Consider the following 141,712-nt stretch of genomic DNA (forward strand, 5'->3'; position numbering starts at 1 on the left):
TAGACAACAGCTTAGCACAGCAATTTTTCTGAAAGAGAAGGTGGAAGAAGGCTGTTTTTGTAATATAGGTCATATGTTTTTCAAAAGACAAGTTGCTGTCTAAAATAAGTCCCAGGTATTTTACTGTTGAACTAGTATTAGGACAAATACAGATGTGTATCAAAGTGTGTGTTTTTTTCATTTAATATTTAATTTTCTAAAGATACAATCTACTTAACTGTTCTACCTATTTCAGCATACTTTAACAAAATGTCCATTCCTTCCATCCTTCATTTACTAACTCTTTGAATGTGTAATTGTCAGAATCTTTTCCTTTTAAGAGAAACTCTTGAAGCCTTTACAGCCCTTGCTCAGGGGCCCAGCCTGGTATGGCCAGGACTCAAATCCACAACCACCAGATCCAAAGTCCAATGCCTTACCCACTAGCCTACCACCTCCCCTTGCTGTACAACTACGTTTCCATGTTGTTATTTTGGTTTATATTATTGGTTTTATATATATATTGGTTAGTTATTTGATATTGTGTCCATACTTGGTTTTGTTTTTGGATTTGTTAAGTGTTTTGCACTTGTTCACCATAATACTTTAGAACTGTCTTCATAAAAACTTAATTAAAAAGCATACCAAGTGTTCTGTGGGCATCTATGTTAACATATTACTGGAAGAAGAAGAAAAAGAAGAAGAAGAAGTTGAAGAAGAAGAAGAAGAAGAAGAAGAAAAAGAAAAACATACTATTCCATTCACATACCTATGTACTTATGGTGCTTGGCACGCTGTAAGACAGAATTACAATTCTGGATGCCTACACACCGTTGGTGTTTGGCCATTAACAATAATAATAATAAAAATCTGTAGACATGAAACAATCAGAGGTTGAACCATCAACCACAAACACTAAATGTTTTGGCATCTTTAAAACCCTGAACTCTGTTTAATGTTCATTATTCATGCTATCTTTCAGTCTTATCAAAGTTAATAAACATCATGCTTATAAAGGTAGGAATGTTTTATGAGCTGTTACAGAGGATGTTGTTGACTCTCTATGATGCCAGACAGAAAATGTGGGCTGCATAATATCATAACTATCAACTAATACAGTTTACTTTTGGGTAGAGGGGTAAGAACTGCTTTTATTTCAGATGAGTGGCTCATGCACCAGAGGGCCATCAACTACTTTTAAGAAGCACGTTGACCCTTTCATTTTAATCAGCATTTTTAAAATCAGTATGGAAACACTGTATTGTGATTGCCAATGTGTGACATGACTATCTGGTCTTGGTGTTGCAGAAAAAGGGGATTTTCTAAACCACTTGAATGGAAGAATGAATGGAACAGCATTCTCTGTATTTCCCCTAATGCTAATCCTATATTTAAACTTTCTAATGCTGCAGTATTTACAGTGCACACAAACATGCACACTCGGGAACCTCAGAGAAGTTAAAATGCTTCCTTCTAATTGTAATGCCAAAAGTCATGTCATGTCAGTCATTTTAGTTTAAGCATTTCATATTTTCTAGATAAGAAGAACCACATAAAACAGAATTTAATAAGTAAAATATGGGATATAAAATATACATTATTTTGTATTTGTGTTTGGTCTTTTGTGTATGGTCTAATTTAACTACCGTATACAGAAGTACACAAGCAGAAGCAGAAGAAGGAACTTCTTGAAAAACAGCATGCTTTTCTACAGTTGTGTCTCTTTAACCCATAATAAATAACACCCTTATTTGAGTGTTCTATACTGTACATTAACTGAATCTTGCAAAGATGTGGCTAAAGGACATGATGAAAGGTTTGTGAATAAATCAGACAGATTAAAAGAAGACACAAGTATAGAAAAGTACTGTAAAGTTTATTAGCACTACAGGCATATAAAAAATACACTTAACATTTCTGTTATATTTGTAACAAATACAATCAAGCAAAATATCCCATAGGGAGTTTTAAAATAAAAATCCACCAAAAGAAAGCACGCCCAGGCGTAGATTTAAGTGCTTTAAGTACTGCCATTAACTTAACACCAACTACATAGAAATAAAAGTTTCATAATAAAAAAGGGAGGCCATCTGTTTGTCTGCAAATATAATATGTCCTTTACAGTTTACATATGGGATATATTAAACACCAGAGACCTTTGACACAAAAAATAGTAAGTACATTTTGAACATACCAGCCGGTACAGTTTCCAAAGTTGATGCACATAGCCCTGGAGTTGCAATTGTTTACATGTTTTCACTGTTGTTTATATTAATCTATCATTTACCTAGCTGCATTTTTTGTGAATGGATGTTTGCTGGTTTAAAATAAAAGTAATAAAGTAATAAGTAATTAAAATGTGTAATAAAAACTGTTCTTGCCTTGTTAAACCATCTCAGTTCAGATTTCAACACTGATTCTTGTTTTTCCTGTTCTGGGCTTTCAGCTTAGGAAAGAGTCACGCTTACAAATATTGCAAGTTCATATATATAAGTTGATTACTTTGGTATATATACAAATTCTGTGAAGATTTTCACATGAAAGCACAAGTGTGAATCAGTGAAATCATTCAAGTTCAAATCAACACATTTGTAGTTAGTGCTTTATGTTAGGTTCTGTTTAGAGATGCACTGATCCTGCTTTTTAATAAAAGAAAACAATTTGTGTCCATTCAGTCATCATGTCCTCACACTGGTACCGTTCCAAAGATCACATGTACAGTGTTGATGCCCTTTAATATCATGTGGTTGTTTAGTATCTCCAAATATAATAGAACCTGGAAGCAGACAAAAAATATGCTAGACCCAATTGAATACTGATATTAATGCCAAAATTTGAAATACTATTGATGCATCTCTACATGTTTCTGGCTGATTATAAAACTCATTCTTGCTGCACTTTCATCTCCACTGACACGCAAAAAGCTTTTTGTGTTATTTTTTTTCTTTGGCCAATTCCCACCCATTAGTCAGCGTGTGTTTAAGACAGCTACGAACCAGTGAAGGTGAAAACTAGTATGTACAAAATGCATGTGTAGTGAGCTGTTTACCATAGATAAATGAACCACCGCCCTCTACCTCTGGATACGTGTACCTCTAAACTGCTCGTTAAATGAATTTAAATCTAAAAGCAAAATTGTTAAAGTATATGTACATTTATACACAAAAATAAAAGAAGGGTCACAAATTCCCAGAATTCGATTGTGGTGGGACAAAGATGATTTAGTTTTTCACATTAACGGACAAACACAGTAGTGGCTCTTTCACTAGGACAATGCACCTACAAACACTGCCTTGTCCATAAGCAATGTGGTTATCACTTCACATTCACCTCATTATTCAGATCTCCCTACATTTAAAAAAAACATTAAACAATGGAAAAAATCCAGGGGAATAAAGCACATGGGGCTCTAGACATAATTTCAAAAGCTGAAAACTAAAAAGTGTAAAGGAATGGAAGAAACACAAATTTATCACATTACAGAAAGAGTGCTTTGAAGGGGATTACAGAGGAAATGCTGTGTTTTGTTTTTTTTATACAATTCCAGGAATTTGTGGGTCCCCTTTGTATATTACAGTGTATATCCACAATGGAAAATATATATACTGTAGACATGTCTACAGATATTTAATGCCCATGTTGGTGATCGTATTAAGTTCCAAGTGGTCTTCACAGTAATTTGAGTCCATATTTATTGGCTCACCCATAATGATATATTGTTATTAGTCACACAGGAGTGTGGTCCACTATAGGCAGTCTTAAATGTGGTTTCTCGATCTCCATCTGTAACATTGAATAAAATAAAAATGAATCATTATTATAATGCTGTCTAAGGTAAGTGTGAAGTTAACATGTAGTTTACAGGTAATCAGTTATGAGAAGCTAGTAAAAGTAATGTCATTGATTAGTACATCAGTTTGATCAAATCATTGTTACTTAATAATAATTTAAGCTTCAAAATAAACTCAGAAGGTCAAAAATTATAAATACAAGGAAATTAATATTTTTTTACCATCCTTGGCTGCCTCTGCCGATGCTTTCTGATAAAAAGTGCCACAATCAGTCCAAACAGGATTACCAGTATCAATGTTATGGGAACTCCAACTGAAAATCCTGTATGAGGTTCATTTCTAGTTCCTGTGAAAGAAAAAACAACAAGCTGATCATTTTATTGAACCATTTTAGGCAAAATGAAAATCAAGGGCAGAAAAGACTGTACTGCTGATATTGTACTCACCTGGAGTAGGCAGAACAATATGAGAACTTGTATGACTCTGGCTATTTATATATGGCTCTGTAAAAAGAAAATCACTTCACAATCATTTACATTTTCTTAGCATTTCTCAGCATTTCTCATTTAAACTGGAATTCAAAAAAGCTCAACATATACTAGCTTACCTTCAACATTCAATGTAACTTTCTGCATGTCTTGGAAGCTTTCACTATCAAAAGTATAACATGTAAACTCAGTCGCATCTTTCAAGGCCACATTACGAAGAAGTAGTGAGCAGTTTCCTTTTGCAGACAATAGGAAGACTTGGGTTCTGTTTACATAGAATTGATCTTGTGGATGGTTCTCACAACACTGATTTACAACTATCTCCTCGCCAATCTGCCATACAACCCTTTCAGTATCTTCAGAGCAAGGGCATGGCAGCATCACATTCTGCCCAGCAATGACGTTTATACTCTCAGATGTCTTTGCTGCTTTGCTGTCTGTAACATAAACATATTAACAGAATCAGTACATATACTTCAGATGAAAAATATGATAATGCAAGAAAATAATAACTGTTCTGGACATTTAGTTTATTCTGCAGCATAAATAAAGAATACCTAATACATGCTGAGGTATTATGTAGTAATATCTCACATAGACCATTATGGTGTAACTTGTTTGGTCATATTGACTGTTTAATAATTTTTTGCAAAATATGGCTGATGTGGAAAATTGTGGCATGTGCAACTACTCCATAATAGCATGTATTTATTATTATTATTATTATTATTATTATTATTATTATTATTATTATTGTTGTTATTATTTTTAGTATTATTAATTTGGTTAACTTGATATTCCTTAATACAAGTCAAATGAAGACAACTTTAGAGCTTGTTTGAAACTTTAATCACTTCCTGCTCTAAATTTGAAACTTTATTTGGTAAATAATATTCTAGGAACAATCACGAAAGCCATACAAAAATCTATGCTTGTACCGCCCCTGGGGTGGTCCTGCATGTCACAAAACCTCCATGTCACTGAAAATGAATGCAGAATGGCTTAGGTAGAACAGTGTTGAGTTACTTTATACTAACATGACAAAAAAGGGGAAGAAACGTAACCTGCATGTATAAAGCATGCACTTACATAATCCAGGCATTTTATAACCAACAGTATTGTCTGGTGAAATAAAAAACCTGACCTCTTGAGCTCTAACCACAAATAATTATTAAACCACAAGAATGTGCAAGCATATTCAAGTCCATAAAAAGTGGATGGTAAGTGTAAATCTGAATATTAATTTAATGATGAGATGATGGAATTAAAATAAAAAGAACACTAAATGCTACTTCTAGGGAATAGCAACTACACACACACACACACACACACACACACACACACACACATTCAGTGTATATAAATTATATATTTATATAATATATATAGTTGCACTTCCCTTGAAGTATCATTCACATCACTTTGGATGTTTCTGGTTATCATGTAGTCTGCTATAAGCATGTATATATACATATAAATGTCCAGGCATATGTAAAAACGGGTCTCAGACATAATACTTATTAGTATTATTTTGTATCAAACTATTTCACTTACAAAATCTTGGTTTACAAAGACTACTTCCTTTGTTGCACTAACCACTTAGAACTTTGGCTAATACAAACACGCCCATGTTTATTCAAACTGAAATGTTGATTCACTAGATAACTATCGAAAAATCCTTTATTATTACTATAAAAAATACACAGCTTTGACTGTGCAACATTAAAAAGTTTTCAATCATTAGAATGTGAGATAGATTTAGTTTACACATACTAAAAAAAAAAAACTTCTGTCACTATATCTGGGAAGGACCAACAATGCTTGAATAATCAAATCATTATTTAAAATTGCATAAGCCACAGCTGTTTGGATTTTATTTCTTCAGGCAAATTATCCAATGTCTGAAACTCAAATGTTGGCTTACCAAAGCAGAACACAGCCAAGAGCCACATCACAACAGCTGACCTAAAACAGAAAAAAAAAGATTAGCTGTAACACACACACACACACACACACACACACACACACCCATCCAGCCTACTTTCAATGCAGTTTCTGGATTTTGTTCACTATCTAAGCACAACCACTGCAGATGTAGTCAAAGCCAATCTAAGCTCAAAGCTTGTATTTTCTAACCAATTTTTGCTAGCTTAACAAAAGGTTACTGCATGATGCACTAAAATTGGAAAAGACTAGAATCATTATGTGTAAAATCCTGAAGAACTGTAGAGTAAGATTAATTAAAAAAACAAAATGATCACACATCAGCCTGGGTGCATATTCATTTTAAATATGCTTATGCTCATTTATTCAATCATTCATCTTCAGTCACCACTTTACAATGATCAGTGTAGCAGGAGATCTGAAGCCCATCGAAAGCATTAGAATGTAACAAAACCTAACATGTCTTTAATCTTTCAATTATTAAAAAGAGCATGTCTGAACCATGGAACTTGTTCTTTCTACATTTTGAAGTTCTTATGTAGGGTTACCAAGGCCCCCTGTAGCCCAAGGTATTTATTTAATGCTACATTCACAATACTGAAAACGAACATCCCAATTGCACAATCTGGGTTTTCTCAAAGCCAAGATTTAATCAGCAAGGAAAAGCTGGTTAAATGCAACAGAGATAGCTGTGCCTGTGAATGTGTGCAGGTGTTGCTTCATGTTTTGTCTTGTTTTAAAGATTGACAACAAAATTGATGATTGTGCAAATGCATGGAAGTTTCTGTATTATTAGTGCCATTATGTACCCTAATCATATTTGACAGATTCGCCACACTTTAATTATTCTGCCCACAACTGGCCGACATGAAAATGTTTTTAGTGTGGGCCATAACTGCTGCTGTTTATTTTAAACATAATTTTAAAAATAATTGATTTAAATTTAAAAATAATCTAAATGTAAGTTATGTAAGCTATGTAATAGTTTTATGTAACAGTCCCTTATACTGTATCTATTGTACGATCTTCTATTTCTGCATCTTCTTATGAACAGAGTTAACAGAAATCTAAAACTCTAATCTAAGCTGTTAGAAAATCCCACGGTCAGAATATTTCCCTTACAAATCATTGCAATGTTTGTATAAGTTGAACCTGTAGTGATTAGGGAGAAGTGGCTTGTCACCAAAAAGCCATTGTGTGCTGCCTGCAGCCATACAAATTTTTTTACAAACTTCTACTCGGTGCCTAAGAATTCATATTGGAGTTTTAAATAAGAATATACCACATAAAGCTTATTAATCAGTTTGGGTTATCCCAAAAAAATCCCCAAGCTACAGTTGTTTGTGCGTCATTTGTACAGTACTGAGCTGCTTAGGGCATTGAGGTCTTTGTGTGGAAAACAGGAAATTATTTAAAAAATTAATTATTAATGCGCTTGTAGATAAGTTACAGTTTTAACACTTTTAATATAAAAACATATTCCTTTATTCACTCACTTTTCCTTCCCACTCTCTCTCTCTCTCACTCACACACACACACACACACACACACACACCGTAGCCACATTTAGTTGTGCAAGTCAAGTAATCAACCCAGCATAATGCTACATCGATGAATCACCATCAAATTATATTATTCTGGGTTAGGGTTAGTTAGGGCACTAACCCTGTACCCATTTTACTGTTCCGCATTTGTGTGAATTGCTCTAAATGTAAAAAACACAGATGAATGAAGAAGTGTGTTTTTTCTGTGACGTTGATCATAAATATTAGTACCAGATAGGCTGGTCTGAGGATTCTAGAATTTGCTGATATTTTGACATTTTCAACCACAACATTCTCTATAGTTTTTCACAGAATGGTGCAATAAGCAACGGATATTAAGTGAGTCACAGATCTGTGGGTGGAAATGCCTTGTTGAAAAGAGAGATCAAAATGGATAGTTTGTTTAAAGAAAATCAAGTAACTCAGTCACTATTAACAAAGCAGTAGACCACAACATGTAACATTCCTGTCAGCAAAGTACCTGAGGCTTACATGGGCACAGAGGCTCCCAAACTGGACAGTTAAAGGAAAGGTCTTTTTACAGTCTTCAATTGTCCAGTTTCTGGGAGTCGAGGCACATAATAGCTTCAGATTCTTGTTCTTGACTGACAAGAGTGAAACCTACGGCAGTCTATTGCTGTTGTAGCGCATCCATCTGAAGTCCAAATCAAACCAGTATTCGCCTGAGATCGTTTGCCAAGGTGTTTGACAATTGATTGACAAGGTGTTTTAGGCTGCAGATCTTCTGTACAGTGGATTTTTCTTAGCTAATTCTGACACCAAATTTGTGTGTTTAACAAAAAAAACAAGATACAGTTTCTGAAATATTCAAACCAGCTTGTCTGGCACCAACAACCATGCCACAGTTAAAGTCACAAAAACACGTTTTATGTAAGCCTAAATTTCTTAGTTGTATTTGCATGATTTATGCATAGTGCATAAATCATGTAAACAATTGTCATGACACATAATTGTCTGGTTAGATAACTGCATGAATGAGCAGTTGTGTAAGTGTTCTGAATAGAGTGACCCTGAGTATGTATAGGCAAACAGTGGGGTCCAAAATGAAAGTGTAAGTACTATCATTTCTACTGCGATTTATAGTACTGACAACAGTTTGAGTGAAAAGTGAAATCTTTTGTTCACATGACTCGTAATGAGAGTGTTTCAGTATTGCGCATATTCCCATTTTGCTTGATTTACAGTGTGAACAAGTTTGTGCAGCAACCTTGTGAAAATATTTCAGATTTTCAGTGTGTCTGAGACTTTTGGAGTCCACGTATATATACAGTATACACTTTATGACAGAGTAATAGAAAGAAAGAAAGAAAGAAAGAAAGAAAGAAAGAAAGAAAGAAAGAAAGAAAGAAAGAAAGAAAGAAAGAACGAACGAACGAACGAACGAACGAACGAACGAAAGAAAGAAAGAAAGAAAGAAAGAAAGAAAGAAAGAAAGAGTATTTAACGTTGCCTCTGCTGTATATGTACATTCTTTACAATATTAAAAACAGAAAATGGCAGGTTTTCTCTAGACAGTTTTCTGGATTTAACCGAATACATTGTTTCAGTTCCTTCTTCCTCATACTGGATTCATTACTTTGTACAGGCAACCCCCAAAATGTCTACTTTCTCGGTTTCTTTCTAGTCTATTTGTAAGTGCGGTTCACTTTCGATTACTGCACCGTTCAAGAATGCACAGTGTCACCTCTGTAAAAAGTCTGACATGTTTCACAACAATTGAATTTTATTCTTTAAAACCAAAACGTTTAGTATACGTAAATAACTCAACGGAAAGTACAAACGAGTTATCCAACAATCCCACATACACACATACTAGAAAATCAAGTCGAAAAAACGTGCAAGAGACAAACCTTGACATTGCCGTGTTTATGCAGTTTCAGCTCTATGATATACAGCCCTCTTGTCTGGACTCTTGAGCGCGCGCGTCTCTCCTCTACCTCTATCGCATGCGCGGTCTGTGTCTCTCGCGCTCTCCCTCTCGCCCACGCGTCCTTTCCTATTGGTTAATTATTAATGCTAATCTAAATGACCAGTCTACTTTGGTTTCTGATGATGACACACATTCACCTCAATAAAAACACCCGTGCACCTGCACTTTTATGCAAATATCCAACCAACTAATCCTGTGGTGGCAGTGCAATGCATGAAGTCATACAGATACAAGAGCTTCAGTTAATGACTGTAAGATGTCGAAGCAGAAGATTAGAAAATTATTAGCTGTGTCCAGTTTTGGTGAAACTGTTCCCAAAACCTGTATTATACTCTAATGCAGGGGTCACCAACCTTTTTGAAACTGAGAGCTACTTCTTGGGTACCGATTAATGTGAAGGGCTACCAGTTTGATACACACAGTTTTCAGTTTGATCTGAAATAACAAATTTGCTCAATTTACCTTTTATTATATGTTATTATTAATAATTAATGATATTCATCTATGTTAAGACACTGATCATGTTAATGATTTCTCATAATAATTATCAACAATGATTTAACAAAGTAGGAAACAGTTATTTTTAGAAAAGGCTCGCGGGCTACTCATGTGGTCCTTGCGGGCTACCTGGTGCCTACGGGCACCACGTTGGTGACCCCTGCTCTAATGTTTCTGTCTTACAGGTGTTGCACCCAGTGTGTGTTTTTTCGCTTTTCCATTTGTAGTGCATACACCTCAATGCTTAAATTGTTTCTTCTGAGATGCTCACCACAGTCGTAAAAAAGTGAGTTATTTTCCTCTTAGCATAAACCATTCTGACCTCTTATAGTCTGACCTGACCTGATCTTTCAGCAGCTTGGTTTTTGCACCATTCTGGATAAACTCAATGAAATGTTGTGCACTTTCCTAGAGAGATCATCCTCTTTAGAAAATATCAGACAGCCTATTTGGCAGCATAAACCTTTTAACTTGTATCTGCAGGACTTTATGAATTGCACTGCCAAAACATGACTTGGATAATTGCATGATTGAGTAGTTCAGATGTTAGTACTAAAGGGTGTTGATTAGTGTTTGATCAAATGTTTTAAACAGCAACACCAGTTTCACATCTAAATAGAAGACAGTTGTGTTGCAGTTGTGAGCCGTTTGTAATTACCTGTAATTATTTTCTGCATTAGTTATTCAGAAAAGGTGGACATAATATGTCAAACACACACGCGATCTGATTTATTATTAATAACTCTTTAAACCTTCTTAATAATCATCTACGCAATACTGTTTCAACATAGCAATAATTCTAGGACCTACTTACAATTTATAATATAATAAGTTATTAATTAGAATTTTTTTAATACATTTTTAAGTTATTAAGTTGTTATTCTTTCACTGATCACAAGCTCTTAAGGACCAATCAGCAACAAATCCTGATGCTTGTTCAAAACTGTGATGAGTTTTGATTTTAGAGTGCACTCTAAATGTTCTCCATTGTCACAAAGATAAGGGAAATTCTTCATAAATTCATCAGATTTACAAGAATTTTCTTGCAATTGTAATCTTGAAGAGAACTCTAGCATTGTTTCAAGATAACATCTAACCCTCATCTGTAAAATATGTGCAAAAAGCAACATAAAAATTATTTCTCTGGATTAGGGGCAGCTGTTCAACTGACAATAAATATTTAAGACACACGATTATAACATAGAAACAAAATTGTTACTCTGAATAAAGATTGTATGCTTGCATCCTTCTGTTTTTGTTTTCTATTTTTATATATTCTATATATTCTCTCTAAAAATGTTAAAAATAAAACTACAAAAACTGAAATTTACAAATTCTATATAATACTATAGAATCTATGAACTCTTTTTCCAAAAATGTCACAGAAATGTTTTTTGAATTCTGTAAAAAAAATCATAATAATAAAAAATGCTTTCTTTCTTGTTTTCCTATGTGCTGTAGTTATGTATTAGGGGTTTAGTACTTCTTAAAAGGTAGCATATTAATGCATAAACGTAATACTTTTCAGATATGCTGAATTTCCAGCACATGAAGCCTATAATATATGACCTCATTAAAGGATGGTAACATGATAACTGGAACATAATTTATTTGTTAAGATATTTAGATTGGAAGGGTTGCTGCTAAAACTGTTATGAATGGCCATTTAAAACCAAAACTGAGATTGTAAAATTTCTCTCTTGCTCATGTGATATGTCAGCAGTTCCTCAATTTCAGTTATTTCGACTTGACTGAATCAGTCTGAGGTTGTATTTCCCCAGGGTATGTAGTAGTGTAGTGGACTTCATAGAAACTCAGGACTTGGTTTGTGGGCAACATGTCTTTTCAAAGAACTTTCCTTCAATTAAAATGGAATTCAATGTGGTGTCATTTTAATACTGTTTGTTGTGCTTGTTTATTTTTTAGATCTCACTTGACTGTTCAGCACAATAACAGGATGTATGTAGGATATGGCTAACCAGACTAACCCCGATTCAGTTTCTTAACATAACTTCCTCAAAGGAAGTGGGAATGAATGAAGCAATTTGCTAAAAATTAAATTTTGTAGAACTTCACTCAGGATGCAACAGTGACATCTACAGGGCAAGTGCAGCAACAGTACTGAATAAATCCAGTACCGATCGAACAGATTCTTTCGAACTGTCTTTTGCAAATTATCAAAATATCCCATTCGATTGATTCAAGTTTGCATGTAGAATGTTGTTATATAAGTTAAAGCTTGTATCTAAATATGGCACATACAGGAATTTATAAACAGCTTACTGGAATGTATCATTTGTACTGATCAATTAAAGGGATTGGTTTTTTTTTGGTTTTTTTTTAAAGAAAGACCAAGATTACAGATTCCGTACTAAAAATAAGATAGATTCATGGTTATTGGGGTATTAAGACAACTGAGACATTTTAACAGAATTAATTGGAATTACTTTTTGTTTTTCCATGAATAGTTTTCTTTGGATCGTGATGTTTTTGGCTATGTTAGTGTTTTACAGTTTTTCTCTTATGCTAGCCTTGAGCATTATCTGTATAGTCTAGACTCTAGACTATACAGATAATGCTCAAGGCTAGCATAAGAAACTCTAGACTCTAGACACTAAAGTATCCTTTGCATATACAAATGAGTATAAACGCTGGCCTTATTAAATTTTGTTTAGACTATACCGGGTCCTACTTAGAACCCTGTGGTTCTGTACTTGGCAAATAGAAACTTTTACCAAAGAACTAGTTCTATGTAAAACCCTTGCAGAGCAAGGAACCTGAAGTGTAAACTAACAGTAGGCCTACACAACACATTCACTAAGCTTTTTGAGTCAAGAACCACGGAAATGACTGCTGTAGTCAAAAACAAATCACCAGTCAACAAAAATATATTTCCTAAAACATTATAGTTTGCCTTTTTAATGAATAATTTTGTGAAATAACTAAACTAAACAGGTGTTTTCTTTATTTGTACCATACCATATAGTGATGGTTTAATATATCACAAAGGCTGCATTAAAAACATATACTGTAATCGTAAAATTGCCTCTGGTGGTGTATATGTCTTGCATCATCCTTGGATTCCTATTGGTGGATTAGCGAAGAAATTTGAGACAGCAACCGTTAAACTTTCAACTTGAGGAGTCTGCCATTTCTGTCCGTTCATACCCTCAGGTAAGTTTGACATTTTTGAAGTCATATTACTGAAATATTTAGTGACATCAGTTAATACATATATTTGTTAGAGAAGCAATTGTGTTAAATGGTGATACTAGAAGCAAAATGGATAATATTTACCTAAATTAAAAATACTGTTGGGTAACGTTAGCACTGACAGGCGTCGTAGGTTCAAAAATCCCTGTTAAGTTGATTTTGCTCCTGTTTTTAAATAAATTAAGTTACAGTCTCCCTTTATTTTCTGTTCAGTGTTAATTATACTGTCGGTAACAGTAAGATATTTGTGTTATTAGGAGAGGAGCTTCGAATCAAAAGCGTGACTTTTTATTTCAATGAAGCTGATCGTTAACGGTAAGTGTACTATAGGCGCTGAATCAAATAAAAGCGAACCCGGGTGGAAGGCAGAGGCTTTTACACATATTCGGTTTGCGGTGAGTATTTTTTCCCAGACTTATGTTAACAGGTGTAAAAGTTCTTAATGTTGGCCCTTTTGGTAGCACTGTATTTTAACTGATGTTATATTAATGTAACGTAATATAGTCTTCATTTGGGTTTCCATTATTTGTGTTAATTATCATTTATTAATCCTAAATAATTACAAACTCACAGCAATCTTACATACTGTATTGTATGAGTTTTTATGTACTCTTATTTTTTATAGCTTTAAAGCTCCGGGTCAAGCAGTTTCTAAGACAAAATACACATCACATGCTTTTAGCGCCATCACCCGACCATTAAAATTAAATACATTTCAGTAAAGAATACTTTCTCGTTTCTTTAATTCTGCATGATAATTCGACCAGGGCTGATCCTCGAGTCAAGACTTTTCCCCGGTGTAAAATAATGACAGTAGCTATTTATCATTGCAAGTTATAGCTAAGTGGGCTACATGTATGCAAAAAGTGTGTTGTTTTAATAATGGGAACATAAGGCTTTATGTCGGAGGAAAAAATTATAATAAAATGTGCATAACAATGCAATCCAGAGCATTGATGTAAAGGAAATCGAGTCGAAAAGTCGATTCCATTGACTCCTATGGTGGAAGTCTGAGTCGACTCTGAAACACCTGGAATGGAACACCACTAGATGCACACGCTGAATCAAAGTGATGATAGAGCATGGTTATAATTTAGCATTTAAATGTTCTAAAGCCAAAAATATTTACTTGTGTTTAATGCATATTTGGTTTGTGAAGTGTTATTTATGCCCTGTTTTCTTTCCCCCCACTGGAATAATCACATAGGTTTTAACATCTGTGTTTTGTGTGTGTCATTTTGATTACTTTTTCATGTCTACAATTTTTCTTATTGAACATTCTGTCTCGGAAATACATCACTATATTTTAGTCAATTGCTAACTCCAGTTTCTGTACCTAATGTACAGCAATTTGTATCTGTTTTTGGGTCTTGTTAGGAATGCTGCACTCATTTTATTGCCAACACTACTTAAAGAAAATGCCAGCTTTCTCTACTGTGTAGATAGGGTCTTCGTTAGTTTTATTAACATTTGAGGCACTTGACTTGAATTAAAGGAACTGTTAATTATGAGGTGATTTTATTTTAAACAGGGCAGTGGTGGTCCAGTGGTTAAGGCTTTGGGTTACTGATCATAAGGTCAGGGGTTCAAGCCCCAGCACTGCCAAGCTGCCACTGTTGAGCCCTTGAGCAAGGCACTTAACCCTATCAGCTCCAGGGCCACCGTACCATGGCTGACCCTGCGCTCTGACCCCAGCTTTCAGATGAGTTGGGAAATGCGAAAACCTTTAAAGCATTTCACTGTGTGTATGTGACAAATTAGATTTTTTTTAAGTCTATTTGATGACTGCTAAATGGTGAAAATGACCTAAAAGATTAAATGTTTTACAGGAACCCAAAGGTCCTACACAAACCTTAGTGTTTAACAGCTCTTTTGATCTAATCAAGGCTGAAAGTTTCAACATTATAATCAACAACATGAACATTATAAAAGAGGCAGACATTGACATGACCCATGCCTGTTTGCAGTCTATTTTCTTTTTAATGTGCACGTTCTTCCACGTTTACCTTGATAAAACATACATTTTTGTGCTCATGTCCATAGTTACAGTGAAGGGAAATATAATTCTTCAATGTGCAGAAATAACCACATACATGCCCAATATAAACAAGAACAAGAACAAGAACCAGGAAGTCCTGGTTTGTTAATGTTTACTTTTGTATGGTTCAGAAAATATTCAGAACATTTCACATTTGCAACTTTTATTATATTATATAATATTGGACACAGAATTTAGCTATGGACTTGAACCAGTCTCTAAATGATTTTTTTTTAATCAATTTTCTCCTCTGTGATACAAGTCTTGCATGAGACAGCTTTAAAATAGCAGCACAACAGATAGGATATGTCTTGTCATCCTGAGGGGCACAGTACCCAAAAGAGCAAAAATTGACATTCCCTCTTGGCTAGAAGAATGGCATAGTTTCACTCCCTGCAGTAACATTAGCTAATTGTTGGCAGGTGTGAGCACATATGAATAGATGAAGGCTGATAGTGCTTTTCTTAGTGTGTAATGTGCTGTGACACTGCAAGATCAGGAGTTCAAAAGACTGGCTGGCTTCTCTGTCTCAGAGAAAGCACCTTAGCCTTTACCCTACACAGTCAGGAGTAGCTGTCATATGATAAGGGAGAGCGAGAAATTAAAAAAGAAAGAAAGAAAGAAAACAGTAAAACAGTCATGATATTGTGGCATGTGTGAATATAACATGCCACACTACTTACAGTAGCCTTATACTGTGCAAGATGTGCCTTTAGGTGATGTAAATCACAGAAAATCAATAAATATCTAAAACATCTGTCATTCTTTGATTTTGTGTGGCATTAAACAGTAGAAAAAAACTGTTTTGAAATGTGATACAAATCAATTATACCTGCTTTTATACATTTATACAAGATGGCTGACGCACATACCCTGCAGACATGTGGTGTGTCGCTTGTGCACATTTTGCTCAGCACTATTACATTTTTTTTACACAAGAAAACATAAGTAGGTTTATAATTGATCGCACAAGCATGGGGTTAGTCCTAAAATGGAAGACTTTCAAGCAAATAGGGTTGAAGGCCATGCTCAGGGACCCAACATTGACTTGGACCCACAATCTTCTAAGCAGTAACAAAGCCATAATTATGGAATGACTGTGCCTTGAACCATGGACCCACAGATTAAAATGCTGATACTCTTCCAAATGTGCCTTCTATACAACTGCACACTGAGGTTTAATCACCTAGTTTGAAGAATAAGGAATGCATAATTCATGACGTAAAATTTTATGTCTGGCTTGATTAAATGCAACACCAGGGATCGATTTTTTAGGAGCACAATACCTACAGACTAAGCAAAGCAAGTAGAAAAACTCCAGGACCAAAAACTCATTCTGTTGATGGGACGTTCTGGAGTAATTTCCATCTCATTTATACTTTAGAACAATCAGGCCTCTCTCGCTTTGTCTCCAAAACTCTTTCTCAACTCGTTTATAAAACCCTGTCCATCCTCGTCACTCTGAATAAACCTCTCAAAAGACTGAGTTGTTAGTGCACCTGCAGGCCTCTGATGGACATTTGGACGAGAGTTAAATACCTGAGCCTAGCTCCACCCACGCCGTTGAAACCACGCCTACTTTTCCCTATTCCAGCCGTTTCACGTTGTGTCACGTGACTTGGCGCCAGCGCATCTGCGCATCTCGCACTTTTACCCCATTAAACGCATCAGACAGCGGAGGATCGAAGAGAGGAGATTTATACCGATTAGTGGACGGCGTTGCAGCGCTGCAGCAGGGATTACAGCATGGGCAAAAGCACGGCCTTTGCGCTCCTGATAGCGGCGACTTTGTCGCTCGCTGTCGAGGTAAGAAAACATGGATATTGTGTAACGCGAGAGAGCCTTTCCTCCCTGCTCGCTTTTCCCCCTTTACGGCATGGGAAGCAAAAGCCGCTGTGGCGCGATAGGCCTGGAGGATGCAGACACAGCAAATACTGTCAACACCAGCATCCAAGCCTGGTGTATGTGTGTGATATCGGTGCTTCTAAATATCAGGGATTTACATTATCCGTTGGGCTGGATTCATAGATTCATGGCTTCTCTGATTTGTTGTATAATGCTGCTGTAGTGTGTGAAGGGTACTTGGATGACACTCACCGCAAGTGGCAGGTATTTCATATGAATAAGCCCATCATGTCACCCAAACCAGATGTGAATATTATGAATCCTATTATTCCATTGTGGATAACACTGGATCTGTATTTTCCCCATTTCTTTATATGGATGAGAGGAAGCATTGCAGTCTGTCGGGTTTTTTTAGACGCTGATCTGCAGGCTTGGGATGTTTACTGCAGGGATTTGGTTGATTATTTGCATGTTTTTAAAAACACGTAAACATAAACACCGAGTTAAAATCTGCCAGACGACTGGGGTCTGAAGTTGCGCCACTGAGACGTCACACTTTTTGGTGAATTAGAAATAAATAATTCGCTCCTATTCTTTTCCTCTTTAAACATTCACTTTGTTTGGGTCCGGATGAGTAATGTGTAATTGGTGTGTAAACGAGGTCGAGTAGAGGTGTTGGTAAGAACGTCGTCGAAATGATCGCAGTGTCCAGTCGGATTCTGGATTCGGATGGAAGGAGATGCTTTGCTTTGACAGAAGCAAGATGGCGGCGAAGAACTGCGGCGTTTTCTGTAGCCGACACGGCAGCATCGTTCAGGCCCTGAGCAGCCGGGCTGCAGTGATTACCTCACACACACACACACACACACACACACACACACACACCTACACCTTATGTCATTCAGCACAATGTTGGGAAAACGACACGCTTACACTTATTTACACTCGTGTAGTGACCCAGTGTTTGCTCTCAGTGTCTGCCAGTGATTCATCTCAAGTGTTGTGTTAGTGACAATGATGTGTGCTTGTTTGTGTTACTGCGACTTCAGTAACTGCAGAAATGCACTTCAAGCTGCAGTAGTTTTATATTAGGTGTAATAAACATCTCATTGTTTATTTATAAAACGGTAAAGCATTGTAATGTTTTTCTTTGATTGAAAACACCAGAGGATGTGTGCTGTGGAGCCCAGCCATCTTTGTCATCCAGATGTGCAAACTGCTTTAAACAAACTGATCAGTTTTGCCCCCTTTATATACACCTTGGAAAACATACCCTGGACATACTAATTGGGCAGTTTGTTATCACACAGTACAGCAAACCTATACAGTCATCAGTTTTCCATTGCCAAGTCTACTACCTGTACTATTTCTAGGTACCTGTATTGAATGTGGCCACCAGGGTACACAGTGTACTGAGGAAACGCTTAGGAGACCAGATAAGAACTGTGACTATGTGCACATGCGACGTAATAGTTCATTAGAAATTGGGTCGATAGCTGTAGAATTTGCCAAATGCTTGAGTCAGACTGTTTTCTCAATCAGATTCAGAAACGCCTTGTGCATATGTTCAGTGCAGTTGTGTACATGTTTATGTATATAATATTCTCTAGTATGGGATATTTGTCAACGGCTGGATACTATTATGGTCCTGGATCTGACATAATAACAGTTAATAACATCAGCCCTGTAACTGGGGATGGCTGTGGTTTGCCATGCACCGACAGTTTGTTTGTTTTTTTTACTCGGGACATGGGGAGGAGCTCATAATTCAGCCCAACTCTAGTGGATGCCTGGTAGTTATTTTCTTATTTGTGTCGACTTTTTGCTTGGCTTCATGGGCCAGAAGCAGATTACAGAATGGCAACAGTAACAGATTCTTTGTTACTCTGAGGAAATATATGGAGGACAAAAAACAACAGTTCTATAATCCTTGTGCTCAGTGGAGCTGTAAGTTTGTTAAGCGTTAGTCTCTGTCTTTTGCTGTTGGGATGTGTTTTCTGTTACATTCATGGGCAAAGCCAGGTCATAATCAACACATTAGAGCAGCCAGAATAAAGCTCGCGCTCTCTCTCTCTCTCTCTCTCTCTCTCTCTCTCTCTCTCTCTCTCTCTCTCTCTCTCTCTCTCTCCACATCATATATAAATTTTCACACTGTAATTAATGTTTATTTTGAATAAGAACAGAAATGTTTTGCATAACTGTCCTGCTAACCCTACAGTCTACATACACTTTGTGTGCAAAGCATCTTTCCGAGAATGAAAGAGTTGTACTGTTCATCGTTATTTTAAAAAGCTACGTCTGGCAAAATGTCTATAGAGAGCAGCACTGTGGTGGTGTGTACTGGGACTGAAAATAGCCTTGGGAGCATAATGGTTTTACTCCAGCAAGCATTAATCCAGTGAGATGTACAGGCCGATACTGTGGCAGTCAGAACTGGCATGAAGTTTACATTTTAATTGATGGCAGAGCATACAGCACTACAGCATGGCTACTGGTTAAATTGTTCAGTGATATTCAGAAAGCATTTTCTGTGTAAGTACAGCTTCAGGGAGAATATTGAATTTCTTGACTAAAAGCGAAGAGACTTGAAGGTGTTATCTTTCTGTAGGAGATTTTGCTGCAAAAAATACTTTAATATCGAAGAAATATAAAAAAAATTGAATGGATATCTTTTTTGTATGGTGAAATTACTTTAAATGGGAAATTATTTGTTGGGATATTTTTTAGAGGAAACAATCAGCTACATACTTGCTGCAAACATGCATCTTATGTGATATGATTTGTTGTTTTTATTTTTTGACTTGAATAGATCTATCCAAATTTATTACTGCCAATTCCCATACTTTGATTCTGCATTTTGAGGTAATCAGTGGTTGTGGCAGCAGGGGTTTGGCCGAGCGCCGGTTTTGTGAATGGAGGGCGAGGCCAGGAGCAGGGAAGTGTGGGAATGACACACCTGAGGGGAATTGTATGTTCATTCAGAACAGGTCCTGCCCTGAGTGGTTTTCCTGTCCCTGAACCGTCAGCCCTCCTACAGTGGTTATTTAACATTTTGCCTTGCGTTTATGACCTTTTTTTAATTTATTAATTTTAATAAAAATAAAAAAAACATTGGAAGTGGTAACGGTGTTATAAATCTGTTGAACTTCTGATCAGAAGGTCGTGAGTTCAAATCCCACTGCTGCAAAGCTGCCACTGCTGGGCCCTTGAGCAAGGCCCTTACTCTCAACTGCTGAGTTGTATGAATGAGAGAATTGTTTGTTGCTCTGGACAAGGACATCTGCCAAATGCTGTAAATGTAAACATCTTCAATGTAAAATATGTCGTTTGAGTTTTGCTTCTTGTACATATATTTTACTTCAATGTTTATTATTAAAAATGCTTTGTTTCTTTTACATCAAGGTTGAAAAATATTGTTCATAGAATAAGTCACTAACAGTCACTGCTATTCAGTAATTTGTGAAGCAATCTGTTTTGTGGGAGAGAGATGAAATTTGGCTCATGCAACGACGAAAAACATCCTGACACGATAGACCTCACATAATTATATAGTCCTCACATAAGTATATAAAATACTGGCAGCAGTTTACTGTTTAATGTCAATGTTGTCAATTGTCCTATAGCTTAATCAAGTGCAGAAGCTCACCCATGTCTCTGGGTCATGTCTCTTGGTGGTAGGTGCCATCAGACGACTCGGTGGGATTGCTTGCTGAGCCTCAGGTGGCCATGTTCTGTGGGAAACTCAACATGCATATCAACGTCCAGAGTGGCAAGTGGGAGTCTGATCCTTCTGGTACCAAGAGCTGTATCGGAACCAAGGAAGGAATTCTACAGTACTGCCAGGAGGTAAAGGGGGTGGGGTAGGGTGAGTTAAAGGGCAGTATAACCTGGGAGGTCAAATATTGTCTATAAATTGAGGTTAAACATTAATTTATATATACCGTATTTTCCGGACTATAAGCTGCTACTTTTTTCCCACGCTTTGAACCCCGCGGCTTAAGCAATGAAGCGGCTAATTTAAGGATTTTTCCTGGATTTTTTCCGCTTTCACAAGCTTCATGCGGCCAAAAAACGGAGCCCCGTAACATAAGACTAATGAAATTGCCGAACGGGTTTAAATTCTTTAAAAAACTCAGTGGGTGCGGCTTATTTTTGGGTGCGCTTAATAGTCTGTATATAGTATATATCTAATTGTGTGTGTGTGTGTGTGTGTGTGTGTGTGTGTGTGTGTGTGTGTGTGTGTGTGTGTGTGTGTGTGTGTGTGTGTGTGTGTGTGTGTGTGTATGTATGTATGTATGTATGTATATGTATGTATGTATGTATGTATGTATGTATGTATGTATGTATGTATGTATGTATATTACAACCAGGACCAAATAAAAAGATTTACTGAGTAGCTTGTTGTTTTCTTAGGTGTATCCTGAACTGCAGATCACTAATGTTGTGGAGGCCAACCAGCCAGTCAGCATCCAGAACTGGTGTAAGAAGGGCAAACGTCAGTGCCGCAGCAATGGACACATTGTAGTTCCCTACCGCTGCCTGGGTGAGTAAGTGTGTGTGCTTTTGTTGTGGATGTCTTTTATTACACATGCATCTATCTTGTGGCTGGGAATGTGACTTGTCCATCACAGGGTGTTTGGCTGTTGTCTCAGCTAAAGATAATACAGTGGAACCTCGGAGCTCGCGAGGGTTAGGGACCAAGACCGGTCACGAGTTCCGAATTTTCGCGACCTTTTGATACGCCCCTTCCAACCCAGTAAAAACCCAAAGAACACTATACGAAATCAATTTAAATTAGTAAATAACACTATTTCACTCCATAACACTATTAGACTATTTTAACAATACTTTATGTAAATTAACAGCAATTACAATGCTTAATTAAAAAAAATTAAGTACAGGTACAGTAAAGTATGCAGTAGAGAAGTACAGAAAATACAGTACAATACAGTACTGAAAATACAGTAATGGGTACTCACTTTATATAGTATGCTGAAGTGTGTTTTAATGAGATAAACCTTGATTAGAAATGTTAAAACTAGCGTTTTGAGCAGCTCGCGGTTGCTCACAAGCCGATCTGAATGAGAGTCGCCGGTCGGAATGAAAGTCGCGAGCATGCGAGGTCGCGAGCTCCGAGGTTCCACTGTACATGATTACTCAGCAAGCGATTTTCATGTTTGTGTTTGCCAGTGGGTGAGTTTGTGAGCGATGCCCTTCTGGTTCCTGATAAGTGCAAGTTCCTACACCAGGAGCGAATGGATATGTGTGAAAGCCACCTGCATTGGCACACTGTGGCCAAAGAGGTCAGGATCTACAGCACACACTGCACATGTTCCCTGTACATTTTCAGCACATTTCCTTGTAGAGAAACGGTAAAACATTTGCAGCAGGGTTACATTATTCGTAACCTAAATTTAAACGGTGACCTACTTCTAGTCTTAATGCTTACGCCGACACTTCTTTGTTGGACCTGGCTAAGCTAAATAAATTAGCATTAATTTACTGTTCAGACTAATTGTGGTTAAATTAATTTTCCAAAATTTCCTTACTGAACCTAAAACTAAAGCAGCCTCCATTCCATACCAAAATGAAACACAATATTAAAATCAATAAACGCCTAAGACTGTCATTTTTATAATCCTTTCCCTTCCTCTTTCTCATCCCTCCTTCCATGCCGGCAGTCATGCGGTGACCGATCAATGAATTTGCATGACTTTGGAATGCTGTTGCCATGCGGTATTGACCGTTTCCGTGGTGTGGAGTTTGTGTGCTGCCCAATGGAGGAGCAGAGAGACTCTGAGGCTGAAGAGCAGGAGGAAGCCAACTCAGACGTCTGGTGGGGAGCCGCTGAGAATGAATACACAGACAGGTACTTTCATACAGCAGGAAGAGTGGTACATAATATGATCATCCTAATAAAGTACACCCTGAAACATGACATGCAGTACATGATTCAAACATATGGATTTAGAATACTAACTGTCAGCGGGTGAACACGTGTTTTCCTTCTTTGATTTCAGCATGACCAAACAAGCTCCTACAGCAGAACAGCAGGAACTGGAGTCTGCTAATGTGGATGAAGAAGATGACATTGGAGACGATGTTGAAGAGGCCTGGGAGAATGATGAAGATGGTGATGGTGTGGAAGACGATGAGGAAGATGATGAGGATGAGGATTCTATGAATGACCATGACTCCACTGAGCAAGCTTCAAATGTTGCTATGACCACTACCACTACAACGACCACTGAGTCTATAGAAGAAGTTGTACGAGGTAAGACACATTTGCTTGCACGTTTTTGTGTCTTGGCAGATGAAGTGGTATTTATCATTATCCGACCTTTTTATTCCCCAGGGTTTGTCTAAATAAGCACTGTTGTGTTTGGAATTAGAGTCCTTGAGTGCATGTGAATCCACTGTGTGCAAGGCAAAATGAGTGTGTGTGTATATAAGTGTGTGCATAAAGGCCTTCTAGTGAAGCCTATTCATTTGGCTGATGTTTTGCCGCCAGTCTTGGGGAAGTTTAGTAATTTCTGCAAAAACAAGCTCCTGTGTACTTTAATAGTCATTGAGCAATATACCAGAAATAGATGGAGAAGAAAACACAACAAAATTAATGTGATCTTTGGCTACAATATCTACAAAATACAAACTGGCTCCTTTTTTTTACAGGAGGGGTAAAACAATACAGCAGTCATGTTTGTGCACTACAGCATTTTGTATTTCATGCAGTTGCCTGATTATTCTCCTGATTCTATCTCTGAAGTGTGTGTTTCTGTGCATGCCAGAGCTGGGGCTTTATCAGACCACCTAATCATGAACATGTCTCCTTATCAGTGTAATTGTAAAGATGGCCATTACACTTGTATTCTTCCTAAGTAGTTTTTAATTTGTAACTGGAAACTGTCTGCAAGCATTAGATGTTTTAGTGTTTTCTATTTATAAATCACTTGTAGGTCTGCAAAAATAGACTAAGTTTTAGCGGTAGCATAAGTTCATAAGTTCTGCTAGAGCCAAAAGTGTCAAATATGGACTCATCTTTTTTTTTTTTATAAAACTTTGTACCAGTAGTTCATTGGAAAAAAGACTAGTTGTTTCCAAACTTTTTACAGGCACTATATATATATATATATATATATATATATATATATATATATATATATATATATATATATATACATATACACACATACAAACATACATACATACAGACTCTGGAGCATATAATTATCTTCCATCTTATTTTTAGAAGTGGTCTTGCCTGCAGCTCTGGTGTGTACATGTGTATAACATGAAGCATCTCTCCTTTGTCAGCCGTGTGCTGGGCTCCAGCTCGAAAAGGCCCGTGTCGTGCCAAGTTGTCCCGTTGGTACTTTGTGGCCAAGACAGGACGCTGTGCTCCGTTCACCTTCGGGGGCTGCGGTGGCAACCGCAATAACTTTGAATCAGAGGAGTACTGCATGGCTGTGTGCAGCAGCAGCGTGTGTAAGCCTCCGAGACCACCTGTCCTGTCTAGAAAGGGAGAGTGACTCTCTCTGATAACTCGCACTGTGTCTCTGTGTTCTCTGTGCTGCACTGTGCCTGGTTGTGTAAATGTGCATGGGCCCTATGAAGGGCCTGTTTGGAGGCACTGACTAACTTAAAAGCATATGTAAATGCTGAAAGAAAGAACAGTATGAGCTATTTGTTTTTGTGTGTTTACTGTTTTATCACTCGTGTTGATATTTTCTTTAGCTAACACCCTGCATTTATCTCTGAAACTACTAAAATATGTTCTCTGTAGCACTACGTGTTTTTCTTGCACTGTTTGCCTCTGTAGTCCAAGTTTGGCTGGTCTGACCAGTCTCTGGCGATGACCCACATCTCTCTGGTTTCCACACAGTTCAGCACATTGTTTGGCGCTGTGAGAGACACTGTCTAATACTACCATTTTGATAGCACCTACACACACACACACACACACACACACACACACACACACACACACACAGGAGCTGACTCACCAAAATCTGGAGTCTAAGTTTCATACTCCCACACACTTGCACTCTGACACACTCGGACAAAAGCACACAGAGGTCAATGTTTGTGAACAGTTCACACAGACAACAGCACTTCCTCTACTGACACATTCTAGTATTTAACTTTAGACTTTGAGATTACAGCGGCTTCTTTCTCACTAACACTATCAATGTCTGCTGCATTATGCACCTGTCTTTTCATGAAGAGCAAGGTTTGAAGGAGGACTGCATCAGTTAAAAAAAATGACTAACCATTTCTGTTTTGCTTGTATTGAAAATGTTTGTTTGAATGATAAATTTGCTGAATTGCTTCACAACCAAGTATCTAGTATTGTTGCATCATGATTTTTTTTTTTATTTGCTCTGCTCCAATTTAACCCCCACCTTAGTACCCACTATGGCTCCAAGCCCCCCTGATGCTGTGGGCCGCTACCTAGAGGCTCCTGGAGATATTAACGAACATGCCCACTTCCAAAAGGCTAAAGAGCGTCTGGAGGCCAAACACCGTGAAAGGATGTCCCAGGTGGGGCCCACAGAAAATACCTTAGAGTATGTTTTGATCAGATATATTGTTTATAGTCTTGTAGTAGTGCAGCTTTTTTTGCTTTCAGGTAATGAGGGAGTGGGAGGAGGCAGAGAGGCAGGTTAAGAGCCTTCCCCGTGCTGATAAAAAGGCTGTCATTCAGGTAGTTAAAAAAAATAGATGTGATATTGGTGATCGAATTCATACAAACAATAGTACTGAGCTGAGTAACAGATTAAAATGGCAATTTAGTATTTAATGCTCAAAAAGGCCATCTAAACTGTTTACTTAGCAAATTCACTACTGTAACAGATTGTATTACTAATAGCAATACAAAGATGTTATTGTGAATGTGGTAGGCCTTATGTATGTGTATATGTGTGTTCTTGTGCACAGCATTTCCAGGAGAAGGTTGAAGCATTAGAGCAGGAGGCTGCCAATGAGAGGCAGCAACTGGTAGAAACTCACATTGCTCGAGTGGAGGCTCTGCTTAACGATCGGCGACGTATGGCACTAGACAGCTTCCTAACTGCACTACAGGCTGACGAGCCCCGGGTACGTGATCTTCAGTGTTGAACCTTCTATAAACTAGCTTCTTCACTCACTGAGTTAACTGTAGAACATCATGTTTCCATTTTGCAGCCTCGACAGGTGTTTAGCTTGTTTAAAAAGTATGTGCGTGCCGAGCAGAAGGACAGACAGCACACGCTTAAACATTTTGAGCATGTACGCATGGTGGACCCCAAGAAAGCAGCCCAGATCCGCCCTCAGGTATTCACATCACTGCCTGCACTTAAACAGTATTCAGCCAAATAGAACTGTATGAGAGTGTCACCTGTAAACCTGTTGCTTGTAGGTATTAGCTCACCTGCGTGTCATTGAGGAGCGCCTGAATGAAAGTGTGGCATACCTCTACAAGGTCCCGCAAGTGTCCAGTGAAATCCAGAGCCAAGTGGGTGAGTACTAAATGTTAATTGTTTACATTTTGTTCTGTTCTCCAATTATTATTTTTTTAAATATGTTTTTTCAATTACATTTTCATTAATAATCATCTAAAGTGATGGCAGAAAAACTCTCAAAAATCACAATATAAAACTTATATAAGTTTTAATATATACAGTGCCTTGCGAAAGTATTTGGCCCCTTTGAACTTTGCGACCTTTTGCCACATTTCAGGCTACAAACATAAAGATATGAAACTGTAATTTTTTGTGAAGAATCAACAACAAGTGGGACACAATCATGAAGTGGAACGAAATTTATTAACTTTTTTAACAAATAAAAAACTGAAAAATTGGGTGTGCAAAATTATTCAGCCCTCTTAAGTTAATACTTTGTAGCGCCACCTTTTGCTGCGATTACAGCTGTAAGTCTCTTGGGGTATGTCTCTATCAGTTTTGCACATCGAGAGACTGAAATTTTTGCCCATTCCTCCTTGCAAAACAGCTCGAGCTCAGTGAGGTTGGATGGAGAGCATTTGTGAACAGCAGTTTTAAGTTCTTTCCACAGATTCTTGATTGGATTCAGGTCTGGACTTTGACTTGGCCATTCTAACACCTGGATATGTTTATTTGTGAACCATTCCATTGTAGATTTTGCTTTATGTTTTGGATCATTGTCTTGTTGGAAGACAAATCTCTGTCCCATTCTCAGGTCTTTTGCAGACTTTATCAGGTCTTCTTCCAGAATGGTCCTGTATTTGGCTCCATCCATCTTCCCATCAATTTTAACCATCTTCCCTGTCCCTGCTGAAGAAAAGCAGGCCCAAACCATGATGCTGCCACCACCATGTTTGACAATGGGGATGGTGTGTTCAGGGTGATGAGCTGTGTTGCTTTTACGGCAAACATAACGTTTTGCATTGTTGCCAAAAAGTTCGATTTTGGTTTCATCTGACCAGAGCACCTTCTTCCACATGTTTGGTGTGTCTCCCAGGTGGCTTGTGGCAAACTTTAAACGACACTTTTTATGGATATCTTTGAGAAATGGCTTTCTTCTTGACACTCTTCCATAAAGGCCATATTTGTGCAGTATACGACTGATTGTTGTCCTATGGACAGAGTCTCCCACCTCAGCTGTAGATCTCTGCAGTTTATCCAGAGTGATCATGGGCCTCTTGGCTGCATCTCTCATCAGTTCATCTCCTTGTATGAGCTAAAAGTTTAGAGGGACGGCCAGGTCTTGGTAGATTTGCAGTGGTCTGATACTCCTTCCATTTCAATATTATCGCTTGCACAGTGCTCCTTGGGATGTTTAAAGCTTGGAAAATCTTTTTGTATCCAAATCCAGCTTTAAACTTCTCCACAACAGTATCTCAGACCTGCCTGGTGTGTTCCTTGTTCTTCATGATGCTCTCTGCGCTTTAAACGGACCTCTGAGACTATCACAGTGCAGGTGCATTTATACGGAGACTTGATTACACACAGGTGGATTCTATTTATCATCATTAGTCATTTAGGTCAACATTGGATCATTCAGAGATCCTCACTGAACTTCTGGAGATAGTTTGCTGCACTGAAAGTAAAGGGGCTGAATAATTTTGCACGCCCAATTTTTCAGTTTTTTATTTGTTAAAAAAGTTTGAAATATCCAATAAATTTTGTTCCACTTCATGATTGTGTCCCACTTGTTGTTGATTCTTCACAAAATATTACAGTTTCATATCTTTATGTTTGAAGCCTGAAATGTGGCAAAAGGTCGCAAAGTTCAAGGGGGCCGAATACTTTCGCAAGGCACTGGATGTATGCTTAATGCATTAAAAAGCATTGTTTTCCAGAGAGAGACTCATAAGCCTTAATTTGTGTCCGTTTCTGTATGTCTGTGCAGCATTGCTTCTGGTGCGTGTGCAGGCCGAGACCACTCAGCAGCTCTCCTCTCTTCAGTCTGATATGAGAGTCAGTTACGGCAATGACGCTTTGATGCCCCCTGACAGCACCCCATCTGTTGACTCCGTGGCCGTAGAACAGGACAACCTGGGCTTTATCCACCCCGAGAGCTTCAACCAAGCAAACACTGATAATCATGGTACACTTCACTCACACACATGGACATTATCGCAACCACAGTGAAGAGAACTCGCACACAGGGACAGCACAGCAGCTTACAAAAGCCCTTAGAAGCTGTTATTCCTGAAACTAGAACTTGCAAAAATCACTTTAATGCCTTTGTTTAATTGTTAATTCGTTTAATCGTTAATTAAGACTTTCATGTTATCCATGAAACATATTAAAGATAAGTTCAGTGGTGTGTCGTTGCAGAGGTACTAATATTTAGTGTTTCTGTACTGACTACACTTTTACACTCAAGTTAAAGCAAAAAATATGGGCTTTGCAATGTACATAAGTAAAAAGTAGCTATTACTACTACCTTTTTTAGTGTCATGGACCTCACATCATATTAATATAAAATAATTTCTAGATTTATTAAATGAATGCATCCAGGCTGAACAACATCCATATAGAACACAAGCAGAGATGATCATGTGATCGTGAATGTCTCTGTTCTCAACCAGGAAATGATATGCCATTGGTAAGTTGAATAAGCAGCGCAACGGCAAGAAATAGGTTGAAAGACTGAAAATGGAGCGCAATTAGTAAAACAAAATATTGATCATTTCACCAAATAGATTCAAACTAAAGTAGCGAGCCTGGTTTGAGAATGTAAGAAGTAGAAAGTGCAGATATTTGTGTAAAAATTAAATGAGTGAAAGGAAAAAGTTGTGCGAACAATAAATAGTGAAGTAAAGTACAGATACCAGAAAAATCGACTTAAGTACAGTAACAAATTATTTGTACTATTACTTCCCACCTCTGCTTATTAGCAATGCTGGAAGTTTTGTAGTATGTAATCACGTCATCTTTGTTGGTCTCAGTTGAACCTGTAGATGCCCGTCCAGCTCCTGATAGGGGACTTCCCACACGACCCGGTGAGTGCCTGTTGTGAAGCTTTTATAGTTACACATTAAAGTTTTAAAGCAGTATCTATCAACCTTATTTTCTATAGTGTGTTACTCATTGGCACAGTAAGAATTTCAGCATGTTATCCTGTACTAAAAAAAGGGAAACCCTTCTCAAAACATCAGATGCTGGACAGATAGGCAAGTTGACCATCTGTCATTAACTTTGTTTACCCGTAAGGAAATGGTGTGGCCTGCAATAATATAAACACAGACAGTATGTAAACCCAATTTAATCACATAATTACACATGCAATTTATACGATTCACAGTGCGGAGAGAACAGTACAAAAAAAGTACAAAACAGTAAATTTAAATAAACATCAGGTCCATAAATATTTAGTCATTAACAAAGATATTGTTATTTTAGCTTCATACCATTCTATATTGCAGCTGAAATTAATTACATGTATCTCCACAAGGAGATCATTTTGTATTTGAGGGTATCACAGACATGGTCTTAGGATGAGGGGAAAATGTGAGAAATTCTTATCAGTTCTGTCTTTATGTAGTTTTAACCAAATGCTTAATACTCTATTAACACAGCAAAAAGTAGTTCTGGATACTATTTCTCAGGTTTTGAGTGTGTTTTTTAGTGAAGTTGTTAATCATTCCAATCTTTTTTCCTGTTTGTGTTTTTGTGTAGTGTCTGGCCTAAAGCCAGAAGAGATGCCAGAAGTGCGGATGAACACTGAAGAGAGGCACAGCACTGGCTATGATGTACATCACCAGAGATTGGTATAAACACTTAAATGTAGTTTAGCATACACATTAAAGAGTGACTATCATGGACACGGTGGTACAGAAAGCAAAGGTGTATATAAGCTTCAAAATGTTTTAAGTGTAACTGGAAATGATGTAACAAGGTAGAAGGTTGATGGGTCTGTTGTCCACTCAGGTATTCTTTGCAGACGATGTAAGCTCTAATAAGGGAGCCATAATAGGCCTAATGGTAGGAGGAGTTGTCATCGCTACCATCATCGTAATCACCCTCATAATGCTGAGGAAGAAGCAGTACTCCTCCATCCACCATGGAGTCATAGAGGTCTGTGCATTAAAGGGTTTTTTTTTTTTTTTTTTTTTTGCAAGTTCTAATGCAGCGAAGTTCTTATGAAATAATATGAACTATACACTCCATGCCCTAACCGAGCTTTTGTGTTCAGGTTGATGCCGCAGTGACTCCAGAAGAACGCCACCTCAGTAAGATGCAGCAGAATGGCTATGAGAACCCCACCTACAAGTTCTTTGAGCAGATGCAGAACTAAGTTTTCATTCTCCCCCATATCACTTCCCCACTTTTCATCTCTCTCCATAAGGACAGTATAAAAATTTAAATAATAATAATATATGCTGATCCTTCATCTGCTCTAGTGCTGAACTCATGGAGATGAGCGTGGCTTCAATCACCAGACCATTTCATCCAGTCACACGAGTGTTCACATTGTTTGCACAGAAAAGCGAGGCATGTGGTTGTTTTGTTTTGTTTTCTCCTCTTTCAGCCATATGTCTGTCCGGACATCTGCACCTGTCATTTCCAAGCATTAAATATCTTTCTGCATTTCACCTGGTCTATCTTTCCAGTCCATCCATCTGTTTTCTCTGCTCTAGCTCAGTCTGTGTTCCCTTCTTTTCTGCACTTATTGGATGCTTTTCCCCTGTCGCTCTTCTGTGGCTTCCCTCTATCGTCCTGTCTTTCCTGGATATTCGGACAACAGCTATGCTGGGCTCACGTGTGACTCTGAATGCGAAGATGGCCAGAAACAAGAATAATGTAACTCGTCATTTTGAGCTTTCCATTTCCGGACCGGTCTTGCCCAAGGTCTGTGTTTTTTCCAGAAAAATATATAAAACAAAAATAAATAAAAATATATATATATATACATATATAAATAATACATAAGAAAAATATTAAAGTTTGTTTTTTATTGTGTGTGATGTATTGAGACAAGGCATAAAATAGATGTACCTATTTAGTGCATGGCAATTATGACTGAGAGGTTTCAGATCCACATGCTGGCATCAGCCACTCTTAATGTAGAGATTATAGGAGGATTGTACATTTTAATGTTTTCTTGTGGTCATGTAATTTGAAAAAGAATAGCAAATTCCAAATGTCTTTAAAGCTTTGTTGAGACAGAGAAATGGTGTAAATGAAGTCAGTGCTTTTCTTTTAAACTATTTAATAACACGCACACTGCTGCATGGGGCTGGGCAAGCTGTAATAAGTTAATTGAAGTAAAATACTAGCCCATGAGTTCTGTCGGTTTCCTATGCATTTCTTATGTTGTGTTTGGGCTTTTTTTTTTTCTGGGGTCTATTGCTTTGGCTCTGTTTACTTTCATTCCATCTCAGGAGTTAATAAGAAAACAGTGGATTTATTGTTTTTATACACCTTTTTGGAGACAAATATATTTGACATTTGCATTGCTTTCTGTGACATTCACAAATACTAAACGGCATAGATTTTTGTCGTCTTTCCTGTGTCTCAGAAGGTCAAATGGGCATTACTGCTTACTAGAAAGTATTAGAACCAAAATGAGGGCAATCTAACTATGTGGAATATGACTTAAAAAATTCTCAGCTGCTCTGCAGGCATCTCCTTCTAGGTTGGGAGTGGGATTCATTACAGTACAACATTACAGACTTGCTCAAATGGTTCAGACATAGTACTCTGTATAATGCGCTTAAGTCAGGTGTTCTGGTTATGCAAGGATACTCAGAGATGAGTGTCTGTGGTCAGTGAGGGGCAGTGAAAAAAGGAAAGACTCCACCTTTGTCAGACTCCTCCTTTCCATGTCTTTTTTTTTTTCTCCCTGTGTATGCATCTGTCAAAGTCATTGGCTTAGACTGGGGAACATGCTTTCTACACTGTATCCCATTAATAAAAAGTTTTGAATGTACATAACTTTTTCATGTCTGAATTTAAATGTGTTGTGTGCTTGTGTGTGACGCATAGACCCGACTCAGCTATTCAAAAAATCATCTCTTTATTTCCCCCTGGTGGACAGTTAAAAAGTACCTCACCTCGAGGGAGTCAGAACATCAAAATAATAATAAAAAAAAAAACATCATTTAGAAAGGGAAAATATCAAAATACACTGCCATTGTGGCTATCAAAAACATAGTTTATATACAATGGAAATGCAGCCAATGCTACCCTGCAGTCAGAGGAAAAAAGCATACACAAAAATCAAAGCTCAAATATGGTCATTAGTAATTTCATTATCTCACTCACTCACTTACACACACACACACACACGCAAGCCCAATCATGCTCTCTTGCGGGACCTGCTATACTGTCCCATAACACTCATTCTTTTATATATAGATATATACACACACTCGCTCATAAAACACGCATACACATATTCATAAATGCACTTGTCCTGCCCAAAGTCTTTGCCCATGCTTTGCCCTTCCCTTCTCCACATCATCTCTCACGTAGCCCCTCACACTCAGCTGTCCTTCTCCAATGTGGTGGCCAGTGCGACGGTGGTGACTGGCTGACCTGCGGGCGTTGTCAGGGCGACGGTGTTGATGCCATGCAGCTGCACCCGTGCCAGTTTTTTCTGCTCGCACTCCGTCACCAAGCTGTTAAGTTCAGCGGCGCTGTAGCCAATCAGAGTTCTCAGGTCGCAAACAAATTTGTAGACGAAGCGCTTGCCCTGCACTTTGCTGATCATGTCACCATCATAGTAGTATCTGTGAGAGAGATGGATTTAGTAAATGCAAAAAAAAAAAAAAAAAAAGCAGAGACTGTCGGAAATCTGAGAACTGCACACAGCTGCAGGACATAAACCTCATGCTGCATAATGACACAGTTCAAGATGATTCATAGTTCATTTTATTATAACCTTAATTTGCTGCAGCTAGTAATAATTATACTGATCAAAGACAATACGGTGAGTATGAAATCAGCACAAAAATAAAATTTAATGAGCTTAACAATGAACTTACACAGCAGACTAATCGAGCAAAAAATTAATAACACCTTTACTAATCATGAAAAGGTATGTGCTTTAAATAATTTTTTGTTGCTGCATACTGGAAATCTGTCATCCGATGTTTCCCAATAGCCACATTTCCATTGGTATTACATGACTGTGTGTTTAGACTTATTTAAGCTACGCTGAAATAAAACACTTCCACTACACAATAACAAGGTTTTAAACAAACCTGAGGGCTCGGCTGAGCTTCTCATAGTTCATTGTGGGTTTGTTCTTCCTCTGACCCCATTTCTGAGCCACTAGCTCTGGCTGGTTGAGTTTGAACTCTCCCTCCTCCCCGACCCAGGAAATGCAGTCCCTGGCATCCTTGTCTGTCAGCAGCTCCAGCAGGAACTGCCATAACTGAATTTGCCCATTATTACCTGAGGGGAGTGGCAAAACTCATTACAGTACATAATATTTGTTCATGAACGGAAAAACAATAGCATCAAAAACACAAAAATATCTGTCCCTAAATAAATGTTTTATTAACTAAAATCTAATCTGCATCATTATAAAAAGCTATTTACACAATTCAACTGTTTAAATGTTAAAAAATTTTATTGCAACCAATAAAATGTAAGGATTTTCACACACAAGATTTCGGACCATCTGTTACCTGTACGGTTGCCAGGGGAACTGCGTTCCTCTCCAGAGATGCGTGGTGCTCTGGGAACTTTGTTATGCTTCTGCACCTTAATGGTTGTGGGTGTGGCCTGTTGTACAGGTGCAGGGATGATCTGAACAGCTGGAGCCCAGGTGAAAGACAAACGAATATTTAAATGAAAGTGGTCGAGAGAGACTAATCCTTCACTCATGTCAAATTTAATGAACCACAAAAATGCGAAGTTAAACACAAACTGCTCTACATAACGATCTAAAATGCGTTCAACCGATTGTATAACTCACCATGTTTATTTGTCGCAAAAAAAAGAAATTATGTCAATAATAATCCAAAACTCTTTGTCTCAGTTTAGGTTTATCAGAAGCCACTGCATGTACTGTAAAAATGCCAAAGATACTTACGCTGATCAATAGTGACTGTCGCTTCCTGTCCCTGCTCCTGACTCGCCAAAACATCTGCATTAAATATGACATTTATTAATATGCATAATAATCATTTAGTTGAAATTGGAAAAAAATACTGTGTGCACGTGCTCACATTTACGTAGCAGCTCCAGGTGGCTCCACAGGATTTCTCCATTAGGCACTCTTTGGAGAAACTCCTCTTGGCTGAAGGCGCACAGTTGCCGACCCGGGATGTGGATGCCTCCCACCTCAATCTCCTCGATGTTGAACTCCTTCATCACCCACACTGCCCAGTGGATCACCTGATCTGCTGTCCACTGCACCGGATCTGGCACAATTACATACACAGAAATTGTTTCATAATACAGAACTATAATGCAGTATGCTGGATGCAAAATAAACTAAAATCATTCTGTGGTTGAGATTTGCAAAAGGCACAATTCGATTCCAAACCGAATACAATCTTCATATCAGTATTTGTTAGCCTGTGCAGTTTTATAGCAAAAAAAAAAAATGTTTATTTCTATTTTGTGTTGCCCTTTTTGCACCAGCTAATATTAATATGATAATAATATAAACTACTTACTTTCCACAATTGTGGGACTTACCATAAGGAATACTAAGTCGAACCTGCTCCTTGCGGTAGCCTTCAAGTGCGGCTGCCCATCGGGTCACCTGTTCAGAGGTCTCATCTGCAATGGCTGCTCGCTCGACTGCTATCACCTGCCCATCCTCCACCAAGTGAGCCTCCTCTCCTGTGGCCGCGTCAGGATCTATCACTACCTCCACTGTCTCTACTGGCTTCACTATCTCTAAGATATTCAACTTCTCTTCACCTACAGAGCAAATGAAAATAGTGTTAATAATACTATGACCAAATACTAAGACTCTTTTTTGTATAAAATAAGTGCAGGTATGACACAGGTGATGATACCTGGTTTTGTGATAATCTGCAAACTGAGCTGTACTGTGCCATCAGTCTTTACACCCTGATCAAAAAGGCTGTGGTCAGGGTGCAGCTACATAAAAAGAAATCAAGAATAAGCTTATACTGTTACACACACACACACCGCAACAGAGTAAGGCAGATGTATGAAAACCCACATGAATGTCCTGCAGACAAATATCATATCCATCCAGAGCAATCTGTACACGAGGCTCCAGCAACTTCTTCAAGTTACCGACTGGCTCGTTGATATCTATGTCCTGAGTGATGAGATCGCTGGCTGTAATGGTCTGCTCCTCTATCCTACAGAAGCCACATGCATAAAACAAATCACTGAAACATGTACAGCTAATGCAGTTTTTACAACATTCTGGAGATATGTCATCACAACTTTATAGCCGAAAGCATGAGTGAGAAGAAAAAAAAAAGAGAGAGAGAAAAAACTCACCCTTCTTCTAAGCATTCTTGTTTCTCTTGTCCATCGATCTCAATCTCGATCATCTCCTCAGCCTCACTTTTTGACATTCTACCACTGATATTCGGCCACCTTCAAACCCAAACGGCACAGTAAATCATTTTTGTCATCAAGAAGAAAAAGTTCAAAGATATTTCTGATTTAAAAAAAAAACTTTTTGAAAATGTATTGATGTTCAAAGTGATTGATGTTCAATGTTCAAAGTGTCTATAATTCTCTATAGTTTTTCTATATGACAATCTACATATAAGAAATCTATTTGTGACCTTGTTTTGGAACGGAGACAGACGTGTCAGTGGTGCTCACATGAGTTCCTCTATACAGATTTACTATGAGACTCGGTGGAAGTAGCGGAGAGGAGGAGACTGCTGAAACGCCGTGGCGCCTCTCTGAACCTCTCCAACTCTCACGCAAAACCGAGGCCTGGCCACTGACTAGGCCCAGCACTATGATTTACCATTTAAGTAACACATCCATGTCATAATTAAACGCTAATAAACCAGAACGGGCGCCTGATCAGCCGTACTCGGTATTATTCAGGAGCTCTGCGCTGCGCGAAAAAGCCGATTTGAAGCGCCACGACGCGCGAGAACAAGCAAACGTAGTTGCCATATTGGGCTCGTTTCGAGTTTCGAAATATAACCGTGAAATTGTGTGAAACGGCGACTTTGGAAAAACTTTGGAAACTTTGAAACGATCGCCACGCATCGCACTTTTGATTCTGGAAAGTTAGAACGGAAATGGAAGAAACGGAAACAAAACAACAGAAGGGCAATGTAAAAGCAGCCGGAAATCCTGGCGAAAAGTGCGCGGCGCTGTCAGACTTCCGAAAGCGGGCTACACAAACCGGGACGCCGCCTGCGCTCCAGATTAGCCCGTTTTACGCGGAAAAGTAAATGTAATCTGGAGGTCAGGTAACAACATTTTAGTGTTCTATAATGCTCCTGTCGCTACCTGGCCTTTGTGCACCGGTTAGCTTCTCAGCACAGCCCGCAGACACGCCTGGGAACTCGGCTATCTTAGTTGGCCGTTGGTCCTTCCGCAGGACGCGGTACAGCGAGCACTTCGCCCCCCCGCACCTGCGTTTTTATGGAGAACTTCTTCACCGTGTAGTCTGGTCTTTCACAGCCCACGGTCATGCAGTCAAACACGCTGAACATGTAACCGCTCCGTTGCCTGCTTCGAAATGACTTATCGAGAAGATACGCGGCTCCGTCAACATCCACTGTTAGCACAGCGGCTAGGCGGTTAGCTAGTGCCAATGGTAAACTCACTAAGGATGCTAACTAGCGTTAGCCACACAGTGAAATTTCAACAAAAAGCGGGAAACAGCTCGGGCCACAATTCAATACATAACAGTACACGTTCAGGCGACTCGAGTTTACATCTAAATTCTGTTTTTGACCGAAGAAATGTAAATAAATATAAGCACTTTACCTCTTATTTTGGGGAATGTGTTGGGAAAGTGTTGAAGAGTTTTTTTTTTTCAGGACTTGGGCTGTAAGCGGCTAGCTTAGTGTGTGCTAACTTCACGAAGTGTTCATGCTAGTTTAGGGTGAGCAGCGCGCTGGGGGCGGGGATGTGGAGGAGGCCTGAGTCGGCCTGGGGGAGCTGCTCAACTCCATAACCAGCTTTAGTTGAAATAAAACCAAATAAACTAAGCTAAATTAGCTTTTTGGATCTTTTTTTTTCTTACATGCAGTTTGTTGCTCGTCACCAATTTAAACTGTTTACACGATCAGGTACCTGTGGTGTCTTCAAGTCTACCAGTAGTGTTTATTTTACTTTTCTACAATCAGCACATATAAACCAATGCCTTGCTTAATGCCTTTAACGTCACAGTCTATCTATGGCCTTTAACGTCACAGTATCTATCTATCTATCTATCTATCTATCTATCTATCTATGGGTAAATAAAGGTGCTCAATTTGTAACCATTATGATCTTAAATCTATAAATAATGCATTATGGGAATGACCCCCCAAAAAGAAACCGGGAATCCCTTTGCACAAGTGATGTCCCAATAAGCACTAATGACTAGTTCATTTGCACTGGCAAGTTGTAAAAGATTTATTTAAAACTACATCCCAAGCTACAATCAAACCTATTTTCTTCATCACTGTTTCATGTTCTATGTGAACATCTTAAAGAGCCATGAAGTTACTGAGCAACTCAAGAACTATGAGAATGGATTAGGATTGTAATTAGTATTTAATTAATATAAAACCTTTTACTGCCATGGCTTACGACCGCAGTTCGGTATTTAAGGACCCTTTACTGAACTGTACACCTCAACAACATAGAACTGTAATAAATGGACATTCAGTGCCACCCCAAATGAGGATGGTTCCCTTTTGAGTCTGGTTCCTCTCAGGGTTTCTTCCTCGTACCATCTCAGGGCGTTTTCCCTCGCCAATGTCACCACTGGCTTGCTCATTAGAGAGAGACTTATAAGAGTTAAACATATAGGTACTAACATAAATTCATAGTTTATCCTATTTATCTCTGTAAAGTTGCATTGGGCAATGTGCATTGTTAAAAGTTCTACACAAATAAGACTGAATTGAATCTAGAAGCCACCTAGTTTCCAAGTTTCATACTTTTAAACTTAAACCTCCAACTCATCAGATAAAATGTCACAATTTATAACTTGTTTATTATTGGGTTTAGAAATCTGCTGTTTAAACACCACTGTCATCTAAAAGCTTTCATCTGGAAGACAAGTCGGACTCAAACATCTGTATAATCACATCCACAAATCCCAGAAGGGTTGTTTAACAATCACATGTTCACACCTAATGAATAAAATCAGTTAAACAGACAGTTTTTGTGTGCTGCTTCTTATTATCTTTGTCAGTGATCCATGCAAAAGCTCTTGTGAAACACAATTACTTATCTTTTTCCAAACTGTATTGCAATAGTATGAAATCATGTTTTTTAATATATTTTTATTAAATATTTTTTTAATTAAAGGAAAAAAAAACTTCTGCTCGTGAAATTAAAATAGCAAAAAACAGCCGAGATAAACTTTGTAACTGGAGCACATGACCATGTTGACTTGTCCACATTTTAAATAGGTCATGTGTGATACTGTAGCTCCCGTGAGGCCTGCAGTTATATGACCTTACCACTAGGGGGTGATTGCAGATTGTCTGTGCCCATGTATCAGGGAAGTCACGTGTATTATTGTCAACATCCAGATGCTGGAGATATTTTAATGGAGAATTTCGCTTTCTGGTCATGGTGAGCCACAAAACAATAACACCGAGATAAGATTTCCTCAGTGCATAGAGGTGTTGACCTAATAGACTGGCAAGTGCTTACATGCACCCAACATGCTCTTCTTGGAGAACTGTTTAAATCACAAAAGGACTTTGTGTGGTTGTAATGTTTAGGCTGAGAACAGAAAACAATCATGATCAGCAAAAATAATTTAGATTGTATCGCAGACATCAGCGATGCCATGGCTATTTACATATCTACAATCTTGTTACTTATCTTAATTTTGCAAATGTTTTAACTGTGTAATTAAATCCAGGAATTAGATTTTTAAAACAGATTTTTAAACCAGTTAATGTAATTTCTTCTAAACTGAAGATACAGTGAAAATTATATATGAAAATGCACTGGCAGAATAGACGGACAGCCAAAATGCAGGAGAGCAATAAGAAAGTGGCACATACTGCAACTGCGATCTCTAATATAAGATTTAGCTCAGCTGAATCAAACCCACATACAGCACATGGCATTACTGGTATAGACAATAATGCTAAGCAATGTTAATTATTTTATAACTTAAATTCAATGAAGAACATATGTTGACCCATGCAGCTCTTTGGTGGACCAATACCATTAGAGGTCTCACAGCAGTATTGTCCTGCATCAGATTTTAACAAGCTTTTACATTTCTGGTAAAAAAAAACTAAGTAAGAACACAAATGTGCGTGTATTAAGTCTGAGATAAGTTAAAATCATCATAAAAACAAATGTCAAAATCACTCCAGGTGCACAAAGTGTTAATGAAGTGTAAATTGAGCCTGTGTTTGTATGGGTACATCTATATAGCTGAGCACAATGCACTTTTATACTACAAACATTAATCAGTTATTGTTTGATTTCAAAATGTACCAGAATGCCTGTTTTCCCGTCTATGTTGCTAATGACTGGGACATGAGCTTTGCTCAGTAGTCTGTTGTCCTTGTAACAGGTGTAAATGATGGGGGGACAGTCAGCTTGTCTTCACAGTGCAGTTCCACCAGAGAGCTGCTCACTGCACATGGCATGATGGAGCATTGGGAGGTACTGGCCATGGGACACATGCGGATTTAGTCATATTTTTCTTATAGACTTTACTGAATAGAAGTTAAACACAATTTAAATATAGAGTGATATAAAAACAATATAATATGCCCAATTAGCACATTGAGAGATACTGTGACCTTCCCAAGATGGATGGATCTTGGCATGCAGTGATTTCACAGTGATTGGCCCCTAAGTCTTTTTGATTAACACCATGCAGGGTCACTGTCATCCCTTCGATTGAAGCTCTGCCTTTAAATAAGCATAAAGTAAGTAATCATGCAGTCCTAACAAAACGCAGGGATATACAGCGTCATAAAAAAAAAACAAGGGGAGACTGGAAAAGATAATTACCTGATTCTTGTTCTTGATCATTTTTGGTTAAAGCATCAAAAACATGGAAAAATCTACCTGTAATTTCACCATCAAAATAAACATAGGAGACATCTTGGCTTTTCTTTTTCTGTCAGTTGTTCCCTTTTTCTGACTGGAACAGAGGGCAGCATCTATTGCCATTATAAAAAGTAATGTCACATTAAGCCTACTCAACATTTGGTGTGTATATAAATGATGCAATGAACTGTGTAAGAATAAAGAAGGATGCATAATAACATTGTTATTTACACTGTACATATTTTCCTTCTCTGCTTATTATTTATTGTTAAACATTGAGTTTGATTGCTAGCTAGCTTGTGTAGGAACAATAGAACGTAGACAGATATCACTCAACCACCCCATCCCCATAAAGTATTCACATACATAGCAGCTGATGGTGATTATTAATGCCCATTAAGTCCATTCATTTACCTAAAATTGGTGCATGTGTAGAAACAGCAAACCTTCATTTGTAATATTAATTTTTTATTAATTTTATCTTAGCATCAGTCTACAAACACAATGATCACATATAGCCTATAAGATAAATAAGTCCAGTGAATGCCGAGGTCACCGTTTCTGGAAACGTTATTACAAGCAGTATTACCGAGTTGCGTTTCTAGATTTAGTTATTTAATAGAGCCTTTAAACATAACCTATGTGTAAAATCATGCCTTTATTGGCAAATTCAGTATGAGAAAAGCATTACAAATGACATTTACAAAAGTGGACTTAAAATATGATTTTAGACTTATAGACTAATTATAGACAAACAGATGTAGGCTACAAAGACAAATGGGCTCATAGTACAGGGTACAGTTTGTAAGAAAATAAAAGAATCATGACATTTTATTTGCCTAGTAAAATGCAGTGGTATTCAACACACACACACACACACACACACTATGCAGAAACATGTTTGCTTGTGACTGGTCCAGTGCAGTAGAGTGCAAACAAGTTTGCTACTGCATGATTATATCAGAATATTGGTCAGAGGTGATGACAATAAGAAAAATCTTTCTCTTCTGAAACTTTCACAACCTTCAACAAAAGGGAGCTGGCTAAAAACAATGTTATTTATTTATCTGGATGTAATATAGTTATTTCTTATAGACCATGAAATAATTATGTACATGTATATTGATCCTTTGTTTGGAAAAGGTTCAGTGTTGTTCAAGGAATCTAGTCAGGAAAGAGATTAGAACTAAGCAAACAACAAAGAAGTGCACAGGTTAGAGAGATTGATTCAGACATGCAAAATATTTACCTCACATACAGTGCCCTCCACAATTATTGGCACCCCTGTTTAAGATGTAGTCGTGGACTTCTAAAAATTCTCCTTTTTTTTAAAACAACATAGAACCCAAATGCAAAAAAAGAGAAAAATCCAACCTTTCATTTAAGTACATAACTTTGGTGGTAAAAAAAACCCTTACATTTAGAAAAAAAAAAAACTTGAAATCATGTGTCCCACAATTATTGGCACCCCTAACAATTCCTCTGAAAAAATGTAATTGTTTTTTTTTTTATATATATATTTTTCTGTAGTTGCTAAGGTTGGTCAGGGTATCTAGGGACTTTTAATTAGTAATTCATGATTTCCTGTTTCCCTGGGGTATAAATATGACGTGACACAGAGGCCTAATTCTCTTACCCATTTGTCAACATGGCAAAGACAAGAGAACACACCATTCAAGTAAGGCAGATGTGTGTCAACCTTCATAGGTCAGGCAATTGCTACAAGAAAATAGCCACTCGCCTTAACTTGCCAGTATCTACAGTCAGAGGAATCATTAAGAAGTTTAAAACAACTGGAACAGTGACAAACAAGGCTGGAAGAGGTCCCAAGTTTATCTTGCCACAACGCACAGTGAGGAGGATGGTAAGAGAAGTAAAAAAATTTCCCAAGCTCACCGTCACAGAATTGCATCAAAGAGTGGCATCTTGGGGTCACAGAGTCTCCAAAACAACCATCAGACGCTCTCTACATGCCAACAAGCTGTTTGGGAGACATGCAAGGAAAAAGCCTTTTCTCACTAACACTCACAAACGTAAACGTCTGGAGTTTGCTAAGCGGTACTGGGACTTCAACTGGGATCATGTGCTTTGGTCAGATGAGACTAAGATTGAGCTTTTTGGCAACAAACACTCTAAGTGGGTCTGGCGTAAAACAAAAGATGAGTATGCCGAAAAGCACCTCATGCCCACCGTGAAGTATGGTGGAGGATCTGTGATGCTGTGGGCCTGTTTCTCTTCCAAAGGCCCTGGGAACCTTGTTAGGGTGCATGGCATTATGAACGCTTTGAAGTACCAGGATATTTTAAATAAAAACCTGATGGCCTCTGCCAGAAAGCTGAAGATGGGTCGTCATTGGGTCTTTCAGCAGGATAATGATCCAAAACATGTGGCAAAATCTACACAAAAGTGGTTCAGCAGTCACAAACTCAAGGTCCTCCCATGGCCATCTCAGTCCCCAGACCTCAACCCAATCGAAAACCTGTGGGGCGAGCTAAAGAGAAGAGTGCATAAGAGAGGACCCAGGACACTGGATGATCTAGAAAGATTGTGCAAAGAAGAATGTATAAAAATCCCTCTCTCTGTGTTCTCCAATCTTGTGAAATGTTATAGGAGGAGATTAAGTGCTGTCTTGTTGGCAAAAGGAGGTTGTACAAAGTATTAACATCAGGGGTGCCAATAATTGTGGCACACATGATTTCAAGTTTTTTTTTTCTAAATGTGTGATTTTTACCACCAAAGTAATGTACTTAAATAAAAGGTTGGATTTTCTCTTTTTGCATTTGGGTTCTATGTTGTTTAAAAAAAAAGGAGAATTTTTTGAAGTCCACGACCACATCTTAAACAGGGGTGCCAATAATTGTGGAGGGCACTGTACATTTATATGAAATAATTTTACAGGATCAAATAAAACTAACAAAACATTAACATTTTACTTTAGTATACTATGTGGCCTGTGTGTGTTTATTTTACTGTATACTGTATGGATATCATGAGGACATCTTTGGCTGTTTATAAGGCTTGGAGGTATAAACTAAACCTAATTACTGACCTGGGTATCAAATTAAATTATTATAAAAGGGGGTGTAGTGAGTTATCATGCCTGTACTTGAGTGTCATTTTACACATTTATGCACAAAAATCATCTTTATTGTGTCTGCAGTGGTTAAAGGTCTGCCTATTCAACACTGGGACTGCAATCTGGAAAGCCTGGAGAATGATAGAAGCTCTCTATTTGGATACCTGCTACCTGATTAAGGTCATGTGGTGCAGGAGGATCCGAAATCTGGTCAGTGAAGAGTCACCTGTGCAGGAACAAGCAACAGGATCTAAATTTGTGCAAGAGAATGGGTCCCATTAAGCAAAAAGTCTAGTGGCACATGTGTCTCTTGGCAAGCAAGAGAAATGAATGCTGATTAAACCCTTGTACAGTTTTAGATAGGGAAGGTGAGTAAACAGTAGGCTTACAAATCAATTTATGGTCACCCAATCTACTATAGTAAGATGTTAAACATGGCAAACGTTTTTAGGAAATAATAATTGGAACATTTGAGCTGAATTTCTGCACAGCTGAATGCTGATTCATCAATATAAATGCTGGTTGTCGTATGCCCACAGAGGGGCAGCTTTGTAAAGGCATTAATGGCAGACTTTACCGGTTCTTTAGAGAACCTATGGATGGCCTAGGATGCAAAGATATCACTGGTTGTCTATAATATTATAGAACATAAACCAGATTTTGAATTGTAATTTAGCTTCTAAAAATCAATTATATTTTATTAAGGACTGCTTAAACATTTTATAATGAATTTAATATTGCCTCTTTTAAATCAGCTCTGCTGCCAGAATAAAATGTGGAAAACTGTGTTTAGTTACTGAGTAAGCACTGACTTAAACATAAACAGCAAGCAGAATAAGGCATATACTATCTCCATCATTAAAATTTATTTAGCTCAATAGATAAACCACAAACACACCAATAACCATCTTTATACTTACGCTGTTGCCTATTATAATGGCACTTGTCAATTTGAATATGAAATCAATGTTTTCTCTGTTGAAGTGTTCTTCCTTCAGCTTATCATCCCCATTGTAATGTTTATTTTCAGGCAACTCAAAGTTCAGTGACATGCCATGTTGGGACCTGGGAGCTTACATCTGCTCCTATCTTCTCTGAAAGTCGGGTAGCTATTAATTAAGCTTTTCACCTGCCTTATTTTGTATTACAAAGCTACAACTTGTTTAAGATGTGTTTTCTGTTTTATTGGCAGAAGGAAAATGTTGAAACACTTCACAAGGATGAATTGCAATAATCAGATCGTAAAACCATCTTCTGCATTTACTTTGTATATACACAAACAACATTAAAGAAACGCTATACATGTTATTGACATCATATTTATTTTATCCAAACTGATTTATAATGCAATATATGGACTCAAATAAATTTACGTACACAATTGTAAACGTTAACAACCTAATTATCTACATAGCCACCTGGACAATCACTGCACTATTATGACATGGGCCAGTATGTACTGTCTTCTATGCTGGATCATTTTGCTCTGTTAGTTGTGATCATGTTTCTATTCGTTCATGTCTGTTTATGCACTGTTTTACACTGCAGTGCGTTGTTTATGCACTTGCTGTGCAGTACCTGTAAGTTAATTGTGCACTGTTGCTCTATTCTAAACTGGAAACAAATTCCTCGTATGCTCAGACATACTTGGCCACTAAAGCGGATTCTAATAAGGTTAAATCACCTTTATAAAGAGATATGTACTTTATACAGTCATTCTTTTTGCTATATTTGGTAATATCTATGACAGGGTGACACAAATACTTGAAAATAAAAATATATTATGATGAGATTAAGTCTAATATCATATCAGGTATATTAACAAATTGTAAACAACATTGTAAGTAATTGTTGAGTCTTTGAATGAGTCTGTGATTTTTTCCCGAAATTTGTTGGTCAGTCATGAAATGGACAGTGAAAGTTAGAGAGTTGGGTGATATTGAAGATTTTTCTTTTTGTGTATTGACTACACAGTTATAAAAGTCATCAGGGAAATATGGGGATTTACATAAATCCCAGTACCTATTTTTTACGCCTGCTGAAAGGAGATAAATAACTCTAGTACCCACAATGGTAAATGCCAAAGCTTTGCTTACTGTATCAAAAAGGCTTTAGAACAAGCAGTGGTTCTATGCCAGTATGTCTCAACACCTGGGATGCTCATTTTCCATCCCCTCACCCTGTCCAGAATTCCTCTTTCTACACGCCATCTGCAGGATAATTAGACAGCCAACTGGTCCGACCAGAGCATTTGTTCTGAGACCAGCAGTCTCCTCTGTTAATCGTCATGATTTAGACCATGTATCATCACTGCTGAAACACATCACTTCTATTATCAGTATCAGAGGTTAAGTTGATATGCTGTGGAGAGTTTTGCTTTTGTGGGTGTGATAGGGAGGTCAAGTGTTAATGAAATTAGCAGATTCATTAAGGCAAGGCTTTTATGTAAACTCAATGCTATCAAAGTATTGCAAGAGGCTTTTGCCATCCTTTCTCAATTTACCATTACACACAAACATGGGTATAAATTAAACCACAAGTAAATGGTTCATCCCTTGTGATTAAGTGGTTTTATAATCTACTGCAGCTTCCACACTTCCACACAGCTTCCAGACTCACAGTACATATACAACATATGCAGATACAGTATATATATATATATATATATATATATATATATATATATATATATATATATATGCATATGTTTGCAGAACTATGAATACAAATGTCAGTGTATGAATAAATAATGTTCTCTGTAGCATTTGTTTTTCCTGCAAATATCATGTTGCTATGTATGGAATGTGCACACTATGCAATCTAAGCACTGCACTAAACTGAAACTGGAAAGTTTGGAGTTAATCTGGATCGACAAACAACCCAAATGCAGATTAAAGCAGATCAGACAGCTGCCTATTGCTCCATCATAACTGACTGCATTTATATCCATATTGGGTCGTTACATTGCCTTTGTACAAAGTGCAGATTAGTGGTTAAGCACTCAGGACTGATCATTTTACAACTGATTGTCCAGCAGCCCAGTTTTTCTTATTGTTGGCTGATGCTGTTTGGCAGATCAGTTTACATATACATTTTTATATACATTTATGGCTTTTGGCAGACACCATATCCAGGACTTTTCCTTATTCAGTGCTTTAAAGTCCCCATCAATAAATACATCATAATACTGGTTCATGGGGTCACAGACTAAAAATACCTCCTGCCCTAAAACTAATAGTATAGGTAATATAGTAAGAACAGCACATACAAAACCTTGACTGGCAGTCAAGTCAAGTTTATTTCTATAACGCTTTTCACAACAGACATTGTCTCAAAGCAGCTTTACAGAAATCAACAGTCAAGGTGAATGATATGTATTTATCCCTGATGAGCAGCCGTGGTGACTGTGGCAAGGAAAAACTTCCTTAGATATTATGAGGAAGAAACCTTGAGAGGAACCAGACTCAAAAGGGGAACCCATCCTCATTTGGGTGACATCAAGAGTTGGATCATAAATCTTTCAACAATACAGAACACTGGAGAAAGAGAACTAACATGAGCACTGGATGATAAGATTATAAGTAATGTTCTTTCTACAGTCTTATACAGTCTTTATGGTTATAAAACTAGAAGCTACTGAGCAACTCATAAAATAGCTCAACATTTGTCATCATCACAGATCCAGCATCAGCTTCTCCATGCCAGAGCTTTTAAACACTCCAGGAGGTCCAATGTCAAATCTCCACACATGTAGTGGGATCCAATTGGCACTGGTACGTCCCTAGATGGTTCGGGATGTTTGCGAGTTCGGCATCTACTTCTTCAAAGGTCCATAATCTTCATGAGGTGGGACGTGACTGGAGCTGGCCAAACCTCAGGATGCCTCGGGATGGGGAGAGAAAGAGAAGCAGTGGAGAGAAATTAGCATGGCTGCTGTTCATGATATTAACAGCACAAGTTGATAATGTGCATGTGATCAGATGTACTGAAGCACAAGGTTGTGATGTGAGACGTATGTTATGTGTAGGCTTTGCTAAAAAAAAAATACGTTTTTAATACGCACTTAGTCTGTTATACAAAAGAAATGAAGCATAACTAAGCCTATTTGTTTTATTTTGTTTTCTAGGCATAATCTGTAAGCATACTGCTGAAGAATTGATATGTGCATGAGCCACAGAATCCAGGTTTCAGCAGCACTGCAACACACACCTCTGTCTTATTGTAATTGTGATAACTTTCAACTTAATGATATTCACTTATTTATTTAAGTGCAGCATTTTGGTTCATATTAAGAGAGAAAAACCTCTACCACACTCAGTCACTGTTTAAAATTGTATGATTTTTGTATTTAATTAGACATTTGTTTCTAATGAAGATACAAATTGCTAACCAGAAGACTACTTACTGTTCTGTAAACCTGTGAGCTAGTTTAGTTGTTATAAATTACTTCATGAATGACTTTGACTTTATAAATGACTAACTTTACTTTTTACAAATATAGGAGAACAGAATATCTTGTCATTAGACTTTGTGTACATGTGAATGAAGAAATGTGATACATTACAGAAGCCTTGAAAAATAGAGATTCTATGAAACCATATAACAAAAAGCTAAGCAAAATGTAAATTCCTGACAATGGTTAACAACAAAAATACAACCAGGGGTAGTTAATCTTTTTTTTTTTTTTATACACAGAGGGATCAATAAATCCACACTCTACCTGGAGATCTGCAGCAGTGGGCTGCTCTATTCACCCCTCTTCTTTCTCTTTAATACAAAGTGCCTCTTATAATTAGCTCAGTGATTCCATGGGTGAAACACGAGAGATAATGCAGCTTTATAAACTCAGCCATGACCAAATGATGCCACCGTTCAAGGAGAACAACCATTTAAACTGGACTGCAAGAGCACAGATTCCTGCAAAGGACTGACAGATACAACTAAAAAGTAAGCAGGAAAAATGCACTTTAACATAAAATATAACACAAAACAGTGGGAATCAATGTTGTTTTGTTTTTGATACTATTTTTAAATGATAAACTTGGCATGTCATTATGCTGTATATGAATTCCATTTTGTGTTGGAAATAAAATATGTAAATATGGAGATGCTCAGCACATAGGCTGTTGAAAAACCACCAGCTTCTTTTTTTTTACTTGTGAAAAAACCATGAATAATGTCTGCTTGCAACAGTTTTTGAAACGTGGCCTTGGGTGGAGGAGATACCTGAAGTGTACTCAATTATGGCAACAGGTGGAAGACAAACCATTCAAATTCTGCAAAAGAACAGAAGTACTAAGCAACCAGACCACATCAAACCTCAGCCAAACATCACACTTGAGAGCAAGTGAAAAACAATATTATGGGACAAAATACAATAATTTCCATTGATTTAATAAGAATTTCGAGGTGTATATTAGGAGTATGATGCTTATTGCTATTGATATACTACTTTGTCGCAGAGCAATTGGACAGCAAATCAAAGGCTGGAAAAACACTGGAGATGCAGAAATCCTGGGAGTCAAGCATCTTCTACTCACTAATAGTAGAAAGGTTTTGTTTTGGTGGCCATGATATCAGCATCCGTGAATCGTTTGATTCATATGGTGCCCTTGTCTGGCCTGGGGTGAGAGCTGACACATGAATAAAAACATGACTGAAAGATTAGTATTTCAAAAAAGTGATTGTGTATAATGTGTGTTTAGGCAGTGGCTCTCTGCAGCTACCTGGAAGCAAATCATAAGCATGTCAGTCTGCTAGATAAGGCAGTGCTGGAGCTAGGAGCAGGAACTGGTCTGGTGTCCATCGTGGCCTGTCTAATGGGTGAGTAATCCACTGAAGAAAAAGTGGCACAATTAGAACCAAAGATACATAACTGAGATATAACATACAAAAATAAAATCTGCCACAGTTGGAAAATAAAATTGACATAAAAGGCAATAGCATGAATAAAATACTCTTACGCATAATGAGGCAAAGAAAACCAACTTCTTAATGAGGTTTTTTAAACTGTGTTGATTCTAGGTGCATGGGTGACAGCCACAGATATGCCTGGCATCCTGGACAATCTGAACTTCAATCTCTCACGCAACACACAGGGCCGCTGCAGGTACACACCCCAGGTGGCCCAGCTGATCTGGGGGGAAGTCCTGGACAATACTTTTCCCAGTTCGATCTATAACTATGACTACATCCTATGTGCAGATGTTGTTTATTACCACCACTGTCTGGATGATCTGTTATTTACTATGAAGCACTTTTGCAAACGTGGAACAACTCTGCTATGGGCCAACAAGGTCTGTACTCGATAGGAAAAAGATCACGTAAACAGAAATGGAAAAATGTCATTAGTGAAATATCTGAATTGTAGAATTCCATTAACCAATATACATTTTGGTTGCTTGTCACTTGTGTCAAATAGCAAATCTGCTCTTGTCTAACATACAACTCAAAATTAAAAGCACACAAGCAGATATGAGATTCCTGTGAGCATGTACACATTGCAGTGCCATCACAATATGCATTATGTAATAATGTTGCTCATCAGATTTCTGTCTAATTTTAACAGATCCGCTTCCCCTCAGACCTGAATTTTATTGAAAACTTCAAGAAGGCCTTCAATACCACACTGCTTGTGGAGCTTCCAGATGAGATGGTGCAAATCTACCAGGCCACAGCAAAGGAGTGAATGTGAGAAGACCCCAGGAACAAAAAAACAGAAAATGAAATAGAAAACAAAACTAGATTTAAAAACAATTTTACAAAAAAAATTTACATTTCCACTACAAAGGTTTATATGAATGAATACTTAAAAACATCACAAAGAATTACTGCTATTTAATATTACAAAATATCTCAAATATCAACTTTTCTGTGCATAAAACACAAAGTTATGGATCATTAAAAAAGATTCTAGATAAATACACATTAAAATATAACTCATAATATTGATTGCCATATTATCTTGTTGAAGCTGAAATTGGGCATAGCAACAAAGTGCACATATGGCGGGTGACCTAGCTGGTGTGGCTGCACATTGATAGCAAAAACACATTTACAATCTTTGTTATATTAAACCAATGAAAAGGCTATAAAACTACACGGTAGCTCACTGGACGTCAGTCTTCTGCATGGAAAGTTGTGAGCTCAAACCCTAGCTCGAGTGAGCTGTCACTGCTAGGCCTTTGAGCCCTTAACCGCATAAACGAGCTAATTCTAAGCGAAATGTAACACTGTTGATGTGCTGAAATGCTAAGCTATCTAAACTGCGTATGTCCTTTCATTCCAAGTTTCGGTCATAAAATTGTCCACTTTAGGGTCACCCTGTTATGTGGATTTCCTCTGTGCTTCATTTATTTAGAGGTCAAGAGAAAGAGCCGTACCCTGCAATTATGCAGAAACTTTGTTTTGAACATGCCTGCAGCATGTAATTACCCCTCTGACGGGAGTCTTATGACATCCAAGAATTGTGCTGGTGTTATGATAATTGGACATCATTCCGCATGGACCTAATCACCAAATTTGCATTGAATGAAATACAATATAACGTTGAGAGACTGCAGTGGGAAAAAACAAAACCCTGCACTCTCTTTTGAGCAACACGTACATCAGAGGCAATTTTGAAGCTCACAGTGCCACCTTGAGGCATAAACTAGCAAGTGCATTCTAAAAGAACTGCTAATAATGACTTACTGCCTTGATGTCAAATTCTTTGCTGCAAGCTATATTATCTAAAAATGTTAATTTATTTTATTAAAAAAATAAATAAATAAATAAACCTTAACCATTCTTTGCCAATTGGAATACCTGACTATGGACTTCAGTGTTTTTATGTAAATACCATAAGAAATATATACTCAAATACACACACATTTTACCAATAAACCAATAACCACTTTGAGTTCAATGTTTTTAAAACATTATATTTTAATTTCCAAACTTATATTAGATTACAGAAAAGTTAATTTTGTGGAGTCAGTACAACAGTTCTTTTTTTTTTTCCAGGGGAATCCAAAAAATATATTTATACCATACTTAGATAATAATCATACATACGCCGTAGTGTTACTGACTTGGAATCTGGAAAGGAAATGAGAAACTAATCTTCAGAGGTTTGATTTCCTATAAATTCCATTGGATAATAAAGTTTCTCTGATTTCCTGATGACTGTCAGTTGTAAAACACAAAGAGGGAACAACAGGAGAGGTTCACCTCTAAACCTCACACAACAAAAAAAAAAAAAAGAAGAAGGCTGTTCAACAGAGCTCCCTACAACAGCTGCCCACAGAATAACAGGAAGCCACACACACGCGCACACAAACTCTTGCACTCGCTCACACACACACGGAAAAGATCTAAAAAAAAAAAAAAAATAAGCCATTAATTCCTCCAATCTTACAAAAAGTGACCATACATCCAAAGACTTGCCCCAATGGGGCAAAATGGTAAGCTGGCTCTGCCGATTCTTTGCCCCTACAGTCTAGGAGGTGGCAGCCATCTGAATCTTCAGAATTAGCCAGCATGTTAAAAAAAAAAAAAAAAAAAAAACAATTGTTCAAAAGCAGATAGCCTAACTATGTTATACAGAGGTCACACTACACATTCTCCAACAGCAGGTGGATGTCTGGCTGAGAGGAGGGTTCTTTTGTAAGTCATGCTAATTCCAGCAGATGCTGGATGGCATAGTGCTACGACTTCAAAGTCCCGTTAAGTCTTTTTTTTTTTTTTTCGTTTGTTTTTTGTGAAAACTAGAGCTATAAGGACCAAATATCTGCACTAGCATGGTGTTGTGATTTAACAGCCTAAGCCATACAGCAGAAAGGGCTGGAATGAAATCAACACACCCCTTTAAAGCCCATGCTTCTCAATGCCCTTCACAATAAAAAGAGAGAGAGGGGAAATTTAAAGGTGTGCTAGTAGCAGACAAGGAAAGGGAACTTGTGTATACAATAACCCCATGAATATAGCTGTTGAAAGAAGTGTGGCCTGAGAAATGTTAGTCATCTTCATCGTTTTCATCATAGTCATCATCGTCATCGTCATCGTCCATGTAAGAGACGGGGGTTTCGACACGAGAACCACTGTAGTGAGAGTCATTGGAGCTGGAGGCCATTGTTCCATCTGCTCCACTTTCACTGAGGACAAGCAGCAGATTAAAACATTAACCCTTAAATACTAACTACACTTCCAAAACACACAACCACTCAGTCAGAATAAAATCACTTGGCAGGAAGTCATATGTTTACTGGCTTCATGAAGCAGAAAATATGACTCACCTGCTGATATGATAGCGACCTCCATTGGCAGATGAGGTCCCCGTCATGTAGACGTTACTGATAGGGCCCTGTGCCATTTCTGCATTAGGGAAAAAAAGAATAATACATTTGAGGTATAACACCATTACTCTGCTTGGTTTCATAGTAAATATTTATGCAAAATGTTAACTGTATTTTTTTTTTCTCCATCACATACAAGAAGTTATTTTTATATGAATAGCACATTTATCAGTTGGAAACGTTGCAAAGTTCTACATAAATGCCCTAAACCAGACACACATTAAGCAGAGATCTGCTCTCCACTGTAGTTTTTCCCATTTTGCAAAAGCCACCTTGCCATTAAAATTCCTTAGATAAACCTGCCACTTTTTGTAAATGCAGCCCGAAGTCGCCTCTGTACATAAGATGGCAGAATTTTTTAATCTCAACAAATATTTCTGATGTATGAAAAACTTTTAGTTTAGGCAAATGACAAATGTGCATGTTCATAACTCAAAAAAATACCATAATAAAAAGCATATATTTGATTATCCATGCAATTATTCCATGAGCCAATCGTGTCACAGCAGCATAAGGCATTAAATCATGCTGATCTTACAAGACAGAGTTTCAGAAAAAGTTGCTTTTTAAATGCTGGAATGGACAAGAATGTAATCCCCATGTCTTTGGCATGGCTCTTGGTGCCAGATGGGGTTCTTTGAGTATTTCCGAGTATAATTGCCGACTGCCTGGGATTTTAATGAACATCAGCCTCGACTGTTTACACAAACATTGGAAGATCAGAAAAGAATGACCAGACTGTTTAAAACTGGCAGAAAATCTACAGTAACTCAACCAATCTTTGGTGACAAGAAATATGACAAGCCTTGAGGTGACTGGGCTACAACAGTAAAAGACCACAGTTTCACCTAAGAATTCAAAACAGGAATTTGCAGCTTACAATGAAACCTGAAAATGAAAACTTTATTTAGGATAGCAAATTAAGTGACCTACAGTATATCGCAAAAGTAAGTATACCCCCCTCACATTTTAGCAATAATTTTAGTATGTATTTTCAAGGGACAGTATTATAGAAATGAAACTTGGATATATTTTAGAGTAGTTAATGTGCAGATTGTACAGCAGTACAGATTTACTGTCCTCTGAAAATAACTCAACATACAACATTCATTATTGTCTAAATAGCTGGCAAACAAGTGAGTACACCCTAAGTGATAACAGCTGTATATCACTTAACCATGCAAAGCCACATGTCCTATTCATGTTCATGTTTTTTATCTGCTTGACAGAACAATAAAAAAAGAATTTATATTTTGTATCAGAGCAGTTAAAAATGGTGCTTTGAGTACAATTCTCTCATACTGACCACTAAAAGTTCAACATGGCACCTCATGGCAAAGAACTCTCTGAGGATTAGAATTGTTGCTCTCCACAAAGAGGCTATAAGAAGATCGGTACTGAACCTAAATACAGTACAGTGGCCAGGGTCATACAGAGGTTTTCCAAAACGTGTTCCAATTAGAGCAGACCTCGCAGGGTCCATCAAAGAAGTGTTTGAGAGTCCTCGTGCTGCATGTCGGGTGCAGAATCTGGCTTCAAAAAACAGACATGGGAATGCCAGCATTCCTTTAGAGGTTGCAGAAACGGAAGGTCCGCTTCTCAGTGCTCAGACCATACTCCAGACACTGCAACAATTCGGTTTGCATGACCATCATCCCAGAAGGAAGCCTCTTTTGAAGCTGGCTCACAAACCATTTGCTGAAGACAACCTTGCTGAAGGTTACTGAGCGGCCAAGCATGTCTCCAGACCTGAACCCAATTGAGCACCTGTGGTGCATCCTCAAGCGAAAGGTGGAGAAGCCCCACGTGTTTAACATCCAGCAGCTCTGTGATGTCATTATGAAGGAGTGGAAAAGAATCCCAGCAACAACCTGTGCAGCTCTGGTGAATTCTATGCCCAGGAGGATTAAGGCAGTGCTAGATAATGTGCTCACACAAAATATTGACACTTTAGACACAGTTTTGACAGGTTCACTGGCTGTATGTTGTGTTATTTTCAGAGGACAGTAAATCTGTACTGCTGTTTAAGCTGCACACTGACTACACTAAAAGATATACAAGTTTTATTTCTATAATATTGTCCCTTCAGATGATCTACTAAAATTTGTACTCACTTTTGTGAGATACTCCATCTGGTTAACCTAGACTTTAGCTGTCAAACTATGGACTCAACTTGGCCTGTTTCAACAGTTCAGGGTGGTGGTGGTGTAATGGTGTGAGGAAAGATTTCATGGCACACACTGTGCCCCTTAATGCCAATGAAGCATCGTCAAAAACCATAGTCTATCTGAGGATATTTGCTAATCATGTAAATCCTTTTATAGCCACAATTCCTTGTCTTATTATGGGTTCTTCCAGCAGGATAATAAACTAGGTCACAAATTACAAATCTTAAAATTGGTTCCATGAATGTTATGCTGAGTTCAGGCTAATTTAATGGCCACCTCAGACATAAGCACATTTGGGATGTGCACAAGACAAATCTACAGCAATCTCAATGGAGTCTTTCTAACACCTTGTTTAAAAAAAAAAAACATGCCATAAAAAAATTTAGACCATTCTGATTGCAAAAAGGACTCTATTGTACTTGAGTACTAAATATGGTATTCTGAATAAAGCGAGCAGTAAATGTTACCTTATATAACTGATTATTACTTTATGATTACCATATTACACATACGGTTTTGGAAAACAGTTATAAGCTCAAGCTTGGTGCACACAAATCTATAGGTCACTGACCTGTGACATAAGGCTCCAGTGCTTTAGGCACCAGGCTCCTGGCGACTTTGAGGTCTTCAGCGGAGCATTTTCCAACCTCCAGGCCACATGCCATTCCCATGCGCTTCAATACTTCAATGTCATCATGTATCTCAAACATGCTGTCAAAGTTGAAGAGGTACTCAAACCTGCATGGCAGAACAGGGGAGAAATAAATGATAGAAAATGGGAGAAGAAAAGGAAGTAAAGGCAACATCCCTTAAACCAAAGCTGAACAGGTCTCACCAAAGGAACCAAAAATAGAGTAATTATTTATTTAAAGCAAACAAATAAAAACAGCTGCAACGTTTAAACTAAGATGGAGACAGAACATTGGTATTTACTTGTCATTAGAGATGCTGCAGTCAATGACCGTTTTCTTGCTGGTGTTTATGATGATAAATGGCAGGTGAATGACTGAATTTTCTGGTGGTGGTCTGTTTGTTTGCTGCTCTGTTTGACGGTTACGCTGCACAAGGTTCTTAAATGCAATTTGCTAAACACACATTTGAAAAACAAGGGCATTAGTGTGAAGAATAATCAATTAATCTAAACAGAAAAAACTAAGTTGCAGAGTTTACATGTTACCTGTAAAATGAGTTCTTGGAGTTGTGACTGTTTTTGCTTGATTCTCTCTAAACGTCTTTGCCTCTCCACCTGGAAAAGAAGAGAAAAACAACACACTTACTTGTTAACTGCAGTAAAGAACCCACCTTTAACAGCTCAATTTTGATTTCATGCAAATGTGTCTCAAATGTGTTTAAAACAGACATCTTCACTATGTCCATTATGAGGTGGTTGACTTTCCTTCTAATGCTTTTTTTCCATCATATTTTATTCTAGTAGAATTTTATAGTAAAGGCTATTTTAATATGTAACAGAAATCAGCAGGTTCTATACTATGAAGGTTCTGTCAGAATTAATATTAATCTTAGACCAATAAGACTTAATTATCTGCATGGATTTCAGCATTCAAAAAGTCACAAGATCATCATAATAAGTCTACAACTGTATTAAAAGTTGGGCATTCAGCCTTTGTCTTTTTCTTTGTCTTCATTCTGTAGATATGTTGCAATTTGTATACATCAACACTGCCAGAAAAAACATTGTTCATAGTCATTTTTTGCCAGGTTGACAAAAAGTTTTGTGGACTGCAGCCGATGCTGCTTTTTTTTTTTTTTTTTTTTAAACATCCCATTCCCAATGTGGCCCCCTTTGCTTCTATAATAACATTCACTCTTTTGGAAAGGCTTTGAGGTTTTGGACTATAGCTGTGGGGATTTCTGCTCATTCTGCCACAAGAGAGTTAGTGAGGGCAGGCACTGACATCAGGTGACTTGGCCTGCGGCACAACTGATGTTCCAGCTCATCCCAAAGATTTCAGTGGGGTTAGGCTCAGGGCTCTGTCCAGACTCAAATTCTTCCATTTCAACCTTGGCAGCATAGTTCTTCATAAAGATCGCCTTGTGTGCAGGAGCACTGTCGTGCTGGAACAGGTTTTGGGGGATCTTGGTCACAGTAATGAAAAAAAGGAAAACTAATGCAACAGTGTTACAAAAGACAATCTTTTATCTTGTTTTTAATCTTTTAAAAACAACTTCCTAAACCTAATTAAGTGGTCAGGTGTCCACACACCTTTAGCCATATAATGTATTTGGTGACAGCAAAGAATACATTCAAGCAATTGTTTCACCTTTCCACCAGTCACACCTGTGGAAAGTGCTTGTTAAAATAACTGATCAGTCCATCCTGAAATAAAGCAGTGTGTTGTAGCCCAAGAGCTTGCCTGAAGCAACACACTAAAAAAAAACGAAACCACCCACCTCCAGATTCTGGCATTCTTGGGCCGAGTTGGTAGGAAGCCCAATCCACTTGATCTCCTTCTTCTCCTTTGAGATTATGTTCATGGCCATCAGCACATTGAGAGCATCATATACACGCCGCCTAATATTCTTCTGATCGTACACTTGCTGGATAAATATAGGATTTGAGAGGGAACAGAATCACTACATTTCCATAATTAAAATGCTCATTGCAGCTGTGAATTTCTGACAGTGAACATATGCCTTCAATAAGTTGCTAAATAATTATAAACCATAGCAAAATACACAAGACAAAATAGCAGTCCCAATGAAGTTATACACAAAAATCTCACCGCATCATTTGGGGAGATGTGGTTGTCCCCAGAGCTAAATTCGGCCACCAGCTCATCCGCTACTTCATTATATGTTGTAACACCCTTTTTCTGTACCTTCTCGCACACCTTCATAGAAAAATGCCTCAGGCCTTTCCCATTCTTTTCTCCTTTCTTACTTCTTTTCCTGTGAACACAGCATTAATACAGCAACCGTCAATAACGATGTCATTTGAAAAACATGACTGCCACAAGCATTACAGTAGTCTGCTTTACATTGACAACTTTTTTTTGCATGAGATAAATCATTAAAGGGACCAATACAAAAAAGGAACATAAATTATGGTTTAAATTTGAATTGAATACATGCAAATAAGATAACTTTGAAGCCAACTCACCCTGAGGACCATGGGGAGGCATCAGGGGGTTGGCTCTGAGTGATAAACTGAGAACTAGGTGTGTGGGGACTGTTCATTAGGAGCACACTGGACCCACTTGGCCTTTGAGGTGTCCCAATGACCTAGCAAACAAAGAGAACAACTTCAAGTTCAAAATGGTTACCTGACAAAAGGATGCCGTCAAATAGATTCATCTCATTTAATAATGATATAAGAATGTTCCTCAGCAAATTTAAAACTTACAAATTAGTACAAAAGTAATGCTTCAATAACCTATTATACACTTAGTATTAGTGTGGTCGATACAGCTCTGTAACGCTTTATTGTTCTGCAATCAGTTTTGATATGCAAGTGAATATTATGCACTGTATTGCCCCAAGGCAAGCAGAAAAAGCAATAACTAGGAAATGTGCGAAGTGGGTTTATGTATTTGTGCATTCTCAAATCACTTTACTGTACTTACCACCTGAGGAGCAATGTTGACATTTGAAGGGCCCAATGTTTTTGGCAAAAGTTGTTTTCCTACTGCAACTGTCTGTGGATGAACAGTCACTAAAGACAAAACACCTAAAAGAAAAAAAGTACTTTATTATTTTAACTCACAATCCTTCCAATAATGAAAGACAGAAAAACAAAACAACCCATATGACAAACATATACTACTTAAAGCTGAAAACATTGTTACTCACCTTTTCCAGGACTCAGATTCTGGTCAATGAAAACCTTCAACTCCCCATTGGCCTCAATCAGACCAGCCTGTTGAGAGGAAGATAGAGACAGGTCAGATCTGTGGTTGCACTCCCGCTTGGTGGAAATGACAGAATTTTTACACATGCAGCCAAAAGCAGAAATTAAACACACATCTTTGGCCATGATCCTTGGGGAAGAGGAGCAAAGGCTGGGTCTAACCAGAGAAGCAGAGCCGAATGTTCACTCCAGTGTACGCCTGCAAAAGAAACAGTGCTTTTGGCACAAATGTACAACATCAGTACAAACACAGCTTGGGTTAAATCAGCAAATACTACTATTTCTTATGAAGATGATGATATATGGAGCAGGGTTGAGTGCATGCAAGATGCAAACCCACTGGCCTTGCAACTTTTAGCTTGACTCTAAACAAGGGACCTGCAGTACAGTAGGCCGCGTTCTGCTTTCATGACTTCAGCCAGAAACTTGTGCACCAAACTGAGCACAAGACTGCGCTCTATTCATAGCCCAAATCCGCAAAAACCCGACGTGCAATATTTATAAGAGATCATGCTCCACCGATTGAATCCGAGCAGCAGTGTAGTGAAAAACTCTACACGTTGTGCGTGTTCATGGTGAGCTAAAAGTTACTCAAAACCAATCGATAGGACCAAGTTCTGCTGCTGGTGCGTTATCATTTGTTTTGCACACAAATAAAGTGCCTCTCTGTGAGCTCGGCTCTTTCAGGCACTTTTTAAAGTTTTAGGAGGAGCTGCAGGATGCGACATAAGAACCGTGTTATGCATTGCATCCATGTTCCAACCTGCTCTAAAGAGGGAAGAAGAAAAAAAACAACCCAGTCTATAACCAGGGCCAGACAAGGAGGTACAATGTGGAGCATGCTAGCAGAGTTAGCCGGCCAGCTAGCTGCTCTGGAAACACGTTGTTTTGCAGCGAAAAGCCTTATTTAAATGCACCCAAAAAAACGCGCTCGCTGTCGGTCATCCGCTCCGGATCAGCAGCCGGTCGACCCAAGCAAAGCTCCGCGGACAGATCGCTGACAGATCGGCCATCAGAAAGTGACCGAGGCAAACTTTCCAGTGAACTTAAAGCCTGGACAGTGTCTTAAGCACCCTACCTTCACTGGGTCCTGGGGTTTTATTGGCATAGCTCACTAGCTAGCTTAGCTTGAAGAATAGAGGAAGAGGAGGTCTGAATGCCCCACTCCAAACAGGAAACAATAACCCAATTACTGCTTGGGGAAAAGTTTACAATTGTACAACAATTTTTGCTCTAGGAAATCGATCAACGAAAAGTTTTCACATCCACACCGATGATCATCTCTCTCTCTCTGACCTCTTTATTTCTGCACCAGCTCTGCTAACTTGCATCAACAAAATGGATGCGAACCACACAGAAAGACAGCAGCTGCTTCTTCTCGACAATTAAGACCAATCTGTACACATTACACTCAGAAAGACAAGGAGAAGAGCACCATTCAGAACAAGGGCTTATCATATTAAAAGGGGGGGAAAAGTTAGAAGAAATGTCTGAAGTCCTCTCGCCTTCAATCTGTTCCTGCTAGCGAGCATTGCTCACCTCGGATCAACCAAATACTGTACATGCATGAAGGTCGAAAATATCCCTAAATCTCTAGCAGGGGACCTGTTTATACATCCATGATCGTATCTGGACACAGCGGCTCGATGTAGGAAAGCAGAGACCCAAATTGAACGTCTCAGAGCCGTGCTTTTGCTAGGTCAGCCATTTTTACATGCTAAGCCAACCTGCTATTTTCTCGACTGTTCATGTGTCACAGGCCTGATGATCAACCAGTCATTCTGCTCCTTCAGACATTTCACACAGACATCAGATCAACCAGGCGGCTGCAAAACGGGACACCGATAAAAGCCCTCAGAGGATCTGCTCGGATATCCGTGTCTTTATTGGTGATGAACCAACGTGATCGAAGCTGGAAATCCATCAGATCAGATCCGGCGAGATCATGTTCAGGATACTGGGTAGAACCACATACATCTATATACACGGAGCGATAATAATAACAATAAATCATATTAATGACACGACCTGCTGCAACTAGTTATCTCGGGCTATTTTTTTTTGTTCGCAAACCTGCGATAAAGACGGCGCCCTGGCCCCTTATGGAAGTGAGGACGGCGAGACGGCCATGCACAACGGTCGTGTGGTGTGTATTCTCCAAAGCCGGCGACTGCTAACTAGCCGAGCTAACTGGCGAAAGAAGCTATCCGTTTAGCTTCCCAGCTAACGTTGGGGGGGAATGAAAGATAACACGTTGTGCCTAACTGTGATAAACGGCGCGCTCGCGCGGACCGTGCGTCAATTCCAGGAGTCAACGTTCACCCGATTGTCATTACGCGAAAAGCAGACGTGAAGGCGCTTACGGGAGACTCGCATTCACGCTTTTGTCCTCGCCGCTGAACCAGAAGCTCTGAATAAGGCGAACCAAAGCGTAACTGGTGCACAAACTACTCCCTCTCCGGTCCGAGCGAAAACTGAGCTTGGCGGTGTCCACCACACGCCGCAGCTGATTGGACGACAGCGTGCGTGACGCCGCGGAATCGTTTCCCTCTACGCCACGCCCCCGCCGCGATACGATTGGTCCGTGAAATCCATTTTCCGCTCGCTTTTCCATCTCCTATTGGGCGGCTGGGACAGGCTCCACACACGTGACTACCGCGTTGGGAATGATTGGTGGCTGCGAATCCGATAGAAGCCGTGCACCATTACTGACAGCGAAAACTCTACAGATATTTGGCTCATTGGAAATTTTATTCAATGACGTCCAATGCATAATACAAATCATAATGACTGATATAAAGTTTGCATATCAAAAGTATACCTGATGTTTTAAAAGGACCATTCCAAGGTTTTGTTAAAGAACAAAAGTTTGTTGTCAATCAAGCCGTATACAAGCATACAATTAAAAGCAATAGACTTCTCTGAGGCCTCAGTGCAAAATATGACAGAAATGTGGCAACCATGTGGTATAAAATTGTCATCAGACAAGATACAATACAATATATGCACACAGTATACAATAGAACCACTAAATATTAACAAATACAATATAACTGCTGTAACAACTACAGGCATTGCAGGGTGGAAAGAACATAGATTACGGTACTTACAAAAATGAACAACTCACTGACTGGAATAACATGTAAATACATGTCTTCAAACCAGAATAGAAATAAACAGTACAAGTGAACATTCCCTGACTTTCCTCACTGTATTGTGTCTGCAAAGCAGCATATATTATTTAATCCTTTAACAGCTGTATATGGGGACTAACAGTTTGGTCAAACAGCACATGATAAAAAATGGTAGGTGATTTGGAAACGTATTGCAGCATGGAATAAACATACAGTACATAAACAACAATACAGTGAGTGGATTAGTGTGTGATTACAAGACTAATGGCTTGTCACCACAGCAGCATTTAAATGAACTGTACAATCAAATATTCATGGACTTTTCTCACTGTTTTGTGTCCGCAAAACAGTGTATATTATATGATCCTTTAAAAGAGCTACGTGACACGCAATTCTTGTTGGTTTGTTTCCAAAAAGAAATAACGAGGCAATCGTGTTACACACAGGGTGATAGACAGTCTGTGAATTCAAGATAACAATTCTCAGCTAATCACCACTCAGCTGCATATCCTCGTATAAACTTGTATAAAGTTTACTGCATGTCATGATGTCAGTATTCGAAAGGCGCCCTTTCGTTATAAATGAGTTTTCTTTATTTCAAATCCAAGTTGAAATTTTATGTAATCAACGAAACAATACACGGTTCAACATGCAGGTAAATGCTTAGTATGACTGTAACAGGATGACTGTATGCTTAGTATGACTGTAACAAGATGACTGTATGCTTAGTATGACTGTAACAAGATGACTGTACACTTAGTACAACTGTAACAAGATGACTGTACACTCAATACAAACGTAACACGATGACTGTACGCTCAGTATGACTTTAACTAGACGACTGTATGCTTGGTATGACTGTAACAAGATGACTGTATGCTTAGTACAACTGAGGTGTACTAAGTGTAACTAGATGACTCCACTTAGTACGACTGTAACAAGATGATTGTATGCACAGTATGACTTTAATTAGATAACGATGCACTTATTATGACTTTAACTAGACAACTGTATGCTCAGTATGACTGTAATAAGACGACTGTATGCTTAGTACCGTGGGGGCAAATTCTAATCAATAGCAACAAATCCAATAACAAATTTGAACTACCAAGTAAAGAAATAAAAGTTCAGGATCCAGGATTGTGGTGTCATAAAAGTAGACTTTATTCAGCAGAAATAAAGCCAGGAGATTACATGGAACTAGCCAAAAACACAGTCTTGATATACCCCCTTCAGACATAGACATATGTATAACACCCACATTCCTCGTTATTTTCTAAAAAAGTATGTAATTCATGTATCGCTGCTTCATGACCCTCTATCCTGTCCACCACTTCAACTATTGGCTATCAATTCTTTAGATACATTTATTACTCCTGACAAATCATCCATCAAGAACAAACTATATTGTGCTCATTACTTCTTAGAATGTGCTGATTCTAATCACCCATTAAGTTCATCTTTGAATACACATTGACTTGGCTGTGCCCCAGAAAATATATATTTCATTAATGACAGAAACACATGATAATTAGCTTACTCATCAGGGATAAATACACATCATTCACCTTAAATTCTGTAAAGCTGCTTTGAGACAATGTCTGTTGTGAAAAGTGCTATAGAAATCAACTTGACTTAATGGAAAGGTAAAAAGGTAAAAAAACACCATAGTACACCTGTAATGCACTTAATACGACTGTAACAAGATGACCGTGTGCTTAGTATGACTGTAACAAGGCAATTCTATGCTTAGTACAACTGTAACAAAATGTTTGTACACTTAGTATGACTGTAACAACATGATTGTACATGTAGTACGACTGTAACAAAATGATTGATCACTTAGTATGACTGTAACAACATGATTGTATGCTAAGTATGACTGTAATAAGATGACTGTATGCATAGTATGACTGTAGCAAGATGACGTACTCTTGGTACTGTTATTAGATGAAATAAATTTGAATGGCAACATTTTAGAATAAAAATCTAATTAAAAAATATTTAAAATGTATCACATTAAAAAAATTGCAGTGAACTACTAGGAGGTATAAACCCCGAACTGATAAAAAAAAAAAATACAAATAAATAATGATTTCTGCTTGATTTATTTAACAAATAACGTAAATCTGTATAATGATACAGACAGCAGTGAAATAACCAGGTGTTTGCTACAGACATTGAAACATAGACACAGTTGGAAACGAAGCACATGTTTATGGGTCAGAGGAAACTAACTCAGCTACCCTGCCATAGTCAACTTCATCTTACTATATGTAACCCTACTGCATCATATGTTGTAGTTCAAACAATCGTCCTTCTCCCTCCAACACTACCATTCCCAGAATACGGGAGCTGCAGTGCGCATGCGCGGTGCTCCTCTGGCGCATTCCCCCTGATGTTCACGCGCAGCCGTATATGGGGACTAACAATTTGGTCAAACAGCGAGTGATAAAAATGGTAGGTGATCTGGAAACGACAGAAAAAAACGCTCGTATATGCGAGCGGAACACCGATGAGGGTCTGGGGCATGTAGTTGTAGCGCCACTCAGACGGGTTTTTCTTCAGCCTCCTTCCAAACATTAGTGCAGATATGTAGTGAGCAGGAAGGTCAGTTGTTGATATTGGAGTCCGCTGTCGCCCTGCACGTACCTTTCCCTTTTTAGCGTGTAGTGCACACTAGCTGTGTACACTCGTTTTCGAGGTTGGTCAGCGCTGACACACGGACTGGTGGCTTTCAGTAGACTTTAAACCAATCATGCTACCAATCATGCGATTTTGAATGGGAAAGGAAAAGGGGGCAGCGTAAATGTGTTTCCGCAGTCGTCTAACAGATCAGCTTGATCAGGACTAACTAAATAACGCTGTGAACTCATACAGCCTATAACTCTTATTGATTGTATTAGTGCATGTCTACACCTAAACCACCAGCTTCTCGTTTTCACCCTTTTCTCATGTATTGGGAAGATAGTCTGCACTAAAAGCTTGCTCTGCACTTCTAACCTATAATACACTTCTGCAGAGCAGGGTTTGTGTTTTTGCTCTTGGGGTCTGTCATGTCAGCTCATATTACCACCACATGCTGCTCTAGCAAGTAGTCTGTCACACTTCAGTATTTGTCTCATGGCGGCAATCTAACAAATCTTTACCCTTGCTTGATATGTGCGTGTGTGTTTTTTCGATAATAATCCTGGCGTCTTATTCAGACTAGTTCCTGTTTACGTCTCTCGTACGTCTCCTAACTGTCCGGTGTCTCTGAGTTTCTTGATGTGGGTATTTCTGTTTCTTGCTGGGCTCTGTTTGTACACGCTGTTGACAGTCCTTCTCCGTGTGTCCTCCTGTGTGACTGAGTGCTTCTTCTCTGTGCCTGTTCAGCATAAGCTGAAATCTTCGCAGAAGGACAAAGTACGACAGTTCATGTCCTTCACACAAGCAGGCGAGAAGACAGCTGTCTACTGTCTCACTCAGAATGACTGGAAACTAGAAGTGGCTACCGACAACTACTTCCAAAACCCGGATCTCTACTTCAAGGAATCCATGAAATCCTCAGTAGATCGAAAGAAGCTGGAGCAGCTCTACAACAGATACAAAGGCAAGTAGACTAGTTATTGTTTTCTATACTGTGAGAAGGATCTGTATGTTTACTTCTCCCAAGTTTGACTGTGATGTGTCAATGACTGTGCATGATGTTGCTCAATGCACCTTCTATGTTTATATAAGACTAAACCTAAGATATTGTTCCTCACAGATCCTCAGGATGAGAATAAGATTGGGATTGATGGAATCCAACAGTTTTGCGACGACCTCAACCTGGATCCGGCCAGCATAAGCGTTCTAGTAGTAGCGTGGAAGTTCCGAGCAGCAACGCAATGCGAGTTCAGCAAGAAGGAGTTCCTTGATGGCATGACTGAACTGGGGTGTGTTTCAGTGCAATTAAAATTTTATGAGCCCACGAACACCATAGTTCAATTTCTGTAAACCAATATTTTGATTTTAGACACCGTCAGATTCAGTAACTAGTACACTAGACAAAAATACAGACAGTGATGGTAGTTAAATCTTTTTATGTACACACATCCAGAAGTTTTTGTGTCGAAACACAAAAATTACAGCACATGTTCCTTTGGGGTAGATGTCATATAAAGCAGTGGTCCCCAACACTTTTTGCGCCACGGACCGGTTTAATGTCAGACAATATTTCCCCGTCACGATTTTTAAGGTGTGGCGAATAAATACAACAAAATAAAATGATACGACCGGCATGAAAACTGGTATTTTCTAAATATAATAATAAACTTGAATCCACTGTGTTGTTTTTTTGTTCATTTTGCTAGATTGGGGGTTTCAATTTAGCAGTAATGTGTTATGTGTTAGCGGTCGGAGCCCCTTTAAGAAGGTAGCGGATGGAGGTAAGACATGTGACCGAGGCATCATGACATGCATCAAGAGTGAGTCATAGACCGATGTGGCGGAGAGAATCCGGTAATTTTCCAAAACAAAACATCGTTCAGAATCAGATAATATTTAAAATGGAAATAATGTAAGTTATGTATTCTTTCTGTGCGGCCCGGTACCAATTGACCCACAGTGCCAGTCTGTGGCCCAGGGGTTGGGGACCACTGATATAAAGCATTTATGATTAGTGAAGATGCTTGTTGTTGGGTTTGAGACAAACTTGGCTGCTTTCTATTTACCTGCAGATGTGACAGTCCAGAAAAACTGCGAACTCTGCTTCCTCGATTGGAACAGGAACTGAAAGACAGTGGAAAGTTTAAGGACTTCTACCAGTTTACCTTTAATTTTGCAAAGAATCCTGGGCAGAAAGGTTTAGGTAATGGTACAGATGGGAGACAGAATAAAGAATGCAACTTCTATTCGTATATTTGAACAGAATAAGTACGTTTATTTCCTGTTTGCTTTGTATTTTAGATTTGGAGATGGCAGTCGCGTACTGGAACCTCGTTTTGACGGGACGTTTCAAGTTTCTTGATCTCTGGAATAAATTTTTATTGGTAGGAGTTTTGCCATTTCATTGTAAAGAAACAAAACATTTTTATGGAATGAGCACTACTCAGATATTCATCAGAGTTTTTCCCCTCTGAACAGGAACACCATAAGCGATCTATTCCCAGAGATACCTGGAACTTGCTTCTGGATTTTGGCAACATTATTGCAGATGACATGTCAAATTATGATGAGGAAGGTAAGCTTGGTAATTAACCCTAGAGACTTAAGACCCTCTTAAACAGCTCCTAAACAGAGTTAGCATTCTTTCCCCTTGACCCATAGTGACATTCATTAGTGTGTTCACTTGGTATTATGTTTCAGAAGAACTCCAAAATCTATGTCCATGGTAGTTAATGTACACTTTCACATAATGTACAACATAAACCATGATATAGTTAATTATATGATAATTTGACCAAATTGTGGTGAGAGATTTAACTACAGGACTATTTTCATTAGTAAAAATTTCAAATGTAGAATTATTTTATGACACAATATTGGGGTTTTTGAGATTCAAAATGCTGAGCAAGTAAAATTAAATCTTAAATGATGTTTAGATCATTATGATTGTTAGATTTTATAGTGGATTTGTTTGTTAGGTTGTATTGTGAATCATTTGAAGAAAGCTGAAAGTAATCTCTGAGCTTGGTGAACTTCTCTCACGGTTGACTAACATTCTTATTTTAGGAGCATGGCCAGTCCTAATAGATGACTTTGTGGAATTTGCTCGGCCGATCGTTACTGGATCGAAACACAAAAGTGTATAGATCTGATGGTGGCAGTTTGACATCAAGGGCCTGTGTTGCCTCACTGACTTCAGCTTTTTTTTTAAAGACTTGTATGAAACATACAAAAAGGAAAACATGGAGAAACACTTGAAACCGGTGGGCTTGATGAAGAAAGAGGAGAATAGAAGGGAATCAAACCTTCAAGCAATACAAAGAGGACAAAAAAATACAGCAGGTGAAGGTTGGATACTCAACATTTCTTTTAGAGCTGTCACATGCACAATGTCAGGTGCTGCTGCTGGCAAGCTAACTAACCCTGTACGGAGACCCTGAGGGATTCTGGAGGATCTCTGCAAATCCAGTACCTCATTCTCATTTGCAGATAAATACACAGTTGCACACCTCCCCCATCCACATCCACAAATCATAGAGAACTAGAGTACGAGACAAAATGTGGTTTAAGCGCCGTTTCTTTTCAGCATGCATACCTCCTGTAGGACTCAACAAGATGTATAGGTCAGATGCACTTTTAAAAAAAGAAAAAAGAGCCCCATGGACAGAGCAACATGTAGCTCATACCACCAGCACACTTGTTGCCGTTGTAAAATACTGTAGCGGTATGTACAGAAATAAATATTATAAATAAACAATATTTTATAAAGTATAAAAGAACCATTTATTAATATGTGCGGAGGATTAATTGTGTAAATGAACTAATTAACTCAATGCATCCTCTTTGATTTCCACATATTACAATAATGTCTGCTGTCTTGCAGAATCTGTTGTGACAAGAATGCCATTCAGTGTTTCTCAATTTTGTTTACCAGATGCCAGGATTATGTTATAAATAAATTATTACCTCTACATATTTCTGGAGTGCTTTTTTTTTAATAAGGCAATGTCTGCGTATTGTGTTCCCTATGGGACGTACATAGAAAACAACAAGATAACAAGAGTGCAAATGATCTGTAATAAAGGTTTTTGTTTGAACCCATTTGCAGGTTTTAGTATCAAACCATAGACAACCATGATTAGATTGGTCTTCTGCATTTCCTCTGGCTTTCTCAGGGTTCTTTGGTTTTCTCCCACCTTTTTAAACACTAGTAGTTGGATTGGCTTCACCAAGCTACAATTCAGTGTGTGGGTGCCGTGAATTAATGAATAGTGCATTCAGAGTTTATTCCCAACTTGCACCTTGTGTTCCCAAATCCATCACAGCCATGACCCAAGGAATATACAGTATATGCCTGGCGATTTATCCATATAAATATACAAATATCGGAATAGATTTGGGTTATTTCATGTATGCAGGTGTCTGAAATACAGAAAGAAAAGGTCATAGTGTGCACTAATTGACCAAAAGTAAGTTTAAGTTTTATAGAATGATGTTTAAGGAGCATTAGCAGCAGTTTGGAAAAGGCTCACGTATGAGTGCGATCGTCAGGTGTCATAAATTTGGCCATACGTTGTATATTTTGACAACATAATATTTCTCAACTTCACCACTAGATGGAGCCAAATCAATTGTAGCAATAACCTGGCAACTGCACAGCAAAGTTGCCATGTCCGCTTATTATAAACGACATTGGGCTTCTTCCTCTTTCTACTCCATCCACAACCCCCCTTTCCTACGCCCCTTCTCTACCTTCATATACAACACAGAATACTATTTAACATGACAAAAAAGTGGAAAGTGGGGTAAATGCGGGAAAAATATAATAAAGAGTGGGACTGCATTAATGACTGATTTCGAGCGGGAGATGATTTCTTCCCATATGATAATTGAATTCTGGGATGCAAGGTGGCATAGTGTTAAGCATGGTGGCCTTGCGCCTCCAGGTTTGAGGGTTCCAGTCCCAATTTCGGGTCTGTTTGCGTGGGCTTCTTGTGTTTGGTGAGTTTCCAAAGACATGCATAGTGTCATAAATGGCGTTTCCAAACTGAGCATGAGTTTCCTGCGATCCGCGTAAAATACGCGTATAACAGTGATTGATGTCCAGTATGTGCATCTTCTTTATTTTGCCTTTACTGGAAAATTACTTTTAAAATGTCTTTTTTTCCTAATCTCTCTCTGTTCAAATGGTTTGGATTTATGTTAATAATTGTGCGTTAATATTGTGTTCGTTGCGCATGTTGGTAGTATTGTAGGTTGTAGTGCCAGCCCTGGCCCACTCTCGCCACCTGCTGGTGGAAGTAAGTGGTGTGTGTAGCTAAGGGGTCCCCGACCACCGGGCCGTGGACTATTTGGTACCGGGCCGCACAGAGAGAATAAAAACGCTGTGGTTATTATTTTTATTTCCATTTTATTGGCTTTCGCGCTCTTTAAAAGGTGTTTTATTAAATAAAAAAGAGCGAATCTGCATGATAGTGTTGAGTTACATTTTCATGAAATATGCAATAACCAAGTTATCAATTAATAGATTAATTAATGAAATCGTAACACACACACACACACAGGTGTAGATGACTTCTTAAAATGTTTACACTAAGTAAAAGGAAAATGATATTTACCTTTTAACTGTAAATGTATTTTATTTTATTTATTTTTTTATTTTATTTAGTGTTACCTAAGACTGATCATTAAATAATTTCTTATTCAGATTATTACATTGAGTTATTAACTTTTATTTTGCATTCATTTATTCTTCATTTTGGGTTGGTCAATTGGTTTTGTTTAAGGCGCATAAAGTAAAATTACAATGTAGTTTTTCAGTATTTTCAAAATGTTTTTGTGTGAAATGCACAACAAATTCATAAACTCATCAGGTGGTATCTCTCTTGTATTATCTCTTGTTTTGCTATTTTCGCAGGCAAATTGATCATTTTGTTTTTATAGACTTGATTGCTTGTTTCTGTTGCAACACTGTTACACAGTGTGGTTTGTCTTACCAAGAATGTGAAATATGAGATGCACTTGGCGTCGTTGTTTATTCAGTGTATAACTTTAAATGCAGTCTCCTGATTTAGAGTAGTAAATAACACTGGACCAATCTGTTTACTTAGTTTTTAATGATTTATTGTACATGCATAACACTGCCAGATCCCTGTCTCTCCTTGTCTCATCTTCTAAATCATATTTTCCAGAATGTGGTCAATTAGTCTTAAAGTTGTAATTTATACTAATTTATACATTTTATCCCCACTAAAATAATGCGACAGTTTCATTGTTATAACTTTAAAACATTTACGAAATGATATATTTAAATTACAAATTGTCGATTGTATAGCACATAGGACCTTTTTTTCTGACGGTCGATGTTTCCGGGGGAATTTGTCTGCGTTACACCAAGTTTATGCTAACCGCGGGATTTAGTCTTTATTTCAGGAGCTAAACTTAGCTAGCCTTTAAGAAAGTGGTGCATTTTTATTCACAGCAACGTATCAAAACCAACTAGAATGTTACTTTGTTGGGTTTGAGAAAAAACACACCATCACCATGAATCTAGACAGACTCCGGAAGCGTGTGAGGCACTACATTGATCAGGTAAAAGACGCGTAGTAGCCTGTCTCCTGATTTAGCCGCTAGACTGCTAAAGGGCCAGCTAGTAGTTAGCGGGTTTAATAGAGGTTGTCAGATGTTACAATGATGCTGTGAGTAATCACAACATTCAAATAAACATTTCTAAAGCTCACCATGGGTCATGTTTTTAATAGATTAACAAATATTTGAAGCCGGCTAGCTTCTCTGTGGCTAGCCGGATTGCTAAATCGTTACTCAGACTGCCTGTCTGTTGGAAACCGTAACTACGTATTGCATGTCTGAGATGTCTAAATGCAGATGCAATTATTAATGTTAAAATGTTTTTTTTCCGCAGCAACAATATCAAAGTGCTCTCTTTTGGGCTGACAAAATAGCGTCTTTATCACATGGTGAGTTTCCTGTATTGAATCAATCTACTTGAGCGGGACTCTTCCTCTATCCTATAGACAAGACAGACCTACAGATTAGATCCACTTGTGGGATGCTGACAAAATGTATTTGTGTGTTTGTTTCTTTAGAGGATCCTCAAGACATTTACTGGCTAGCACAGTGCCTTTATCTGACGTCTCAGTACCACCGAGCCTCTCATGCTCTACGATCTCGCAAACTTGACAAGGTGAAAGCTGCTACTTAACTATTTCTGTGTTGACTTTTGCCATCAGTCAGTTCAATCAGTTCTTCCAAAATAACCACGTCTATCAAAAGTAACGTTGCTTATTCCTCACCTTGATTCTATGCATCTCAGCATTGATATAACTCATAAATATGCAATGTCTTTTAGAATTATTGTTAATAATTCAGTCTGTTGCTTTGCTGCCTGCTAGATATACTGATAAGTTAATGTGACTGAATTTACATTCTTGTACACATATTTGTTTTAGATTATTTTATTCAGGGTGATTAATAATATGTAGTTTAAGTGTTTGGATCAGGGGCCTGACTGAAGATGATTCAAAAATGACCTTCCAATCAATAGCCTTAATAACTGCTAAGCCACAGCATTTCTCAAGCTTTTTATTAACTAATTCATCCATTACACCTAAAATATATATTTATCCCTGTTTTTCTTCTTTTATCTAGTTATATGGGGCCTGCCAGTATCTTGCCGCAAGGTGCCATGTGAGTATGACGAGACATTTAGGTTAAATATGTGGGCTTTCCAACTGCTGCCACTAAGATCGAAGTACACACATATATATATTGTATGCTGTAGAGGCTCTAAACCTGTTTTAGCATGACTGTGCCAATGAGCACAAGATTTGGTACATTAATATGTGGTTTGTGAAGTTTGGAGTGAAAGAACTCAAGTGCCGTGCACATAGTTCTGATCTCAACCCCACTGAACACATGTAGGATGTACTGCATCTCAGGCATCATCAGACATCATCAGTTCATAAACTCACTATTCCCAAAGCCTTCTTACTAGAAAAGTACAGGTTGTTAAACCGCAAAGGAGGATTAATTCTGGAATTCTTCTTCTTCTTCTTCTTCTTTCGGCTTCTCCCATTAGGGGTCGCCACAGTGGATTATCCGTCTCCATACTACTGTCCTCTACATCTGCCTCTTTCACACCAACTACCTGCATGTCTTCCCTCACCACATCCATAAACCTCCTCCTTGGTCTTTCTCTTTTCCTCCTTCCTGGTGGCTCCATCCTCAGCATTCTCCTACTGATATACCCCATGTCTCCAAAACGTCCTACATGCTCTGTCCCTCTAATAAACTCATTTCTAATCCTGTCCGTCATCGTCACTCCCAATAAAAATCTCAACATCTTCGGCTCTGCTACCTCCAGCTCCACCTCCTGTCTTTTGCTCAATGCCACTGTTTCTAAACCATACAACATCACAGGTCTCACCACAGTCCTATAAACTTTCCCTTTCACTCTTGCATACTCTAATACTCCAGATACTCTAATATCAAAAATCACTTCTGCCACTCTTCTCCCCCCTGCCTGCACTCTTCTCTTCACTTCTCTAACACACTCTCCATTACTTTGTACTGTTGACACCGGGTACCTAAACTCCGCCACCTTCTCCACCTCTTCTCCCTGCAACCGCACCACTCCACTGCCCTCCCTCTCATTCACACACATGTAAGAATTAATTCTGGAATGGGATTTACAAAAACACACATCTGATGATCACATGTCCACAAACCTTTGGCCATATAGCGTGTGTACTGTCTAGTTTCAGTTATTGAATTGCGCATATTTGTTCAAGTATCAGTATCATGGCATTGATACATTGCTGTGTGTTCATTTTCTCACTAACATGTGACTTTTTCCTTACAGTATGCTGCTAAAGAATACCAGCAGGCCCTTGACATACTGGATGTAGAAGAACCAGCAAGTAAAAAGTTATTGGATAAGGGTCCAAAGGAGGACAGTGGCACTAGAGAAACCACCAAAGAATGGGAAATGTCACCAGCTTCTGTGAGCTACTCTCCTCTATTTATGAATATTTAAAGCTGCAGTGTATTATATGTAAAGAGCAAAACAAAATGTTGCTATTGTAGGGGTTTTATTTTATATCAATTGCTTTAGATAATTTTTTTTAATTAAAATATTATACAACCCCAAAGGGTCCAAGAAAGGTTGGGACGGTGTGTAAAATGTAAACAAAATCAGTTTTTGTTTTTAATGCAGTGCTGCCCAAGGGTCCGAAGTTCCAATAGTTTTTTAGTTCCTTGTGCTTAAAAATCTTCTTTAAAATGGCACATTTCCTCAGTTTAAACATTTGATATGTTTTCTGTGTTCTATTTTTAAATACATTATGGGTCTCTGTTTGCATTCTGTTTTTGCTGACATTTTACACAGCATTCCAACCTTTTTGGAAATCTTGCTTGTACTTTTTACACATTTATAGTTTCGTTTATGGTTGTGGCACAACCAAAAAAAAAAGTTAGTTCCTGTTATGAAATAGCAGATGTCAGCAGGCATTCTAGTACTAGAATCTCTTTCATTTATCTTGAAATAAGTAAGACAGAAAAAGCAAAACGTTATCAATTACTTTCTGACCTGAATAGTTTCTATTTGCAGAAAATGTACTGTTACATATTTACTTACTATTGTTTTGAAGCACCAAGAAAATGTCTCTTTAAAAAAATCTATGCAGTTACGTTTTAAATTCTGTATTTAGTTTGGGAATTTATGATTTTATTGCTCACAGTATCAGGTCTCCATGGTAACAAGCCCAGTTACAACAGAAGACCTTGGGGCTTCAATGGGTCTGACTCCCTGTGGTTTTCTCTCTCAGATCAGCAGTTCTATCTGCCTCCTACGCGGAAAGATCTATGATGCTATGGACAACAGACCTCTAGCCACATCCAGCTACAAAGAGGCCTTGAAACTCGACGTTTACTGCTTTGAAGCCTTTGACCTTTTAACATCCCATCACATGCTAACTGCTCAAGAGGGTGAGAGAAAATCTCACTAATCACATTGTTAGCTTGACTACACATGTAGTCAAGCTAACTACAGTGTAATTATCTTTTTTTTTTTGTATGTATACCACTCAGCCATGGAAATATTTTAGTTTCTTTCTGTCCCGTCATTGCAGAAAGGGATTTCTTAAATTCCCTTCCTTTTAGCCAACATTGTACTGAGGAGGAAGAGGAGCTGCTACACTTTCTTTATGAAAATAAGTTAAAGAAGGTAAAATGATTTTAATTTTCGTTTAGACGTTCTTTTCATGCAATTTAATCAAAAACAGAACCCTCATTGAATACTGATTTACATACCTCTGTGCATCACTCTGACAGTATAACAAGCCTAGTGAAATAGTGGTACCCGACATAGTGAATGGTCTTCAGGACAACTTGGATGTAGTCGTTTCTCTTGCAGAGCGACATTATTACAACTGTGACTTTAAGATGTGCTACACCCTCACGTCTATGTAAGTAAGCTTTGCTTTTAAGCCCAAAGTCTTTTCTACTATTCCAAATTTCATTGGTTTCTGGAATTAACTCAATTTTTATACAGTAGAATATTTGATTAGAATCAATTTAATTAGAATAGTAGGTGCGATTTGTACCTAAAAAAAAAAAAAAAAAAAAGCCTGTGTAGAATAAAATGTAGCTTGAAATTCTGAATTGGTATCAGACTGGATCAGATCATCTGATTTGCTAACAAATTCTGTGTAATGATCAGGTTAATTTGACTGGCACAACATTGCTTCAGCAAAAGAACAGTAATAAATCCCATATTTGTCATTTTATTTTTATTGTTTTTAAAACATTTGTTTGCTTTTATACTTAACCGCTTCATTAACCTCCCAACCTCCACCCACCACAAAATGTAGACAAGATCTGATAGACAAGTGAGAAAATAAGTATACATTTCTTTACTTTTTGTAAATTGTCTGCACTTTTATCCAGGGTAATGGTCAAAGATCCATTTCATGCTAACTGTTTACCGGTGCACATTGGAACCCTAGTGGAGCTGAGCAAAGCAAATGGTAGGGCAGTAAATTACCTCGTTTTACTCTTCTGTTTGAAAATCTATGCATACGAGTTTAATTTCCTTTTTTTTTTTTATGCAGAATTGTTTTACCTCTCTCATAAGCTGGTGGATTTATACCCCAATAACCCAGTGAGTACAGTATTCGATGCCATAATGTCACTGATGCACAGAGTACAGTGCTTTTATATTTATTATTTTTTCTCATTTTTACTTGTTGTTTAGGTCTCATGGTTCGCTGTTGGATGTTACTATCTAATGGTTGGGCATAAAAATGAGCATGCACGGCGTTACCTTAGGTAAGAGAGAGGGTGTCAAACTCAAATTCTGCCTGGTCAACTTCAGCACGTTTATGAGCCTTTGATTTGCCATGAAAACACATTAGTTTATTTGATTAAAAGTGCTGATGATCAAAAGGCCTGGTGAGCTGTTAGTGAGTGTAATGTTTTTGGGGGTTTTTTTGGGTTGTAGTAAAGCCACCACACTGGAGCGCACATATGGACCAGCATGGATAGCATATGGTCATTCATTTGCAGTGGAAAGTGAGCATGACCAGGCCATGGCAGCCTACTTCACAGCTGCACAACTAATGAAAGGGTAAGTACACCTGCATGGTTCAGGTTCAGTGCACAGTACAGATGCTATTTAATGCACAATGAGCATGTTTTCATTGACTCTTCTTCTACAAGGTGTCACTTACCCATGCTGTATATCGGTCTGGAGTACGGCCTCACCAACAACCCAAAGCTGGCAGAGCGCTTTTTTAGCCAGGCTCTATGCATAGCTCCAGAGGACCCATTCGTCATTCATGAGGTTGCTGTGGTGGCTTTTCAGAATGGAGAGTAAGCTTTTTTTAAACGTTAAATTGAGTTGCACGTTGTTAATTATTGTTGTATGGTTGTATCATTTCTGATTCACTATTTGTAATGTTTCAGCTGGAAGACAGCAGAGAAGATGTTTCTAGATGCATTGGAGAAGATCAAGGCTATTGGCAATGAGGTATTTACATTTATTTGTCAGAAGCCATTATCCAGAGTTAAGGGCCCTGCAGTGGCAGCTTAATTAGTGGTGGGAGTGGAACTTGTGACCTTCTGATCCAAAGTCCAATGCCTTAACCACTGAGATACCACCTCCCTACACTGTCATAGCTATACTGTGAGTTTTCTATTTGGATTGTTGAGATGTATTAGGCAGTCTAGGCTGCTGGGGAGAAATTGCTATTGAGGGTGTCTGATTAGATGAGTTTGTATCTCAGCACTGCTGGGCCCCTGAGCAAGGCCCAACTACTCCATTGTATAAATGAGATCATTTTAAGGGCATCTGCCTTAGGCTGTAAATGTAAATGTAAAAGTTCAAATCCAAACGCTGTCCCTGTCCTTTGAACAAAACTCTAAACTGTGCTAATTACTCAGCTTTAACCTGCCTCTTTGAATAAAAGTGTCAATCCTGTGGATAAACATATATGTTAAGATTGATTTTTCTTATAACTTTGTATAAAAAGTGTAATACGGTGTAGAAGTTTTACTCTATTAATTAAATATATTTCTCCTCTTCTCTAGGTCACAGTGGACAAATGGGAGCCGTTGTTAAACAATCTAGGTCATGTGTGTCGAAAGTTAAAGTAAGTTAATGAAACAGTATTTCATTTATTCTGTTAACAGAATAAAGTATTAGCTAAAAATGTTTTTATATTGTGTTAATAGTGCAAAATTACTTCATTACTGTTCATTGTAAACTGTGTTTACAAACCCTTAGAGTGGTGCTGCCCATATGCTCCAAAATATCTTATAAAAAGGGCGCTTTATCTCTAAGCACTACACACAGAGATTCTTCTTACTGGGAAATTACCTGAAAAGGACATGCTTCGAAAATGATCAAGTGCTAATGTTTAATGAAGAGCTTTCAGAAGCATTGCACACACTGAGTCCCTCTTCTGCTGTTTATTCTCTGTGCTTCTCTAGTCCTCCTCCTGTCTCTCTTCATGAATAGAGTATTGTACTGCATAAATAGTCTATATTGTCATTACAGTGCTTAATGAATTATTCATGTCCACTTGCAATTCATACTTTGAGACCAGGCTCTTTACATTTTCTCCTGTTTTTATTTGGAATGAGGTGCTCTGAGGCTTATAAAAATACTTTTGCTTTGTTATAAATTAAATAAAAATATTATTATTATTAAATACTTTTACAAATTAAATACCTTTTGTTTTATTCTCTTAAAAATATTTTAAAATAAACACTATGCAACATTGTATTTGTTTTTCTAGACAATAAACTCTAGTTGCTAATTGAGCAAACTTATTAATGATGCTAATAATCCTGATATTATTAAATAATACTGCTGTTGTCATTTATCTTTTTTTTTTGTTGTTGTTGTTTATACTCTTATTTTATTTCTGATCACAGGAAGTATGAGCAGGCTCTGGAATACCATCGGCAGGCTCTAGTTCTTGTCCCCCAGCATGCTTCTACCTACTCTGCTATCGGCTATGTGCACAGCCTTATGGGGGACTTTGAAAGTGCCATTGACTATTTTCACACTGTAGGTGATCCAGCTGCCCTTTTAGCTGCCAAAATACTGTGTGTTACAAAGTTAAATGTTTAATATTTTCAGTGAGCACAAATCAATTCTTATCAATCTGCAGGCACTCGGTCTGAAAAGAGATGACACGTTTTCTGTTACAATGCTTGGCCACTGCATTGAGATGTACATTGGTGACTCTGATGCATATATAGGTAAGTCTTTCACTATATGAGACAACCTCTGGATTCTGTTGTCTACCAGTGTGTTCAATCTTATTTTATTCTGTCACAGGAACAGATATCAAGGACAAAGTAAAGATGATCCCCAGCACAACTGCCTTAAAGAAGATACTCAGCACTTCAGCTGAAGAGAGCGAGACTCCGGCACAGCCTGTGGAGGAGAGCAGCGCCATGTCCCTAGAGACTCCACCTGCCGAAGCTTTTCAGCGATTCCTCTTAGAATGTGACTTGCGGGAGAGCGACATGATGCTAGAGACCTCCATGTCTGACACCAGCACGTGATGTCCATGCTAAGCCAGAGTGAACTCCATGTCTGACACCAGCATGTGATGACTGTGCTGAACCCGAGTGCTGGTGGGTTCTAGAAAAAAGAAAAGATTTTTGCAAATGACGGAGCTGCTTTGAGGAGGACCATAAGTGAACTGTCAAAATCAATGATGACTTTGTATTTTGCACCCATGTGGATTTTTACTACAAGTAAATGCTGAGCTGGATGCAAAAGGGTTTCAATTGGGGGAAAACACTTCCTACAATAAACCCTGTCTCAATAATTTTAGAGATTGTCATTGTTTTTTTTATTGTTTTATTCTTGATTAGAAAACAGACTAAATCATATTAATGGAAAGATATATTGTTACAGACTAAAGTTTCTGGGCATTTTTTCCCCACTGCAGCAGTCAAGTCAAGAGGCTTCTATTGTCATTTCTACTATACACAGTGGTACACAGTACACAGTAAAAACGAGACAACGTTCCTCCAGAACTCTGGTGTGACACTAAACAACATAGAGCTACAACACAATACAAAGCTACATGAAGTGCATCAAATGCACCCTAGTGCAAACTGTGCAGACGAAAAAAAAAAAGTATAGACAGTGCAACAAAGAACAATACAAGACAATACACATAACACAAAATACCACTGACCAGTAAACCTACTGTATACTCTGAATATACAGTACTGTGCAAAGAGAACTATAAAAACTATAACTGAGTATATATAAACAAACAATGCAGTGCAAAAATACAGCAGTGGCAGCAGTCAAGAGGTTCAAAAAACTGCATGTAAAGTGTAATACGGTCAAGTATAAATAATAAATAAATGATGGTGGACTGGATTGAGATGAGTAAGTTCAGGTTGTACAGTTCGGTAACACATTTGAGAGTGTGTGTGTGTGTGTGTGTGTGTGTGTGTGTGTGTGTGAGAGAGAGAGTTCCATTTCAGTTCTATGTATTGAGGAGCCTGATGGCTTGTAGGAAAAAGCTGTTACACAGTCTGGATCTGAGGCCCCAATGCTTTGGGAACCTATTTCCTGATGGCAGGAGGGTAAAGAGTGTGTGTGGTGTGTGTGGGGTTGTCCACAATGCTGTTGGCTTTGCAGATGCAGTGTGTGGTGTAAATGTCCATGATAGAGGGGAGAGGCTCCGATGATGATCTCAGCTGTCCTCACTATCCTCTGTAGGGTCTGTGATCTGAGACGGTGCAGTTCCCAAACTAGGCAGTGATGCAGCTGATCAGGATGGTCTCAATGGTCCTTCTGTAGAATGTGATCAGGATCGGGGGAGAGGGAGGTGAGCTTTCCTCAGCCTTTTCAGGAAGTAGAGACGCTGCTGGTGTTGAGTGACCAGGTGAGGTTATCTGCCAGATGAACACCAAGGAATTTGGTGCTCTTGACGGTCTCCACTGAGGATCCATCGATGATCAGTGGAGAATGGCCGCTCTGTGCTCTCATGAATTCCACAACCATCTCTTTGGTTATGTCAACATTTAGAGACAGGTTGTTGGCTCCACTCCAGGCTGTTAAATGGTGCACCTCCTCTCTGTATGCTGACTCTTCGTTTTTGCTAAGGAGACCCACCACGGTCGTGTCATCGGCAAACTTGACGATGTGGTTTGAGCTGTGCATTGCTACACAATCGTGAGTCAGCAGAGTGAACAGCAGTGGGCTGAGCACACAGCCCTGAGGGGCCCCAGTGCTCAGTGTGGTGGTGCTGGAGATGCTGTTCCCGATCTGGACTGACTGAGGTCTCGCTCGTGAGCCAAGGTTGCTGTCTCTGTGCAGGTGTGCGTAATCTTGGTGTGTTTACATAGGTTTCTCTGGTTTTCTCCTAATGTGCTAAAACTTTAAAGTTACTTAGTTATTTAGCAAAACATCTTTAGCAACTGTATATACGTATTTTTGCACTTGGTCTTTTCCAGACCTAATCTATCTAAATATTTCTTATTAATAATAAGAATCAACAAATAATCAAAGGACTTCGATTTGCTATCGTCATTCTCTGGCTGTCGCACGGAACGATAGTGAGAGTTTTTCATCTCTTTTGCCACGACCACTCAGTCTTTCAATAATGACACCGCCTCTCCTCCTAAATCTAACGTCATGACTCTTCAGCTCAGTGACTCTCAGTGATCGCGGATGAACAGCATCTGATTTAGAGCAGAGTTATTCTATAGCCTGATATCTGGAAGATGAGAAGTGTCCTGTAGGAGAAGCAGTGATGGGCTGCACGCCGTCTAAAGCCAACATCACATACGCTCATGAGCATGTGTGTGGGGATCTGGACACCTGCTCCACGTTCTTACCGAAAAGCTCCGTGTCCACGCCTGAGAGACACTCAACCAGACTGCGCGTGGACACCGGCACACACTGCAAAGAAACCTTCCTTACGGGTAAGACACTGCGGTTAAACCAGCCGCACTTTCTTTTCTTTTTTTTTCTTCTTTTTTTTTATATATGCGCGTCTAATCGTGCACTTACGGTATGGGTGGTGGGCGTGGTCAAAATATATGTAAAGATGAAAAGATAATATAAAAGACATAAAACAATTAATGTATTGCTATTTTCCATTAAAAAAAAATAATAATTAAAAAAAAAAAAAAAATATATATATATATATATATATATATATATATATATATATATATATATATATAAAATAATACAACTTCGTGTTTGTGGTGTAAATATTTATATAACCATGGCCCATATTCAAACCCCTTCAATAACAGCTTTATTGTATGGTGTTTGAGACTATATAGTAAAATGTAAAAACAAAATCACCTTTATTTTAACTTCCTTTAAATGTTTGCTAATTCATTCAGTTGATTTTTACTCAGACTATCACTACCCTGACTATCACTGAATTAATTTTCCGGTCGTTCTACTGTACAATTTTTAACAAACATAAAAATCAGTGCACTTGAGTCTCCATAAAACACTCTTAAAACATTTTCTTTTATAGGTTTGCTTCATCTTTCAAATAATTCTTATTTAGAGTGTCTCTGTCTCTGTCTCTGTCCTTAGAGTGTTTGAATGTGGGACATGATTGAAAATGCACTGAGGTTCAGAGTAATTTTGCGTTTACTTTCCTCAAAAACTGTACCGTAAAATGACTGAAAATTTAAAACACTAATAGACAGAGACACTGTAAATAAGAATTATTTGAAAAATTGAGCAAACCTATAAAGCTAAATATTTAACGAGTGTTTAAATGTTGAACATGATTGAAAATGCACTGAGGTGGTTTTTAGAGTGATTTTGTCTTTACTTTTTTTTAAAAACTCCACAGTAAAATGACTTGAAATTTTATAGAGTAATAGACAGAGACACTCTAAATAAGAAATATTTAAAAGAATGAGCAAAACTATAAAGGGAAATGTTTAATGAGCGTTTGAATGTGGAACATGGTTAGAAATCCACTTATGTTAGCCTTTGCCAAAACTAAAAATGACTTGAAATTGAAGAATATAATAGACAGGGACACTGTAATTAAGAATGACTATAAATGAAAGTATTTTATAAGTGTTTAAATGTGGAACATGACTGAAAAAATTCACTGAGGTTCCACATTTTTTTTAGGTCTTTTAGTAATTGTACAATGGAAACGCCGTTCTGAAGCGTCTTTACATCTATGTTGACCGCTCCCACCACCTATGTACCGTAAGTGCACGATTAGACGCGCAACACAAAGAAAAGCGGCTGGTTTGACCATGTATTTTCTGGACTAGTGTCAAATTCGTTCATATAGGGGGTCAGAATTAATTACTCTGTGTAAGTTGTGGGCGAAACACTGTAAACATTCATTGAACAACAGGACAGACAGGAAACAGAATAAAGTACGAAAGTTAGTAAAAACTATACATTTTGCTCTTATGCACAATCGCATGAAGATGTTTGCCATTTTTCTTGGTCGTCACATTAAAGTCAAGTTTATTTCTAAAACTTTTCACAACAGACATTGTCTCAGAATTTAAGAGTTAAGGTAAATGGTGTGTATTTATCCCTGATGAGCAGCCATGGCGACTGTGGCAAGGAAAAACTCCCTTAGATGTTATGAGGAAGAAACCTTGAGAGGAACCAGACTCAAAAGGGGAACCCATCCTTATTTGAGTGATATCAAGAGTCTAGTTCTAGTCTTTAAACAATACAGAAGACTGGAGAAAGACAGGGTTAGGTTCTGTGCCTGGGGATATCAGGATAGAGTAAAGGTGTGCATCACTGACATGATCTCTGTGTGTGCTTCTGTTCATCTTCAGCACAGAGAAAGAGTTGCTCACACAGATGTGTACGTGCAGAGCTTTCGAGCATCCTGTAGGCTGAGATGTGTCATAATTTCAGGGATGAAGCTGTGAAACTGTGCAGCGCCCACAGAGTCAGATATTACCAATTATAATAGAAATATGATAGAAGCTCGGGTATAATGAATGTAATGTAATGGAATTGAGTTTGACACGTCTGGTGTTCTTCATCCACCACTGGCATTTAGTTGATATAAAACTGCAGAGATGGGAAATAAAGTACAAATACTTCTTTACTGTACTTAAGTCGATTTTTCTGGTATTAATACTTTACTTCACTATTTACTTTTCGGACAACTTTTTTACTTTCACTCATTAAATCTAAATTAGTTTGAATCTATTTTGTGGAATTATAAATATATTTTCTTCTCATTGCGCGCTGTTTTGAGGCCACTGGTGTATCATTTCCACATCACACCACAGATGTAGTCTAATTTACCAAGATAACAACAACAAGGCCAGAAGTACGAATAACGTGGATGAGACAGAGGGAGTCAGTGATGTAAACAAAGACATTCCTGATCACCTGATCATCATCATCATGTTTTCTCTGCTTGTGATGTATATGGTAGATGTTTAGCCTGGATACATTCATTAGATAACAACCTTTGAAATTGTTTTGCATTAATATATTAATATGAAGTGAGGGTCAGTTACCAGCGTGACACTAAAACAGGTAGTGGTATTGACCACCTTTTACATGTCAGAGCCCAAACCTCTTTACTTTAGTAAAGGATGTGTGTACTTGTGTCCTTTCTGTATAACACTCAGAAGGAGTGTCTTAGCAGATGACATTGTGTTTCCTATTTATATTAAACGAACTGTCAACACCACCTAACACTTTTCCCTCCCCATGTGTCCCACGTGACGCTTTTACTTAGTACTTGACTACACAGTGCAGTAGTATGTGGTTTATATGTAACCCGTATTTGAACCCTAAACCAATCGTGGTGTTTATTGCAGTGCCTACACGGGACTGTTACGGCCGCATAGCGGGTCAGCAGCCTGAAAGCCCGGACGAGTGGAGCACCATGAGCACGGCCAGTCCTTTCGCACCGAGAGCCAGCGACTCTAGCGATTCCGAGGGTAGTGAGACACCTGCCGGAAAGCGGTGAAACCGTCGCGTTCCAGTGAATCTAATTAACGACACTTTGGCAGTGTTGTCTGGGAAACGCTTTCAGACACTAATCTACTTTATTTTCGTTAGATTTAACTTTAGACTGTATCGGTGCATTGTATTTAACATTTTTAACCCACATTCTGATACATACATTATTATATATATTATATATAAAGGAAACAGGATCTACGAAGCGGAAAAAAAACAAAGCAGAGAAATATGATAGTTCCACAGCTCGACTCTCCAAATCTCGCGTTGTTTGGATGCTGAAGTCTCGCGAGCAGCTGCGAATTCCGAAAGCGAAGAGGAGAAATGGAGAGATGAGGGCTGAAAAGGAACCGACAACGGGAAACAGAGAGAGAGGCGTCGTTGAGATACAGTTGAGAGACGCTCCGAGAGAGCAGGAGAACGCCACGGCAAATTCGAAGCACAAAGAGGAGAAAAAGGAAATCTTTACCAAGGTAGGTCATCACTCGGCGCTCGTGTGACGGTGCGTTTAACTCGGCGCCGTCCAGCTCGTGATGAAGGATTCAGCACCACAGACAGCGCACCAGGAGCGCCGCAGGAAACGAGGTCTTCAAACCACACCAACCATCCAGAGTAAAGATCTTTAAGATGATGCATTTAGTACAGTGCGTAAAACACATCTAAAACATAATGTGCATTGTTTAAATTGGCAAAAAAAAAAAATTATAAAAAAAAATAATTTTGCCAATAAAAAAAAAATAAAACAAACAAAAAAAATTATATTTATTCACACATTTAAATGTCTGTGCTGTGCTCATAAGGGAGCACAGGCATTTTCGTAAAAAAAAAAAAAGAGCAATACAAGTAGATTACTGTATAGTATATTAACGCACACACACACACACACACACACACACACACGCAGAGAGAGAGAGAGAGAGAGAGAGAGAGAGAGACCAGAGTTATATGAGTTATGTGTGCAGCAGTGTGTGCGTGGAGTAAAAGTGCAGGAAGCTAGGGTCAAAGTGCAGGGTCAGCCGTGATTCAGTACTGTAAAAATTCAGTACTGTAGGTGTTATTACAATACTTGGCATTGATTTGTGAAAATAACACACAGCTCCATTTTCTAGGTCGTGATTCGACGTCTTCCACCCAGCCTGTCAAAAGACCAGCTTGAGGAGCATCTCAGTCCACTGCCTTCTTATGACTACTTTGAGTTCTTTCCTGCTGATCAAAGGTATTTACATTTTGATAAACATATAATGTAGAAGACTCTGATAAATGTATTCTTAATGGAATATATCTTTAACAAACCTGTTGGGGTTTCATTCTGCAGCCTGTATCCACATCTTTTCTCCAGAGCATACATCAACTTTAAAAACCCAGAAGATATTGTTCTTTTCAGAGATCGTTTTGATGGTTATGTTTTTATTGATAATAAAGGTAAGGTTTTTATGTTCATATATTGTATAAAAGGAGACACTTGCATACAAAGTTATTTGGAAAGCAAGGATGCCTACTTTCACACCCATTTTTTTTTATTGGTTTTCTTAGTCTGTGACCTAATGAATCAGAATCAGAGTTATTTCTTTGTCTGCCTCTTATTTAGGTCAAGAATATCCAGCAATTGTAGAATTTGCACCTTTTCAGAAAGTTTCCAAGAAGAAGCTTAAGAAGAAAGATGCCAAAGCAGGAAGCATTGAAGAAGGTATTTGTAATGGTTGAAAAATACATACTTTTTGTTATGTTTTATTATTATTATTATTATTATTATTATTATTATTATTATTATTATTATTATTATTTTAATACTCCAAATGTTTGTTTTTCCTGTTAGATCCAGAATACAAACGATTTCTGGAAAATTACTCTTGTGATGAAGAGAAGTCAATGGCCAATCCAGAAACACTATTGGGTGAAATTGAAGCTAAAACAAGAGAGCTCATAGGTAAATATGTACAGTACTGTGTCACCATGCCAAGCGAAAGTGATTGTGGTTTCATTTGTACATTTTATATAGGTTAGAGTGCAAGACTGATTCAGTTACTACTGAAACTATAACTTCTTTTTTTTGCAAAATGATGATGATTCATTTCCCCATTTCACTTAATTTCAGCTAAACGGACAACACCACTTCTGGAATACATTAAGAACAAGAAGTTGGAGAAGCAGGTTGGGATACTGAATTGATCTTTAATTTGTTCTTTAAAGTAGTGAAAGGAAAGTTTTTCTATGTATTAATACTGTAAGGACATATGTTTATGCTTTTTTATTATTATTTTTTGTTTAATACAGAGAATTCGGGAGGAAAAAAGAGAGGAGAGGAGACGCAGAGAACTGGAGAAGAAAAGGCAAAGGGAAGAAGAGAAAAGGAAACGAAGGGAAGAGGAACGGCGTAAACGTAAAGAGGCAGAGAAGCAAAAGAAACTTTCAGAAAAGGAAATCAAAATCAAGGTCTAACCACTTCCTCTTTCAGAATCTTCTTCTAGATGTTTGTTCTTTGCCAGTGTGTCCATTTTGTAAGCAAGGTACACTAAAAGTTTTCGCATTGTAGTTGTAATAATAATTTCAATGTTTCTGTAGCTTTTGAAGAAATGTGACAGGGATGATGAGGTGGAATCAGATAGACTGAAAGAAAAAGGAGACAGTGGAGAGACAACAGAGAGGAATAAGTGGGAGAAATCAACAGGCCACACTAAGGCAAAAGAACTTAAAGACAAGTACAGAATCTTTTCATGCTTTATATTTAAATAGACATGTAAATGTGATTCCCGTAGAAATTTTAACTACACAATCCTAAGAACTGGAGTGTTGTTTGTTCTTTTATTCTCTCTACTATACAGTAGAGTTCAGGAGAGTGATAAGGAGCAACGTGAAGGACATGGACGCCGACAGAGAGATAAAGACCAGAGAGGCAGAGAAGAGGAGCGCAAGCGGCAGCGGCATCACTACGAGTTTGACAAGTTCATGCGACGCAAGGAGGAGACAAAATGGGGCAAAGGCTACTGTCATGACCGGGCAAAGAAAGATGGCCATCACCATGGCTACTCCTACTGCTCTGAAATAGGGGACAAGTCAAGCAAGGAGGACAGGGATGAGATGGGGAGCAGGAAGGAGCGTATTCGTAATAAGGTGAGCAAAAGTTGATAGAACATCAGTGACACCACCACAGTCTATATATTACAATCAACAGGCTCTAGTGCTATCAATGCATAACTAATCTACTCAGCGTTCAGCAAAAAATGTACAAAACATCATTTGGTGGTTTGTTAAGAACATCACATACATTATTTAAAAAAGAGCACAAGCACGTGTCATGGCATTATGAGCATAAACCAAATATACTCATCAGTCTGTTTGCCCAATACTCAGCTATGTACTACATCAATGTTACAGTCATTAGTGCAGGTTTTTCTTTAAACTTTTCATCAGTCATTGTCTTGAAGTTTCATTGTGTCAGTGGGTTTGCAATACAAATCCTCCTCCCTCCTAGGGTTTGTATCGCAGCCCAGGCTTGTGTTGTGAATGCTGATGTGCTGTCGAGGCAGTTAGCTGTGAATTTAGCTGTTGGCAATTTTGGGCTGATGATTGATGGAAGGCAACATGTCTCTCAGTCTGTATTAGTGCATCAGGAGAAAAGGACCTCCCAGTCTGAGGGGCCAGACCAGATAGGAGGGGCTCTGCCAGCCAAGGTACAGCTAGCCTTTGAGCCTTTCTACCCAAGGGGAGGGGATACCACACTGATGTACGCTGGGAGGCCCAACACTTTATCATGCTAGGCCTCGTTGTTGACAGCAAATACTACAACATGTTAGTAATAGTTTTTGACAACTGCCAATTGTCATTCCAATTTTAAACTATGCACAAGACCAACACTGTCCATTTTTGTATTAACATACATTTGGTTTATATAATAATATATTCCAGAACATTATAGTGCTTTTGCTGTCAAAAACATATCGTGTGCTTTTCTAAAGTGTAAATACATTGGTAGGACATTGGTCAGAGCCAGAGAGTATTTCTATTCTGGTAAATTAGGGCTTTGGGAAGGTCTTACTGCAGTTGCAGAGAAATAAAATGTGAGTCCCTTGCTTTTGTCTTCTGTGTCTTAATATTATCTCGGGAACAGGACCGACCTGCCATGCAGCTGTACCAGCCAGGAGCACGTAACCGTAAGCGGATGGGGTCTGGGAACAAAGGCTTTGACTTCAACCGGCTCTCTCCGGAGCCAAGCACTGAACCCTGCTATGAGCTGACCATTGGAACAGGCTCTGAAAAAAGTGGGGATGAGTGATAGAAAACACTTGTTTCATTTCAAAAGATTTGTTTGGACAGAGAATAAATCCTCTGATCACATTCTCAATGTTTTTCATCCGTATTCCCATGCACCGTGTCAGCGGTATATTCAAAGTCATAGATTATGTTAATGTTAATAGATTTTACTGTAGGTTTGGTTTTTCATGTCAAAGAACACTGCCTCACCGGATTTACATTTTTCTACATTTTTCACAACATATGCACTTATCACATGTTGATTTTTTATTTTATTTTTTACCTCCACTTGCCTCATCATTTACAGAGGACAGATTTATATGTGTAGTATAGTACAGATAGTATACAGATTTTACTGTAAAAACCATAAGCAGATGTTGTGAAATGCATATTTTTTAATATATGAAATATATGTTTCTGTTGTGCAACTGCAGAATAGGTTCATAAGAGAAACTAATAAAATGTATGTGTGAATATGCAGATTATTTATTTTATCTTGGATGTAAAAATATCTACTCTATTTAATAATTCAGCATGTGCATCCTTATTTTAGGTTAGAATGCTAAAATATTAATGCCTGATCTTTTACACATTAAACTGACATTTGAGCAACTACTCTTGTAGCACACCAACAGTACACTGAGCCTAGTTTATTATGTTGATTGTAACAAATAGGTAGGAGCCAAGAAGTACACATTTTGGCTTTCATCAAATGCTAACAATGTCATGTGTCTAACATGAATATTACTTAAGTCTGTGTCAAATGTCAACAGAGCATTAATCATACAGTTTATATGGTTGTATAATTCATTGGAATTGTGATTTACATGCCTATGTGACCCTCTGTTGTTTTTTTTTTTTTTTTTGGTAAGGATTACCAGGTTCTTTTGCTCTCCTTCAAAAGACAAACAAAGTATTTTAGTATTATTATGATAAAAATGACATAATAATGCAATTTAATAGATTTAATAATATTTTTTGTAAAATATAATGAAATTTCAGATTGTAGAGAGAACATTGAATCTATTTGTTAAAAAAATACTTTAATGACCTGAACACTAAAATATCAAAACCAGGACAGAAATTTCATACACCAAATACCAAAAATTTCAGTGACTATTTTACAAGCCATTCATGAAAACAGTTGACATAAAAATAATTACTTAGCAAATGAAAATATTTTCAATATAGTGGAAATAACTATAGTTACAGTGCCCTCCACAATTATTGGCACCCCTGTTTAAGATGTGGTCGTGGACTTCTCAAAATTCTCCTTTTTTTTAAAACAACATAGAACCCAAATGCAAAAAAAGAGAAAAATCCAACCTTTCATTTAAGTACATAACTTTGGTGGTAAAAAAAATCATACATTTAGAAAAAAAAAGAAACTTGAAATCATGTGTCCCACAATTATTGGCACCCCTAACAATTCCTCTGAAAAATTTAATTGTTTTTTTTTTTAATATATATTTTTCTGTAGTTGCTAAGGTTGGTCAGGGTATCTAGGGACTTTTAATTAGTAATTTATGATTTCCTGTTTCCCTGGGGTATACATATGACGTGACACAGAGGCCTAATTCTCTTACCCATTTGTCAACATGGCAAAGACAAGAGAACACACCATTCAGGTAAGGCAGATGTGTGTCGACCTTCATAAGTCAGGCAATGGCTACAAGAAAATAGCCACTCGCCTTAACTTGCCGGTATCTACAGTCAGAGGAATCATTAAGAAGTTTAAAACAACTGGAACAGTGACAAACAAGGCTGGAAGAGGTCCCAAGTTTATCTTGCCACAACGCACAGTGAGGAGGATGGTAAGAGAAGTAAAAAAATTTCCCAAGCTCACCGTCACAGAATTGCATCAAAGAGTGGCATCTTGGGGTCACAGAGTCTCCAAAACAACCATCAGATGCTCTCTACATGCCAACAAGCTGTTTGGGAGGCATGCAAGGAAAAAGCCTTTTCTCACTAACACTCACAAACGTAAACGCCTGGAGTTTGCTAAGCGGTACTGGGACTTCAACTGGGATCGTGTGCTTTGGTCAGATGAGACTAAGATTGAGCTTTTTGGCAACAAACACTCTAAGTGGGTCTGGCGTAAAACAAAAGATGAGTATGCCGAAAAGCACCTCATGCCCACCGTGAAGTATGGTGGAGGATCTGTGATGCTGTGGGCCTGTTTCTCCAAAGGCCCTGGGAACCTTGTTAGGGTGCATGGCATTATGAACGCTTTGAAGTACCAGGATATTTTAAATAAAAACCTGATGGCCTCTGCCAGAAAGCTGAAGATGGGTCGTCATTGGGTCTTTCAGCAGGATAATGATCCAAAACATGTGGCAAAATCTACACAAAAGTGGTTCAGCAGTCACAAACTCAAGGTCCTCCCATGGCCATCTCAGTCCCCAGACCTCAACCCAATCGAAAACCTGTGGGGCGAGCTAAAGAGACGAGTGCATAAGAGAGGACCCAGGACACTGGATGATCTAGAAAGATTGTGCAAAGAAGAATGTTCAAAAATCCCTCTCTCTGTGTTCTCCAATCTTGTGAAATGTTAAAAAAAGGAGATTAAGTGCTGTCTTGTTGGCAAAAGGAGGTTGTACAAAGTATTAACATTAGGGGTGCCAATAATTGTGGCACACATGATTTTTTTTTCTAAATGTGTGATTTTTTTACCACCAAAGTAATGTACTTAAATAAAAGGTTGGATTTTTCTCTTTTTTGCATTTGGGTTCTATGTTGTTTAAAAAAAAAAGGAGAATTTTTTGAAGTCCACGACCACATCTTAAACAGGGGTGCCAATAATTGTGGAGGGCACTGTATATAACTATAACAACTTCCTATTATAATATTACAAAAAAACAATTGTAAAATTATTAAACCATTGTTATTACTATTTATTATTATTATTATTATTATTATTATTATTATTAATACTAATTTCAAGCTTTACATTTCCCGAATCATTTGGCAGATAATATTGCTACTTTCTACAAATCTGTGCTTAGACTATTTTAAGACGGAAATCAGTACAGAAAAATACAGTATTCTTATATTCGGTTTATTGTAAACTTCTAATAGTAAATACTAAAAAAAGCAGACTATTTTATATTTAGTGAATATATCTTAAACAGTGTGTTATTTTTTGCAGTATGTAAACCCATGGTGAGCACTTAAAATATTATCCCAATACAGTAAATTTTTTACAGTGACATTTTCCAAGCTGGCACAGCAGGCTGATGAGGTTAAAGTTTGAAAGGAATACAACAGAACACTGCCTGGCTTTTGGACTTGATTTAACTTTTGATTGAATGTTTTAATGATAATGATTTAATGATGTATGTTCCGTGTCAGTTGTTGAAGTAAAAAAAAAAACGTTTGCTTATTCTAGACCTAGAAGTTTTAAGAATAAAAACTTTTTAACAATGACAATAGATTATACTAATGGCAATCTATCTTATCAAAAGAACCATTTCTACTTCAGTATTCAGTCACCCATGGCCTTCCTTTTCTCTTATCTGCATTTCATCTCACCATCTGATGGTGCACAATATGTGAGAGTTTAATAATGTTGGGTGGTGCAAGTTACATCCTGTCTACATTTGAGCCTAGTCATATGCATCTACCAGGTTTGACTCAATTTCCAACTGCAGACAGTTGTAACCAGACATGAATGAAAAACGTTAACTGATTTACTAAACCACTCACTTAACAGGATGAAACTGAGTTTGGTTGAGGCCTCTTCACTGATGGGATTAACTCATGTTACTTTGCAAAAAACCACAATTAAATGACTATTCTATTAATACTTCTAACTTCTATTTGAGCATTGCTTAAAGTTTAGTACCACAATACCGCAGTTAACACAGGAAATAATCGATAACCTAGGAATAATAGAAGGTTGTATTGTTGTATAAAATCTCATGATATGCATAAACAAGTCATATTTCTCTTCTGCTTCACATAAATATTTCAGCTTTGTTAAAGCAAGAAAATTTGATCTGGCTTGTTCTGAGGCTGACAAAAGATACTTCACTACTGTGTGTTATAAAGAGGTGCTTTACACAATACAGTAACGTAAAACCAAGCAGCAATCTTTAACTGGTTAAATATCTATAATATATAAAGAGGTACAATCATTTTGAACAAATAAGCCTGACCGTGTGTCTGCATTTCCTTTGAAGCTGGTTCACCTATCACACACTGCTTTGCCCACAGAAAGTTGAACATCGAGAATTATGCGTGAGTTGGTACTTTCAGGGTTATGTATGCCACATAACACTTTTTTGTATCGGTTTGAATCTCCATTTTTGCATGTACAGCATAAACTTAGGACCTGTTTATACATAGGTTTGACAGATACATAGCAATCTAGTCAACATGAATGTGATATTTTCAACAAACAGTGTAAATTTTAAAGATTACAAGCTTTTTACCTCTGAATGTATAGCAGTATATTGTTAATGCTTGTTAAGAGCCCAAAAGCACCAGCTTGGCAGTGCTAGGACTTGAACTAATGACCTTTCAAAGAAGGTCAACATACAAACCACTGACCTACCACTTCCCTGATTATACGTTACTAATGCAAAGTGTATTAAATGACAAGAAAATACTTAATTACTGCGGGAACTAAGGAGTAATAACTACAATATATACTACAAATAATCCAAAAATGAACAGGAATCTAACATAAACCCCAAACTGTGTCTTCATGATTGCATTCTTTGAGACTTGAAACATGGCAAGATGGTCAAAACCTGCTGTTGCATATTAGAATAACAAACATATTGATAGATAAATAGATCTGACAGTGGTGATAAATCGCTGACACTACAAAAAATTAATCTTTTTCTAGGAACTTCTCCTACAGGCAACAAGCATAAAGCTTTAAATATATCTGGTTAAAGATGCACCCCACAAATTACAGAATTTGTAAGCAAAGCAATACATCATAAAGATTAATATACAACTAATATAAGTCAACAAGCATATGAAAAGCATTGTCATCTAGCAGCACTAGCATTCAAAATCTTTGCAACATATACACCAAGGACTAAATGAATAAGAATTTCATTTTTCTTTTTGTTTTACAATTCAACAAAAAGACAACCAAGTGCAGTTAATTTTATATCTGTGTTTGATGCAACGTCTGTTGATAGTGTAGCGTCTAGTGCGTGTTATGGTTAGTGTGGCATGTCTTCCTTTCCCACATCCTCACTCACCTTTATACGTTTTCAAGAAAATTTTGTTTAGCATCATAATTCATAGTTTAGTGTTGCAGTAATACAATGAAACTGGGTCTAGTTTTTAATGGTTATTTCACATTAAAAAGGAAATAAAACAAAAATTGTAAATACTTTCATCCACAATATACCACAAGCTGCACAGTTTTAACATTTACCTTAAAAAATGAATTTGTTAGGGCTGTATGTACAGTATGTATCTGTTCAATAATATTTTTTCATGCATACATTTTGGGCTAATCCGTGAATTTGAGAAGTCTGAGATGACGCACTTCCCCTGTGTTAACAGAAACAGATCTTAGAACAAGTTGTTTCCTGAATGAACAGTCATTGCACACTAACGGCCTGTATTACACGTGGGAGTCTACATGTGCTCAGTTGGGTAAGTGCACTGGAAGGCACCTTTAGCCACAAACATAAAAACACTTCAGAAATTGACTCTTTGTTTGCCAAGGATTAATGAAAAAATATTGTAATCGAGTCAGTGTGGAGTTGATGCGTTTTACTGAGGAACAGAGTAAACAAAAAGAGTTGTGATTTGATATGCGAAGTGTGCTGAAGAACAAGTATGCTAACATATTGTGTACATCAAAGCAGTTGTGTGGAAAACAATGCCTTATTTTGTTTTGTTATCATTTGTTACTTGAAAGAAATGTGATTTAGGACATATTGAGGCTATCACTTAAAAAAAAAACAAGTCATTTTAGTCTTCCGTCAGAGCTACCACAACACACAAAAAGCAAAGCTAAAGACAATTATGATCATTCATAGTAAATAGAAAAAAATAATAGAAGAGGATATGAGTTTTTTGTTTACTCTAAATAATGGAAGTGGTATCTAATGTGCTATAACTTTATGTAGAAATATGCTTATTGAACTCTTATAAAAAAACAAAACAAAACAAAAAAAATTTGTAAATTTTGTTGAAGTTGCCTAAATATAAAATATACATGCCATTTGTGCTTGCTAAGATATTATTTTTCTACTGATATTTTAAAGTTACAAAATATATAGTGGGGTCCAAAATCTGAGACCACTGGTGCAAATGCTTCTGTTTTTATTATTATTATTTTTTTTACATTTCGCACAAAGGTTTTATTACAAATGATACTTTGACAAACGATTCTCTTTAATCACCTGATCGGAAAATAAAATCTTTAAAACATTTACATGAATTTCAGGGTTTCTTACTAATTATTATGCCGTCTTTTTTGTTTTGTTGACAGTGTTTACTCAAGTTAACATGGATTCCACAAAACATTTACATTTACATTTGCAGCATTTAGCAGACACCCTTATCCAGAGTGACGTACAAAAGTGCTTTAAATCTTTAGTAATGAATAAATCTACACTGGTACGCCAGATTACAAACTTAATATAAATATAACCCTAGAATTCTACAAACTTGGAAAGTGCTAATTTAAGTGTTTCAGGAAGAGGTAGACAAAACCTTATGATCCATGTTAGACCAATCCATTAGGGTTTCGTCTGAACACTGAACACTTCAGTGGAAGAGATTAGATTTATGGATGATCTGACCCCTTTTTTAAAAAAAAAGTGGTGTTACAATGGTCAATGTCACAGATTTGCTCACGTTCCAATAGTGAGTGAGAAATTGTGCTACATCTTTAATAATAAATAGTCAAGATTGCGCAAGATGCATATTTTTCTCTTTTGCAGTAGAATTTATACAATTTTAAAATGTTCTGTTTTATTTGCCCAGAAAACTGCAAGGCTCTACCAGACACAGTTTGTGCTGATAAAAAAAAATAAAATAAATAAATGCATGGGTAATTATGTAACATGGTTTATTTATATATGCGTGCTAAATTTAAATAGCTGTCACTAGCTCAAGTAAACATATGAATAGTATTAATAAACAAGTTAAAACATCCAAGTCAAATAAATATTTTATGAATATAATAAAGATTAATAAGATCATAAAGTGCAACAAAATGCTAGATTATATATAAGCATGTCACCTACACATTCTGGATGTTTTATGAGTGGTATGACAAAGAGCACATATGAAACCTCAGGGCTATCTGTGAAAAAAAAAATCAGTGCAAAAAAAATCAGTGCAGAATGCACATGCAAGAACATTTCCACCTGCTTTAAAAAATGTTTATTAATCAGATATTTGTACATGGTCAAAAGCTTATTAAGCTTTTAGATAAACCAAATTGCCTTAATGCACAGGCAAGTTGCATTGCAAGATTAAGCATAACCTCATATCGTGAGAAATTTAACCAACACTTCTGCACATCCTGTATTCATACTTGGTTGCACTTTAACATCAAGAAGTATCTGCTGTAAGTGTGAACTTGGTGTGTGAAAAACGGTGTAAATAAAAAACACCACGGAAAACTTTTTTTCAGTGTTGAATACATACACATATGATAGAACAAATGCAGGTTAGATGGAAATCATTAGTTGCTATTAGTTAATTGCTGAGGTATATTACTTGCATATTGACATATTAACATTGCCTGACATAAACATAAACATGTTTTGAAAGACAATGTAAATAATGTACAGGTTGGATGAAATGCCAAATCGCTCTTTCTGTCTTTCTGTGCAGGGGAGAAAAATAAACTCAAACATGCCTCAGCGTACCAACGCCAGCAGTATAGATAATACAACCCTGTCTATACTTCAAACCACATGGACTAGTAACCTTGTGTCAGCCGTCTATGTCATTGTGACCATAGTGAACCTCTGTGGAAATGGGCTTTCCATGTGGCTGCTGTTCTTCCGCACCCACCCAAAGACACCTTCTATCATCTTTATGATCAATCTCACTATCACTGACCTGGCACTGGGCTTAGCACTTCCTTTTCAGATCATGTACCAAATGCAAGGCTACAACTGGACCCTGGGCTCAAGCATGTGCAATGTACTAACAGTTACCTTCTTTGTTAACATGTATTGTTCCATTTTGACTATGACGGCTATCAGCATTGACCGTTACATGGGGATTGTGAAGCCAATGCAATTTAGACGGGCAAATGTCAAGGCCAGGTATGCCATTTTTGCATGCATCGTCATGTGGGGCATAGTTCTGGCAGTTCTCAGCCCATTGGAGAAGACGGATCTGACATTTAAAGTGCCAGAGCTAAACATTATTACTTGCTTTGACATTCTAAAGAAGGACATGCTCCCATCAATTGCACACTGGGCAGCCTTCCTGTTTGGCATGTTTTTCATTCTGTTTCTCTGTCCCTTCATCATAACGGTGTGCTGCTACACAAGGATTATCTGCGTTCTCGTCAAAAATTCCAAAAGCAACCAGAAAGGGCGTGCTGTGCGCCTGGCTTTTATTGTCTTGTTTGTGTTTACGTTCTGTTTTGCACCCAACAACATATTACTCTTGGCCCACACAATAGCAAAGCTTTATTATAACAAATCTCTCTACATGTACTATAAGTTGTCCCTGTCATTAAGCTGCATAAACAGCTGCCTTGATCCATTCATCTACTATTTGGCCTCAAAGGATTTTCGACGAAAAATGAGACAGATGTTGAAGCTGCAAAACCACAGCACTGTGGATATGGAAATGAGTGAAGCACGGAAAGAAAGTTTACTTTCGGCTCGTACTGGTTCTATAGGTAAAGCCGATGCTAGACACACAGAGAAATAGATTAGTCAGGCCATTTCAATCTTATAGTTGTAAAACATGTCGTATTAATTTGCACCAGGTTTTACTTCTCCTATCATTGTTTATTTTCAGTTTTTATTTTTTGATCTATGATGAGGAAACCATCATGGTCACATGAAATTTCTAACGAAATCCCACATTTGTACTATTTGTACAGTCTTTCTTCTTTTCTTCCGCATTGTTGACAGTGTTTTAACCATGCTTTTATATGCTTTTACTAATATTTTAACAGCGTGTTTTATGTGATTTTGTAGCCCATTCCATGTGGTCACTATATGAAGTGACTACCTCTGAACAAACTATATTGCAATATTGTAAATTCTTACAGTATTTTCACAGAATTTGTCAGTAGTTTGTTCCGCACAATTCCATAAATATTATTTGATTGACATGCACTTTTTATAGATCTCGGGGATTTATATGGTAACATTCTAGCTGAATTTGTTTTCTTAGTTCAGTTCATTTCTTTAAAAGCTCATAATTGTATGCTAACAAATGTGTTTTTTGGTTAACATTGTATTGTTTACATTGTTTACATAATGCAGTATAATGGAGGTCTAAGGTAAAACTTTGGCCTTCACAATAAATGTTGCTTATTTAAATAAAGATTTTCCACCTGTTATAGTATATACGAGCCTGTAGATTTAACAGTAGGTTCACCAACAGATCTGACTTATTGACTCACTTCCTAAACCTAGTCACTGACTAGCAAACTTCTTTCTAATGCAGTGAAAATAGCATTTAAAATATAACATCCTGTGAAAGCCACAAGGTAGGCAACACCCAAGAGGCACCAAACAACAGTGAAAAAACACACTGGCTTGCTGAAAAAAATAAACAACAGAAAATAGTCCTATTGCCAGAAATGAATACAAATAATAAAGACCATATGTAATAAGATAAGTATGCAAAGTTTTAAACAATGCAGGAACAATCTCATATGCAATATTTCTAGATGTAATACTGAAGCATGACATCTTATTTGTGCTTGTAGCTCAGAAAGCATATCTTTAATTTTATTGAAATTCTTCTAACAGCTTGTTTTAGTGTCATACTGTGTAGAATACTTGCATAACAAGCGCAACATCTGATAAAACTATATCTAATACCACTATGCAAGAAGTCATTCAGGCTCATACATTTGGTTCAGTATCTTTTTAGATTAAATAATTTTAGATTGTGGATTATCAGAGAAAAAACCCTCAATAACTATAAAACTGATATATATATAATCTCTCTGTTGCCATTAGACATCTACCTTCATGTGGGAAATTAATTGTTTTGAAGAGATTTGCCTTAACTCCACCCACATTTCAAAATAAATTCTCTGGGTGTATCAGTACACATGCATGACATGACATGACTACTCTGGTTACAGTAGATCGTTCAGTCAAAAAAATATTCTCACACACAAATGTGTCATTTTATTATATTTTATTTTTATATATACTCTATTGCTGTCACATCTTGAGAATTCATAGATACTTTTTACGTTTCTGCATTGATTATTACATTCTATTTTTACTCTGCCATTTCCCACCACTTCTTACAAGTGACTTCCTACACTAAAGCATAACATCAACCAGTAATGTCTTAATATCTTAGTTCATGAGTAAAACATTCTTGTGCTGTCAATGTCTGCAACTTGTGAGTTGCATCACAAGCAAACAAATTTGACTCTTGAAGAGCAGAGGGAACAATGACACACTGCCAGGGCTGTATCAATACAGTAACAAGCATGTATGGAAAAAAGCTTTCTCTAACATTAAAGCAATGTTCCCCGAATCATAATGAATTATTGCCATCATTTTAAATGAATATTAAATTGAATAAATATAAAAGTTAACAAATTCATTAGAATGAAGAGCAAAAAAAAAAAAAAAAAAAAAGCAACAAACTAAGTTCATAATCCAGATTTGTGGTGCTTTAGGACTTTATTCATCAGAAACAAAATCATGCAGTTCCATGGAATCAGCCAAAAACACAGTCAAACCACAATCTTTATATATCCTCTTTTGCAACCTGTGTAACCCCCATCTATTTTATTTTCCAACACGTAATTACTCTGCCACCAATATCTCTAAATGCTTAGGTTCTTTCCAATTTAATACAAATATATGGTGGGAAACCCCATGTGATGCCTTGGCCTGTTGATAACCCTCTAAAATGGAAACCACCTCAGACCCTGACCATCTATTCCTTTGGCACATTGATTAGTAAAGTTGTCGTGGTCAAACACAAATCAAAATTAAACAGCATCCGTAAATACACCAGAGTGCTATTGTATCTCCTTTATTATCATCGTCCATGTTCACCCTGTTGACGATCTACTCTCTTTGATGACGCTGCTTTACCACCGGTAGTGTAGTTCCCAGTTTGCCCGTTGACAGCATTAAAATGTACAGGGTACAGGGCTTGCCAACTTCCTTAGTGGTGAATAACATGCGTGGCACCACGATGCAAATACGCATGCGCAGGCACGCCCCGCCCACCGCGTTCCGGTTGAGCTTCGCGGTGTACACGAGAAGGTCCGAGTTGCAAGTGGTGCAGGTAAAAATCGACTGCTTCTTGCTTTGAGAGCCCAAAAAAATCTAATGTAGGTTTAGTATATCTAAAAAGTCCTAAATTTGATATGGTAGAGTCGTTAAAGTGTCACTGACATGTGCAGTCAAACCCATGTATCATATCTAACGCTGCTGTTAAATGTTAATGTTTAAAATGCATTGTATCAGTTTAGATTCGATTATTTATCACTAACATTACTAGGGACAACCAGCAAAGCAGCACCTCGATCTGAAATTTAAAAAGAGTAAAGGATCTACTGAATGTAAACAGTACCCTCAATCCTTATGAACTACATCTACTCACTTTTAATGGCTATTAATCAAAATAATATATGCTTTCTAACACATGTTCTGAATTTGTTGTTTTTAGATATGTGCTTGACAAATATCAGGAACACTGAATTTAGGCTTTAGGAGCCACAGTATTTTTGTATTTGTTTTTGTTTTTCATATTTGCTCACAATAACTGAAATTGTATGAATATAACATGCACAGATCTCTTAATGACTGTCCTGCCTCTTATGGTAGACCTCTAAAAACAAAAGGATGTTGCACCCAGTCATATCTAAGCTGCGTGGCAAGCTCGTAGTTCTGGCCAGTGCATCTCCGAGGCGACGAGAGATTTTGACCAACACGGTAAGTTTAAAACAGCATCATGGGAAACAATGTAGTAATGATCACAATTAATTATACACCCTGTGTCTGTGTAGGGTTTACGTTTTGAAGTGGTGCCCTCATGGTTTAAAGAGACTCTGGATAAGACCTCATTTGAAAGGCCTTATGAATATGCAGTGGAGACAGCAAAGCAAAAGGCCCTGGAAGTGGCTCAGAGAATGAGACTTGTGAGCTTGTTATTTCTGTTCCCAAAAATATCGGGTTCAGATTTTTCTTTTTGTCTCAGGTGAGAGTTTCTTATTTAGGTGTTAATCTGTGTGTCCTAACTTCTTTAGAAACACCTGAAAAATCCAGATATAGTGATTGGAGCAGACACTGTAGTTGTAAGTAAAGGTGCATTCTGTTAAATACACATTGTTTGTTAGATAAATGTCATAGTAATTGTGCATTTTACTGTTCCCAGACAGTAGATGGGTTAATTCTGGAGAAGCCCGTGGACAAGGAAGATGCATACCGCATGCTGTCTAGGTGCTTTGGCCTAAAATAATGAAGCTAGATGTAAAAATATATTATACATGTGTAATATATGTTTTATACTTTGCCTTTATTCATGACTGTTACTTTTATTATGCACACATGTTGCAGATTGAGTGGAAAAGAGCACAGCGTATTTACAGGAGTAGTCATAGTCCTCTGTAATAAAAGAGAGGGTATGTTAACTGTAATCTTAACTTAATGTTTAGCTGGATAGTATTTTTTAAGGGGAAAGCTGATTTTTTGTCCCCACTGGATTTCAGGTGGAGAAACAGAACACAAAGTGGTGGACTTTTCTGAGGAGACAAAGGTGAAGTTTGCAGAGCTGTCTGAGGAGATGCTTTGGGAATACATTAACAGTGGAGAGCCCATGTAAGTTCATTTTTCAGCTGCCAAATTTGCTATTGATTGATACAATGTAGATTTAGTTTGATAATGACAAGCTAAACAACACAATTTGAATCTGTGCCCTTTAGTACAGATTAGTCCATACTTATGTTTACTTCATACTAATGTTTGCTTTTTCTTGAAAAAGACTTCCCCTGATTTCTCAGAATTCTCATAAGTCATAATCAGATTGAATTCTTAACTACAATTACCTTTTTTTGTTGAATTATACAAAATTGTGCTTTCTGACCAACACCTTTTTATAGGTCTTTTGTAAAAACAGTTCCTACATTCCTATATCTTTGACAGGGACAAGGCTGGTGGTTATGGGATCCAGGCTTTGGGTGGCATGCTGGTGGAATACGTGCACGGAGATTTTCTCAATGTGGTGGGCTTCCCACTAAATCACTTCTGCAAACAGCTGGGAAAGATTTACAACAGCTGCCCTGAGATAAAGCACAAGGATTTGGCCATGTGTGAAGAGCCGTGGACTTCAGTCAGCTGTCAGTCTGAAAAATGTGTAAAACCAGAAATTAGCTACTTCAACCACTTTGACTCGGTGTGCAAAGTGGTCAAACCTGAAGATAACAAGGACAACACTGAGGGCTTCCCACAAAACATATTGGAACTACTAGATGGATTTAAAGCTTCAAAGGTTTGCAATGTATTGATATTTGAAAGATGATAGCTGTGAAAAAAAAGTAATTGCCTTGCTTGACAGTCAAGAATATGATGCTTTAGAATACTGTAATATATTCTGGATTTATGTGTATAATTTTACTGTTCATCATTTTTGAATACAGAGAAAAATGACACATGGATCACAACCTGCTAGAAAAGTATCCAAACATACTAAAAAATATAATTTAATGCTTAAACCGAAATAATTTCTTTCACACCTATTCAGTATAAAAACAAAACAAAATTACATCGACAATTGTAGCAGGTTGATATACGTTCAGGTTTGCAGGTTGTGGTTTTGACCATACCCATGTGCAAATGTGGGTGAGCATTTCTGAGTCAAATCTAGCAGTGTATGTCATCAATAAACATTTTAAATATTGCATCCACGTACAGCTCAAACTAATGTCTTTAGCTAGTTTCCGCCGTCTTTCCAGTATATATATTCCTGCTTATATTTAACCCTTCTGGGGACTATGAAGGTTTCAAATAGGTGCCATTATAGGTTTTCAATTTCATAAACAGATAAAGATGAGTGAATAAAAAAAGGCTGAAATTTCAGGATTTCTTAACATTTTGGATTCATCTGATAATATATAAATTTTAATACCTGATACCCTCTACCAGACTTTGTTCACAGCATCCAGACTGGGAGTGTTTGACGTTCTAAACGTCTCTGGGCTTACAGTGGAGGAAGTAGCCAATCGAATCGATGCCTCGTTGCTCGGCACTGAAAGGTTACTGGATGCTGCTGTGTCTTTAGGGCTACTGTATAAACTTAAATGTGAAGATAAGCTTGGTGAGTTTTGATGATATAGGTTAATAATGAATTCAACACAATCCAGAATAAGCTTAGTGTCTCAGTGCAATACTCACCTGTGAAAACATAAATAAATCGAAGTAAAGACTGCGTTTTGTCATGTTGCAGCAGTGAATGTTGTTTGTGCTGATTATATTGTGTATATTTTCTGTCATAGTGTATCGGAACACAGACCAGGCCAGACAGTTCCTGGTATCAGACAGTCCCCTCTCTCTGCATGCATATATCCTGCACTGCAATGACAAGATCTGGCCGCTTTTCACCGACTTAGAGAACGCTGTCAGGGAGGGCACACGACAGCATGAGAGGACTTTTGGGAAGAAGTCTGAAAATGTGTTCAAGGTTGCTCATGATAGTAAAGTTGGTGGTGCAGGATAATAATAATAATAATAATAATAATAGTATTAATTTACAGTATATAATACAGCATTACAGCACAATAGAATTAAATGCAAACAAGAATTGCAATTTTTGTTTTTTTCTTTTTTTTTGTAAAAGGATGTCTATTTCAACAATGATGAAGTAACTGTTCACTTTATGAAGGCCATGCACAGCATTGCTAAGGTGACTGGAAGAGATGTGGCCACAGCATTTGATCTGTCTCACTTCAGAACAGCCTGTGATGTTGGAGGTAACGCTGTTGCGCTTCGTGTATGTACTGTATATACAGTGGAACCCGGTTATGTCGAGGGCCTAGGGGACGCCAAAAAGCGCCGAGATAACCGATGATCGAGATAAACGAAAACCAATATGGCGACAATATATTAACGTGCTTGAAATTTCTTTATGTACATGATGTGCGTTATTAAATGAGAATGTACATGCACGTGTTTTGGAGGTTTTTTTTACACAACAGCGTTGCAGCGATTTGTTTGATTGGTCATGCGGATCGAGATAACCTGTAATGCGAATGATAAGGAGGCGGAAGCCGAAGTAAACGCAAACAAAGTGTATTGAGAATACTCAGGAGATAATCCACCAATACTTGTAGAGAAGCAGTAATATCCACTGGTGCGCTACGGGAGCGCCGCCGCCGAAGGGGGCGTGGCAGGGGGATTCCTGACATAACCGACGTTAAGTGGCAAATTTGCCCCCCTTGTGATCGCGATGATAGGGTTCGGCGACATAAAAGAATCTACATAACCGATGAGAAAATGCTAAGACAAAGCGAGAATTTGGCGGTTCCACTTCAAAAACATCGACTTAATAGGGTTGGCGAGTTAACCGAGGTCGAGATAAGTGGGTACGACTGTATATATATATATATATATATATATATATATATATATATATATATATATATATATATATATATATACAGTCGAACCCACTTATCTTTACTCATTTACTCATTGGTTATGTCGATTCTTTATATATATATATACAGTACAGACCAAAAGTTTGGACACACCTGCTCATTCAAAGAGTTCTCTTTATTTTCATGACTATGAAAATTGTAGAGTCACACTGAAGGCATAACTATGAATTAACACATGTGGAATTATATACATAACAAAAAAGTGTGAAACAACTGAAAATATGTCATATTGTAGGTTCTTCAAAGTAGCCACCTTCTGCTTGTGAAGCAGTGAATCAAAATTTAATGTACTAACCATTTAGATGCTAAACTCACACTAAGGATTTGCTCTCTGTATCTCTGTATTTTATTTTCACAGGCTGTACTGGTGCCATGGCATATGAGTTTACCAAAGCTCATCCTGAACTATCTGTAATAGTTTTTGATTTGCCAGCAGTTATTGAAATGAGAAGTCATTTCCAATCTGTAGAAGAGGATAGCAGAGTGTCATTTGTTGCAGGTCAGCACAAATTTGTATACCTTCAGATTTTTATTCTTAATATGTCACTAATAGTAAATGTCTATGTAAATAATACTATTTTAAAATATTAAATCTTATTGCAATGATTAGCATTTTCTTTTTGGTGAACATTTAATATGTTTTCTAACTAATTGCTTTATACCTGCCTCCAATTTCTTTAAAATTCTTTGTACAGCAAGCCATATTTCCCCTATTCTTCATGACGTCTCTGGTTCAACTTCAGGCCAATCTTTGCTTCCAGTTATTCTTGACTTCTCTGCCTACTGATCTCGATTTTTGCCTTATGTTTTGGATTGTTTTCTGGTTTCATATTTCTTAAATTTCATGAAATCTCATGTTTAATTTCTTGGAATTCTTTTTATTTGTATTTAAATAGTTAAAATGAATTGTCAATTTTCTATGTTTAAGTACGAAAACTATGTGGGATGCAAACTTTATAAAATTGTGTTAGTTATTAAGTCATTGAAGTTGCATTAAAGTGAGGTCATATTACTGATTTTAAAATACTGTAATTGTCTATTTTTGTGGTATTAGGAGATTTTTTCAAGGATGACCTACCCAAAGCAGACCTCTATATCCTGGCACGAATTCTCCACGATTGGTCTGATGAGAAGATTCATGAGCTGTTGAGTAAATTGTCCAAGACATGTACTCCAGGTAAGAACATTCTGTCTGCAGACCAGACGACTGCCTCTACAATACCCTATTATTAGCATTAATTAACACAAAGTGTTAACATAAAGTTGGTTAAGAAAAGTATTCAAACCCCATTCTATTTTTTTACATTTTTATTGTGTTTGGATTTAATTCATAATGGATTACAATTTTTCCAGTAATCTACACAAAATAACCTATCACGACAAAGCAAAAACATTTTTCTAAGAAAGAATGGGACCCCTCCCAAATCCATGTGTGCAAATATTGTATAGTATTACACAAGAAGCTGCAATTGCCAGTTCTAAAGACTTTTTTGCTTTGTCACTAGGGGTTACTGTGAGTAGATAGACAGCAACAATGAACTCTATTGCACAATATATTGTGCAGAAATTGTATTTCTTTTGCCAAATTACTGTATATGAAAAGGTAATCATATAAAATTTATATTTTTTTTATCCAGCTGACCTTAAATAAACATTTGTGAAAGTTGTGAAACATTGTGACACTCTGTCCATTGGGTCCAAACGTTTTAGTTTTATTTACAGTAGCTGATAAGCTCTTACAAATTGGTCATTCATTAAGTAGAATGAACCATTTTTATGTCACTGTGATACAGGCAGTGGTTTGCTGCTGTCAGAGATTCTGCTGGATGAGGACAGGACCAAGCCGAGTCGAGCCCTGCTGCAGGCACTCAGCATGACTGAAGGAAGGCAGAGGAGTGCTGCAGAGTACAGTAACTTAATAAAGAAGCATGGCTTCAGTCCTGTACAAACCCGATACACAGGCAATATGCTAGACGCCATGCTTTTTGTGAAAGATGATGAAGCTTAGCCTGTTTATTCTGTGGTTGCCTGAAAAGCTGAAAACGATTAGAAGGATTTTTATACTAGATGGCAACTTAACTGTCCAGGAATGTATCAATTGTCAGTTAAATGTTTTAAGCTGTCTCCTGTACATCTGTAAAAAAAATAAATAAATCAAGAACTAAAAGATAGAAGATGCATTTTCTGTCCACAAATGTAATAAAAGTGACTTGTATAAAAGTGGTTTGGTTTTCAGTGTCCACAGATGAGCAGACATGTCACTAAACTCTGTGCTGTTGACTGGCAAGGTTCAGTGTGTCTATGTGGTGCAGCTTCTTAGTATGCTGGATTAGACAAAGTGCAATTGGGAGTCAGGAAACTGGGCACAGTGGGTTCATTAATTGCAAATGTTGCCCATCAAGTGTACATACAAGCACAGCAGCTATTCCTGAATCTCAGGCCTCGCGCTTCCTCCGCTTCGCTCTCGCGATAAGTGAGTTCTCCGCACCTGCGCGGACGCTGGGAGTTTGCGCACTACGGCCTCTGCAGCTGAGCAGCTCATCACCATCCTTTCTCCTGTTCAGCTAATCCGTGCGTTAACTAGATTTATAATATATAAGGTGCCATGGCAGACGCCGCGATATCATTTGCAAAAGACTTTCTGGCCGGCGGAGTTGCGGCTGCAATTTCTAAAACAGCCGTCGCTCCGATCGAGAGAGTGAAACTGCTTCTGCAGGTGAGAAGAACATCTTGTTCTCCAGCTCCATGACACGACAGCGATCTCTCTCGCCGATGCTGTTATTTAAGAAATAATTTGTTTATTTATTTGCTTTTATAGCACGTTTAATAATCTGTGGTCATGCATGAATTGAATTGGACATGTGAGTAGTTCCTACATCCCGGTGTGATCAGTGGGAGGCCATGTTGGAGTCCTCTGCAGCATCACTGCAGCCTGTGGGTCATCTGCACCTGGCATGTGCTTTAGGCTGCCTTCTGTCTGGGGTGGTCCACGTTTCCGTTTCACACGCACTGTAATAACACGACACATTTTATCTCGGTATTGTACCACACTTTATTTATAGTACGCCTGCACTCTGGTCATGAAGATGTGCGTGTAAGAGACGCATTGCTGCTGAAATACCTTGAGAACTGACTCGAAGACTTCGAGTGTGTGTGTGTGTGTGTGTATATATATATATATATATATATATATATATATATATATATATATATATATATATATATATATATACTTAGGAACAAATCTGTGGTGACCAGTGAGTATTTATGCAAAAAAAAAAAAAAATGTGAGAAAACTATGCACTTACAAAATAAAATACAAAATAATAAAAAAGGAAATCAAGAATGCAGAAAAATTAAGCACTGATGGGTAGTTAGAGTCATGATGGAATAAAGGATATATATATATATATATATATATATATATATATATATATATATATATATATATATATAAGCTGTACATGTAGCCAAAAGTAAGAATAAATAAAGAAATAAATTAGGCTATGAGAAAAAAATAAGGATCAAGTTGTTGGGATCACTGGTGATCATTTATTGTTTGTTGACTCACACAGCTTTGTTGAATGGCTGAACTATTCTCTAAAATTGCATACCCAGGAGCTATGATTTGAGCTGACGGACTGTATGAAATACAGAACAGTCAAAATATCTGAAAAAAATTATAAAAATGCTGGAAAGAATTGCATGGACTTGTTGCAAGATTTTTTTTTTTTTAACTAAAAGTGTCTCCAGGGCTTATAACTTAATAGTAAATTATTATTAATTAAATGATACATTCACAGTCGACAGTTGTTGGCAGTGTATCTGTGCTTCATCAGATTCACACAAATTGGGAGCCTTCTGAAAAAAATACTACAATTAATTAAAATAATGTGTAATTAAAGAATGAACTGAGTTCAAATTGCGATAATGTTTTATTGAACATGGTCCTGCAGTCAGGGTTCAGTACCCAAATTGTGGTGCTCAATCCAAAATAAGGCCATATTTGAACAACCTCTGACAATCCCCTTCTCATTCTCTCTCTTTCAACTTGTACTGTCAATCAATAAATGTATTTGTTTTTAGAATAGAGTACAATTAGAAATTTACTTGTTTCTTCCATTGTTTATACCGTCACTTAGCTATCCGTCATCTTTAAGCTAAAACATTTTTGTAAAAAAAAAAAAAAAAGAAGTTTGTATAGCATGTGAGTTGCTGAGATGTAATCTATTAATTAACTTCAGAATAAATGGCAAAATTCTTGACAGTTGTTGACTTACCTATTTCACCATGCAGGTACAGCATGCCAGCAAGCAAATCAGCGCTGACAAACAGTACAAAGGAATAATCGACTGTGTTGTGAGGATTCCCAAAGAGCAAGGTTTTGCCTCCTTCTGGCGTGGCAATCTCGCCAATGTCATCCGCTACTTCCCCACCCAAGCCCTCAACTTTGCCTTTAAGGACAAGTATAAGAAGGTCTTCTTGGGTGGTGTTGACAAGCACACTCAATTCTGGCGCTATTTTGCTGGAAACTTGGCATCTGGAGGTGCAGCAGGAGCCACGTCTCTTTGTTTCGTCTATCCCCTCGATTTTGCACGTACCCGTTTGGCCGCTGATGTTGGAAAAGCCTCCGCCACCAGAGAATTCAATGGCCTTGGTGACTGCCTGACTAAGATCTTCAAGTCTGATGGATTGCGAGGCGTGTATCAGGGCTTTAATGTGTCTGTGCAGGGCATCATCATCTACAGGGCAGCTTACTTTGGAGTCTACGATACAGCCAAAGGTAAAACCTCAATTTTTTGGATGCATGAAAGATGTGAGTATTGTGTGTAGTGCATACCCATAAGCTGATTTAAATATGTTGTTGTTTTATGTGGTGGTGGCCAGGTATGCTTCCTGACCCTAAGAACACCCACATTGTGGTTAGCTGGATGATTGCACAGAGTGTCACTGCAGTGGCTGGTGTGGTCTCTTATCCTTTCGACACCGTGAGGCGTCGCATGATGATGCAGTCTGGACGCAAAGGAGGTACAGTTCTCAAGCGTACCATTTACACACACACAAACACACACCATAATAATACTGAGAACAACATATTTTTAACATTATAGTAGGAACAGTGTGACTTTTTAACTAGTGACTTTCACTGCTCCCCATAATGAGTGTTTATTTAAGCTCAGCCCTTTGTGTTTTGTTGTCACAGCTGACATTATGTACACTGGGACGATCAACTGCTGGAGGACTATTGCACGCGATGAGGGTGCCAAAGCGTTCTTCAAAGGAGCTTGGTCTAATGTTCTCAGAGGCATGGGAGGTGCTTTTGTGCTTGTGCTATATGATGAATTTAAGAAATTTGTTTAAATATGCCAAGCAAAGCAGTAAGAATAAAAAAAATTATAATATAATAGATCTAACTGCTAAAGTTTTTCATGCTTTCCCCGAACATATGCAGTGTGTAGCCAGTTATCTATGTAAACAGCCAGCATAAATTATAGTATTAAACCTCTGGAGCATTAATGTATACACTATGTGAATTAGTTTCTTATAGTATGCACTAATGCACAAATCTAAATAGTAATTTATTTTTGTTGCACATCTTTTTGATTTGGAAATGTTATTGTTTACTTGCATAAGACTGTGGTTGTGTAATAGGTTTGAACAGTACATGCCTTGCCAATGGACCAGGCTCTAATGTAATGGCTAGTACTATGCAGCAATAGTTTATCTTCACTCCCTGAAACATAGGTGAAAATTGCAAGATGCTACTTAAGGTTTCTAATAACAAGAATAAAAAAGAAGATAAATGATCAAATACAACAGATTAATACTTGAGCCATGAATGGTCTTTTTTTCTTTATGTTCAAAGTTGGATAAACATAGGCATGGCTGGTTCAGAGATATATTCAGCATGATGTTTTAATTCCCCACTTTGCGAATTGGAGAATGATCAACACAATAAATGGCTCCAACATTGTTTCCACAGAGCCAGAGTAATGGCCTTCACATTCAGAGCCGGGGTGACATGACAAGTTGCTTTTTTTTGTGGAACACTGCTAAAAGTATTTTCTTTCCCAAGCAATATGGGAAACCATATTTTCAAGGCGATTTTCTTGTCAGTATGTCAAATTATGTGAGACTGATCTCAATGCCTCAAGTGAAAAGGACAGCCGTTTGTGTCCACATAGGACAGTGAAAAAAGGCATCGCCCATCATGTGAAGTATGTTGTAATCAGACATTGAGAAACCACATTTGCAGAGACCTTATTCTTGAGTAAAAAGCAGGAATGCTTGTAACACAATAAAAGTATATACCTCAGATGCGCTTGTTTTTTTGTTTGTCTTTCTTGTTTTTAGATTCTAATAATTACTGTGCCATTAAAGCACCATTACAATTTCTATTCAACCAAATCTTACTTCCTAATATTCATATACTTCCACTGATATATGTTATTCAAGTATATATATATATATATATATATATATATATATATATATATATATATATATATATATATATATATATATATAATAGGTGAATATTGGTACGCTTTTACACTTAAATATTGCATAATTTACTGTAATTCCATTGTGCCTTACCTGATACTGTAAATTGATCCAAAATCAGCATAATAGATGAATTAAAAATAAGTATCTATGTCTAAATAGAAAATAATAGTTCTTTTGAACCAAAATTTTCAAACAGTCTGTAATCAGACTGGTCTCAAATTGCAGCTGGCCACACTCAGTCTGTAATGTCTACCAATTGTTTATCAACAGAAAGATTTTGGAAGTCTATGTAATGAAACCCACACAAGTCATGCAACGTATGTAGAGATCAAAGGCCAATGTCAATTACTGAAATGACTGCGAAACTGAGCAATCTTCTGTAATGTGAGCTGCCTTGTCTGACTCCCATCATACTGTACATGTCAGATAAATATTAAGCCATTTTCCTTCAAGTGCAGCTCTAACAACGGTTTGGGATTGCCAACCTGCAAGTAATTACTGCACTAGTGTTAAGTGCTTTGATATTAAAATGACTGGTTTAAAACCATTAACTGTTCTCAGATAGCAGCAAATTTACAACTGCTTCCATATGTTGTTGGGACAGAAAACTGTGTATATGCATAGTATGTGACATAACCTTATCTGTTGTTGTTGTTGTTTTTTTGTTTTTTTTACTACAGAATGTTTAAGAAAGTATTTTTGGATACGTTAGCTAATACATAAATATAACATACAAATGTAATTATAAAAAACTCTGAGCATTATATTACATTATACTATATATATATATATATATATATATATATATATATATATATATATAGTATTATAATATAATAACTGTTTTATTATATACTGTTCATAATATAGGTTCTGGAATCTGTGGCGCAATTACACTCAATATCCACATGATGGCACTGTTGAAAAGGAAATAAAAATAAAAAAAAGAGGGAGAAAAAAAAAAAAAAAAAGGCAGGACTATTGACGATCATTAAAGTTTACAAGTAGCCTCAGTGTTCAGAGATGTGTCTGAATCCTAGATATTTTGATGCCATTAAATCACCCCGACCCTTCTTGTTTATATATATCGTTTTTAGAAATTATAGACATTTTTACGATTTAACTTCCTTCAGTTCTTTTCGGGCTGAAAGATAACTGTCAACATATTCATAAATATTATTATTATTTTTACCTATTGATTGCAGGTCCTTTGAAGCCAAAGACTGCATGAAGTCTGGAACTCATAGGCATCTTTACATGCTGAGTTGATCCTTTTGAGAAGTTTAGCCAGGCCTTTACTGTAGCCACCTTCAGTTGCTGCTTGTTTGTGGGTCTTTCTGCAGTCAATTTTATCTTCAGTAATTTAAACGCATGCTCAGTTGGGTTGAGATCAGGTTACTGATTCAGCCATTTGACCAACACATTTCATTTATTTGTCTCTTGGGTTGCTTGAATAGTATGTTGTAGGTCATTATCTATCTATAATTTGAAGTGCCACTATATCAGGTTTCCAGCATTTGACAATAAAGTACAGTTCACTTCTGTTATCATCCCACCATCTCTGGTGGCAGGCTTCCTTCTCCATACTCTTTTCTTACCAATATTCTGGTACGAATGAATGTTTTTCCACTATTGGACAGATATTTTTCAGTCTGTTTTTTCTGTTCTTAAATGTGACTAGTAGTTGCCAGTATCTTGAGGTAAACCTTCTACATTTATATTAATGAAGGTGTCTATTGGCTGCAGATATTACAATAATATACCCACCACCTACTACACCTACACCTACATATAACTGTTTTTTTTCCACCAAGAAATTCATTTTGTAATCATCCACTTTAGTTGTCTTGGGTGATCTTCCAGGCCTTTAGTTTTTGTTGACTATGGCATTTCCTCCTTTCAAGAATATCCTTTCAAGATGGCCTCCTTTAATGTATAAACATCACGCTTGAGTCCAGTATTAAGAGTTCTCATTACTGGAATTAACTGGCTAGGAAATTGCTTATCATTAAATTTTCTGATTACTTTTGAGATTGTAAAAATGAAAGTTCAATGTGAAAGTGCAAATTAAATAAATACATACATACAAACATACATACATACATAATATATATATATATATATATATATATATATATATATATATATATATATATATATATATATATATATATAAATATAATATGTTAATGATTCTCTGAGTTGCTTCCGGTTAGAATTTGTTTATTTATTCACTTGTGAACAGGATCACTACAGTAACTGGAAACATCTTGACAGTTGCTGGATTGCTTCTGAGAAAGCAGGCCTACTTGCAAGCAAGTTTATTATCAGTTAAATATCAATTACTCCTCAACTAGCAAGCAACAAAATTCACAGGCTTCACAATTGCCAATTCCACCCTTCCTTTTGTATGTCTCTTTGCCTCACTGGCCAGTTCAGGGTCGAATGAAGAATGTAAGGTGGATGATGTAAAGTCTAAAGGAAACATTGTTAACACTGCAGAATTCAATAAACCTGCAATGCATGTACTTAAGTGATAACAATCATTGATAAAGAAAAATTCCATGTCAGAGAAAGGAAACAGCGGCTGGTGTGGTTTGTTTGACAAACATGTTTTTGCAAATAAAAAAAAAAAGATAATAAAAGATAAAAGGCTTGGTTCCTTTGAACACACAAACTCCAGAGATTTTGTAATGATGACCTAATTGAGAAATTAACCAATTGTGAACTGGTCAAAAATAAAATTCCAGCAGAGAGAATATTATTTAAAAAGTCCCACCAATTGTCAATTTAATCTTCAGGACATGTTTTATATTGGGAAATATTTTCTTTCATAATATTTGATAATAATGTTTGGTATAAATTTGATGAGTTCTGCTTCTCTCTGAAGTAAAGTTTCATTAGTGCGCAGATAATGAAATATAATGACAATATTTTTTGGCATAATAGAAATCTGTTTAATGAAATAACACCAATTTCGTGTTTGAGTTAGAAGTGAATGCCACTGATGTCTTTTTTTTTTATTTGCTTGAATGGCAAAAAAAACATGTATGTTCAATGTTCATAGTTTGAGTTTTTAGTTTAAGTTTTCCAGATATAGCTGGTACAAAAGCGCTAGAGGGACTTAGTCTTGTGTTTTTTAAATATATAATCAAAAAATTATAACACAATTTCTTTTTTTTTTAAACAGCCACAATAAGTTATATGCCAATAACACATAAACAACATTGTGATAGAGATTGCTTTACATTATACTTATTCTGCCATCAGTGAGACCCTGTGTTATAATGCTTTACTCAGCCTTAATAGATTCACTGGTGGAGAATTGATGAAAATCATATTTGAACCCTTATCTAACAAACTACAATCACTGCCAATCAGTGTTAGGGGCATGACAAATGTCAATTAACTCCTTTAAATGCAGTGCACTGACCACCTTCTCCTGATGCTGGACTTTATGTCCACTTTCATGATCATTTCAGTGATTCTCTCTTTCTCTCTTTCTGCCAACTATATCAATAAATTGCCCAACATCAGAAGGCACTGAAGAACAACTAAAAAATGATATGCATCTCCTGCTGCTCCCATGGCAGCCATGTTGACTTTTCTGCAGAGTTTCTTTGATCCTGCTATGCTTTGATTCACTTTTCACTCGCCCTTTTAGCTAAACATATCATTGGAATTTTACTCTTTGTCCTGACAGGCCTTGTCTTTCTTCGACACAAACACTTTTTCCCAGAGGAGGATCATATAACATAGCTGGTGTGGAATTGAGCATTTCTTCAAGAGTTCTCCTGGTTCTTTGAGTATGCCTTTCCTTTTCACTCTCTGTCTTGCCCTTTCCTGACTGGGTGAAGCATTTCACCTCTAAAAACTGCATTTCAAGGTCATGTTGATAGAACAAATGTATTGAAACTAAAAATAGCTCATGATGGTAGTAGTCATTTACAAATTAGTAATTTATAAGGAATGTAAAGGTATTGAATAGCAGACATGAGATCTTAGTCAACTATTCATTAGTCCCTTTGAGACCTAGGACACAAACTTGTTCATTATTAGGTTTAGCTACCTTTATGTTATAGATTAAATATTTCACAATCAGTCAATGAGTACACTGTTAATGGATTTAATTTAGCTTTAGAAATAAATCAATAGCTTAATTAGTTAATGATTAGCTTGAGTAAGGATGTGGCTTAATAGTTAAGACTCTGGACTATTGATTGTAGGGGGGAATTTCGACTCTCAACACAAGCAACCAGTCGGTCTTCTGATCCAAACAATTAAACATCAACTTCTTAATATTAATCACACTGAATAAATCAAACAGAAAATATGTGTGCAAGATAAATGTAAATTCTATCAGATCTACTTATCAGCTTTTGTGCTTACTGGAATATCTAGCAGGCATCAAGGCATCAATACATTACCATGATTACGAACATTTTTAAAAACTGTTGCTGTGTTTATGTAATAAAACACAACAATACAAATAAAATAAAGCATGTTAAAATGTCCTACATTTGTTATATTAGATCAGTTTGGATTGTTGCAGTGTTTGTCACAAAATCGGGTAAATATTTGAGCAGAAATGGGTCATATTAATTTAGGAATCTTGTATTGTAGATAAGAAAAAACACACATGTATAATTATTGTAACATGCATAAACACATTGGCTTGAATCTTTGGAAAAACTTGTAGATATTATGGTGATCAGTGGCAAATAAAAGATTAACACAGTTAATGTTTAAAGGAAGGAAATGTACCATTTCAGGGAAAAAATAAGGTCATTTTGAATTTGACTGCTACAACACATTTCATAAAATGTGGGACAGAGTCATATTTACCACGTTTTATGTTAACTTGTTTATCATGTTCTCCACTGCTTTTACTACAGTCTGCATATGTCTTGGAGGACGCCAGTTGATGGAGTTTTGGGATGGGAGAGGAATGTTGTCCAATTCATGTTTGATTGGAATGTTTTCAAATGGTGAAAGGTCTGGATTGCAAGAAGGGCAGTTCAGCACCCGGACACTTTTATTACCCTAATAATAATAACCATGTTTCTTTTTAAATAACACTTACTTTTCCAGCCTTTTTTTGTCCCTGTGCCATCTTTTTTAGAATGACCTTATTTTTCTTTCAAATTGTACATTTATTCGGTTTAAACATTTGATAAGTTTGTATATGTTCATACTATACCAGTAATTGTTATAACATTTTTTTAGCATTATGTGAAAAAAAGCTGTATTAATTAATTCAATTATAATTTTTTTGACAGCGAGAGCTGACACATTTCATAAACCAACATCCTACTAACCACATGGTGTATGACTAATTTGAGCAAAGCACCATCATGTGGTAACACAGACATTTCATTCCATATGGCTGTAATGACTCATGGCCACAGAACAATCCTGCTATATTTCTCAGTATTGTACATTGAAAATTTTTTTACTACATTAAGTTTTTTTTGGTAACACAACACAGGAAACAGGTTAAACAGTATAGGAGTTAACTGAACCTTGCTGTTGCTTAAACCCATGTGCCAGCTTGTACTAGGATAAACAAACATTTTAGTGAAAGGTTTAGTAATTGAAAACCTTAAACCTTGCTGTGGGACGGGGGAGAGGTGCACAGTAATGGTTTCCAGCTCCAGATCTGGAACTGCTTAGGTGTAGTTGACGAGCCTCGATTAGCATGATGTACCATTGCACAGACACACTGCAGCACTAAAAAGAGAAACCATCCTTTCTGGTTTTGGAGAAAAAAGATTTTTTCCAGTGAAACTCAGTATCTTTCTTCTAGTGAATCAAAAAAACTCAGGCAGGATTCTTTTGTTTTCTAAAAGCCCCAGCCCCATTAAAATATTCTTGAGATGCTAAACTGATAAAGAATGGAATAATTATATTATTAAATGAAACTAAGAAAATGACACTTATGACACATACCTAGATTCCTCTTCTTTTTTTTTTTTTTTTTTTTTTTTAACCCCATGTGCATTTTCCATATCTTTGTTTCTAACCTAAGTGTTCAGCTGTAGTCATATCTTCAGTTTATTTCTGAGAACTTTTTTTTGAATATTCAAAAAGAATAATTACCTAAAGGACCCTTTTAAAAAAAAGTTACCTGTCTTAGATGCCTACATCACCCTCTTGTGGTGAACAGCTTTGATTTTTATATAATTGAGAAGCTGAACATATAAATGAAACATCTGCTCTGACAGCACATATTAGATTAAGTCACTGAGATAGATAATCATTGTTCTTGGAAATCAAGACTACAAACCAAGATGAGCAATCAGCATGTACAGTCAGAGATAATCAAGATAATAAAAATAATACAAAGGTGGTTTCCCATATAAAAGATGTAGCTTTAAACTTACTAAGCACATCATTTTAGCAAGGTTTTAACTAATTACTGTTGATCAAAAGGATTAAGAAGGTAGGTTATCTTTTATTTCTATTCTGTTTCAGAAAATAACAGTGTTCCAGTGATTGAGAGGTTTTAAATTTTTATTTTTTAATACAGACATTTTCATATTACATATCTAATAGTATTAAAGGGTATTTTATTTTATGACATGTTTAAATGTAATGTTGAAAAGGACCTTGATTGTTTTTCAACCTTAAATAAAAGGTTATGTTGAGGGTTCTTTAGATTGTTAGGAAATTACTTCTCTTTTTCTCAAGGCTAAAGAGTTATTTTATAATATAACATTCTTTTCTAGACTTAGAAATAAACCTTTTAGTAAAAATATTTTGACAAAAGCAATTGTTGCTTTTAATGAAGACAAGCATAATCTTCATAGCATCATGTACGCAATTTTATCTGCTCTCTGGACTATGATTAACGATGTATTATACAGGAAACTTGCAGATCTGTTTGTATGTGACCAGTTATTTACATGTTTATTAACTCTCATTCCTTTAAATCTTATTTATCTCAGGCCCAAATATAGTATTAGAATAGCTAAAAAAAAATGCTTTGTTATAAAATCTGCTGGAAGCTATAAGCTTTGTAAGCATGGAAATAGCAAACAACAACAGTCATATTAACTCTTCCATGGTGAGTAACAAAAAATATTTGTCTTAGACTAGATTATCTTGATACGGACACCTGAACCACTATATAAACCAGAGTAGCTGCTTACATTACGCTTTGCTGTCTGCCTGTGAAAAGAGTTTTTTTCATTACTAGCCAGTCATTTTTCAAGTACATAGAATAAGGTATGTGCCTCCTTCACTTATACTATAAATATGAACCTCTCAGGAGAAAAGAGTCAGAGTCAAGAAGCTTTTATTGTCATTTCAACCATATGTAGCTGACGCAGTACACAGTTAAATGATACAGAGTTAAAGACTAGTAAGTGTCCTCGCCACATAAAGTGCATCGTGTGCAACCTGGTGCAAACAGTGCAAGACTGGTTAACACATTACCAAAGATACCCCCATTCACATAAATGTTTCAAATGAAACAGAGAAATATTTTCTAAGAATTTAGGTTCTATATGTTCAGGAAACCCCCCATTAAAACCTGAGCTGTGTGTATTTACCACAGTGCTACATGGTAGCAGGAATTAATTATTTTTTTGTTACTTTGCTTACATATAAACAGGTTTTATATATATTTTTTAAATAACAGTAGACCGCCAGTCATGATAATCACCATTCAAGAAACTCATACAGGTTTTAGAAAGAAAGATTACACTGTTACAATAACCTTTGACATGGACTACAGCGAAAAAATATTTAAAATGTCAAGCCTCTATATACAAGGTCAGTACTCTCATTTGAATGTGTAGATTGCATTTCCGCAGACAGATCATGCTATAAGAAACTAAGGAGCAGTGAAAAGATTATCGCAGATAAGAAAGAGGAAGTAAGCGTGGTTAAGTGGTAAAAGACTATATATATTCTCACTGTGCTCCTTACTTCATAAGAGCGTGAGTGCACCCATTGATGAGGACCGGTGATGAAGTGCACTTGCTCTGTACTGCTAATCTTGTCTGTTGTGCTTTGGGCTCAATCCAGGGTCAGATGTTCTTCAGTGGGTAAGTGGCTTAAGGGTTGAATGGTGTCCTTTTTTTTTTTTTGGTTGTTTGTTTGGGATATCATTTTAAAAACTGTGTAAATAAAGTCCTCATATTATCCTCATAAAAATGACCTAAATGTGTGGTTACCATGATAAAAGAATATAAAGACATATATATTGGTGAAAATTAATATATTATTTAGAGAATAAATATTCATGATAAAATTAAAAGGACTATTATTATTATTATTATTATCATTAATATTATTATTATTATTATTATTATTAATGATAATAATAATAATACATTTACAATCTGTATAAATAGTTTATTTAATGTGATTAAGCTTTTATAATTAAACAAACTAATAACTTATATTCATAAGAATACTTTCTCACCTGGCAAAACTATGGGTTTAGATTGATATAGGATTTAAATCTCAAAAAGATGACATACCCACATAGAAATAGCATGCATTACCACAGAGACATGGTTCTAGCTCAGAGCCACACAGTAGTAAGTGCGTCATGGCAAGTATGCTGACACTGACTGGGGAGCCACATCAAAAGTTGCTTCAACATTACGTGACACCCACAGTAGCTCATAAATCCGGTGCAGGAAGTAAAAAAAAATTTTTTACTACAAAAAGATGAAATATGTAAAATTGTAAAATGTATGTTTTCTTTTCTCTTTTCATTTATTTAGACATGTTTAATTTGAAGGTCAGGAACAAATCACACAGCATAAATTTGTCCTGGGAGAGACCAGATGAAAAAAAAAACAAGCTGTGTTACAGGACCGATTTGCAGTACAGGAGCCAGTGTGACACTACCTGGAAGGTATTGGTTATTGCACATCCGAATATAGTGGGGAAAATCCTGTCATTATTAACCACAATGACTATTTTAGTTTATAACCCAATTGACTAAGTATTTAAGAATGTAAATCTTATATATAATAATAGACGCTTTGAGTTTTTCCTCATGATTTATCACATAATGGGTTTTGTGTAATATGAACACACCTGCTTGGTTTATGTTCTTTACAGAATCATACTGACATTCCAGGGTTCACGTTTGAGTTGCCTGCACTGGATATGAAAAAGAACTATGCTTTCAGATTAAGGATGAGGCTAGAATGTACCCAAAAGAACTGGGGACAATGGAGTCCCATAAAAAACTGGAGGAATGACACAGGTAACGGTGTCTCTACATTTTGGCAGTTGAGTCTTCTAGATCTGGACTCAATGGAATATATATATTAAATACATTTTCCATTACATGAAATGTTGCATCAATTTTTTGACCTTTTATGTTTTTATTCAAGCATCCTGCATGACAGACACCTCATCATTTACTGTAAAAGATTATCTGTTGATAACGATGCTGCCACTGGTGGGATTAATGCTTTTCTATGCAATAACACATGATCGGTGAGTGTCAGTGACTTTCTCAAAATCGTTATATAGAACTTCAGGGAGTAGCCTATAAGAACATGACTGTCATGGCTAATCTCTCTCCACAAAGGGTAAGAAGACGTGTCCTTCCTATAATTCCAGATCCAAAGCATACCCAAGGGAGAATTTTAAACATTGAACAGATTCAGGTAAGGTCATTTAAGCACAGTCAGCCTGGCCTAACAACATAACGTAACATAACAAAAATTGTTAAAATTGCTTTTCTCTTTCTCTTGAAAGTGGTGGAGCGACTTTGCACATACATGTGAAGATTGCAAGGTATCGGAAATAAAGATCTTTGACAGGGAGGAGGAGACGAATGAAATCACTCTTATCAAAAGTGATCTTGATGAACAACCCCCTCACACTTTTCCTACCCACATGATTCCTGGAAAGCCTGTCTTTGACCTTGTCACAAATAACACCATGTGCTGCATTTACTCTTCTGATACATCTGAGGACAACATTGTTGCACAGTGTTCAGCGATCAGACCAGGCTACATCATTATATAAATACTGACTTTGCTTATTTAAGCATGGATAAGGGATTGAATGAGTGAACAAATGTGTCTGAGCTACTATCTTAAATGTGTCTACTTATCAAATATTTTATATTTGATATGTTTAATATATATATATATATATATATATATATATATATATATATATATATATATATATATTCACTTAAACCTGCATATTTCATGCATGATCTAACAGGCTGCCATACATTTTTCTTCTGTCTAAACACTTTGATTCCTTGACAGTAAGCATTTGAAGAAAAACCCAAGCTAGTTCTCTTGTGCTTATGTGCAACATTAGAGCTGGACAAAAGAGGGCACTCTTACTATTCTGACGGTTTGGAGGACGGTTGAGGTGTATCAAAGGCAGTGAGGAACACACTCATCATCATCATCACAGCTCACACTAAAAGGAGGATATAGGTTAATTTGAATGCCGATTTGAAAGATTAATGTAGCTGCCTGCATAATAGATGTGTAGTTTTAGTGTGATGGCATCAAAAAGCCAGGGCAGGAAGGATCTGCTTCTGCACTGTGCTCCTTATTGCCATGACTGATGAGGAAGGAGAGCAGGAAAATAAACACAAGCAGGACAGGATATTCAAACACTCATTAAGAGACAGATTTGCAACAGCACACTGCATAGTGACTAAACCTTTCATGAAACAGGCATCTTGCCACATCAATAAGTAGCTTCCCTTTACACACAAACCTTAACTTAGCATGAGTGTAAAAGTGACCACTTTAACTTTCACGTCTTTAAGGTAGAGGAGGACTGAATGGATCATATTACTGAATACAATGAGCAGTCTTATGAAGACGTCTGCACAGAAGAGGAAATCTTTCTGAAGCGGTACATAGCAATAAGCTCATGTTTCTGATCAATAACATTATAAAGCTGCCTTGCTACTTTATCTCACTGCAAGTTGAATTTGATCATTGTTGCAAGACGTTTGGTTAAAACTGTAAGACGATGTATGAGCGCTGAATGAGAACACAATAACATATCACCTAGCATGAGTGCAAAAGAGTGTGTTTTAGCAGCAAGCTACAGCATTGGTGCTTAGCGCTTAGTATCTACATGCATGATGTGCTTCATAATCTTGTAATCCATTAAATTGGTTGTCATATATTTATCAAAGTTTGAATATTGTTTATCCTGACAAACTCGAGACTAACTCTAATTGAGCTTTTGAACTCCGCAAAACTACAGCGCTTCTAGAGAGAGAGAGAAAAAAAATCACTGTTTCATCTTTTTCTTCGAACCAACTGCTCCATGGTGTAAACTCTCTTTGATGCACAAACCTACAGCCTCAGGGTGGATGTGATTGAGCCGAGCTGAGCCGAAGAGGCTGTGCAGTGTTCCACTGTAAGCACCTGAGCACTAACCAAGGGGGGCATGCAAACTGTGACCATAAAATTCTTGTGAAAACAAAGAAATTATCTTGCAGTTAGGGAATTGCGCAGTGAACAAAGCAGCTGTGCACAAATGAGGCCGAAAGAAAAAGAAAGGGTTATTTATGATAGCCGTGAATAATCACAACTGCTGTCTGGCTCTTGCATCTATCTTGCTAGTTTTGTTTCAGCCTCTTCCAGCACTCAAAATAAATGCAAAAGCAAAGGCCTAGTTCTGATAAATAAATTACATCAGGTATCTGATAAGAATTTTTTTTTTGCTAGAGTCCTAAACTATTGGTTCCACCTCTGGCTGAAATTTCATGCTTTATACTAGTTTCATTATTATATAAATAATATTCTCAAATGCAGTTTCCAGTTCCAGTTTCCATGTTACTATAGTGTCTTATAATTCTGTCTTATAATGTCTTATAATTCTGTGTGTGACATACTTATATATATATATATATATATATATATATATATATATATATATATATATATATATATATATATATATATATAAAACTGCTGGGTTTTGCTCGTTTTACTTTTTTCACACACACAAACACACACACACACACACAAACACACACACACACACACACACACACACACACACACACACACACACACAACGCATGCGCGCGCACTTCCAGATCAAACTCTTTGGAATGGCATGTTTTATTTATTGTAATGTTTTAGTGGGGGGAAGATTCATTATCATAAAGGCCCGGAGACATTCCAAACAAAGAGCAAGCCGACTCACACTCTTTACCAGATGCCTAAAGAACATGCAGGTGGAGCAGTGACTTGAGCTGCTTTATGATCGAAGACTTACTGCGGCAACATGACAGAAGTTGACAATGTCAAAGAGCCGTTGTATCTAGCAGATAAACTGTCCCTGAAGCAGACACTTACAGGAGATGTAAAACAGCACAATCTCTTTTCCACCAGCATTGTTTTTAGTTCCATCAACTTGTTTTTAACATGCTAGGTCGAGTCTGTCAGAGGCCCCAGGCAGCAAATAGTGGATGACAAACGCTACTGTTGGCAAACCCACTGGAGGCTGACCAGATTGTACCCATGCTAGACTCCTTTACAGCATTTTAGTTCAAAGAAAGGAGGAAATACGTTCTTGTTCGACATCAAGCCTGCTCTTGGGTGTGGGTGTGGAGGTGTGTGAGTGTGCAAACGCTAAAATAAAGGTGGGTGCAGGATTTTTGCAAAAATTCTGACTCTGCAGAGGCCTTATTTTTTGTTCAATTATTAAAATAAAAAGAGGCGTCTTTCCTTTAAAATGTATTGCTTAAAACAAATATATAACATTTATATATTCACTTCACTAAACAACGAAAAAATAGAAATCCAGAATTTCAATGCCTTCCATTCTTACTGCATAGCTCCGCTGACAATCTTCCAGTCCACCCTGTTCAGAAACACTCACAAAAGCTTTCTTGCTAAATGTATTCCTGGCTGTTGCATTAAAATATTTTTTTTCTCTATACTCATCTCTTGTCTCCCATCTCCAGAGGAGTCAGCAGCAAGAATCTCCTTCATCCTACTGCTTTTTAATTTTTTTAAGCCCAAAAGAGAGAAAACTTACACCCATCCTACAGGCATGTCTAAACTCTTCGCACTTTGGCACTTGATTGCATAAAAAGGTGTCACTGCCAAGCACCATGGTAATGCCTTTAATTGTGTTGAAGTCAAATAAATAAATTATTTGCTTTTCACCAGGTGAGGGTGACAGGTTTGCCAACAACTTGACAAATGGAGGAATCATTTGCAAATGCAACGTGTGAACATAAAGTACAGCGGCAGAAAGAGAGCAGACAGGGTGAGAGCTTGACAGCTGGAGTTTTATCCCCTCCTGTGTTAATAGTCTCACCTCTCAGTGCAGAATAATGCTCTATTTGAGGAGTATGGGGTTCAAGTTGCTCCATGCCTGATTATGCTGCGGCTGATCCGATATTCATTTGCCATTATTGCTTGTGACCCCACCTGCTCGTTGGGCCTGTCACAATTATGTTTGCTGCTCCATTTTAAGCAGCTCTCGAACTCTCTTGCATGGTCATGGAAACAGACACCAGACAGACAATTTACACAAAGTCAAAACTTTCAAAGGATTGCATGTGCTATCATCAGCTCAACACGCTGCTCTATAGTTTTTCTGCAGCAGGGGTCATCAATTCCACTGCTGAAGGGCTGGAGTGCCACGCATCTTGATGATTTGCTAGTTGATAACGACTGATTAATCTCACCAGTTAATAATCAGGCTTAGTAGGTGTGTTAGAGCAGTAAAATTGTGGCACTCTGGCTCTCCAGGACTGGAAATGATGACCTCTGGTCTATAGCTTTAAAACAAGAGACATTGAGATTTCTGCTTTAGCTTGGGCAATGAAAACAAAAGAAGGTTTGGTGTATGTGAGATTGTAGAGGTGATTACTAGTTTTTGCCACTAGCATATATGAGATGTAGTTATCTCAGTGGAGGAGAGGACGCTGCAGGGCAGTAGTGGGAGAACTAGCTGGGGTGGATATTATATCCACTGATATTCAAAGGTCAGTCTTATGCCGCACTGTGTTCATGCATTGGAGGCATGCAGAATAATTGTTTCCCCTATTCTTCAGGTTATATTACAATATTTAATATAAACAGTGTATTTGTAAAGCAATATTAGTAATGGATTTGTCAAAAATATAGAATTATTAGAAAACAAATATACAGTAAAACTACAGAGCAGGAATTGCAATAAGCACAAAATAATTAGCTGAATCTCTTACAAATACTTTACTATATAGAAGAAGTGGATTTTTTAGCAGACCTATTTTAGGATGTGAAGAACTCTTAAGTATTTAAAAAGCAAAGAGGAACTGTCTTTATTGGTGGACATTACTTAGTGATAAAAATTCTTTTAAAAGAATAGACCATAATAAACACCATAATACTGCTGTTGTGCAGAGAACACTCATCTGCTTTATAGGTGCTCTCTTGTAATAATAGATTCACAATCACACAGTAGTAAGTAACCCAGCTCAAACATGAGGTTTTACTCCATTAATTATGAATGTTGAAAACTATTTCTAAAATGCATTTATTGAAGGCAAAGAAAAGAAAAAAAAACATTATGAATATTTCCAAAAAGCAAATCCTGAGACAGATTTCTTTCTTGACATCTTAAACATGTAAGAGGCATCACATCAGCCCTGACTTGCAGACATCCCAAAGATGCACTCACACACGCAGACAGACACATATGCACCATTGTCTGCGGCGGGTGATGCCTCTCTCTCCTGGTTGTGCTGCAACACTCCTGCTCACTCTGGAAGTGATGTTTGTGCGGCTGACACGTATGATCCTTTAATCTCAGGTTTAGCTTGTTGAGCATCAAATTGAAATATCCTGAACAGATGTAAAAACACATGTGAGCCTTGGCGCGCAAGCTGCACCAAGCTTTGTTTCATCTGCTGATGATTGGGAGCCTTAAGGAGATCTTTTTAAAATTTCATCACTATTCAAAAGGATAATTAATACGTACCCCCAGGCTTTGATTATGCTCCACACAGTGTTCGGCTGGTGTGGAGATAATGAGATGCTCATCAGGCGCTGCCGGTGCTCCCCAACAAACACGCTCATGGTTTGCATAAAAATACTTAAGATTCTGATGAGGTAGCGTTGTGAGATGTGCATAGTCCCACTCTAATTTGGATCACAATGAAGCCGACTCAGTCTGCTGATGTGTTACATGTGCTGGGGTGCTGCCTTTACATGGAGACACCTGTCAGACTGCAATAACGCATTCCTTTTCCTGTTAGCACACGTCCCTGCTACTTTTCACTCTTTCCTTCATAGGGACAATAGAAGTGGGACTGGCAGGGCACTGAGACGATGAGGCCAGGGTGGACACGATGGCAGTTTCGAATGACACATGCCAGGGAAGAGTCTAATGAGCAATGTCAGTGGGAATGATGCTGATCAGACATTTTATCTTTTAGTTTTTTCCCAAGGAAAAAAAAAAAAAACACCTCACCCCTGACCCTGGTGTTCCCTAAACAGCTGAGTTAAGGGCAATTATTGGGCCATTTTTGTGACAGCTGCTGCACTCTGAGTTGGGCCACTCTGAGTTGGGCCAACCCTAGACTATTGTAGGGGAGCAGCGTTTATCCCTAGGGAATGCTATAGACTATGGGCAAGAGGCAATAAATTCATTTTTCTCGTCATTTCTGCACACTGATAAGAAACATGGCTCTACTAGATTAAAGGATGGCTGACTTCTTTCCTGAGTCACACCCACTAATGCTCAAGTCACTCCATAATAACACAATAGAGAATTAATTGAAAGATTCATATGTATACAAAATTCTAAAGGAATCTGATTGACGTTTAAATTGTGAAAGAACGTGTATAGCATTTCTTTGCTGTTGTATATTAATATCTCCAATTCATTATTAGCCCAGATAGAACCTTGTCATAATTTCAAATCATGCCATGCCTTTTTTTTAACGCACATTTATAAGTTATAAGAACAATCTTTAGAAATAGTGTTTTTCAATAAGGAGTTTTTTCTTTCACAGAGAAATAATTCTGCATTAAATAAAAGGTAAAATATTCGTCATGGTTAGAATTATGTATAAATTTTTGTGGAAATCTCTGCATGGTAAAAAGAAAAAAAAAAATCTCCCTCAGCATGGTGCCAAAACATACAGTAAGTACCTCTGTTTGGGTAAAGGTTGGGCTAATTAATTCCTGTGGGTTAAAGATTGCACATAATAGTCAATCACCAGAGACTACAGTGAAAGCCTGCTACATACACACACATATTGCCCCCTGTTGTGAGCTCTTTCTGTTCATGCAGCAGCTGTAGGATATAAGTGCTGGGCATGTGCTCAGGTAGTAATTCAGTGCTCAGCCAAACATGAGGAAGAGGCTGGCACAAACATTATCTACTTAACATTATCATTTTCTGAGCCATATGACATAAAGGACCTCTTTAAATGTGCATTTTTGTAAAGGATACCTAGTGGAGGACAAGTACTGTTGTCTCTGTTAAATTCATATTCATGCTAGAAAGAAAGGTTGGAGAAGGTAAATGCTAATGAAGCCAGTGACAACAGAAGGGCTGTCCCAGGGAGACTCTAATGATGCATACTCATCGATGTATTTATGTCAGAAATATTTACATATTAACCAGTGTACTCCATGGGTTCTTTTTGCTTTTTCTGCACTTGTTTAGGCTATGCATTTTTTTATCGAATTATTAAGCAAACTTATGCTCCAGCTACCTATCTAAGTCCAAAGTGGAATTGGCTCAGCAGACTGTAGTCAAGCATTAGAGCTGACATTCACGAACGTACAATAGATTGATTGATGTTCAAGCTCATATTTGCTAGGGGCCCCCATGGCACTGTAATGCTTTCCCTTGTTATTCTGCAGTGCTGAGCATAGAATAAAGCCACAGCATCATGTACGGCTGCTGCTCTCCCAAGATGCTTCTCTATTATGCCTCTTGCAGGAGGCATCTGTGGCAGTAATCGTTTTGAACTTCACAAGGGCTTTTACATGAAAATAATTCGATCCTAGCCATCTGCCCCTGTGTGATGGATACATGCATAGACATGCATTTCTGACAACACCATGTCCTCTTTTCTCCAGACAGATAATAGTGTGTCAGTGTCACTGACTAGAAGTGCTGCATGTTAGTCCTTGGAGAAAGTGACATTTCAGAGGGTCTGGGGACCTGTGAGCTGTGGCAGCTCGCATTCAAGGGCACTTCAGTTCAAGCCGGTCCTTAATATTAGGTGATATTAGCTTTGTAGAGATTAAATAGGCATAGCACAGTTTTTATATTTAAATGGGTCACCATAATAGAAAGAATTAAAACTGTCCTCTGAATGTTACCTAAAGAAGAAACAATCGAGCAGGCATCAACTAGACACATTATGATCATAGCATGATCCACATGTTATGCAGTAATGGGTCGTTCATGAACGATTCGTTCATTTTGAACGAATCTTTAATGTGACTCAAAAGAAAGTAGTCTCAAAGAGTGATTCCTTTATTGTGGTCACGCATGATGAGCAAAGCATCACAAAATTTCCATTGGTTTTGGACAGGAAACAGAATTGAGTAATTGACCCCCTTAACCTTTCTAGTCCCAGTTGTTCATTCATTTATAACATTATTTCCATATATAACATGTAACATATAACATGTGCAATAGATCATGTTTTTAGTCAGAATCTTGACAAAGTTTGTGTATGTAGACGTGTTGAAAGATCCACTTGCAAAGGAACGAAATTAAATAAATTACTCAAAAAAAAAAAGATTGGTTTATTTTGATGAACGAGATACACAGAACCAAGTCACTAAAATGATCCGATCTTCTCATCACCAACGCTACTGTATGTACAGATTCAACAATTTTACAATCTGTGTATGTGTTGTGTAAGCCCATGTTTCATAAGACATTTTAAAATTAAATTTTCACTAAAGTTTACTCAGTCTGAAACATTCCAAGAAGAACCTCTTGGTTTTGGTTAAATTGACAGTTTCACTGGTTCAAGTTTAGGTCTCTAAACCGTTTCTCTCTGCACTTCTCTCAGCCTGAGTGACAAAGACTGTGCAGAGCCTCTGAGCTGTGGGCCAGATCGGCCCTAATCCTGCTACCCTGCTCTCTCAAGTCAATGAGTGTCAATCAGGCCTTGGCTAGCGCTCACATTGGCAACAAGTTCCGCATCCTTAGAAAACAATTATGATTGGGCTGTTGTGAAAATTGATTCCCGGGTTGACGAGCCTGACGCGCACATTCTTCTCGGGCTGGTGGGGTCCTGCCATGGGAAGCAATTACCGCTGAATGCCAGCTGACAGCCTCATTCCAGAGTGAGTCAGGCCTGGCTTGATCCTCAGGCACTCTCTAGGCAAATTGTATCCTCACACTCATCTCAAACCTCTTACCAACTGTTGGCTTCTATCAGGAAAATAGATTGTTCCCTTTGTTCCTGCAGCATGTTGGAGTACGAGGTGGACATGTCGTTTCAACAGTAAGGAGCTTCTTTAATTTTAATGTCCTGAATATATGCTGCGGCTGAGGGATGCGGCAGCGGGTCAGAGTTGAGGCTCTGGAGCTTCGGTTGTTGGACTCAGAGAAGGCTGGGACATAAAATCTCCATGAACTTGACAGGCACCTTGTCTCTGAAGAGTGAATAGCAAAATCCAATTCCTAAATCTTCACAAATATTATTACGCCTTCGGTTTGTCTAAGAGGAATGTCTGTAGATGATAAACCTCAGAAGGAGTAGTCCCTATATACAAAGGAATAGAAAATGAGCTTGTTTTTAAATTTGGCAGCAGAAATTTCTACACTCAATATTTACCCGATTTAAAACAAGTGAACATATACTGTACAAAAATGCCTGGTGAAAAACACTAGAAAATGTCTCGATTTTAGATAGATATTTTTGTGTAATCAGTTGTGCTTCATTTTTTGCATTGTGAGTGTGTATTAAAATTCGGAAATTCAGGGGATTTTTTGTTTGGACTCCATGAAGGGGAAAATCTCAACCAGACCCAAACTCTTTTCTGTCAGCTTCCTTATTAATTTAATAAACACATCAAGGCACAGTTCGGTGAACCCTTTAATCACTCTAATTCATGCACAGATACACTCTGTGGCTCCCTTTAGATTCTTTTTCAAGAAGACTATTCTGAAAGCTAGAGAATACATAAATTAAAATATATATATATGCCATCGTTAACTAATTATCATGCAAATAAAGCAGTACCAAATCACCGTTCATCTCTGCCAGAGCTCCAGCAGCTCAATTCCCCAGCGTGCTTAAAGCTGTCCGTGGTGCAATTAGAGATGGAGAGAAAGAGAGCAAAGCAGCTCCGCACAAAGAGGCAGAAACGGCTGTCACTTATTCACTGTCAAATTAATTCAGTTTTTCCCCCCTCTTGCCATCCCAGCGCCCTTGTGCGCCATGTCACCTGTCTCTCTCTCCACGGCGCTGATAATAGGTCAGAGAAAAAAGAGAACACAAAAAACAGCGACAGTGAAGATGCGACATAATATCGTTTCATCATTACCAGACCTGTTGCTTGTAACGTGCCACTGCAAATCCCGCAAATTCACGCGAGATTCAGCAACAAACTCAAACTCGACAGAATAATCAGTTTTTTAAATGGACATGGTTTTGTTTAGGCAATCACATCTACATTTTAAGACAAAAGTAAGGTGATTGAGAAACGTTTAATTAAATTTTATTCAAGACTAGCTAAATGTGGATTTATTTTCGAAAGAAAACTTTTCCATTTTGTTTTTTATCTGCCTGCTATTTGTTACTGTTTCCTAAAATTAATAATTCAGACAATTTGATCCACCTTGGACACTGATGGACAATGTTACAAATATTAATATGTACTATCAGAAATTGAATATGAAAATATATGCCTATAGGGACACATATGGGTACCAATTTATGTTTAGACACTCCTACCTTCTCTGCTTAGCAAAAAAAAAAAAAAAAAGGCAGTCATGTCAGATTATTGGCAAATCATGAATGCATAATAGCAAAGAGAAGAAAAAATATTTACTCATTTATATATGCATTGTGGAATGATTCCTAAATTGTAGTATTGATGCTGGTAGATCTGTTAAGGCCCTCAAATATGATTTACACCATTTCAGATCACATTTTAGAACACTGTGTTATGAAATGACATTAGGTGTAGGACAATATTTAATTTGAAATTCTATTATTGCATTTGTTATTTTCATTTTGTGTCAAATTGCAAATACTGTAAGGGAATTAAAATGATACGGAAATACAGAAATGCATGACTAAATAATCTTCTAATATTTTTTTCATTATAAATTATCCAGCATATATTTTACATGCTACCCAAATATTCTTTGAGGCTTTAATGCAGAAGAAGCAAAATATGGATACCAAACATGTTTGGGCCTCATTAACAGCAATTTTAATGTAATGAAAAACTATAACAATAAAGTATTTTCTGGGAGGGGAAATCATCTTTTAAAAGTGTGCCAATCTCTACCAACTGCCTGACAGGCAGACATTTTTTTCTACATATATGTGACTGGGACATAGCATTATCCCTACTGTCAAAACAATTTACCGTGGCAGGTAGGTAAGAGTAGATAATACGATTTCCTCCACTGGGTGGATGACTGACGTGATGTTTGTATGGTGACAGTGATGGATTGTACTAAAATGGGAATATCTGCTGCATAAACCAATAAAGTTGTTAATAGCAAAGGTAGACCTATAGATAGTCTTGGTCTTTTGGCTACTTTCTCTTGACATCTCATCAGCATTAAGGAATTGGTTTAGTTGGAGATAAAATATAAGGTATCATATTTACAAACCAGTTCATATTCCAGAAAATAGCATTAATATATAGGAATAAAAAAACAAGGTCAGTTTAAGGCAGTACACATTCAGCTATTAAGGGCAATTAAGAGAGTTCATCATGCCCTCTGGCAGTTAGTCTAGTACATACAATAAGAGGGTAGCTAACTGAAGGTTAATGGAATACAATATGATAAAATAAGCTACTACTAACTGAGTTACAGATCTCTCTCTCTCAGGTCCTTAAAGCTATAAAACTGAAAAAAGCATGTCCATGAACTTACAGGCTCTGATAAAGATCTAATTGCAAAAGTTTAATCACATTTCGATTCATGCTTTATAAATTCGAAGCACATGGTGACGGTTCTCTGCACTGAAATCTAATTCAAAGAAGCTCTATAATCTAATGGTGCTCTTTTGTTTATCAGAGTAAATAAGGTAAAAACAAAGCAAGTAAGCAAAATATGCCTTATTATCACCGCTCTTATTAACATAATGACCTTATTTGCCTACAGATTGTCCCTATTAGCCTGGTTTATCGCACCGGGTTCAGTGGATAATGAATGGCCAAGGTCCTATATCACACAGGGAACCCTGACATGCCTTTTATTACTTTTACACTAAACGGAACAAATGATGGGGCTTTAGTTTGGTGATTACTAACTGTATCCTTGATGTGGCAGTGAAAAGCGCACCCTCTTTTAATATTTGATTATTGTTTTTCAATCCAATTCTATCCAATTCATCATTTTGTCTTCTAATTTACTAGGCCTGTGACACATTTTACAAGTTTTTGTATAAGTGGTCTAGATAATGAGATAAAATCTTTTGATGTCTAATTGTTTTAGACAAAAAAGGAAGAAACGAAAAAACATTTTGCTCACATTTTGTCTTTACACTAAGAACACTAAATATCATGTTAGTACTGTAGTAGGGTTTTTGCCGGAAATGGTTGTAGGTGTAGCATTTACCTTTTATGAGGGCCCTTTTAATATGCTCACAATATATTTAATTATGAATGTTTTACATAAAAAAACTATCAATTTATTCCAACATGCAATTCATATGGTACATTAAATTATGTTTGTCTTAGCAGAAAATAAAGCATTGAATTGTTGGATACACAAATACATAGAGAGGTGGCAATGCTGCAGGGTTATGCATATTATTAACAATGTGGATGTCATGGGTATTTTTCTACAAACAATGCACTGTGCATGCATTTTTGTGACACATCAAGCTTGTTAAAATGGTTCGGAAACAACTGGTAGTGAACAGTAAGCTTAAAAAAAAAAACTGTGAACAGCATCTGCCTATAGCCAACCAATAAACCAAAGAAAACATCTGATGGCTGGATTTGTTTCTCTGCTTGTTTTTCTGACATCTATACAGAAAAAAATCTAAAGGGAATATTCATTATAATTCATTATCTGCTCCACCAAATTGCATTAAGCTTATAAAATATTTCTTTCACTTGTTCAAAGCCTTGTTAGAGCTTAAATTCAATTACTGTTCACTATAACACACTGTCAAGTCTCTTTAGCAAATCATTAGTCAGGTTTATTTCTGGGCAGAGTGCAGCTGCTTGACCAGTTTAATCGTTGTGAGACTGCTAAAGGTCTGCTAATGAAGCAAGAATATGATGGGCCAGTAGTTGGCTCAGGCCTGAGATTTCCAAAACTTTCACAAGATCAAAGTGGTACAGAGCAGAAGATTCAGAAAATTGTCAGCTTTAAATGAACCCCACCAGAGACCTTAATTTTAATATAAGGCTGTATGAGAGAGGGAGAAATACTCTTACTGTCATGCAAAATTATATATATATATATATATATATATATATATATATATATATATATATATATATATATATACACACACACCACTAATACTACAATCATTGTGAAATGTTAAAACAGAATCCAAGAAATGTTTGCAAATGAATGAAAAAGAAAAGATTGAAAACACTTGAGATTTAGCTCAGGTGCCTCCCATTTCTCTTGATTGTTGCTGAAATGTTTTTACACCTTAACTGCAGTCCACCTGTGGTAAAATAAATTAATTTAACATGATTTGTAAAAAACACATCTCTCTATAGAGGGCCCTTACAGCTGACAATGCATATAAGAGCAAAATTGTTCCAAGATCTGGGGAACATTACAAAAACATATTTTGCTGCAATAAAGATTTCCAAGAGCACAGTAGTCTTCATAATTTTCAAATAGAAGTTGTTTAGCACTACTGGGACTTCTTCTAGAGTTGGTTGCCCAGCCAAACTGAGCAATTGGGGTAGAAGGGCCTAAGTAAGAGAGGTAACGAAACATCCAATTGTCACTCTGATTAAGCTCCAGAGATGCTGTGTAGACAAAGTTTCAGAAGGACAACCATCACTGCAGCCCTCCACATATCTGCGCTTTATGGCAGAGTGACTGGAAGCCTCACATCTGTGCAAAAACACATAAAAGCCCGCTTGGAGTTTGCATTTAAGCACCTGACGGACTCTCAGACTGTGTGAAACAAGATTCCTAGTTAGATTAAACCAAAATTTTAAAGGTTTGTCCTCAAATATAAACATTATGTCTGGAGTAAACCAGGCACCACTTATCACCTGCTCAATACCATCCCAACAGTGGTGTCAGCATTATGCTGTGGGGGTGTTTTTCAGTGATGTTGGAAAGTACATGGAGCAAAGTACAGGCATATCCTCTATAAAAACATGTTCCATAGGAACTCAGGCTGGACTGAAGGTTCTCCTTCCTACTGTACTTAACAATGACCATGAGTACACAGCCAAGACAACACAGGAGTGGCTTAGGGACAACTCTGTAAATGTCCTAGAGTGGCCCAGTCAGAGGCCTGATTTGAACCCTATTGAACATCTTTGGAGAGATCTGAAATTGTCCCCATCAAACCTTACTAAGCTTAAGAAGTTCTGCAAAAAAGTATTTCAGAATATTCTCTAATCCAAGTGTGCAAAGCATATTGCATCAAAAAGACTAGAGGCTGTAAGTGCTGCCAAAGGAGCTTCAACTAAATAAAGAATAAAGGGTCAGAATACTTATATGCATATGATATTTCAGGTTTTTTTTCTTTTTAGTAAATGAAGACTATATGTAATATGGGAATGTATAATTGATTTCTAGAATTCTGTTGTCACTTTGTCATTGTGGGGTACTGAGTGTATATTAATGAGGAAAAGATTTATTTGAACGGTTGTAGTATCATCCTGCGAAATAAAATTGAAAACAGTGAAGGGGGTCTGAATACTTTTTAAATGCATATATATATATACGGGTCACCCAAGATCTTCCAGCTTCATGACGCTCACTTTATGCTCACTTATAAAGAAAAATACTATGCCTTTAAAAAACACCGCAATATGTTGATACCGATGCATATAAAATTTTAATTCTACATATGCCAAACTGGAATTTGAACTGATGCTCCTAAAAAAAAGTCTGCCATTTTCCACTGCTAAATGTTGATCAATCCAACACATTTCTCACAGTGGACTGAAAGAATTGACTAGGTTTTGAGATCAACACTTATCCATACTCGTCAGAGAGAAAACAAAGGTGTGTGTGTGTGTGTGTGTGTGTGTGTGTGTGTGTGTGGTAGGAAAAATTGTTAAACAGTTATTTAATGTTTTTTAGCTCTCTGGAATCTATTTGAATGTTTTGGCTTGTTTTCCAGCAGCACAATTGTCATTTTTTCAGGCCTGCAAATTAACACTGTTTTATATTTTGAGCTATGGGGTTAACTGCTATATGAGAACCGGCAAATATATGTTTTAAGAAAAATGCTGTATGTACACAGCACACCCATGCAGACGGAAGGAAAGATATCATCTAAGACTTTGCACATATCCAACTGCGCTACAGTGACCTCTGATGGTTTTGCCATGCAGTGATTTACAGTTTTGAAGAATGGGAAAAATGTTATTTTCATTTAAAAGTTGTGCCATGTAATCAAGTCTTTTTATAGCACTTTTAACAATGGACCTTGTCTCAAAGCATCTTTAGAGAATTTAAGAATAAAAGTGAATTATGTGTATTTATCCCTACATATTGTCATGTAGATTCCATTCTATTAACAAGTGTTTGTCACTTCATGCATTAAAAAAAACCTAGATATTGTAATAAAGTGTAACCAGATATTTGTCGGTTTTTCTTTTTTCTTCTTGAAGAAGCTTTAAAGTAATTAAAGATCATTAATGATGCAGATATAATGCAACATAATCAGAAGAGGCGAATACTGCATCGGAAGCTGTGATAGTAAGATGATGGATGATCTATCAGCAGATTAGTCTCAGTCAAATTGAGAAAAGTTAAATATCTGTTTGGCTGTTTAGATTTGTAGAGTTTCTGTGCATACCCTCCACATGCTCCTCTTGTTCTCTAGTATGTGAATGGCTCTGAGGGTTAATCCCTTCTAGTTATAAAGAAATGTATAAATGCATCTCCACAAAGTGCACTCCATTCAGGGTGAATTTATTTATTACGTAACATCTGCAGTTGATGTAGAAGTAGAATGGATAAGAAGAGGTGAAATTAAGAGTCTGATATATTAAGAGTCATTTTAGTAGGTTCAACATGTTCTATTTTGCTGAACAATTAATTTGTTGTATGTTTTTCTGTTTGATTGCCACCAAAAACAGCAAATTGGTCTTAAAACATTTTTAGCTTGGTTGTGTCATAGTGTTTCATCAGCAGGCCTGCCCAGACCCACAATCGAGTTCAAATGATTTTATTGGGTTATTAAACATCCAGTGATGTTTGATTTCCATCCCCCCTCCAGAGGACAGTGTGCTGTTTGTCAGCCTTTATATGCTGCTGTAACTGTATGTAACTATACCTCAACTTTCTGAACATAAAATGTGATTTAGCTTAGAAGCTGATAGGTCTAACAGTTGGTGTTGAGTCCTTGGTGAATCACATCTTCATTAAAGTGGTTATTTAATAGGTATTGTTGTTTATTTACTATGGACAGTGCACATGGCAGGGCTGCAGATTGTATATGAAAGACATTCAGGGAGATTTGACATGCTATTGAGGAACTGACTGTTCAGGCAGAAATAAACAGACTAACTGCAGACTTTTCAGCTTGTGTGTCATTGTGTTTCATCAGCACAGGCCTACCCCAGACCCACAACTAGTCGACACCAGTTCAAAAAATACATTTCATTATTTTACCAGCAGCTGTGGTGCTAGAAGTTATAGGGCCTTACTAAATGTGCTAAGCTTCTTAAGAGCACTGTTTTGCTTTTTCTCCACTTCTACTCTCCTTTACATTTTCCCACTTCAGGCAATGTATGCACTCTTTAATGTGTAAACATATTTCATCCTCAATTGGTCCCTCGGTGTCATAGTGGAAAGATATTCGAATAGAAAACAGTTGTTTCTGCTAATATGCTAAATAACAGCTGCTACTGAGAGGATTTCAGTTTGTTTAAGGGTTTTGAGTTTTTGAAAATGCAAGCATGATATTTTGCTTCTAAAAACACAAAGAATATATTTGTTAAAGCCCCCATTAATGATAACCTTAAGAGGTTTTTTCAATTCAGATATTTTAGCAATTTGTACTTTTTTATTCTTGTGTGAATTGTCATGTACACTCACTTTCCACTTTATTAGGAAAACCAGTACACTTGCTGATCACACAATTATCTACCCGACTAATCATGTGGCAGCAGCACATTTCAAAAGATTCTGCAGATACAGGTCAAACATCAGAATGAATAAAAATATTTCTCAGTAGCCTTTCCAGTGAGATGTTGTATGTATACTGTAAAACGTGGCAGTGTAAATGACTGAGATGAGTAACCACTACTGAAATGTGTATAAATGTAATTTTTACTTTTCTGGATTACTGAGAACTTAGTAACTGAAAGCTTAATATCTTTCATTTGTGCATGACTCATGTGAAGGTTACTGATTCAAACAATATTGGTTTTACTCATAGACCAAACCAGATTATTTTACATTTCTTCTCTACACCTCATACAAAAAAAAAAAACCTTTGTGTGTTTTGTCAATTAACTTCAATACAGTGAGTTCAGCTAGTAAACAGTACAGGTCAAAGGGAATTTGATTAAAACTACAAAAGATACAAAACTACAATTTCATAAAATCCCTTCCTTATATTGGTTTGGACAAATGACGGTGTAGGTAGAAGTTTGTATGTCCTTTCTGTCCTAAGATAAATTGCCTCTAGAACAATGTAATGTGGTGAGAGTAAGTGAGCAGTTTTTAATATAGTTTTTTTTGTAATAAAGAACATTTTAAATGACAATTAGTTTTTTGAAAGTTACTGACTGTATTTGGTTTAAATGAACTTTTGAAATGAAATAAGTTAAATAAACAAACATTTCTAGCAGTTAGCTGTAGTTATCGATATTTAAAGCAAGCAATATTTTATTTAAACTTTTTAAAGACAGTTAGTTTCCAATTGATATTACAGCTTGTTATCCCTCAAACATGTTTTGTATTTAAATGTTTTGCATTTTTTCTATAGCATGAGCTGCTTTTGTGTCAGTGTTCAGTTAACAGGGAGATTGACAGGAGGTAGGGCCATGAGTCTCTCATGACAACATCACATCAGTGACCTGCACTGTAGCTTTTCAAGTGTGAACTTCACCAGCTGGCTGCCTGCAGCACAGAAGACATGTGTCATTCTACTGTGCTTTGTCAAGGTACTGATGGAGCCTTTTAGGGGTGAAACTGTGGCCCAGTGGAAACATAAAGCTTGTAGTTGATGTCATTTTACAGCTGTTTGCTCAATTATGACCTCAATATCTCAATCCATTTGCCCTCAGATTAAAACTTTGTCTACAGTGAATACATGGGTTTTCACTGTGATGCCAGATGCCAAGTGGCCTTGCATGAGTGCTGTTTCAAAAGATTTGTCCTCACTCATCACATTGTTAGGCCATAATGGTGATCTCTCCCCTTGTTGCTATTCGTCTATCAGTTGCCCTCTGACTCATGGCCAATTTTCCCTCTCTGGTATCTCGACAGTAAACAGAAAGCTTTCACAGCTGCCCATGTTTTCCCCTTTGTCATCTTAAGAGAACTTTTTGTTTAACATTTCTCTTTCATCATTAAAAACTAGAGATCTGTGGTTTCAGCCTTCAATCAACCAACTTTTGTGTCTCTGCACATTTTCTTAATTATTGGAATGTTTAGGTGGCACTGGCTACTCTGAACCACATATCCTTCTCTAAGATTCTGTTACCTGAATGCTTTTTATGGGTTGCACATTATCATTGCAGATTAGTGTGTGTTCTCACTCCAAAGCAGGCATAACATGGCTTCTCAGAGTCAGTATAGTAAGTTAATTGCCATAGCATGGCTAATTTCTAAAAGAAATTTTGGCCATATGAAGTACTGAGTGACAAGGGTTTTTCCCATCAGAAAGACATGCACCACATGTCCATAGCTTAACAAGAGGTTCACACAGAGTTATTGAGTCTTGACAGCGCATGCCAGCAAGTCTTTGTCTTTAACAGGTGGTATGTATTCAGCCAGTTATTACGCTTAAATCTGAGTGTGAAGGTAAAGACTAAAAACTGTCTAATACAATGTTCAGGACATGGTACATTATAAACATAATTTAATTCCCCAGTCAGGAAGTGCAACTAAAAACTTGATAGGACATTTAAAAATTGCATCTATATCTATCTCTCTCTTATTAGGTACACAGTAGTTAATCATGGGGCAGCCCTGATGCTCTAGAGAGCTAAAAGGTATAGGCTTGCAGGGAAATATTTGTCTTTTTCCTCGTAACATCAACTGATTCTCAATAGAATAAGAGGCAAACAGCAGACTGTCAGTACTGACACCACTAATGTGGAATACGTAAAGCTTGCAAGCACACAGCTATAATTCTGACAGTTTTAATTATTTAATTAAATACAACCGCAATGACGTATCAGTGACAACCAAATACCAAATAAAGGCTGAATTTATAATTCTTCTTCTTTTAGCATTTCCTCAGGGTTTACGAAAAGCCTGTGTTACTGCTAAACATGCCAGTGCCAGGAAGGAAATGTATCTCTTGTGTGAGGATACACAATGAATGATTCTGGAACATTCTCTTGTTTATGTCAACATACACATATCTGCCATGCAATCATTATTCCAGGACCTGTAGATTTGTTAGCTTCCTAGACGTTCTACTCTTGTTTTATTTTTAGTATTTGTGAGAAGTGTCACATTTGGGAAGAAATTAAGAAGAGCTTGCAGCATGAATTAATTTAGGTGCTGCATTTATTTGACCAGTGTTACTAAAACAGAATAGATTCATGAATGACATTGCTCTTCTATTGCAACAAAACATTTAGTTATTTATTTTTATACTTTGTACATTATTCTTTTAGTCATTAAATTATATGATGGCTCTTTTGACAGGTTTATATTTTCTGACAATTATATAAAGGTTTTAACACTTTTAATGAAACAATTTAAAAGTTTCGATTGACCTTTACAGCCTGTTTAATGTACATTAAATGGCTAAAATCTTTTTAGACACCTGACCATCACACTCATATGTTCCAGATCCAGTTCCAGATTTAACCTATTATAATAACCTACATTTATTAAGAAAGGTTTTCTGCTAGGTTTGGGATTTGTTCTTATACGCCCACAAGAGCATTACTGAGGTCAGGAGCTGATGTCAGTTTAGAACGCCTTGGGCACAGTCTGCATTTCAGTTTATCCCAAATGTGTTCAGTGGGGTTGAGGTCAAGCCTCTGGGCAGGCCAATTGAATTCTTCTTGGTACATCTTGATTTTCACGGAGCTCACTTTGTCTGTAGGGGCATTGTCATGGTGGAAAAGGTTTGGGGCCCTATGTGCCTTTGTAAATTTTAAGACTACAGCATGCAACCGGTTTTGCAGAACCACAAGTAGAAGTTTGATGGTCAGGTGTGGACAAAATCTTGGACATACAGTGAAGGTTTAAATGTATTTTTAAGTTGTTTTTGTTTTATATGTATGTTTTATATGTTTGGGAGCATAATTTTTTTTTATAACACAGATCTGATTGCACTTATAACACAAGACAAAACCTTGCTTGTTCTCACGCATAATTTGATATAGTTGACTGACAAAGGGTTAATGGGCCAAAACAACTCAATTAAAAAAGTCAATATTTTTGGTTCCCATTATTAGAGTTGTGGACATGCTGCTAAGAACAGTGCACTCTCTAAAGTGTACCATCTGGCCAGAGTACAGACAAACGCCTTCGTTCATATTAGATGTTTATTTTTCTGAGAGTGATGCCATTAATATCAGCCTTCAAAATGACAGATTATCATCACTAGTTAATCAGTGTTATTAGGAGATAAATATCTGTAATTTAATCTGTACTGTAATTTCTTTTACATACGATTTACAATTGTATGTAATTAGGTAATTAGCTTAGATCTCACCAGCTCACAATCCTGTAGAGTTCAGAGTGTCTGGTGTTTGAAGATTACAACAGTTAAGGGTCCTTTTGTGCCTTTTTGTGAATGAAAGTCATTTCTTGTTGGACTAAATTAAATGCACGTTATAGCAGACTTTAAAAGTGTCTTGTGGAAAGTCCACTAGTCTACCTTTCCCAGTTAGAGTTCAAATGTTGCACAATGACTGCATACAAGGGAAATAAATGCTGTACATTAAATTTCAGTAGAAAAACTATGTGCAGTTGATAAAATAAAGCCTGGTTCTGATCAGGCATATTTAAACAACTATCAA

The 141,712-nt window shown here is 37.3% G+C and overlaps 12 protein-coding genes across 22 annotated transcripts; 9 read left to right on the forward strand and 3 right to left on the reverse strand.

Annotated features, from left to right (window-relative positions):
* Window positions 1-1,834: 1,834 nt before the first annotated feature.
* On the reverse strand, window positions 1,835-9,752 carry si:dkey-192g7.3. 2 transcript variants are annotated; one of them, XM_046845898.1, is made up of 7 exons: window positions 9,618-9,752; window positions 6,183-6,223; window positions 4,378-4,695; window positions 4,217-4,273; window positions 3,992-4,116; window positions 3,683-3,762; window positions 1,835-2,755 (listed from the first exon to the last, which is right to left on the reverse strand). In XM_046845898.1, the coding sequence occupies exons 1-6, from the start codon at window positions 9,623-9,625 to the stop codon at window positions 3,706-3,708; spliced, it is 606 nt and encodes a 201-aa protein (XP_046701854.1). In that variant the 5' UTR covers window positions 9,626-9,752; the 3' UTR covers window positions 1,835-2,755; window positions 3,683-3,705. The 2 variants fall into 2 exon arrangements, with proteins under 2 accessions (XP_046701854.1, XP_046701853.1); XM_046845897.1 differs by having other exon boundaries at window positions 1,835-3,762.
* A 7,309-nt stretch (window positions 9,753-17,061) lies between these two features.
* On the forward strand, window positions 17,062-32,687 carry appb (amyloid beta (A4) precursor protein b). Of its 3 annotated transcripts, XM_046844550.1 has the most exons (17): window positions 17,063-17,252; window positions 20,970-21,137; window positions 21,705-21,834; window positions 22,482-22,594; window positions 22,973-23,160; window positions 23,312-23,565; window positions 24,606-24,776; window positions 25,699-25,832; window positions 25,921-25,995; window positions 26,229-26,387; window positions 26,475-26,603; window positions 26,689-26,788; window positions 28,659-28,856; window positions 29,704-29,757; window positions 30,434-30,525; window positions 30,686-30,832; window positions 30,951-32,687. In XM_046844550.1, the coding sequence occupies exons 1-17, from the start codon at window positions 17,193-17,195 to the stop codon at window positions 31,050-31,052; spliced, it is 2,274 nt and encodes a 757-aa protein (XP_046700506.1). In that variant the 5' UTR covers window positions 17,063-17,192; the 3' UTR covers window positions 31,053-32,687. The 3 variants fall into 3 exon arrangements, with proteins under 3 accessions (XP_046700511.1, XP_046700506.1, XP_046700516.1); XM_046844555.1 differs by lacking the exon at window positions 25,921-25,995 and having other exon boundaries at window positions 17,062-17,252; XM_046844560.1 differs by lacking the exon at window positions 24,606-24,776 and having other exon boundaries at window positions 17,065-17,252.
* A 70-nt stretch (window positions 32,688-32,757) lies between these two features.
* On the reverse strand, window positions 32,758-39,017 carry gabpa (GA binding protein transcription factor subunit alpha). 4 transcript variants are annotated; one of them, XM_046844562.1, is made up of 10 exons: window positions 37,661-39,017; window positions 36,197-36,295; window positions 35,907-36,051; window positions 35,737-35,821; window positions 35,411-35,638; window positions 34,936-35,130; window positions 34,800-34,853; window positions 34,393-34,521; window positions 33,964-34,156; window positions 32,758-33,489 (listed from the first exon to the last, which is right to left on the reverse strand). In XM_046844562.1, exons 2-10 carry the CDS (start codon window positions 36,271-36,273, stop codon window positions 33,243-33,245), a joined length of 1,353 nt encoding a protein of 450 aa, XP_046700518.1. In that variant the 5' UTR covers window positions 36,274-36,295; window positions 37,661-39,017; the 3' UTR covers window positions 32,758-33,242. The 4 variants fall into 4 exon arrangements, with proteins under 4 accessions (XP_046700518.1, XP_046700528.1, XP_046700521.1 ...); XM_046844572.1 differs by lacking the exon at window positions 37,661-39,017 and adding an exon at window positions 37,303-37,653; XM_046844565.1 differs by lacking the exon at window positions 37,661-39,017 and adding an exon at window positions 37,178-37,653.
* Window positions 39,018-47,944: 8,927 nt separating this feature from the next.
* On the forward strand, window positions 47,945-50,734 carry mettl21cb (methyltransferase 21C, AARS1 lysine b). The gene is made up of 4 exons (XM_046845508.1): window positions 47,945-49,617; window positions 49,697-49,814; window positions 50,016-50,287; window positions 50,560-50,734. The coding sequence occupies exons 1-4, from the start codon at window positions 49,495-49,497 to the stop codon at window positions 50,677-50,679; spliced, it is 633 nt and encodes a 210-aa protein (XP_046701464.1). The 5' UTR covers window positions 47,945-49,494; the 3' UTR covers window positions 50,680-50,734.
* A 1,163-nt stretch (window positions 50,735-51,897) lies between these two features.
* tfdp1a (transcription factor Dp-1, a) lies at window positions 51,898-61,873 on the reverse strand. Of its 3 annotated transcripts, none has more exons than XM_046845506.1 (12): window positions 61,726-61,873; window positions 59,477-59,561; window positions 59,305-59,371; window positions 59,079-59,182; window positions 58,616-58,737; window positions 58,239-58,404; window positions 57,907-58,053; window positions 56,672-56,740; window positions 56,428-56,579; window positions 56,066-56,232; window positions 53,267-53,345; window positions 51,898-53,125 (listed from the first exon to the last, which is right to left on the reverse strand). In XM_046845506.1, exons 2-12 carry the CDS (start codon window positions 59,486-59,488, stop codon window positions 52,987-52,989), a joined length of 1,224 nt encoding a protein of 407 aa, XP_046701462.1. In that variant the 5' UTR covers window positions 59,489-59,561; window positions 61,726-61,873; the 3' UTR covers window positions 51,898-52,986. The 3 variants fall into 3 exon arrangements, with proteins under 3 accessions (XP_046701462.1, XP_046701461.1, XP_046701463.1); XM_046845505.1 differs by having other exon boundaries at window positions 59,477-59,578; window positions 61,726-61,871; XM_046845507.1 differs by lacking the exon at window positions 61,726-61,873 and adding an exon at window positions 61,436-61,707 and having other exon boundaries at window positions 59,477-59,578.
* A 2,789-nt stretch (window positions 61,874-64,662) lies between these two features.
* On the forward strand, window positions 64,663-69,095 carry dcun1d2a (DCN1, defective in cullin neddylation 1, domain containing 2a). Of its 2 annotated transcripts, none has more exons than XM_046839254.1 (7): window positions 64,663-64,956; window positions 65,872-66,088; window positions 66,245-66,413; window positions 67,197-67,327; window positions 67,426-67,508; window positions 67,603-67,699; window positions 68,191-69,095. In XM_046839254.1, exons 1-7 carry the CDS (start codon window positions 64,915-64,917, stop codon window positions 68,268-68,270), a joined length of 819 nt encoding a protein of 272 aa, XP_046695210.1. In that variant the 5' UTR covers window positions 64,663-64,914; the 3' UTR covers window positions 68,271-69,095. The 2 variants fall into 2 exon arrangements, with proteins under 2 accessions (XP_046695210.1, XP_046695218.1); XM_046839262.1 differs by lacking the exon at window positions 64,663-64,956 and adding an exon at window positions 64,972-65,106.
* Window positions 69,096-71,482: 2,387 nt separating this feature from the next.
* On the forward strand, window positions 71,483-79,492 carry cdc16 (cell division cycle 16 homolog (S. cerevisiae)). The gene is made up of 18 exons (XM_046845981.1): window positions 71,483-71,715; window positions 72,047-72,101; window positions 72,231-72,328; window positions 72,793-72,831; window positions 74,006-74,146; window positions 74,970-75,129; window positions 75,273-75,367; window positions 75,475-75,608; window positions 76,090-76,169; window positions 76,254-76,303; window positions 76,397-76,470; window positions 76,643-76,768; window positions 76,861-77,013; window positions 77,107-77,170; window positions 77,731-77,792; window positions 78,580-78,715; window positions 78,819-78,909; window positions 78,989-79,492. The coding sequence occupies exons 1-18, from the start codon at window positions 71,668-71,670 to the stop codon at window positions 79,216-79,218; spliced, it is 1,836 nt and encodes a 611-aa protein (XP_046701937.1). The 5' UTR covers window positions 71,483-71,667; the 3' UTR covers window positions 79,219-79,492.
* A 5,294-nt stretch (window positions 79,493-84,786) lies between these two features.
* On the forward strand, window positions 84,787-89,347 carry upf3a (UPF3A regulator of nonsense mediated mRNA decay). 2 transcript variants are annotated; one of them, XM_046841102.1, is made up of 11 exons: window positions 84,787-85,095; window positions 85,732-85,838; window positions 85,938-86,044; window positions 86,211-86,309; window positions 86,439-86,549; window positions 86,718-86,773; window positions 86,897-87,055; window positions 87,185-87,321; window positions 87,445-87,733; window positions 88,216-88,293; window positions 88,731-89,347. In XM_046841102.1, the coding sequence occupies exons 1-11, from the start codon at window positions 84,898-84,900 to the stop codon at window positions 88,893-88,895; spliced, it is 1,506 nt and encodes a 501-aa protein (XP_046697058.1). In that variant the 5' UTR covers window positions 84,787-84,897; the 3' UTR covers window positions 88,896-89,347. The 2 variants fall into 2 exon arrangements, with proteins under 2 accessions (XP_046697058.1, XP_046697061.1); XM_046841105.1 differs by lacking the exon at window positions 88,216-88,293.
* Window positions 89,348-94,434: 5,087 nt separating this feature from the next.
* On the forward strand, window positions 94,435-100,961 carry p2ry8 (P2Y receptor family member 8). The gene is made up of 3 exons (XM_046845073.1): window positions 94,435-94,495; window positions 96,695-97,721; window positions 100,831-100,961. The coding sequence occupies exons 2-3, from the start codon at window positions 96,716-96,718 to the stop codon at window positions 100,869-100,871; spliced, it is 1,047 nt and encodes a 348-aa protein (XP_046701029.1). The 5' UTR covers window positions 94,435-94,495; window positions 96,695-96,715; the 3' UTR covers window positions 100,872-100,961.
* On the forward strand, window positions 99,689-106,913 carry asmtl (acetylserotonin O-methyltransferase-like). The gene is made up of 14 exons (XM_046845072.1): window positions 99,689-100,321; window positions 100,864-100,971; window positions 101,046-101,177; window positions 101,286-101,333; window positions 101,414-101,478; window positions 101,596-101,660; window positions 101,748-101,856; window positions 102,181-102,526; window positions 103,180-103,351; window positions 103,530-103,714; window positions 103,871-104,003; window positions 105,049-105,189; window positions 105,745-105,867; window positions 106,484-106,913. The coding sequence occupies exons 1-14, from the start codon at window positions 100,169-100,171 to the stop codon at window positions 106,696-106,698; spliced, it is 1,995 nt and encodes a 664-aa protein (XP_046701028.1). The 5' UTR covers window positions 99,689-100,168; the 3' UTR covers window positions 106,699-106,913.
* A 253-nt stretch (window positions 106,914-107,166) lies between these two features.
* slc25a6 (solute carrier family 25 member 6) lies at window positions 107,167-111,006 on the forward strand. The gene is made up of 4 exons (XM_046845074.1): window positions 107,167-107,406; window positions 108,987-109,473; window positions 109,578-109,718; window positions 109,894-111,006. The coding sequence occupies exons 1-4, from the start codon at window positions 107,296-107,298 to the stop codon at window positions 110,049-110,051; spliced, it is 897 nt and encodes a 298-aa protein (XP_046701030.1). The 5' UTR covers window positions 107,167-107,295; the 3' UTR covers window positions 110,052-111,006.
* Window positions 111,007-119,151: 8,145 nt separating this feature from the next.
* LOC124383217 (cytokine receptor common subunit gamma) lies at window positions 119,152-121,256 on the forward strand. Its single transcript, XM_046845677.1, has 6 exons — window positions 119,152-119,248; window positions 119,936-120,069; window positions 120,279-120,426; window positions 120,557-120,662; window positions 120,757-120,835; window positions 120,927-121,256. The coding sequence occupies exons 1-6, from the start codon at window positions 119,170-119,172 to the stop codon at window positions 121,197-121,199; spliced, it is 819 nt and encodes a 272-aa protein (XP_046701633.1). The 5' UTR covers window positions 119,152-119,169; the 3' UTR covers window positions 121,200-121,256.
* The last annotated feature ends 20,456 nt before the right edge of the window (window positions 121,257-141,712 follow it).

The sequence above is a fragment of the Silurus meridionalis genome, chromosome 3, assembly GCF_014805685.1.
Source record: "Silurus meridionalis isolate SWU-2019-XX chromosome 3, ASM1480568v1, whole genome shotgun sequence".
NCBI classification, from domain to species: domain Eukaryota; kingdom Metazoa; phylum Chordata; class Actinopteri; order Siluriformes; family Siluridae; genus Silurus; species Silurus meridionalis.

What these genes read in the sequence shown, in the direction of transcription:
- si:dkey-192g7.3 (XM_046845898.1), bottom strand. An exon ending in CTTGGCTGTGTTCTGCTTTG is followed by an intron (nt 4,696 to 6,182) that starts GTAAGCCAACAT and finishes TTTATGTTACAG; the next exon opens with ACAGCAAAGCAGCAAAGACA. An exon ending in GGCAGAGGCAGCCAAGGATG is followed by an intron (nt 3,763 to 3,991) that starts GTAAAAAAATAT and finishes TCAATGTTACAG; the next exon opens with ATGGAGATCGAGAAACCACA.
- appb (XM_046844550.1), top strand. Translation starts at nt 17,193, where the DNA reads ATGGGCAAAAGCACGGCCTTTGCGCTCCTGATAGCGGCGACTTTGTCG. An exon ending in CAGCCCAGATCCGCCCTCAG is followed by an intron (nt 26,604 to 26,688) that starts GTATTCACATCA and finishes TGTTGCTTGTAG; the next exon opens with GTATTAGCTCACCTGCGTGT. An exon ending in TGAAATCCAGAGCCAAGTGG is followed by an intron (nt 26,789 to 28,658) that starts GTGAGTACTAAA and finishes ATGTCTGTGCAG; the next exon opens with CATTGCTTCTGGTGCGTGTG.
- gabpa (XM_046844562.1), bottom strand. Translation starts at nt 36,273, where the DNA reads ATGTCAAAAAGTGAGGCTGAGGAGATGATCGAGATTGAGATCGATGGA. An exon ending in CAAGAATGCTTAGAAGAAGG is followed by an intron (nt 36,052 to 36,196) that starts GTGAGTTTTTTC and finishes TGGCTTCTGTAG; the next exon opens with GATAGAGGAGCAGACCATTA. An exon ending in TCGACTTAGTATTCCTTATG is followed by an intron (nt 35,131 to 35,410) that starts GTAAGTCCCACA and finishes TAATTGTGCCAG; the next exon opens with ATCCGGTGCAGTGGACAGCA.
- mettl21cb (XM_046845508.1), top strand. Translation starts at nt 49,495, where the DNA reads ATGCAGAAATCCTGGGAGTCAAGCATCTTCTACTCACTAATAGTAGAA. An exon ending in CATCGTGGCCTGTCTAATGG is followed by an intron (nt 49,815 to 50,015) that starts GTGAGTAATCCA and finishes TGTTGATTCTAG; the next exon opens with GTGCATGGGTGACAGCCACA. An exon ending in CTCTGCTATGGGCCAACAAG is followed by an intron (nt 50,288 to 50,559) that starts GTCTGTACTCGA and finishes TAATTTTAACAG; the next exon opens with ATCCGCTTCCCCTCAGACCT.
- tfdp1a (XM_046845506.1), bottom strand. An exon ending in ACATCTCCCCAAATGATGCG is followed by an intron (nt 58,054 to 58,238) that starts GTGAGATTTTTG and finishes ATATTTATCCAG; the next exon opens with CAAGTGTACGATCAGAAGAA. An exon ending in ACTGGAGCCTTATGTCACAG is followed by an intron (nt 53,346 to 56,065) that starts GTCAGTGACCTA and finishes TCCCTAATGCAG; the next exon opens with AAATGGCACAGGGCCCTATC.
- dcun1d2a (XM_046839254.1), top strand. Translation starts at nt 64,915, where the DNA reads ATGGGGACTAACAATTTGGTCAAACAGCGAGTGATAAAAATG. An exon ending in GATGGCATGACTGAACTGGG is followed by an intron (nt 66,414 to 67,196) that starts GTGTGTTTCAGT and finishes ATTTACCTGCAG; the next exon opens with ATGTGACAGTCCAGAAAAAC. An exon ending in TCTGGAATAAATTTTTATTG is followed by an intron (nt 67,509 to 67,602) that starts GTAGGAGTTTTG and finishes CCCTCTGAACAG; the next exon opens with GAACACCATAAGCGATCTAT.
- cdc16 (XM_046845981.1), top strand. Translation starts at nt 71,668, where the DNA reads ATGAATCTAGACAGACTCCGGAAGCGTGTGAGGCACTACATTGATCAG. An exon ending in AATAGCGTCTTTATCACATG is followed by an intron (nt 72,102 to 72,230) that starts GTGAGTTTCCTG and finishes TTGTTTCTTTAG; the next exon opens with AGGATCCTCAAGACATTTAC. An exon ending in GGAGCTGAGCAAAGCAAATG is followed by an intron (nt 76,170 to 76,253) that starts GTAGGGCAGTAA and finishes TTTTTTATGCAG; the next exon opens with AATTGTTTTACCTCTCTCAT.
- upf3a (XM_046841102.1), top strand. Translation starts at nt 84,898, where the DNA reads ATGCTGAAGTCTCGCGAGCAGCTGCGAATTCCGAAAGCGAAGAGGAGA. An exon ending in AAAAGGAAATCTTTACCAAG is followed by an intron (nt 85,096 to 85,731) that starts GTAGGTCATCAC and finishes TCCATTTTCTAG; the next exon opens with GTCGTGATTCGACGTCTTCC. An exon ending in GAGGGGCTCTGCCAGCCAAG is followed by an intron (nt 88,294 to 88,730) that starts GTACAGCTAGCC and finishes TCTCGGGAACAG; the next exon opens with GACCGACCTGCCATGCAGCT.
- p2ry8 (XM_046845073.1), top strand. Translation starts at nt 96,716, where the DNA reads ATGCCTCAGCGTACCAACGCCAGCAGTATAGATAATACAACCCTGTCT. An exon ending in GGCTCGTACTGGTTCTATAG is followed by an intron (nt 97,722 to 100,830) that starts GTAAAGCCGATG and finishes TAACATGCACAG; the next exon opens with ATCTCTTAATGACTGTCCTG.
- asmtl (XM_046845072.1), top strand. Translation starts at nt 100,169, where the DNA reads ATGTACAGGGTACAGGGCTTGCCAACTTCCTTAGTGGTGAATAACATG. An exon ending in GCATACCGCATGCTGTCTAG is followed by an intron (nt 101,479 to 101,595) that starts GTGCTTTGGCCT and finishes CACATGTTGCAG; the next exon opens with ATTGAGTGGAAAAGAGCACA. An exon ending in ATGGATTTAAAGCTTCAAAG is followed by an intron (nt 102,527 to 103,179) that starts GTTTGCAATGTA and finishes ACCCTCTACCAG; the next exon opens with ACTTTGTTCACAGCATCCAG.
- slc25a6 (XM_046845074.1), top strand. Translation starts at nt 107,296, where the DNA reads ATGGCAGACGCCGCGATATCATTTGCAAAAGACTTTCTGGCCGGCGGA. An exon ending in AGTCTACGATACAGCCAAAG is followed by an intron (nt 109,474 to 109,577) that starts GTAAAACCTCAA and finishes GGTGGTGGCCAG; the next exon opens with GTATGCTTCCTGACCCTAAG. An exon ending in GCAGTCTGGACGCAAAGGAG is followed by an intron (nt 109,719 to 109,893) that starts GTACAGTTCTCA and finishes TTGTTGTCACAG; the next exon opens with CTGACATTATGTACACTGGG.
- LOC124383217 (XM_046845677.1), top strand. Translation starts at nt 119,170, where the DNA reads ATGAAGTGCACTTGCTCTGTACTGCTAATCTTGTCTGTTGTGCTTTGG. An exon ending in GGTCAGATGTTCTTCAGTGG is followed by an intron (nt 119,249 to 119,935) that starts GTAAGTGGCTTA and finishes TCATTTATTTAG; the next exon opens with ACATGTTTAATTTGAAGGTC. An exon ending in AAACTGGAGGAATGACACAG is followed by an intron (nt 120,427 to 120,556) that starts GTAACGGTGTCT and finishes TTTTTATTCAAG; the next exon opens with CATCCTGCATGACAGACACC.